The sequence below is a fragment of the Aptenodytes patagonicus genome, chromosome Z (genome assembly GCF_965638725.1).
Source record: "Aptenodytes patagonicus chromosome Z, bAptPat1.pri.cur, whole genome shotgun sequence".
Lineage (NCBI taxonomy): Eukaryota > Metazoa > Chordata > Aves > Sphenisciformes > Spheniscidae > Aptenodytes > Aptenodytes patagonicus.
In genome coordinates, this window is record NC_134982.1 from 42,274,336 (window position 1) to 42,394,118 (window position 119,783).

Genomic DNA, 119,783 nt, shown 5'->3' on the forward strand with positions numbered 1-119,783 from the left:
GTAGCTAGGATAGGCAGTTAAGATGTGAATTCCTTTTGGCTCTTCCTCAGTCTCTAGGAAATAATAAACTCTTCAATCTGTGTGGTCAAATAAACACATTCGTACTGAATGTATTTAATCATAGAATCATTGAGGTTGGAAAAGACCTCTAAGATCATCGAGTCCAACCGTCGACCCAACACCACCATGTCCACTAAACTAATTGAACAGTATATTTAATTGTTTGTGTCACCAAAATGAAAACTTACTAAAGACACAAGGGTCTAGATTGTCCCAGGTGCTGTTGATCTTTATAGGCTGTTAGGAAAATTGTATACTTTGTTCTGAAAGGCGGAAAGGCTATTCCCACTTTTCAGGGCTCACATCTTGCAGCAACAGCTTGAATGTGGTGGCTGTAAGAATAATTTCTATGGCTCAATACAGGAACTTCCTGCAGCAGATCAGATTGCTTTCTGTCAGCTGTCTTAGGTGATGTGACCCACACATTTCATTCTCTTTGTATTCAAAATACTGAATTCAGGCTACTATATTAGCTTCAGTTGTTTCTTGACACACTGATAACTATAAAGTCTAGAGCAGAGCAATAAGATGATTTTCAAAGTTACATTTTATTAGGAAGTTATAATAATTTGAAAACAAAACCTTACATACAAACACATAAAATTTTAAAAATCAACAAGTTGTGTGAATTCAGTTTCCTATTAATATAAATGCAAGGCGTCTGTGGTTGGGTAAAGTGTAAGTACATTCTCTGTGAGTCTACAAACTGATTTATTAAAAAAAAAAAAAACAAGACTTGTATGCCAGAAAACACAGGCTTCAAAGGGTTTCATTTCATATAGTTCAAAATGTCAGCAGCTTACACTGAATTATACTGGAACACTAAAAGTGAGTTTGTTATTGGCAAGGATGACAAATGTATTTGTTACAGAAAAAGAATACAAAGCAATAAAAAATTGCCAGCAGATTGTTAAAAGATTCCCAGAGAGATTTTTCATCATGAATAATTGCACTGAACCTGTAGGCTATTACTAGTAGCTAATACTATTTTCTTTATTATTTCGAAATACTTATAATTTCCTTAACAAAAAACCATTCTGTACCCAACACAAAACATTCACTGAATGCAGATTTAAGATAACACAATATTGGATTTTAATTGTGCACCTTTACTTTCCTCTTTTTACCTATATACCAGAAAGGTTAAAAAAAAAAAAAGGCATTAAAATGCATGATCTGTGCAAAATGGGAAGCCTTTATATAATAACTGATACCTCATGCAAAAGAGAAAAATACCCCCAAAAACATAAGAAGCCCTGAGTCAATAATTTCATTGCAAAGGCGAGGAACATGAGTGCTCTGAGTCCTTCCTATACAGCGGTGCATATTCAAACCAGTCCAGTATTTACTTAAAACATATTTTAAAATAGGCGGTTTGTGCAGTTTCTCACATACAAATCTTCTACGCATTTCATTCATTTCAGCAGACTGTATTTAATACTCAATTTCATTTAAGCTGTCAGGATAGCCAGATGAGAATTGAATTTCTTCCACTTCTAGAATACAAAGAAGGGGGAAATACTGTAATTATTTGTATTTTTATCATACATAAGAATGCATAAGACAGAATGTAATTACCATGCTGGATTTAAATGGGACTGCCATAAGGTTTTTAAAAAGTGTGGCAGCATCTTTACTAGTCCAGATTCTGAGGATGGTCTCGCATCTTACTAGAAAACAAAAATTCTGCACTAACCCCTAACCCTAACAAAAATGTCTGCACTGCATGATACTACATTCAGATCCATTCAGCGGGGATTTAAGGGAAGAAGTATCACCTGTCTAATTACAAAAAGTACTGTGAATTGCTAGGTGTCTCCTAAGAGAAACAAAGTACGGTTAAACTTACCTAAACAGGGTCCTGCCTGGAACAGAATATCATCAATAGCAGTGTCACTTCTCATTGACACACCGCGGATTGCCTCAAAAATAATCTGTAAAGGTAAGACACAGTTTTTCATGACTCTCACAGGAGGAAGGACTAAAAAAAATTATACCCACGCAGTCTATTCAAGGATCTAGTATGTCCTGAAAGCCTGCTTCTTGGAAAGAAATTTCTGTGCTCCATCAGTGGACTGATTGACCTGGTCACAGAATTTGGGTGTGTGCTATGCCAAAGGAAGCAAATTTGTTCTCACAACTTGTTAAGAAATTTGCTGTGTGTTACAGACAACTGATAAATTTTCTCTAGTGATGTGCTATGTCTGTCTTGATTTTCAGCCCTAATGTGTTGCTGTGTGTTGCCCATATACAAGCAAGACTTGAGGGGAAAAAAAAGCATTACAATATTATGTTGTGGTCTTACCGATGAAGCTAAATTTGCTTTTCATTAAAAGGTTTCTTTTTTTTTCCCCCCCTAATTAATTTCCAGGCTCTTAAGGCAAAGTGATTTAAAAAAAACACATATCATCTTTGGTTAGTGATCAGTGCAGTTTTGTGCCCAGTGCTGTTTCAGTCAATAGTGATTTCAGCTTCCTCTTTGACAGAGAAACTGAAGCAGGCTTTATCTCTGGCAGTACTGAATTGATGGCACTGTTCAAACCAAAGGCAGAGTGCTGGCTTTGCATCATCCCTTGCCTTTGGTGCCATCTCAGAAAGACCATCCTGCAAGAAGCAGCCTTTTTATCACAGCTTAGTAGTTATGTGAAATCTAGACAGAGCTTTAGACAGCTGTAGGAAAAGAAATTGCACAAGTGATCTAAATAAAAACTACCGCTACTTATAAGAAATGATGGGAAAACAGCATTTAAACACTTAAAAAAATTTTGAATTAATGAACTATTTTCATACTTGCAACCTATTAATGTCTGTAATAATTCCCTCCCTACCTACCTTCATTTGTAAGAAATTACATGTTACTTGAGCTTGTTCAGCTGTCCATTCAATGCTATCTACATTTTAACATTTTAATTTTTTTTTTATACAACCCAAAACTTGGATTCTAGCACATAGTTCAGTTCAGTATTCCATTCTGACTGCTTTTTGTTTGTTTCTTCTTACCTGGTAGTTTCTATCACTTTCATATTCTATCAGTCCCCTTAGCCATGAGATGCTTTGTTCCCCTGTCCTCCTCCACAAAGGAATCTCTTCATCATCACCTTCCTTTTTTAGATAAACACTTAATAATCCAGTCCCAGCTCCATACATGTGATAGAAAAATGTCAAGCACTGTTTTCCAGAGGTTCCTCTTAGTGATTTTGAAACTAGGTATGCTCTTTGTCCATAGACCATGTTGGATGCTTCTATGTACATGTAGTACCCTTAAAAAGATACACAAGCAAATATTAGCAAAGTAGAATACATTCTCTCAGCATGTTCATTACACTCAACATGCTCATTATATAAAAAACTATGATTGAAACTATTTTGATAGAGTTTTATGCCGTAGACTGTTATATTTGTGAACTGTAATATTTATGATATTGTAATAATTGTGTAGTGTAATAATGGTAATATTTGTGAATGCTAATGTAAGAACACTTAAAAACTTGTTTGTATCTGATGAAATACATAGCAACAGAAAGGAATACAAAGTAAGAAAAAATCATAGCTGTTCTTAAACCAGGAATGCACTCTGACAGTGGTCGATTAATTGGAATTCAAGACAGCTGCACGTACATCTGAGGGTACAGTTTAGGCAATGGTTGGAGCTGATGCTATTAACAAAGCATATGAATTGAAATACCTCTTTTAAATCACATATGACATCAATAATACTTTTCTTTCTGTGATCAAGATGTGAAGACACAAGTGAGGAAAACTAGACTCTCTAGAATCCATGAATGAATGAAAGATTGTCATGAACTCTGATCTGTGGAAAAATTAGTCATTAATTGGTGGCAGGCAAATTACACACACACACACACACCGCCCCCAATCCATCATTTGGTTATTTCCAACTGGAGCAAACCGAGGTGTGTCAGAAGACTGAGGAGCATCCCCACATCCCATCTGCTGCATACGGCAGCTGTTGTGTGTCTTGAGATGTACACTCTGCCAGCAGGCAGTGAACTCAAGATTTTGCAGCAGCTCTTCCTGCAGTCCCACTGCTCCCTTTTTGTGGCACCACAAAAATGATTTTTGTTGGAAAAAACAAGCTGCCCTTCTCCCACCACAAGTCCTGGCGGTGAGATCGCCCTCAGGGGGAGAAGGGATTCCTAAGGATCAGTGAGGCAGGAGAAAAGCTGAGAGCAGCAACAGCAGCTGGTGGATGCGCGGGGTGTCTCATGATACTCGGAGTCCTATTATCTCAGGGTCCTATTATCTACACAAACCCATGCTGAAGACATCCCTTCTAACCCGGGTTGTAGTTTGGTGGTGAGCAGCAGTAGAGAGGGTGAAAAGGAAGATTATCTACAGCTGTAGGTCTGTAAAGAAAAGATAATTTCGTACAGTGTGTTGGAGTATTCCCAAGGCGATTTATGCCAAACCTAGTGCAAGCCATTGTGAGGATTTTGATGTTCACTATGTTTAAAAATTTCTAGAGTTAAAAATCAAAACCTACAGCTCATACTTCAGTATAATAAAATAACTTGCCTTTAGTTCTAAGGCCTGAATCATATTATAAACTTGATGGAAAGAGTAGATCAACTCTTGGTTTTGTGAATTCAAATCCACGTATTTCTCAGCACATCTTGCTGCAAAGAGATGTGTGAAATAAGGAATAAACATTGTTGTCACGGGCCAGGCTTAAAAGACTCTCTTGCTTCACCAGTTCTAAAGTCGAGCCATCAGCCTCAGATCTCAGAATACTTGGTGATCTACATAAACTGAAAATAGGTCTAAAGTCAGTTTCTGCCTTAGAAATCAAGAAAATTGTGCTAACAGCCCATTCCTTTTCTTGAGCAAGAAACTCTTAAGTGTTGCTTCTACTATAAGGAGAGGGTTATTATCCTTGGAAACACAAGAGCTGGGATATAGAGTATTTGAAAGAGGAAGAATAAAATATATTATCTAGGGAATAACCAGGGGAAAAAAAAGCATCAAACAAGCTTGAATGGTGAATCCTTTTATGAAATTGAGTTTGGTTACCTGCCAAAACAACTAGCAACTTTAAGGTGATGTAGTCGTTTTGGATTATATTTTGCAGAAAAAGAAGGGTCTGCCAGACAATATAGAGATGGCCTACAGATGCCTCTCCAAGAGTCTCACCCACATTTCAAAATAAAAATTCTCAAATGACCTTAAAAACTGTTAGGAAAAATTCTCACTTATTTTAAAGCTGGTGATCACATGTCTAGTCGATGCAGAAGAACTGGACAGCACAGGTAACAAAGACTTACAGACAGTATGTCATCTAATTCATTCTAATGTCATCTAATTTTTAAATGGAAAAGGGACGAGAATTTCAATATTCCCTTTTGAAAGTCATTCCACGGTACAAAGGTATCATTATTGGGAAAATGTTCTTGATTTGTAGATAGCCTACATTGTCCACTCAGATAACTTAGCCAATAGATCTGGTCAGAATATGGTCAAATTTGTAAGTAATGTTTCTTGGTTTTATTTCATAACACGTAAGAGAAGTTTTAAGCTTTAAAACTTACTTATGTCTGAAGGCTATTCATATTTCTACCCAGAATCAGTACTGTTTAGAGTTAATAATGGAAGAACATAATTTCTTGGTGATCTGAAATTTCAAGCCAAAGAGAAACATTCCCATCTGCATTCTCAATTCCACATGTAGCATTTTGGCCATACAGTCCCCCACACCATGAATTTACATCTCTCTAGTCCATTTCCATACCTTGCTCAGGATGCAGCTATTACAGAAATTTTACCAGGAGATAGGAAAGGGAGATTTTGCTGAACGTGCACAAAGCCATCTTTTTAGATAAAGAGATCAGAAACAAGACAAAACATATTTTATTAACTAGAAGCATTTGTTATTTTGTTAACTAGAAACAAAACAGTTTTCCAGAGTAACTTGAATTAAGTTTGCATAGAGCGAGACTTCATATGCACAGCTGAAATAACTATGCTTGATGATGCTTAACGTGGTTTACACTCGATCACAGTTGACAGAATAATAATAGCTTTTGATGATCCTTTTGAGCAGGCCAACTGCTTTTGTAATCCAGCTAAAATTTTTAACAGACTGGATAGATGGCTACTGTGAATAAGCCAGCTTGTCTGCAGCTGACTTTATAACTTGTTGAATGAATGCTAACCGCTGGGAAGGAGGGCAAATCCAAAGGCACCAAAAACCTTTTTAAACCTATGTAAGCATTTAAAGTTCACAAGCCTTAGGGCAGTTTCATCCATTATACTGCAGTCAGTGGAGTTGTTACTGAGGTCCTCATCTGCAGGAACATGAGCACCCAACACAGTGATGCAGTTCATCATCTCCAAAAGTCACCAGGTACTGCCCGCGGTGTGGGGGCAATTCTGATGCAGTTTTCTGTGTGCTCACTCATGCTAATGGGGGCCCCACTTGCCTAAATACTTTAAATTACACAAGTGAGGTTATGGTGCGGATTTTCAAGACAAAGGGTCTGTGGGACCTCTTTTATTATCCATGTTTTCTTCTAAGTTTGAACAGGAAGGTGTTGATGCAGAAGAGCCCCCAACCACTTGTTTGCCTTTTAGTTTCAGGGAATATTCATGTAAGCTAGGGGTTTGGAAGAAGGCTTTTCTGCGGGGTCTGGAGAGTCATACTGTCCTTTTTTCTCCCAAAGGAAAGGGCTACTTTAGGACATGAAGACCGAATTACCCACTTGGTCTGCAGATAATTCAGATTAAACTTCACATTCTCAGAACCATCTGTGGGTCCCTAAGAAACATGTTTGCTTCATTTGATTAATAACTGTTCTGAACAGAACACTAAAAACTTTCTCTGTGTTCCAGGTTATCATTTCAAAGTATTTTTGATTAACTATCAATCTCTGTTCTGAAAGTTCAATGTGGAGCTTAACTCACCTACCCCAGTAGTGTGGTCTCCTTTCGGCCCCGTGTAAGAAGTGGGAGTTGGACCCCTCCTCCTGTGCCAAATCCCACGACCTCTCTTCTTCTGGGTAAACACACACTCATCTTTTTCAAAAGTACACTCTCCAGGATTGGGCAGCAATAGATCTATAAGGAGAAGACATTGGTTAAAACTGCAAATATATTAAACAGATATATGGAGAGATTACACAAGCAATGTATTGCATTCACTCACCTGCTGCAATCACTTATATCTACCTAGCAATACTTACTGTAGTCACAAGCTTATAAAAGCTAGCCTCAAACTGATGTACGAAATTAAATTTCATTTTCTTCACAGCTTTGGGGAAATCTGTGCCCTAGTCTGGCTCACTAACATGTACTAATATTCTTTAAAACATCTCGCACAGTTTATTATCTCATCGTAGCTCTTACTCCACAATGGGCTCTACCAGTGTAATTTTGCTCACTACTGTGGCACCCCAAGCAGCTTAATGAGCTCCAGCATGTATAACATGCATATTAAATTACTCTTGTCAAAGGTTGGAGTTTCTGTGATCTGAAATAAAATGCCACATTTAGCGCTCTCATGTTCCCTTGGCACCAGATTCTAATACCACATACAACAGACCACAGAGCTGCAATTACTAGAGTATTTTCATTATTTCAATTCTATTAGATGATGCAGAACAGAGAAAGTTGACAATTCAGGTGCTCGCCAGGAAGCTTCTGTCAGGTCTTCTGCTAGAATCTGAATTTGTAGTTCAAGAGTTGAGCTGCTTTCATCTTTTGGAAAGGAGGATGCCTTGATGCCTCACATACTCTGGGGCATTTTTCAGGCATTTTTTTTCTGCCATCAGTGACAAGTCCCCATATGACTATACACCCAAGTATCAGTTCTGCACCTTTGGTTCCTTTTCAAATTGCTTCGAAACTACAGAAAGGCAAAATAGACAGCTGTTGGAAATACTTTAGAAAAATGGCATCTTGTTTTATACATGTGACTTCTCTCTGTTCTGTAATGGTTAGCCACCTGAATGCGTGAAATCCAATCAAAAGAGGTCATTAAAAAGTTCTTATTACATGGGGATATAAATGGCGTGGTTGATCAGCCTCATCACCATTTCAAAGGCATGGCTTTATTCCGAAGAATAATGGGAGTATAGATTGTGCCTGCCTCATGAGAATGGTTTCCAAATTGGGATACAATCGTTTCATTGTCAAACCTCAAAAAGCCCCAGAAAAGAGAGTTTGGGTGAGTTCAGAGAGGTTAGCCTATGCATGTCAGAGGGTAAAGTCTCGCTCAAAAACATTCAGTTCCTCCCACTACAGGAGGGAGAGTTAGACTTGACTCATGTGTCTTCATTAGAGAACTGCAGCTCAGATAAGGGACTGTATCTTGGCCTTGCACAACTGTACTTCTGGACTGAAAAGGACAATGCTGTGTTTTAAAAATATTGCTTTTGGGTCCGTTCCTGGTTTCCTAAAAGCCATTTAAAAACTGCCTTCCCCTCAGTTGGACTGTTGGGTTTTTTTAAATTGTAATGCCCCAAAAGGAACGCTCACCTATGTAAAACTGCACTGGCATCAGTGAAGTTAATTAGGAGTTAGCGGGTACCCCTGTGAACAAAAACTGGTCCTTGTTGTATGTATGCTACTGCAAAAATAGGATTTATGCAATAGTTAGTGGAAAAAGAAAAGAAAAGAAACCACAGTGGGACAAAGGCAGCTGTAGGATAGGCTTGGAAAATGAAGGTATGCAATGAACTCTTACTAAAAAGGGTAGCAGCTGTTGGACGACAAATACATACGGTCTTACCAGCAGCCTGGCAGCTTCCCAGGCTCAATGATACATCATCCAGTGCCACAAGTCCACAGTCCCAGAAGCTTTTACACCAGCTGACAAAGACAACCTGCAATACATGAAGGAAGTTTCAGGTATCTAACAAAAGCTGGCACCATTAGGAGTCTGAAATTTTAAATTTTTCCAAATGCACTAATAATTTTGACATCTACAGAACACAAATAATGAATCCACTTTGTTTTGGCACATACTGATACTGCCAGTGACTGAAATTTCAAATCCAGTGGGGTTTAGATGTATGTTTTCATTCAATAGAAAGTGTTTTCTCACTTTCATAGGCAAATGATGTATCTCTGTATGTAGTTTCCATTTTATTAGGAGAGTGTGTATTTTTCAGTGTATGAGAAAACATGACTCACTGAGGCTGCTGCGGTTTTTCCCCCCAAAAAAACCAACATGAACAGCTCAAATGTCCTCAGCTATCTTACCCTTACAATCAGGAGGTTTTATCCATGGAAAAATAAATTTGAAAGAGTAATGCAGAGTGATGGCCAAGAGAAATGGCCGTGGCAAAAAACAAAGAACAACAGAGATGAGATGAAACTACTGCATACAATGGGATTATTCAGAAATGACACAAAGCCATGATATCGTAGAGCAGGAGCCTGGAAATGCTAAGCATCATTCATAGTGTTCATCTGGGTTTGTGAAAATTAAGAATAGTGTCCAAGATGTTTTATTTGACTACACATTAATTCTGCCATGGAAAATACAAGTCACTCATGAGATGACAAAATAAAATGTAAAGAAACTCTAAGATTCCCAGCTGCCCTTCTCCTAAGGCTGACACAGATCTGTTTAAATTACAGAAGACACAATAAGGTTTATTTTGTGAAAATACTGCTGGCAGTTTTCCTTGCCTAACTACTGCAAACCATCTGTCTGACCATTGGAGTTATGACCATAATTTGGGAAGAGCTTTTCAAAACAATTCCTTTGTGATGAGATCTGGGCTAGTGACTGGAGATGGATGAGTGTCACTTCTAACAGTTTAATATTCTGGAGCAACTGTAAACACCTCAGTTACATATTTGAGGTTAAATGCTGACTGAGTTTCATGCAGATACAAAAAGGTTGTTAGAAGTTGTTCATGCATTATTTAATATGTCCTCTTTTAACAGGCTCGGTAACACCTTCAATATGGTCATTACACCGGATTTTGCTAGATTGCTTTGCTATGTAGTATTTATTGACTCATTTGCTTATAAAACAGCCTGGGACGTAATTACACTTTAACCTTTGAAGCATGTATGGGTTATGCTGCCCAGAATGGAGCAATTTTCAAAACCATTTTCCTTTCAGTGCTACAAATTCTGGTAATAGTGATTATCTGTCTTGTAAACTGCTACAGGTGTGGACTTGACGAGTGCCCCTGCACAGCATGCACAACTGCTCAGTGCATAGTGGCCTAAAACTGGCCTTTCCCCGCCCGCCCCCCCCCCCCCCCGTAGAGCTGCTCTCTTAGCCTTAAGGTTTAACAGGACAAAAATTGTTTCCTACTTTGTAAGTTCATTCTCAATAAACAGGCACAATCTATTAAAAAATGGTAGCACCTCTTGGAATAAAGAATACAATAAATACTGACGTTGGGTGGACGTCATTCGCCAGACTTTTAATAAATGCATTCTGGTGAACATTTGTAATAAACTAAAGACATATTATAGTCCTAAACCCAAGAATCTTCAGAAAACCACACATGAAAGGGTGAGGTCAGTCCTCGTTTGTGAAACAACATTTCCACACTGTGGGATCATGTTGTAAGTGATGTTTTCCTATTGACATCATTGGGAGCAGGATCAAGTTCTTTATTCTTAAATTGCAATAATTTGTTCCATACAAGGTATGTAATTACCCATTGGATCCTGCAGAAAGCCCTCCATTTCAAAAGCATCGCAACAGTAACTGTTGGTCTCTCAAAGGCCATTGAACCAGTAGCCTTTGTACAGTCAAAGGATTGATCTGTTTCAGTGACGTTTGCAAACTTGTTCAGCTTTGTCATCTGTAGCTTTAGCGTTGCTAATTCTCCACTTGCTTTTTGTGGTGTTGAGTGACACGCTGCCATGAGCAGGCTTTGTAATTGCACAGGGGTGGGGTGGGGGAGCTTGTACTTGGAAATGCAGAGTTTCCAGTATTAGCTATAGCAAATGTACTGAAATTGTTCATTGTCTCCTTGGCTTATTTTGTTCTTATATTCTTGATTTAGTTTTAAGCAACAGGGTAGAACATATTTTTATTCACAGGTCAAATTTATTCACTCTTCTTTTGTCCTAAATGTCCTTTTTTGTCATAAAGGGACATCTTTGGCTGTTTGAACTTTACCTACCAAAATTGTATCAATTTGGATTTACTCAGCTACTCATTTTGACCCTACGTCAGATCTCTGAATCCTTTGTACAGTCTCGATAGGACTAACCTCATGATGCTTTACATTTGTTCTTGTTTTGAATGAAAATATTTCCTAGGTCAATTCTTCCAAAAGAAATTTTTATGAAGTTATCTCATGCCTTGGAGAAGAGAATATGGGGATCTTTGTGTTCAGCTCGCACTTTCTTCATAAAACATGACAGATGAACAACATACTAATTGTTTCAAACTAGGTAACAAATCTTCCTGGACTTGCATGCTATCTTGGAGGCTAAATTAAAAACATTATCAAATGTAGGCAGTTGTTGCCAGTGTTACTGAAAAATAAAACATATTTTTCTCTCATGTCTCTCTGTTCCAATAACAGGACACAGCCAGGACATTAGTTTCCTTCCAAATCACTGCCCCAGTTTCTGGAAGCTGGTTTGTCTATTTTCCAGTGCTTAATCAATGTTCCTGGCCTGCAGCTTCAACATATCAATAATGAGTTCTTAGCATTTAGCCTGGATTGTATCGGTAATGAGCAACGCCAGATGAGAACAGCTGGTAGAGCAAGCAGGGTTTCACTTCTCCCATGACATGTTGTTGGGTTGTACTGCAGACACTGAGTGAGGTAGAAGGGATTTCTCATCCTTAGCGCTCTGCATCTCTACAAGTAGATGTGAGTTAAAACGTATGCATATGAAGTTTACCTGCTTTTGGAGGAGAAGAAAGAGTAGGACATGCAGTAAGGTACCTCCATCAAGAAGTGTAAGGAAGAACTAATGGGGAAGCTTGTAAAAGGAGGTTTGGAGGGAGCTGGACTGAGAACAGGAGAAAGGGAGAGAAGATGCTCCCGGATCCCTGTGAGTTCTGTGTATTTTCTTTCCGACTTGTTTATCCCAGAAAATACAGCTCTTGCTCAATTAAAGAGCCAGACCAGCCAAACAAAAGAAAAACTGTGACAGCAGCCAAATCTGGTGACTTAAAAGCAAGCTATGCCTCTGCAGCAAATTAATTTACCTGATTCCATCCTAGTAAATATTCCTAGGTTTAAACTACATACTGTATATCAGTGTAGACATAAAACTCAGTCTGTCACTTAGACACATATTTAGGTTCAGTTTCTCAAAGGAGAAGGGCAGTTATAGTGGAGTCTGAGGTGGGTTTTTGTGAGAAGCAACTGTTGTAACTGCCATACAGTGACACAAAACTCGGTACTACAAAATCCAAAAATAGTTCCAGCACCAGAAATTAAAGTGTGACATGACACAAAGAAGTAGCCAATATGTTTCCACAAAACAGGGGAGCCTGACTTTTCAGTCAGTTATACTAGTACACAGCCATATAAGCGTGTAAGCCAGGGACCCATCACTGGCACAGGGAATGGGATTGTCCCAGGGTTGTTCAATACAAACGTTACCAAATTATTTTTAACTCGTTTAATTAAACTAGATTTTAAATGGCTTATTTTTCTTTGGCTTAAACAGTCAGAAACTCATTTATCAAGAACGCAAGTAAGCTATTAAGCCAAAATTAGAATGTCTGCAAGCTTCTGTCATTTAAAATAAATTGATTTAAAATGGCATTTGCCAGGTAAGTTCAATTTCTTGCCATGTAAATACAATGAGCTTCTGTGAGAAAAATAATTAATGGATTATGAAAGCTTCTGCATAAATAATTGGATAACATTGGTAATAAGCTTGTGACATTTGAACAAATATTTTTGAAAATCTTTCCTGTCCAAGGGCAAATGGGTTGCAGAAACAAACAATGAAAGAGAAACATAAAGCTAACAGAACAACCTAGGGCCACAGGCTGTTAATGCTACATCTATATTCACTGGATTGCACTGTCTAGCAGGGACTACTGACTGCACAGAAATGTATACAGGACACCGATATCCTCAGCTGTCCCCAGGGGCCCTCCTAGATTTCCAGAAGTCTGCTATTACGGTTCTATCCTCTCTTCAGTGAAACAGTTTCCTTGGCTCTTTTTATAAGAGGGAGAGGTTTTTGCCTTTAGACTGAGGAGTCTTGTCAGATGATGTGGCATCGTAATATCACAATATTAAGTACCCAGAACAAAAATTGAGCAAAAAAATGAAATGTCAGTTAAGTATCACAGATATCAAAAGGAGGTATGTAATATTTCATGCAACCTATCTCCTTGCTTAGCTACTGTGAAGATGCAGGCCACTTAGGTAACACTCTCTAACGTCAATAATTTTTACAGTTTCCAATATGTCATTTTCATAACTGTTACCAAACACCATAGTCAGTGGGGTACACATTTTGCAAGCACTAGTCCTACTATTTACAGACCCTAACGTTCTTATTTTAAATAGGCATTTCCAGTGACTGTTCTTTAAGAAATTTCTTGTCCTAGAGGTGAGAGAAGGAAGGACAGAGGACCATAGTATAAAACTGCAGCTCATTCCAACCTCTTTAGGTTGCATACCTTATTGTGGGAAGACTGATCAAGGGTTGTGTCAGAACAGTACCAAAAAGCTCCTTTATTTGTCACAAGTGAGGGTTTTTCAGAGGAGGAGGAGGAGATGAGGACTAGGATGTCTGCCCTCCTCCACTTGATACCTGACTGGAGAACTGTGTCCTTTATACTACTGACTCGCTCACAGGGATCTAGGACTTCATCATATATCCAAGATTGCTTTAGTCATTTACCCATGACTTCGATGGACAAATGGGAGACACAAATTTCTCAGAGAAATGCTAGAATAATTTAATGCTCAATTTAATACTGAGCATCATCACAGTGATGATGTGAGAACAAAGGTCCAAAGACGCTCATATCAAGCCCTAGGAAGGTGGAGGGGTGATAATGGATGTTTAGGGAAAACAGTACAAGAAACAAATCAACCATAAAGCTATTTGTGCTGTTATATTATGTTCAGACCCCAGAGAGTTGAAGAACTTGCTGAACTGGAGGTCATACCTGTACCACTGTGTTTACAGTCACTGTGAGGTCTATTTTCCATGAATTTGCCTAATCCCTTTTCAAATGCATGTATACTATTGGCCTCCACAACATCCTGCAGTGAGGGACTTCAGTGTTTAGTCATTCCCGAAAAAGTCCTCCCTTTTGTTTGTTTTAAAACATGTAAATATTGAAGTGCAACACGCAGTCACTTGATTTTGCTTTCTCACAACTGCAACTAAAATTAGTTATGGAGGACAGGTGAAAACAAACAGATCAACTCAAGGAAAGAGAGTGACAGAAAAAAAAAACATCAGCGAGGAAGAAAAGTAGACTGAAAGAATGAAAACCCAAGAAATGCTGCCACAACTATTCTGATGGAAGTAGGGTGGACTGTTATGATGCCAGCTACCTTTTCTGAGGATTTGTCTTTGAACTCTGTGGGAAGTATTCAAGCACTACAGCACTAAGTAACATTGCAAAAACTTGCATGAATGGATAAACAACATAAGATGTTTGCTTTTGAAAACCTGAGCTTCAGAATGGAGAACCACATCTAGCAGAAATAAACAGAATTGATGTAAGTACACCCAATTGCACTCAAACCTTCATTTTGGACTGTGTTGTGAAGTTACATAAAAGAAGTATCTTTCCATGGTGGTATCTTTCCATACACACCACAAACACACCATACAAACACACACACACAATATCAAAATGCAGATTCTTGCTCCATGGTGCATGTGAGGATCTCCAGGTTATATATGCCATATGTGAATTTTTCTTTCAGTTAGCTCTGACATTTTCCTGCCATGCATTGGCCTGGAAGATCAGTTTCCGTACATTCAATCTGATCAAAAGAATCTATATATTTCAAACTCAGATTTTTATGCTGCCCTTTAAGAGGCTTATACAACAAAGCATGAAGGGTTTAATTTATTTTAATAAATGTTAGGATTTTTTTTTTAATTTACTCCTTCTCTTATTTATTCCCTGGACATTACAGAGTACAAAACCAATACTGTATGTGTATAGGAACATAGGTACTTACACTAACTAAAAGAGAGAGTGCCTCCAGTACAAATTGAGAAATCAGGATTTTAAATTTCCTGCCTTTTCGCTAGCATTATATCGCATATGTATTTGCAGTACGTACACATATATACATATATATATATGCATTATATATGTGTTATATATATATGTGTATATATATGTATATATATGTGTGTGTGTATATATATTATATATATGCATTATATATGTGCATATATATATTTATGACTTGCTTAGCTGGATCATACCCACCTAACCTTTTCAACGTGGTAGTTTCAAAGTGTCATATTAAAGCCTGTTGGCCAGCTTCACATTTCCTGCTCACAGAACTCAAGCCAACAGTCTGTGCCAGACTGCAGTTAGCTAATTCAAAAAGAACTTGCAAAAACCATTACACAAACCAAGAGATGAAAATCTGAGCCTTTTTATTGTCCTGATGCAAACAAATACGTTATCAAAATTAAAATATATCAGACGGATTTTATATTGTTTTCAAAGCCTTGGGAGTAGTAGTCATAGAAGAAAGATGAAGGACATAGGTAATCAGGTATTTTAGAACAGTTGTTTTCTGGCTGCAAAATTGTTACGACCTTCAGGACTCCCTGGCCAAAGCAGCATAACAATTGCCTCGCTGACTTTACTGGCCATTAAGGAACTGGCAGGAGACTGTTTACTGTTTCCACAGGCACTGACCCAATCTACAAGTCACACCCAGTAACCAAGAATTTGATCAGCCAAACTACTGTGCATGCCTACAACTTCTTATCATCCAAGTCTAGACATGATGCATCTCAGAAAACAGTACCATAGGCACATCAGCCACCACATCTGTATTAGAGTAAAGGTGGTAGCCCTATCTGATTTTGAGACCACCTCACTCCATTAAACGACTGTTTTTCACTTGCTTATAACATTGCTAAGATGCAATGATTTCAGCTCAGACTTTCCATGCTGGGTCCTTGCTTCAGGCTTGTTTTGGAAGATTTAAGCCAAAACAGTTCCATCATTTCCAAGAACAAGGCTAGGAAAAAAGGTTTTATTTTGCCCCTATTTAAAAAATTCTTTGAAAAGCTTGAGCACTCCTAGGCTTCGGAGGAGGAGCATGAAATGTGTCAGGGTTTGGTTTTGTGCCAGAACTGTGCTTTCTGTCAAGTCATTAGTTTTTGAAAAACTAAAATTTCTAAGAACTGGGACAAGCAGGGCAAACAGACTGGGACATGGACAGGATTAGAGGGAAAAAAATTGGACTGTCCAGAGGTGAGGAGCCAGGAGTAAGATGGGGAATGGGGGGCGGTTGCTGCCTACAGGGCAGGATAGATAAGACAAAGATGCATCAGTGAGGAGGCAAGACTATTGTCTCTCCCTCCAGGGCCTGAAGTGTAATCCCTGATATGCTGGTTCCCACCACTCCTTGCTGTCAGGCAAAACGTGCTCTGATGCACCTCCACTGCTGGCCTACGTTGAAGACGGCCATTGAAATGAGTGTTCCTTGTCAGCTATTTCACTAAGTCCTAGGCAGGCACATCTTTACAGATAACTAACCTAAGTGTTTATACAATGCCACATGGTGCTCCTTCATTTCCTTCTGTTGGCTTGGAAAAGAAGAAACAAACAAAAGAAAGCATGAAAGGACTTTTGAAAGTATAAAGGCTGAAGAGTTGGGCATGAGATCGCAAGGAAAAGCCAGAATCGGGTTCACTGTGCAACTTCATTCAAGGCTGCTTGTGAATATTACAAGCAGACAACTTGTGACTACACCAGTTTTTCACCCTTGCCTTAGGGCAAGTAGACACACACTTAAACTTTGGTATCATTTGTCTTTTGTCTGCTACCTTCTCAGCTGTAAACATATCTTGATATACTTTTGCATACTGACATGCTTCAGAACTTCACCCACTGCCTTCCATGTACTATTTGTCTAAGGACAACTTTAGAAATTGATGGAGTATATGCATACACAGCCATCATGAAAACCATAAAACCGTTATATGAAGTTCAGCACATTACAGCTTGTGCATGACTTACGTAGCAATGGCATCTGCTACCTATGCAAAACCGCATAGGTGGTATAATCCCTACTCTAAACCTAATTTAATCTTCTAATCCAGGAAAAAAGACAGTGTGAGAGAATACGTTTAAACCAAGGCTAAGGTAGAACTTCACCACCCCACCCAAATACATAGTTGTTTGGCTAAGGGATGTCTGAATTATGATATGCTGAACACATCCTGAGTTCTCTAAAGCCCAATAAATCTCACTTTTTTAGATATTTGAGGAATGCCTCCTCAACAGAAACATTTTGCCACTTGTTTCCATGGGAAAGAAGGCTTTCCCATCACAAGACCTGAAGGACCCACTGAAGGATTTTGAGAATTGCCAGAGGCAAACAAACCCTCCTGCTGCAGAGCACGGGGTTTCTTCCCTCCTTCAGGCTCAGAAGCAGCGAGGATATTCCCTTGACTTCTTTATTCTCCTCTGTGCTGCTGTCCCCATCTGTTACTGCCTACAAACAGACTGGTAACTAAGACATGAAAGCTGCAATTCACGAAAAGCTTTCCATTCTAGGCAAGCTTTTTCACAAGTGTTTTAGATATACTAATTTCTAGGGAAACATAAAAATAGTTCTTCATAAATTCATATTGGAAAAGATTTTCCATGCAAATGTCAGATGCTTAAAAACCTGCCACCTCCAAGGCTATAAACCATTTTTAACAGTCATGCTCAGCTGTCATCACTACTAATACAGTGTATTACGCTACACAAGCTGCTGAACCTTTTTAGAAGTAATAAAGAAATAGTAAACAGAAGATGGCAAAAGTATGTTATAAGCTTGCCTTTTTAACCAATACCTTTTCATGATTTAAAAAAAAAAGAAAAACAATTTTCTGCAAATATTTTGGGATGATGCTATGAGAGACTTTTCTATCATGCACTTGCTGGGCAGTAATAAAATTCTTTTTTTTCTATATCAGTTGAAGGGGAATTAGAAAGTATTACATTTTATGCATAAAAAATATGTACATAAAAATCCCATAAATTTTTTAAGGTATCAGATATCTGAGAGAAAACACTAGCCAACAATTAGGACCAACATTTTCAGTGTCAATTTCCTTTTTAACACAGTTAAGCAACTTTTTTTTTGTGAACTTTTTCTTTTACAGTGTATTTACTTTGAAGAAAAACACTTTTTTTCAAGAAAAGTTAAACTCAATAACTACTGCAATTTCAAAAATTACTTTGTAGTGGGGAAAATGCTTAAGATGTTTGTCTATAATTTAGAAATACCTGAGTTACAAGACGAGCTTTCATTCATATGTTCATAGTACTATCACACTCTGAAAAAAAGCTGGATTTATCTCAGTGTCAGCAGGTAGTAATCCATCTGGTCCTCCTCAGATGACTCACAGATAGTGAAAACCCATTACAGAAATCAGGATAACCGCAGAAGTAGCGCCTACACAAATTTGTGTAAAAGTCAGTCTTTATAAAAAGAGTGGAGGTGAGGAGTAAAAGCAGCTTGCGGACTTACTCAGGAGGTGATGTGAAGTATTATGTTATTCTTATTAACTTGCTGAGATAACAAAGTGACCTCTCCATCCAGACATTGCAAATACTTCAAGTCCATTGCTCTAAATTACACTGACTTCTGGTTTCATATTTTAACCCAGTGGTTGAGTTTAGGAAAGTAGAATCAGCTCCCCGTTTTGACCAGAACCTACCAGTACTGACTTTTTAGATTAATTAATATCTGTAATTGAGTACAGTGTGCAAATCACATAGGAAACAAACAAACAACAATGAGTGAACGTGGAGCCTGCTGAGAAACCAAGACACAACTGGTTCTCGTTAGAGCTCCTCAAGTGAGATCTCCACAAATACTGTGACTACAGTTGAGGACACCAGGACAACAGTGCCCTGTTCCTGGTACGAAGCCCCTTTATTGGGGCTCCCATGGGAGCCAGGCTGCAAAAAAATACTCTACTCCCCACTGTACTGCCTGGGGAACTCTATTTCACTTTGCAGGTATAGCTCACTTAGGATTAATCCCTGGATAACAAAGAACCCTGGGAGGAGAAGGCAAGGAAAATCTCCATCCAGAATTCGGCAGATTTGAAGAGTTGGATCTTACCTTGCAAGGCATAGGCTTTTTGAAGGAGATTTCAGCTTGAGTCCAAACTCCCCTTGGAGATTCCAAGACGGACCAGATTTTCTCTTGAACGACATGATTCTCCTCAAAGATATAAACAGCAAGAGTACCACTCATTTTGAAAAACCCATATAAGGCATAATAAAAACGCAGACAAAACTGCAAGTTTCCTGGCAGGGTTGGGCCATACAGACGTCCAATGTACTCAGGCTGTGATGTAAACTTTGTGTTCGCCAACAAGTAATAACCTGCAAGACAGCGCAATTATTGAGTATTTCTAATACGCAATTAGCACAGCCGATTTGCTATTAAAGCAGCTTCTGTTATTGCATCAGACTTTGGTTATAAAAACAGTTTCTTCTGCAGGAAACAGATTATCACACTCTGTTTGAAAGGAAGTAAGAATTTTTCTAAAAGCATCCCGGCTACTTCAAGTTAAACTGGCACACGGCTAAGTTACCAGAAATAAGCACTTTTCAAATTTACACTGAAAAATTCTCTGGCCTGCTGGCCTCACTGGAAACCTGGCTGTTTCAAGGGTACTGCTCCAAGACCAAAGAATGACGGCTGGGGCACAAGGCCTATTATTCCCTGCGCCAAGTATAAAGAGGTGAGACTTTAGCACATATGATTAAGAACCACGAATACTCTACACAAAGAGATGTGTGAGTTTCAGAACTTATTAGCAGGCCTTTCACTACGTGGCTTCACTACACAACATTTCACAGTTTTCCCTTAAAAATGCCAACTACCCTAAGCCTGGAAGAGCTAAGAGCCCACCATTCCTCTATATTAAAAGCAATGCATTAAGCTACTATTATATTTGCTTGCATGTTTTTGTGGAATCATCCCTTCAGTGACTACAGATCAGTATAGTGAAGATACTCTGATTTACGGCCCTGCGTGACTATTCAATAGGTGACCTTCCCCCTTTACATGTGGGGAGGCACAGCCAGAGTCCCAGCTAGGACAGAGCAGTGTATGCTGATTTTTAATGGCAGGGAGTTGCAGTGGGGCAATCTAACCAGTGTGCCGATGACATTATTTAACAGAGCAAACAATGATACAACACATTAACCTTTATATCCCATTTGACTCTTCCAGTGAAAAGGAGTTTTGATTTACCAAACCCGGTAGTGTGATCTCCTGTTCTATACACATTACGCTTCACTTTCACTCTGCTCCATCCTGGGCCGTCTTTGTGATCCTGGTAAAAATTACACAGATCTTCCTCAAAATTGCAGCCTGCCACGGCAGGATTGAAAGGAGTTCCTAAAAGACAGATGTGTATGTTCTGTTAGGAAGACCACAGTATAATAAGCATAGGTATTTGAAGCACAAGGATGCTGAAGTATACTCTGTTTCATCTTTCTTTGCATTACAGAAGATCAGCATGTGCAAAGATGTTACACATACATAGTGCAAAGTCACCATGATATCAAACTATCAATTTTCTATTGCAAGTGGGTGTTACTTTCTTACATTTTTGCTGGAACTGGGAGGAAACCTCCTTCACAGCCTCTATAAAATATAAATAAGCTACAGATATTAAAAGAAGATTCCTCCTTTAGGACATAATGCACAAAGACATTCAGACCATGTGTCTTCATCCTCCTCCTTCATTCAAAAGAGATTTGAATAAAATGAGTGTGTGTGCACGTGTGTGTGCATGGGTGTCATATTTTCATTTCAGTTTCCAAGGCGATAACTTTCTAACATCAACATTTAATATTCTTTTAAAGAGAACTTTTTTAAAAACCCTTTTGTAGTCATGTATAATGTGTGTGCATATGCATGCTGTAAGTATGTAAGTCAAATAACTTTTGTTTCATATACCACCTCATGGCTACTGACCTCTGGAGCTATCCCTCACTCATTTTAGCACTGCAGCAAAGAAAGCTGCACCGTTTATAGTGAAGCTGATTAAAAGCTAAGCTAAGCTCCCCAGCCCTGCTGATGGCTCACTCTTGACCCGCGATGTGGAATTCATGGGTCAGGATTTGCTTTAGTCTGAAAAAATCCCCCTGGTGAATGGGTGCTTTTAAGTAAAACATTTCTACTTCTTTAAAAGCTTCTTTAAAAGCCTCATCAGTCACTTGTACCAGATGCTGGGGGAAGGAGGGGCACAACCCAAAGCCATCATGCAATTTTTGGCTATGTCAGGAGTCAGGACCCTGTAAGCATCACCCTATGGCAGCACACACAACCCTTCTGCATGGAGGCTGAGTGGCTTCCTGGCAAGGGCAGGGACAGAGGTGATCAGCTTCAGGAGAAGCAAGATTTTGGTGTTGGAGAGATGCCTGCGGTCTTTTCAGCCTCAAGTAAGCCAGATCTAAGCACTGCCCATGTGTCTTTCTCTGCCTACAGAGAAAAAGGAGGCAGCCCTGGCCTCCCCCCCCTGCTTTCCTAGCTAAAGAAAACGCAGTTGGAACGCTACCAGGTCCATGCAGCATTAAAGATTCATCCTTTGGTGAGCAAGTTTAATACTCTGGTACCTTTTCTCTCTGTTTGGCTAACATTGAGACCTTTGTTAACCAAAACTTCCAGAAAAATAAAGAAAAAACTTAATGCTGTTACATACATTGCTATGGCTGACTACAAGGAGAACGAACATCTCCTGCTTTTTAACATCTCTACTCAAAACAATTTAAGATGTTTTGGAACATATCCTGGAACATAACCTTATCTCCTGGAAATAGGAGATAAGTTTGTTGTAGTTTTGCAGCTTTGTTGTAGATCAACAAAATATAAAGCAAATGATTGGCATTCATTTCTCAACCAGAAAAAAACCCCAAAACTTCAAAATCAGAGTTAGTAGGCAAAGCTCTAGCTGAACCTATCAAATTTACTGGTCAGAGCAGATCTGAACTTAGGCTGTCATAGCGTGACTAAATCAGGGCTGGGGCAGAAAATACTATAAAATTTATCCCATACCTCAACACATATAAGCCATCTGAAAATTAAAATGGAAAACACAGATGAGCACACAGCTCCAATCCATGGCATATGCAAACATAACTCAGGATTTTTGTTGCAAAACAAAGCAAAAACAGAACAGGCATTGAGAAGTTAATGAAACAACTAGATTTACTCAGCCAAGAGTCATGGATTAATAACATATCTGGAATCTACCTCCTATTGATACTTGAGCAGTGCAGGTAAAGCTAGCAGAGACTCCAAGCAGATAAAAAAGGGCAAAAAATCTCTTTTTCCTTGATCACTTCAAAACATTAGCCAAAAATTCAAACTTGTGACCGAAAGAATGGATGGGCTCAGTGGGAAACCACTAATCTACTTTTGACGATTGCTTAGTGCTACAGTAAAACCCAAGCAACCAGTACACAGCTACTTAAGAGGCTGCATTCACAAATGCCAAAGTCCTTCATCCCAAGTGCCTCTACAGCAGAGGTCACGTGGATTCAGCTGACTTCTGCTGCTGCGAAAACCTAATAAAATCCTGACGGACACGCCACTGAGATAAATAATACCTCCCGGAAGAGTGAAGACAGGAATGCAAAGCTCCTGTTTTGGCTCTGAAGAACACCTCAAGGGCACGTGGCATGGAAGAAGATATTCACTACATCAGCAATAATGAAAAGCCCAGGACATTTTCTTCCTCATACCATCACACCTGGGGAAATCCCCCTCTTTTTCTGCAACAGGCCTGCAAATGGTAATTTCTTCAAAAGCTGGGGTGATGCAAATACAGCATGCAGTCCAGCGCTCCAGCTGCAGATCCCTGAGGCAAGGTCTTTGGAGAGGAAGCATTAAGGACTGGTTTCTGGATCAAATGAATGGCATTAGTGTTTATCTTCTGTTTTGTTGCCAGGAGGAACAGGAGCCCAATGGCGCCGGTCAGTTGAGAAGGTAGCACCTGCACATCACTACCAAATATTGCAAGTACTGACAGACGGTTCAGAGGGGCAAAGCAAAGGGGGAAAACAAGGAAGGTAAATAGCAATAAGAACTCATACCTGTCTGATTGCTGCAGTAAACTGGAGAGAAAGAAATATCGTCGAGGGCAACGTGACCTCCCTTGGGGCTATTGAAAGCAACTTCAAATATTACCTGGAAATGATAATTGTTTGTTATTCATCTACCATATACACAACAATAATTTTGGTACACATCTTCATATTATAGAATTCTGATAGGATGTCCCAACAGACTCCAGGGCATCTCAGACAGCACTGCAGGTGTTGGGACGAATTAAATTGTATCACTTACTAGGGATATTCCATTAATTTAATTAATGGAATTAATTTAATTAATTAATTAATTAATTTAATTAATTCCCATTAATTTGTCTAATCAGTTTTTGAACTGATCAGAATAATGGTATCCATAGTATGGTGTGGAAGTGAGTTCTACAGTTATGTGATGTAGGAAGAAATCCTCCCTTTGGTTTATTTTAAAACTGTTACCTGGTAATTAAGAATTTGGAACAGCAACATAAATTATGAGAAAAAGGGAACAATTAATCTTTTCTGTACCATTCATGATTTTTATGAACCTCTACCATACTCTACTTCAGTCATTTTTTTACAGGCTGAAAACTGTTATTTCATTAACATAACTTCTCCATACTTCTGATTATCCCCATCTCCCTCTTGTAGTTCTCGGATATTCTTTTTTAACTGAGAGGGTTGGAGTTGCACACTCTGCTGGGGTTTGACCACAGGGGTTTGACATCCTCTGTTTTGCTATTTATTCCGGTATAGCTAGTTTCCAACATTCCGGATGGTTTTATAAATGCCACTTAGAACTGAGAGGATATTTTCACAAAACTAACCACAGTAATGCCAAGCTCTAAGTGATCATTAATTAATTTCCATCTATAGCACTAGGACTGTTTTTCCCTTTGCACATTTTTATATTGAATAAGTAATTCACCTACCATTCAGTATTATGAGACCTTATCAGATCCAATCTCCTTTCCCATACCATTTCAAGTCTGACAATTCAAATGTGTGACTTGGTCACTGACTTTACAGAGTATAAAAGGACTATGTAACATCTGATGAAAATTAGCTTTACCCCTAATAATTTCTGAAAATCTGCAAGCTTACAGTGAATTAACAAGTAACTTATGTGGAGTTAAAGCAAGTAGAATGAAAGCTGATTTATTTGTAATCCTAGTATTAGAAGTATGATATAGGGAGAGAGTATTTATATAAATATATATAAAGATTACATATATATAAAAAATATATATATTTGTATACATGTAAGTATATATGTGTATATATAATACATATACACTGTTTATTCCAATCTTCTAAGATACTTATATATGTATTAGATATAAGAATATATATTTTACATACATATAAAGATATAATGTATATACCATAGATATATACATTCACACACATTTTTATACATGTGTGTGTATCCATATATTTTTTTATACATATACATATACATATACATATACATATACATATACATATACATATATAAAAAATGTTTATTCCAATCTTCTAAGGTTTGGGGTTTTTTTTCAGTAAACACTAGGCAATAAAAAATTCCATTTCTTTCTGATACTCTTGAAATTAATTATAGTAACCATAGAGAGCTGGCTTTCACATCTAAGGACTACTGTACCATTAGGACCCAAGTTTGGACTCTTATCTCGTGCAAGCACAGAAAGACTGAATTGCAGGATTGTATAAGGTAGACAATAGAGCTCAAATATTTTTTTAAATTTTCCTTCTGCAGTGGGAGGCATGCATTATTTTATGATACTCAGCATCCTCAAAAATGGATCATCGAGTCACAGAAATATGGGACTGAGAGAACATTGACATTATTTAGTAGGAACTGGAAGACCTCACATTAGCAGGAGTCTACAACCTCCCAAGGTATTCTGTTCAAGCACTTCACCACCTGCTTCATCTTTGCTGAAAATCAAGCACCACTATGGAAAGTGATTCCTCCTTGATCCTTATGCAGTGGACAAAGGAAACAACAGATTGCCAGCATCTTTATAACCATCTTTCAGATACTGTACGGCCACTGCCACGTTCCCAACTTGGCCTGAGTTGGTACTGATGTCTGATGCAACCTGGAAGTCGTAGCTGGACTGTACAGGAATGATTGCTTTACCTCCATGGGGTATGGCGCATTGAAGTCAACTTCTGCTAGCGCCCAGTCCGCACTCAGTGCACTGTCTGTTTTCCAGATCTCTTCATAAAAGCCACTCGTGTCTCTCAAGTAAACAGTAAAAACAATGCTACTCTCCTGCTTAAGTTGATAATAAAAAGATAAGCAGCCAGACATCGGGGCCGTGGTCTTTGGTGAGATTAGCTGGGCCACTTCCTGAAAATGTTTGACGTAAACAGAGTCCACATACATGTAGTGACCTAGAAGTATAAAAGAAACTTGGTATAAGGACACTCTTTAAAGGACATCACTTACAAGAAGTATCAGGAGATGGGCATGGACGAGACATGTATCTCTACGACAATGATGGTTGATTCCTAGGAAATTTTAGTAATTCTAAGAGATTTTTTTTCCCTCCTTTCCTCCTATGTACAACCCAAAGTTGTCTGGCTAAGATACCACTGGCAAAAGTCAGTCTCAGCTCTTTCTTAAGTCTTTATTCGAGACCTTTATATTAAAGAAAGTAATAAACTCTCTGAATTTTGGGAGCCATTCATAAATGGAAAAATGTGTTACAACTGAGTAAATTCCCTGCCTCTCAACAGCTCAGCATAGTATTTAGTCTTTTCCCAAGTGCAACTTTTACTGAGGCAACCCAAGTAAATGAACAAGACTATAAGCCATGTGTTTCTTCATGTTTTACTCAGCAGTTCATTTAATATATCAAATTGTACTGGTTTTGGCTGGGATAGAGTTAATTTTCTTCCTAGTAGCTGGTACAGTGCTGTGGTTTGGATTTAGGATGAGAATAATGTGGATAACACACCCATGTTTTAGTTGTTGCTAAGTCGTGCTTACACTAAGTCAAGGACTTTTCAGCTTCCCATGCTCTACCGACTGAGAAGGCTGGAGGTGCACCAGAAGCTGGGAGGGGGCACAGCCAGGACAGCTGACCCCAACTGGCCAAAGGGATATTCCATACCATGTGATGTCATGCTCAGTATATAAACCGGGGGAAAGCTGGCCAGGGGAGGGGTGACCGCTGCTCAGGGACTGGCTGGGCATCGGTCAGCGGGTGGTGAGCAATTGCACTGTGCATCACTTGTTTTGTATATTCTATTATTACTATTATTATTATTATTATTATTATTATTATTATCCTTTCCTTTTCTGTCCTATTAAACTGTCTTTATCTCAACCCACAAACTTTACTTTTTTTTTCTGATTCTCTCCCCCATCCCACTGGAGGGTGGGGGAGTGAGCGAATGGCTGTGTGGTGTTTAGCTGCCTGCTGGGTTAAACCGTAACACTAATGAATTGGCAAATAATCTTTATTCTGCACATTTCACTGCTTGTATAATTCTGCTCAGTCTATCTAGGATTTGGTTTCTAAATGTTTTATCTTCACTGAATAGACTGTTTTTTTCTAAAATCTTTAAAAAAGACTTTTGGGAGACGTTAATAAAGAGAAAAATGCATTACAGATGAGTAGACCCTCTCCCCCTCAACAGCCAGTATGACCTGCAGGATTTTCAAAGGGTACAGCTTCTCAAACTTTGATTTTGGGAGAGCTATCTCAATTTAAACAGGACACATCCATGTGCACGGATGTGCTGTGCATCTGTATTTTTTCCTCTACGCTCCCAGAAATACAGCATCAGACAGTATCAGCTGATGAACAGAAAAATGGTTCTTCACAAGTAGAAAACTTAGAGGAGAATGAAGTGTCAAACTGACAAGGTACTTCAGCATGGACACTGCAAACTGTGCCGTTAGGTTTGTATCTACACCACTACGTTAATTAGCTAATAGTGTTCTCAGACCTGGAGATGTCACTTCTCGCTTCATTCCAGTGGAAGGAGGGGAAAGAGCTTGCTTGGCTGTGGGTCTCTTCCAGCCTCCCCACTGCCAGGGGACTGGTGACACTTCAGCGGTACCTGCCTGAGGTTCTGAGCTTCATTTTTGCTCTGCATTTTTACCACATTTCATAGCTTAATTATGATCTCCCTGGCCGATGTACCTTCATGGCATAATTCTTGCAAAAAGAAGGCTCTTCTGTGACTTTTGGCTTCTTGGGGGACTTCTCAGTCGATGGTCAGCAGTGGGGGTTTGGTGTGAAAAAGCAACACTGTGGCTACAAAAAAACAGATTGCTCCCAGCTGGTGGTGTTTCCTATCACATACAGTACTTTATTTAATAGGTAGAGCCACTGTCTGCTGTTGAAGTTGTGGTGAGTTGAACTTCCATCAAAATTTTACCAGCATTTAGGTGCCGTGGGGTGATGCAGGGCTGGACTGACACTCTGTACTCAACTCACACAATTGTGAAATAAATAAAAAGGCACAGCGGCATGAGTTAAGGAAAGAGGATCAACCCTGCTTTTCATGATGCAATTCCCTGCACCAACACAAGCGTCACGTTGTCTGAGATGCACAGTGTGCTGCAGCAGCCAGATCTCCTGACCATCACTTGCTGCGGTACTTCATGCAACACTACATCAAAGGCTAAGATATCCCCCAACCCTTCTCTATCACTATGTAACACACTCTCCTCTCAACAAGGAGGCCGGGACAAGTATTTCATATAGGGCAAGTGCTGAAAATCCTTTAAGTCTTTACAGCATTCTGCCTCCGACAGACTACATTAACAGCACCACATTTGACTGAAAGAAACAAAACTCCTAAACTGTGCAATTTAACCCGAGATTCTCCAAACATGTTTCAATCCCTTAGCTTTCTTACACAACTTTCCCAATAGCCACTGGAAAGAAAACCCCTGCCAGATGTAGAGAGCAGCGGTACAAGATTTTAAAACTTACGGTGGCCCATACTTTTACAATCCACAGAAAGATGAATTTTCCCCCGCTTCGTCCAAAATTTTATCCTTCTTTTGAGTAATTTTGAAGCCTAGCAAAGGGCATAACAAGCTTATTATAAAGCTTACGGGAAACTTTGTGTGAACTTCTGCGAATTCCCCCCATTTTTTCCTAAACCCTTTTTTCACATAAGTCATTCTTACCCAATGCCAGGAGAAAAGAAAGAACTCCCATAATAATTTGCACTATAAGAGTCATACGTGGATCACAGACTCAAATTTTCCACTATATTTCTGTTTTACATTTGTTGCTTACCCAGTTCACTGTTAAGTGTGTGGTCTTTGGGCAGGATAGACTGAGAATTGCGAATGTTCCCTCCACCAACAAACCAGTTGACATTGGGGTTCCAGCGGTTCACGAAGCCACAAAGATGATTTTCTTCAAAGTCACATTCTGCAATTGCAGACATCGGCAGCTCAGTGCACACATTTTCATTACAGAAACTGGAAGAGAGGCTATTGCTGAGCACTGGCCTCGTTTTACACATGGCAGTGCATATAACACCTATATTTATAAAACTGGACACAGCATTTAACAGCTTGTAAAAAACGGAAGCAAGCTTAGCCACAATTTTTGATCAATTTTTGATAAAATTCTCATTTCCATCCTGTTCGGTCAGATCTATCTCTTCATTATTTGACAATATAGGAATGCTGTAATTTAGAACCAAATAAAATAGATTTAAAATATACCACTTCATAGTATTAAATAGTCAGAGCAGAACTTCCCCTTGTACGTCAGGGATGGCTAGAAGCAAAGCAGGACTAGTATTTCATAGCAGTAATGAGACTGCTTGCTTTCTTTCACAGAGCCAAAGAATTGTGACAGTTCGGTTGGACTCCACCAGAGCTCCCCAGAAATGCAAAGCTCTCCCACTCTCCTACCCCTGAAATTTTTGAACTTCATTAGCGGTTTTTGGCAAATGTCATGAGGAAATAGCAGCAAGTGTAAATATCAACAGAGTTTTGACTCTGCAGCCTGCGAGATGCCACTGTAAGGAAGCATGAGCAGGCAGAGAGCAGAAATAATGTTGCAGCTGTTATGTCTAATATTTGCAGCAGTCTAGTTTTGTGAAAATATAACACTTGTTCCTGCTTGAACAATACATAGCTTTAGAATGAATTGTTGTATGTGAAATGCCTATATATATCACAGAGATGGGTGAATAAAAACACATATTAGTGTGTGCAACCTTAGCTTAAAGAATAACTATATCAAATATGGCAGCCTACTTTTCGATAAGGAAAAAGCCATTGTCTTTTTTCTAAACCCAGACCTTTAATTCAGTTTTAAAACTGCCAACAAGGCATTTTTTTCTATGCAGAGAATACAGGAGCTTAGCAGACAGTACTTACCAATACAATATCCAGGAGTTATTTTAATTTCAAAAACTGCTATACTGGCGGATTTATCTTGTCGCATTTCACCTTCCAGTACAATCTACACAATATAAACCAAACTGTAAATTTTAGGGTTTCAGTATTTCCATTATCACCCTGGACATTTAAACAGGACAAACAGGAGAACAAACTAAATATATGTGGGGGGCTCATCATCCTTACAGTCAGGAGAGGTGCTTTGCTGGAAGAGCTTGGCAGAATGCACTAAGGACAGAGTCAGTGCCCTTCCTCGAGGACAGAAGGCACACTGAAAGACAATGAGACAAGGCCAAAAAATCCCACACTTCATATAAGAGTATGGGACTCCAGATTCCTCAGCTATACAGGACGTTATTGTGAGAGATGCAATGTGATGGGTTTTGGGTAGAAATACTCTCCTCTCGGCTTCTGACTCCGCCCAGAAGGGCACAGAGGACAGGAATGAGTGAGCACAGCTGCAGACCAAAGACCTGGGAGGTCCCGTATCTGCTACAGGACGCCAGCAGCTCTGCAGGGCTGCCACGAGGTGAGGCATCCTCACCGCACGGCTCAGCCGGCCGTGCCTTCCCGCGAGCCGCACCACGCGTTCGCTGGGAAGAGCACAACTGCCTGACTCGAGCCAGCTCTGCTCACTGCTTTTAGGGACAGAGGGGTCGACTGACTCACACGCTGCCAGCCCTAGAGGTGAAAGCCAAGAATAGGGCCCAGAGCAGAAATGTTTGAAAAGCAGTCCGTACACCCCAACACATGCACCAGAAAGCATGTGGCATCTTCTAAAATCAGGCTTACCTTGTACTTCTTTGTGCTGTTCATTAAATCTAAGCTAGCTATGAGCCAGCTATCTGAAGGCTCCTTGGCTGACCACAGCAAACGATCAAAGCTCTCTCCTTCCTGCCTCAGGTACAGGTTGAGCCTGGCGGGATCAGGTGAAGTCTCTGAAGTCGTTGCTATCTGATAAATCAGCCTGACACAGCTCCACTCCTCAGTGTACAGCTCAGGGCTGGACAGCACGGCTTTCTCACCCTCATAAGATGTATCCACAGAAATGTAATGTCCTGGGAACAGACACATATCAGAATAATACATGTCAGAGGCTTTGTTTTTGCATCCCTGGACAAAAGTACTGATTTATAAAGGAATGGTTGTTCTGGGGCTAGGTCAGGGGATTGAGACCGTCACTCATTCATTAAGCAAGTAATTTAACCTTTTGATACTGAAAGTCAGTATCTTTTGATCCCACTGTACCCACACAAACGTCACTTCATGTGTCTCACAGCATTTTTAATCACCATTTTAAAATTATTGGAAATCTTCAAAGAAAGATGTTATATCAGTGTAAAGCAGATTATTAAGTAAGTATTGCCCTGCAGAACTGACAGCTGTAGACAGACGGTTTGATTGACAAGATAATTTACACAGGCAGGAATACACTGCAGGAATATTTAGTTGTTTTACAGATCAAAACTTTTTAACTTCATTTTTATAATTCAGATTTTAAAACAATACATAAGAAACACATTGCAGCCAAAAACTTCTAAAGCATTTTTAGTTTCAAGGAAGAAAACTAGAAAGACACTCTTAAGTAGTAAAAATAACATGTACAAATCTGATGATTCAAAAGAGTGCTAAACATAAAGCTACATTTAAACGTATCAGCAGTCTCAATGGGACTATTTCAGAATTGCTCTCTGGATGGATATTTTAGGAGCAGAGCCTAAAACATAACCTTCTCTATAAAAACAAAAGAAAGGATGCGATGACAAGCTAAAAATGCATGAGGAGGCAAAAAAAGTGCCAAAGAAACAACATGCAGAAAAAGGAGGCAACAGTAAATAAATCACAATGAAACAGAAGCCTGGTCCTGGAGGCTTTACTAGCACATCAAAACCAACATCAGGAGAGTAAAACGGGATACAGGAGTCACAGAAACCTGGAATGCAATGCCAGAAACAAGTGAAACAGAGAGAAAGAAAATAAAAAAAAACCCCAACAAAACAACAAAACAAGCTAGGACATCCATGTCTGAAGCAATATCCCATAGATGATCTGGAAAATGATCCTCCTAACCTAGTGGCAATGTGTATCAGACAAATCCCATTCCTGATATTAATTCTCAGCAGCCAGGCTGCAAGCAAGAGTTGTAAGATCTGTCAGGGACTGTGTCGAATCAGTCCTTCACCCAGCAGCACATCACACCTATCCTCTTTAGACTCCCCAGAGCATATATTTTTTCTTCTTTAATCTCATTTCACTTGACCACAGAGCACGTCTCAGTTTCCACACATACGTAAGCACTTGCTTAACTTGGACACATCAGCAGTTGGACTTAGTTAAATATATTGCTTGCCTCTCAGGCACATCCTCCCCTCCCAAATCCTGCCTGAACCCTCCAATTCTACCAAGCCACCCTGGGGTTGCTTCCTAGGAGCTCCCTTATTGGCCTTTCAAAAGTATTCTTTCCGATGGGAAAAAATCATCCGCATGGACAGTCAACACCCCCCCCAAGGCAAACAGCAAGCACAGATCTGATCTACAACGTTCCCAAAGTCCTCTCTCATACACCCCTGGGGAAGATGCCAAGAGCAGGCAGCAGCTCTGACAACACCTGATTCCTTGGGCAGTGCATGTTACAGCATCCCCCTGCATCTGCTCCCTCTCTCACCTGCAGACACTGTGCACTGCAACCCATTTGTACTGTACATTTTTGTTTAACAGATGTAAGATAAATGATCGCTACTTACTTTGGGGGTAGATGCAGCCCTAAGCAGTATAAAGGGCTGTGTAAATACAGAAAAGCTGCATTTTCTTTCCCTTTTTAGGGAATGGAATTTCTTTTGCCTCTTAACCATAATTTCTCTTTATATCTATTGTGTCTGGTTTTAGTCTCTTGGAGGAATATACAAAATCACTGGTTAAGTACGAGTAACCTGTTACTGCAGCAGCATTTGAAAGACAAATAAACACGGGAATAAATATTTAAAAACAGGCACCTAACGTGCCTGCCAAATACTTAATCTGCCACTACGTAAAATGTGAGTGCATAAAACATCCACTTGCATACAGATAGCCAGTTAGTTCACAACAGTTAGCATGACAGCATTTATTTGCTGACATGTGCTCGTCCAAGGTATGCATGTTTTTTCACATGCGTGGAGGATAGAGGGAAGTCACCAAGGCTCTATGAGAAGTTGAATGCTTCTCACACATTTGTTTTTAATTTATATAAGTGGCAATATCCAGTTCAGATGAAGAATCTGTGTTTTTAGGCTAGTCTGAATTTGGATCATTTTGCTTACAAAGAAACCTACAATTCAGAACCCATGCCTGGCAATTTCAGTTTAGATTTCAGGGCTATTTTTTTCTGCACTTCATGAGAAACCCCATATGAAACAGAGCCTTCTTATAATATTCATCTTTCTTTTTTTCCAGAAATAAATTAGTGTCGACATAGGAAAAAACATTCACATCGAGACCTCAAATTACCAGCTATGAAACTTAAATGGCTGCCTGGCTTTAAGACTTAATTATAAGTAGACTAAGGTTCTTTTACAAAAATAGTGATTTAAAAGAGAAGGAAAACCTCTTAGAGTTTCCAGTCGGGATGATTATGTTACTATAAACTTGACTCTGCATCCTCTGTTTGCTGTACACTTGCTCTCACTTGGTCTGATTCCCCACTGATATGAGAGCAAAGATAATGAACTCTCTTTTTAATCAGGGGGGTTTTTTTGGTTGCTTTTCTTAAAAACATTAATTTGACCTATTCATTAAGTCTCCAGAAACGGAGTACTCTCACCCCCAACCTGCTAATCATTTTAGCATCTTCTGGAAGTTTAAATGAGTGATTGGCTCCACTGAAATCAATGGGAGCACTGATCGAGAGCTTTATGTGTAAGTTTAAATGCTTTGCTAATCAGGATCAGGGAGCCTGGCACTTTGCAGTATGAAGCAACAGAAAATGCTAATGTTAAACTTCTTCCACATGAATGCTGGCATTGACTAAATGGCCTTTATACTACACTGTATTTCAGTAATAGCAACGACATGTGCCATTGCTGCAGAAAGGAAGGTCTCACAATGCAGACCTCAAGGACTGACACAGAGCAATTGTGAGAGCAAATCAATGCGAAGAGAGGGTTCCTTGGAGTAAAGAAGCAGACAACTTTCCACACTTGTTTGTGGGAGTAACAGAAGGATATTTAGCAGTATATGGAGAATTTGATGAATGCACAGTGCTGTAGCCTGAAATCTCTCATTAAAAATGTAACATGCAACTTCATTTTGCAGCATGCCACACGATTTTTTTCCTCAAAATCCTCCTCCTCCAAATGCCCATAGCACTTAATTTATAGCAGTCATTCAGGAGTTATCAAGAGAGGGCTATTCTTCAAAATCATAGGAAAGCAAAAGAGAGGTAGTAACAAAATGCTAGGAAAAGCCTGATGACACAGAAACACAAGCATACAGTTTCTGGCAATTACTTGCTCAGGGGGTAGATGCAGCCCTAAGCAGTATAAGGGGCTGTGAAAATACAGGAAAGCTGCACTGTCTTTCCATTTTTAGGGAATAGCATGGGTTTTTGCCATTATGGTGAAGACACTGTACAAGCGTCTTCACAGGCGACAGAAGCCAGGGACCACGAACTACCTTTGATTGCTAACAGCTAGTAGTTCCCTGGTGAAGGCAAACCTCTACAGCCAGGAGAAGAGATGGGAGAAAGCGGACTCTCAGATGTATTTCCCTCACCACTCACTCACTACTCAGGCTGGCGAGCAACGCACTTTTTACCCACATTCCTATAATGACTTTTTACCTGCTGTGTAACTTCACTGTCTTCTCCTTGACAGTTGAATCAAACTGTACAGGACTAAGCATGTGTTCATTTTACATTCCTCTATGTTCAAGCAAAATATTGAGCCCAGGGGGGATTAGGAGCCAGTGTTTCAAACCCATCCCTCCTCAATGCAGCTATGCATTGCGGTGGTAAGACTCACATAACGAGACCTTTAAAATCCTTCTGTATGCATGTCTCTCATCTTGCTGCTCTAATAAGCAGTTCGTACAGAGTCTCTCTCAATTACAGTTGGTGATACATTAACTCTATGAGTCATTCACCCAAATTTTCCAAATCTATGTTTAATTTTATTTATTTATTTACTTACCAAATAGGCATCAATACATCAGTCAGCAATGATTATATCAATGGCTTAAGGGAAGGGCGATTGAGACCAGCAATACTACTTTTCCCCAAAAGCAGTGCAGAAACTACACTGATTGCTTTCTCTGTAAATATCACAAAGAAGACAAAATGCCAGACACTGGCTAATAAACTAACCCAAATTCCATTGACAAAATGAAAAAACCCAACTGGGATAACTAAAATTACCAGTCAGCTTTTCAATGATGTATTTCCTCTGTAAAAGTTTGGAAGGGTAACCACAGACATGTTAGACCCTTCATGGGGTTTATATCTGACACAGCTGTTCACTTAGTTCAGTAACAGTGCATCTTTACAAGAAAAACTGCATATAAGCAGTGAGCTCCAAGAGAAAGAGTATTAAGGAAATATGAAGCAGAAAAACTTTGGGAATTTACATTTGGTTAGGCACTCATTTATAGAGAAAATTTGCAAGAAATGTCTTAAAGTTGCCAGTCACGTTTGGGTTTTCTCTGTACTTCCCATACAGAAACAGGAAAGAATATTACCAGAGTTTTTTAGGACAAAAATTCATCTACTGATACCTTCTCTGGAATCTCAGCACCAGGATTTTGGGCCATGGCTCTAGGGGTTTTTTTTAAATATTCTACTGCCAAAAAAAAAAAAAGGCAGCAAAGCAGTTCATTTTTTAGGACCTATTAAGCCTTCTTACACCTCCAGGAAAAGTTAAGTTAAAAATATTAACGATACAGCCAGAGAGACATCATTTTGCCAATGAAGTTTGCACATGGAGGCTATCCCTGGGTACAGATGAGGTTTAGATGAAGGTTCAGAGTTTGAGTTAAGAACACAGAAATTCTACCAGCTACTTCATATGAGATTTTGGGTGAACCTAGGAGAACGCTTGTGGCACCGGACAGGAAAGCTTCAGACTCAACACTCTGTTTTTCATTCAATTTCATTTCAGTAGAAAGCAAACTTTTCAACCAAAGTGGACATTTTTTGTTGACAATTTGTCTTGAAAAGCAGAACTGTGTGGATCAATGTTAAATTTGACCTATGTATAAAAAGTTTAGGTTTTCTGAAGAAAATTCTTCCTCTAATTAGGAACAGTCACCATGCATTTTGGTAAGGCTTTTTGGAGGGAAGAGGAAGAGTTGGAGGGCAAGGTGAGGTTTTTTCAAATTTTTTTTGGCAGTGTCTTGGGAAAGAAAAAAAACTGCATGAGCAAGTGACTTTTCAGTTGGAGGGAAAGGTTTTACCGTACAATTCCATGAAGAAAGTAAAAGTAAAAAAAATCCTCAGACCAATCAAACACACAGAAGCCTGCATGTTTCAGCTGGGCCCACAATATTGTGCTGGGATTAGAGAATCAGCTTAAACTGCAACTATAGTAGCAATTTTTAATGAGAAGTCAAACGAATGCAGTTTGTAATACTTTAATAACTTTTGACCTACAAGCAGAGGGCTGTTATCGGAGCCGGAGGTCTTTGCAGCAAGTTTTAGTCCATGCAGCCTTAAAAGCTAGGCAGCATCAGGCTAGAGGGCACCGAGCCCTCACCCCAGGTCCCCGAGCTGGATGCCGTGGTGCAGCTCTGGCAGGGTGCTGGTGCCAGCTCCCAGCTGGCTGCAGGCTTCCCCTTGCTGCCCTTGCCCCTTGCTGCCCTTGCCTGCCTGCCACAGGGCAGGTCCCCTCTGGGTAGCCTGGGCCACAATGTCACCAAACCTGATGCGCATCAAGAGCCACCAAGACCTCTTGTGTGAGCAAGGTCTCTTGGTAGCAGCAGTGCATCCCAGGCAGCTGGGGAAAGCACCACCTCTCACCACCGCTGCTGGACCTGAGGAGGAGGTCTGTCCACCACCCAGGCCCCTCGGGTGTCTGCCCCGTGCCCCCCTCCCCAGCCTGATCTGGCAGACAGGGAAGTGCGGCAACAGCGGTCCACCCTTGCGAGAGTCAGTGTTTAACCACTTCCCCTGACGGACAGATACACGCATGACGCACACGGGGCTGAGCGGCTAAGCCTGGCCCACATTAATGAAGGTAGAGGCTCAGTCCCAAAACATCCAGGGTGGTGCCATGATTAAAGCTCCTTGACCCTGCAGGGCATAACTGGTATTTTCATACCCATCAAGCCGCAGATGACTTTATTTCTGGTAAGCCATTAGTTTCACACCAGAAGAACTGCATGGTACACGCTGGGACCAGTTAGTGTTGTCATCATAGGAAAAAACTTTTTGGTCTTCAAACTTCCTTATCTCCTCTGTGGTTTCTTAAAAGCAGCTCTGTGAAAATAGCTGAGGGATGGAGAAGCAGGAGGTGGTCTGTGTTTGTTGTCTGCAGTGACTGACATGCACTGGTACTGTCAAGGCTTTTCTTCCTCTTGTGTCTACAGGGGCACCTCCAGCCTAAAGCTGTCACCTTTCTGCAGCAAAAGCCCGTGGTCGCTGCCAGCTGCCCGACCCCCCCTCACTGCCCAGGCAGGGAGGGCACCTGAGGACGCCGCTAAATCTGCCCCTGTGCTACTGTGCTTCTCAGCTTCTTCAGGGGGAACAACGGGGTTTCCAGGCAACTTTCACAAAGCTGAGTAGTATTTACTGAAAACAAAAGCATTTTGTAGAAAAGCACAGCCTCGGGCGGTGAACGCGCAGGCAGTTCACCCTGGCAGTCACGCTCCTTCCTCCTGCGGGACGGACAGCCCTGGCAACAGGAGCGCCCCGGCAGCTCCCTCTCCAGCTCACCTTACTTTACAACCCGAGCCTCCCCCCGGGGACTGAGATTTGTCACTTGACCCTTTGTGTGCCGCGGCCACCAGCCCGGGCCAGAGAGCTCATGTTTCCCAACCCCGGGGGATGAATCTTCAAAGGCTCCTTTCCCAGCCGAGGGCTCCGATTAACTACCAGCCCCACCGCCTGCCCCGTCCTTTGCGCCCCCAGAAAGTTCAGAAGTACAGTTGTTAGCAAGCCTGTCAAAAACCATAAAAGTAATACAATTAGCCCTGAAACACTCTGTGACAGCGGCATCTGGTCGCAGCTACTACCACACTGGCAATGCCTTCCAGCCTCCATCCGTCGGCGTGCCTGTGAAAGTCTGGCAAAGGCCCAGCTTGCGCTGCAGTTTTCTGTTTCTGATTTAGAGGAGTTGCGCCACTGCACTGGGGACACTTAAACTTGTAAGAGCTTTTTGGCAACAGCCGGGTCCTCTCCTTGCTCTCCTTCTTGAAGTCCCAGGATCCTTACATCATGCACCAACTGCACCAGATCTCCTGTTTGTTCCAAACACAAGCATGTGGGTTTGTTTTCTTTCACAATGACCTCACAGATTTTTATACGCTTTTCAAGTTTTCTTTCTGCTTGTTCCAGCCAACCCACCAGTCTCAGTGAGCTGTTGTTCAGACCGCTTGTTTCTCCTTTTCACGCTGTTCATTACATAATTTTGACAACTTTTTATCTGCTGACACAAAGGCTGCCAGGTTCTTCTCCAGTATCCCTGGTTTTCCTTGCAACAGCTCTTTCAAAAAGCCATCTCTGATTTCTCTTAGCTGGTATACTTGAGCTGGACGCAGGTAGGGCTTGGAGACACAAGATTCTCTGCTGTGAATTTCTGAATCAGAAATAATTCAGAAAAGCCTCTTCTTTATTCTTTGGCATCCTGAATCAGTTTCCATTGTCTCCAGTGCACAGGGAATATTAAAGATAAAACCCAGACAAAGTAGAAATCATCAGGTATCTATTTGTTCACAGTGCTCATCTCTTTCATTACTAGCTCTATGCCTTTGCTAAATCATGTTTCCACCAGGATCAAGCATACAGGGGAAAGCAGTGTGATAGGTGTTCCAGCACAGCTGCTTGTCCTGGCAGAGTGCATCACAGGGCTGCCTTCCTTCAGCAAAAGAATATGAAATTTTCATTCCTATAGTATTCCCTTGCATTACGTTGTCTATTTACTTTGTTCATTGCTCCTTTCATTTATTTATGCAGATGCATATGGTGTGATGTGGTGGAGTATGCCTGTAACGTATTACGAGCTTCTGCTTTGTATTACGTGCTGAGCATGTCTCAGCCTGCCCAAGGCAAACCTACCCATCTGCAGTCCACACAGCTTTGGCACTTTTTTGAAGAAAAATCCGTCAGATTTGCAACCCAGACCAAACTGTTGGCCTGCAGCCCACAGGGAAACCAACACGAGGAAGTTGGTGAGCCAGACCATGAGACAGGGGACTTCTCATTGTGTTTTAAGACAGGGGGTTTCTGGGGCCACGCCTCTCCTCAGATCAGAGTGACAAGCACAGCCATAGGGAGTAAGAGTTTGAGAGAGAGAAGAAAGAGATACTCCAACCCAACCAACGCTGATTTGGTTGCCGCATGTCAGGATTTCCATTAATCTGGAAGATCATGCTTTTGTGCTTCAAAAGCAAAGACTTCTTGGTTGAGAAACTTCCTTGGTATGCTCCAAAGGGGTTACACTAAAAGCCCGCGGTGCTCACCGCCTAAGCAAAACTCTGAAGCAAACCTGCACTCAGCCAGGGAAGCAGGAAGACTCTGGTCACAGCAAGCAGTGGCCCCGGGAGGGAGAGGAGAAGCGAGCCTTGGAGCCGGGGCGAGCAGGAACAAAAGTCTGCCCAGCATGACTTGGCTTAGGTGCACGAGGGAGCGGGGTCACAGCGTGCAGGAGGGTCCTGGGCCAAGCTGCAACACTGCCCTTGGGGAAAGACAAAACCCTCAACCAGTAGCTTTCTGGACTGCATCTGCAAACCACAGGGCACACTCAGTGAAAGATTATAAAAGCAAAATTTTTCTCCTGCATGGATCTGCTCTTTCTGCGTCTGCCAAATCACTTGGCCTACTGCATTACCCCGAAAACCAGCTCATCTGCCTAAACGCTTGTCTGTCTTTCCCAGCTACATCAGATCAACTAATAAAATGTAACTTTTGCCCACAAGCCTTGTCCCTCCAAGGAAAGTTATAAATGTGCTTGGCCCACATAAATTACATTTACTCTAATACTCACCTGGGCCCTAGGTCCTACATAGACTGAAATATTATTTGGTTTCAAAGTATTTGAAATATTTATTTGGTTTCACTGGCTTCAGAAGTTCAACTCTGTGAGTTCAGTTTCCTGCTTTCTGTAAGCTTGGTGGTTTTATACTCTTTTTTTATACCAGGATCGTTAGGATGACTGGCAGGATCATGGTGGACCAATCAGTGATCTCACATCACAAAATACAAACAGAACTGCTAACAGATGAGGTACATATTTATATCCATGTCCCAAAATAGCTGGCTACAGAAAGTGCTTACAGGTGAGCTAATCAGATCCTGATGGGTGCTAGCAGTAACCTGGTAGAAGGTCACGTGAGCCTAGCCACGCCATCAGTTTCCAAAAGCTGTTGGAGGTTGCTGTCTCATAACTTGTTTATCACCGGCTGCTGCTGTGGCAGCTCCTTAGCTCCTGCTGTGTTTATGCAACTGCTACTCTCAAGTAATCCACTCTAAGCGAGAAAGCAGCCACAGTGACTCATCTTCTGCACCAGCAAGCTTCATCCTGGACCAGGAAGATGCAATGGTGAAGATTCAGCATCTGTGACCACAAAATCTGCAGCCAAGGAACACATCTATTGCCATTCAACATCACAACCACCAGGACCATGGCTCCGCAAAATTGCATCCGGCCGTTAGCCACTTCAAAGATCAACGCTGGTGGCTTCAATTTACCAGGGATGCTTGTAGGCTTGCAGTCCTGTACATCATTCCTGCCTGGCAGGCGGCTGGTAGCAACTGAGGATGTGTGTGAGTGTGTACAGACAGACTGAGCCAAAATCCACAAACTTGGAGAATGTGGTTTTCAGGGGTTTATCAAAATAGCCCCAGGTTAGATAACTGTAATCTCTAAAACATCTCACGCACATTTTAGGGGAATGGAAAGTAGCTGTACATTTAATCCTGAAAGCTACATTTGCCATTTGAGCTTTAAGTATAACCTGTTGTGCTGTCACATTCATTAGGTATCGAATCCCCTATGTCCAGAGATGTTTGCCAAAGGATTTTTCATTCAAGTATAATGCATCCAGCTTCCTGCCTCTTCCTTTCAAGCAGAAAGTACACTTCAAATTATACATATCCATGCTTCATGGTAGAGTACATGCATCGGAAGCTGAGCATAGGGGCTCTGGTCATAACCCTACTCCTGCAGGGTAGCTCCTTTCAACAAACATGAATGATGACTTCTGGCTGAGCACCCTTAAACAGCAACTGTTAAAACTGGCAAAATTAAACAAGAGGTTAATTTCACAGCCCAGGAAGCCTGGAATTCAACCTATCAAGGCTACTCTGATAGGTTGAACCTAACAAGGCTACTTGTTTTTTCTTCTTCAATTATTATTCTCTATCCCTTTTTGTTGAGTGGATATTTTTAAAAATATGAAATGCTACAAATCAAAAGGCAGGAATGAAAGCTTGCTCTGTTTTTTTTCCAGAAACCTGCGTGTACTTATTAACCGCAGAATGACTTTCCCATTTTTACAGGGATTATAGAAAATTGCACATTGATAAATTTACTGCTGGTCTCAAAATTCAGAAGATCCCAAAGTATTTTACAGGATGCTGTGGGCCTCTGTGGGGAGGGGCTGATGCCCTATGGGTCCCTCCCCTCTGCCTCAGTAGTTGCAGTCTCTAGTAGTACCACTGGAAGGAGATTCCATTGTGGAGCTTTGGCTCTGAGCAAGACATTTGGACTACCCAGAATTACGTTTGTAGGTATCACTTGGTATCAAAAGCAAAAGACACCTCCTTGTGCAAACTCCAGTCTAAGGGACCAGGAAGAAATAGATGCCAATGAATGTTACAAATGTTTAGGCATTTAGGAGATGTAGGAACCAGTATTTTGATTTCCACAAGGTATCTAACTGCTGACCGTAATCAACAAGAGTTTTGATACATTTTGGCTTCCCTGGGCTTTGTGTTTTAATAAAAACAGCCAGTCAAATTCTTCTTCGGGACTGAGTCCAAGTCAGTGAACCACCTTATACACCTGAATGCATCTCAGGCCATCGGATGTCACCCAGAATATGCACAGGGCTCTGCCATCTGTCTGGCCCCATCCACTCTTTACATGTCTGTCACGTCGAGGTGGCCTCTCTGCTTCCCCTCGCTAGGCAATGGTCAACAAACGAATTCCTTCAGGCAGCCCCTTCACACGCTCCCCAGCTGCCCAGGGACACTTGTCATCGCAGATGCTCAGACTTTATTCTTAACACAGGCCTCAAATATTTCCATTTTTTTTTTAGATAACTTTGGCAGTGAAAAGCTACTGAAACTTTTGGCAAATTTTAGCACTTACTGCAATGTCATTCCAGTGAATATCCAGTATTATACTCACGCTTTTGCTTGCAAGGGCATTTAGCATACCCCAGCTGAGCTATAAGACATATTTATCAAGACAGAAATAGCACTTGAGATATAAACTGGTCATTGGAAAAAATCTATCAATCTGACCCTGCCAGTTCATGACACTCTTTCCTTCAGGATATCCTCACTGACTCCCATTTCACTGCCAAAGTAAGTAAAAGCTTGTCAAAACTTTCCAAAGTATTAGAGTTTATAGGCCCTCATTACATTTTTTTATTATTATTCTTTTTTTCCCGTAATGGATTATTAAGGCTATTAGGCCTCATTCTACTTACTTTACATCCTAAATATCCTAGGGTGATCACACAGAGTTTAATGAAGTTTAGGTAAATCCACAAAACACCATTTAGATTATCTTACCTTAGTGCACTTGGGCTGCCAAATCTCACTGGGCACCTAACACGACCCACGGGGAGTGGTTCCCTTGCAAATGCACGCCCCCATCTATTGCTCAGAATGTAGTTAAAGGACCCCAAAAGGCCCCAGCAGATCCGACCCCGCATCCTCCCAGCTGGCTTTTAGTACCCAACAGTGGTCACAGATGGACGCTCAGGGAAGAATGATGTGTAAAACAAGCACACTGAGATACTCCCCCCCGTGCCCTCTCAGTCCCTGCTGCCATTTTTCAGCGTGGCGGACTGCCTGAGCTGGTTGTAGCATCGACTGTATCAACAGATAAGCCCAACTGAGCAGCATGTGCCTCATACTTATCCTAAATAAAAACAAACTACGCAGAAAATAAACCCTGCAGAAATAACTTTGCTCTGTCTGCCAAGCTTTGTGTGGTCTTTCTAAAAACAGTCCTTAGTCCAGTTTTTCTGAGAAAGCCTTTTAGTGTCATATTTGCCAGAAAGTATAGTTCAGAAGTTATCTGAGACAACGCAAATGCTGGAATGCTTGAAGGTGTTACCGAAGTTCATACAGTGTCAGTGAACATGTTCAGCACTGGTCCCAACACATTTTCTGTGTGTTTACAGCTTCCCCAGGAACAGTGAATTCTCTTCTGGAAAAGTATTTTCTGCAAACACACAGCCTTTGGGGGGAAATCGGAGCCAGGAGCCTGCGCCGGGCGCATGCGAGCGCTCCCATACGCTGCTCTCCGCACTTGACAGCACCGGCTGGAGTCCTGGTGTGCCTGGCTGGTCACTGGCAATGACTCACCGCTTTGTTTCCGGTGTCAAGAAACAGATTTTCAAGTCTCAAATTGTCCCGGCAGCTGATCCCACCAGTTTTGCCTGTTACCCTGCAGAGTCAGAAACTTGTGCTGCGTGCAGAGAAAGCTCGTTGTTTACTGAAGAAATTTGTACTTGTACTCGCCCAAGAAGTATCAATGGACATCTTTGGGATTACAAAGGCAGTTAACTCCTTAATAAATGTTAACAAGTGATTAGACTAGCTCAAATCAGGTTCAAATTTCACAGATATGCTGCCCGTCTCTTAAAAGTGAAGGTGTAGGATTGTTTTTTCCAACCTCTGCTCCAAGCTATAAACTCAAATAGCATTGATAGCTGCTCCGCAACTCACGCACAAGAGACATTTGCCATGAAACGTGTTATCAGTGCAACCTTCTGACGTGGTCCCCAGCCTCTCACTTTACTGTGGAGCAGGAGAAAGACCCGTTCCCACAGCACAGAGAGGGTGAAACTCCCAGAGCTGCTGCTCCTCCTCCACACCTCAAAAGCTGAGAGTAAACTAGGCCACAAGAGTAGCTGCTTGCCAAGTTTTATCTTGGAAAACAAGGGAAATATTTATGACCGTTGGGAACTTGGAAAAAAAAAAGACAACTTTTCAATGTGTGATACTGAAATAACATGAAGTACTGAGCCAGTATTCCTGTAACTGCGGTTCTCTGAGGGAGGAAAACACAAGGTGTCAGGCACCAGCCTTCAAAAGTCTGGTCTCTAACACTACCAAGAAGCTGATCCAAGCCGACCTAGTATACGACAACCATCTAAGGCCAAAAATCTTCACATTCAGAATTTAGGAAAATGTAATTTCACAAGATCACTGCAAACAAGAACTATGCTATATAGATTTTTTCATTTAAAAAAGAAAAATGCTAATGAAGGGGGGATCAATAAAATACATCATGCAAATAGGAAACTAAATTTTCTGTTAATATTTAAGAAGCAAAAAAGCACACAGTGCTTTAGAGAGCAAGGGATACAGCATGCAACACAAAGAAAGCAACCAAGCAGGGATATTCAAATACATGGTTATTTCCTTGCTTTTAAAAGTGCTCTATTTCATTTTCTTTTCCACAGGATTTTTTTTTTTCCATGCTGGCTTTTTAAAAATCTGCTTTAAAAAAGAAATTAAAGTCTGCAATATCTTTTACATTTTGCAAATAAAGGAATTGTTTCTTTGTTATGCTTCTGACTCCTGAGGCAAAGTACAGGAGTATTAATGGTCAGGAAACTGGTCTCAAGAAATGCCCGTGGTTGTCCTTGCAACCCTCTGGGGAGGAAAATGGCTCTGCTTCCCAGCTGTTCTCAGACCCGTGAACCAAGCTGTTTCAGGAGAATATAGACTGACTCCAGCAGGTGAAGCATACAACGAATTTTAAACCTGCTTTCCTCCTCTACATCTCCATGCCACGTGAAGCCCAGTCAGGACAAAATTAAACCCACAGAGCCTTACTGAAAACAGGTCTAACTGGGTACCTCAACCTCTGCTTAGCTATTTCATGAGAGAATAAACCTGTAGTTACTTCTTTGTATCTCCCTCCTTAAGTAATTCAGTAGTATATGAGGGCTTAAATTCTGCATCAGATATAAAAGTGAAAAGAAAACGATACCAACTGAAAAGTTTGTTTAATCATGACCTGAGGGATGGCCAATGGACCACTGGATAGAAACCACAAGCACAAGCTAAATCATCTCTTACATTAAGCAAAAGCTGTGGCTGCCTGCCAGACAATGAGACATAACTATATGGCAAAGAGGCCTGCAGATAGTCAGGTCAGTGACAGGCAGAAGGCTGGCAGCTACCGAAACCCGCTGCACCTTTGTGTAGATCTCTTGGCATTTAACATTTGTTCTCTGGCATGGAGGAAATGTGTCACAAGAAGCAGCTGGCAACCTCATTTGGACAGGAAAGAAGTCCTCCAGTGTAGGCATCTGAGGCAGACATGCACATTCCCTACTGACTGATTTTCGTGGTTAAAACTGATGAAGACACTCCCCATCAGGCACTCACCTACAGAACACAGTGCACAGGCTTGCGATCGCTGGTGTGACCTGCACACTGCATAAATGCAGTGTCTCCTGTCAGGCACATTACCTTCTTTACTCATTTGCTGTATCTCCAGGACACGCAAAATCCCTAACATCAAAATTTCCTTCTGGGCACATTTTCCCTCTGAAATTTATATCCTTTCTTTCCAGGGAAAAGAGGTATATAGATGTTTGATGGGACAATAAAATAGTTTAGTAAGTATTTCTTATTGAAAAGCAACTGTGGGCCACTTTTTAAAGATGCTTACCCTTCTTGATGGAGTTCCTGGTTATATCAAAACAAATGTGAGATAAACCAAACTGGGCACACTTTGACAGTGTCTGGTTAACATTATCATTTATTTCTTCTGCAGAAGCAATGATGAAGGAGACTCCCATTGTAGCACTGTGGCTTGAATTTTCAAATAACATTACACCTCACCTTTTTGAATGCCCTTCCACAATAGCTCAGTTAGGTGCTAGAATTCAGCCGCAGGGTGGCCTTTTAATAAACATTAATTGAAAAGGAGAAGTATACTTTCTACTCCAGGAGAGCTGAAACTTTGCCGTTAGTTTGTATATCGTCATATTGTGTATTAGTACAAGTGTTGCCATAGAATTAAAACATATGGAAACCTGGGCAACAGATCATACAAACAGACATAATCCTAATAATGAAGTATGTAAACAAACGAAAGCAAATTCCACTGCAACCAAACTGTACTCATCAGACAGACCTGTTGTAGTGTATTTCTGTGCCAGCTATGAAAGAAACATGGTAGCATAGCTGAATATAAAAACGAGGTTCAATAAAATTCAGAGCCTGGTCAAGATGAGTCATTATGATATTCAAAACTAGCAGCCATTTGTTAACATCGAAAATTCTCAGATATTGAGAACAATCTTTGATACAGAGAGATATGGATTTGATGGATGGACTACTCAATGTATAAGGAATTGGCTGGATGGCCACATCTAAAGAGTTACAGTCAATGGCTCAATGTCCAAATCGAAACCAGTAACGAGTGGTGTCCCTCAAGGGTCCATATTGGGACCGGTACTGTTTAATATCTTCATCAATGACACAGACAGTGGGATTGAGTGCACCCTCAGCAACCCTGCAGATGACACCAAGCCGAGTGGTGCCGTTGATTCACTTGAGGGACAAGATGCCATCCAGAGGGACCTTGACAGGCTTGAGGAGTGGGCCTGCGAGAACCTCATGAAGTTCAACAAGGCCAAGTGCAAGGTCCTGCACCTGGGTCTGGGCAATCCCCAATATCAGTACAGACTGGGGAATGAATGGATTGAGAGAAGCCCTGTGGAGAAGGACTTGGGGATATTCATGGATGAAAAATTGGACATGGGCCCATAATGTGTGCTTGCAGCCCAGAAAGCCAGTTGTATCCTGGGCTGCATCAAAAGAAGCGTGGCCAGGAGGTCAAGGGAGGTGATTCTGCCCCTCTACTCCGCTCTCATCAAGACCCCACCTGGAGTACTGCGTCCAGCTTTGGGGTCCCCACCACAAGAAAGACATGGACCTGTTGGAGTGGGTCCAGAGGAGGGCCACGAAAATGATCGGAGAGGGCTGGAGCACCTCTCCTATGAGGACAGACTGAGAGAGTTGGGGCTGTTCAGCCTGGAGAAGAGAAGGCCCCGGGGAGACCTTATTGCAGCCTTCCAATATATAAAGGGGGCTTATAAGAAAGATGGAGAGAGACTTTTTAGCAGGGCCTCCAGTGACAGGACAAGGGGCAACGGTTTTAAACTGAAAGAGGGTAGATTTAGATTGGACATAAGGAAGAAACTTTTTATGATGAGGGTGGTGAGACACTGGAACAGGCTGCCCAGAGAAGTTGTGGATGCCCCATCCTTGGAAGTGTTCAAGGTCAGATTGGATGGGGCTTTGAGCAACCTGATCTAGTGAAAGATGTCCCTGCACATGGCAGGGGGGTTGGACTAGATCATCTTTGGAAGTGCTTTCCAACCCAAACCATTCTATGATATTAAATATGAATGCAATTGTGGAATAAGTTGGTGGGATAGAAGAATAAAGCAATTAGTATATAGTACCTCATTACAGCTGGTATTTCAAAATCAATTAATTCAATTAATGTTAGTTGAAAACTAAAAATATGTTATCACTGAAGATAACAGGAAAGTCAATTATTTGGAGTAATACCTATGTAATCAGCTTGATTTGAATATGACCAGGGAATAAGTTATGTACTCACCTCCAGAATAACAGTCTGGAGCTGAACAACCCATCTCATGCTCGTTTCTGATGCTTACTGAAGTTGTCACAGACCAGGTCCATCCTCCCTCACAGCTTGTTGCTCTTTGGTTATGGGTGCTTGCAGACACGTTGCTAACACGAGGCTGTTATTATCAGCTACAGAGGATGGGCAGCAGAAACGGGATAGAGGGCTCAGTATTTCATAATTTTTATAATTCTCTCAGCTTTCTGGGAAAATTTTAAGGTTTGTTGTTTGGCAATTCACCTCCATAAAATGTTGGAAGAGCTAAAGAGGTTGAAAAGCAGAGCCATGCCTCCAGGTTAAGTATAAAAATTCCATGGTGCATATCAATTCCTATTTGACCTGGACTCCTTTAGCATCCCTCTCTCAACAGATCTACTGTGGTCTAACTATCTATTGCCTTCATGACTTGAGACAATCTCTATCGCTCTAGACTCTCATCCATGCCCTTGCAGGGCTGTATTTCTTGTAGCCTTCAGGTAGCTCAGTGGATAACAGTGACCATAGGAGCACTAATGGAAACCCTGCAGCAGATTTCCCGTGCACATCATGCAACCTCCTCAGCAACATGTCAGTAGAGTCACCAGTAAAATGTACAGACCCACTGTGCAGACACAGCCTGCAAACACCTCTCTCCAAAAGATCTTACAGGGTGCCTTCTTCCATCAGGCTAGAGCCATGCAGTATTATGAGGACCCTTCAGACTGCCACCCTTCCCTCTCAGGGAGTTTCCTGCAGTACAATACAGGTCATACACATGCTATACAAACTAGGATGGTACGATCACCAAGTTAGAAAAGGCCTCAAGAGGGAGGTTCAGCTAGTGCAGATGGCCAGCAGGCAACAATTCCATTTTCCAGCAAGTTTCAAAGATTAAGGTTTTTTTTCTCTTTTCAGAGAATCATTTGAATACTTTCAATCTGTGGACTTATATTGAAACTTCTACTGCTCTGGGCTTCAGCTGGAGCTCTTCCTTTCTCTCTCATTTTCTCCCTCTCTCTCAAGTAGCAAACAGAGATACCTAAGCTGACAAGTGGGTGCCACGTGTGATCTTGCAGTAAGCGGCTAGGTTATTTCTCTTGGGAATAGTGGACTAACTTGCAGCTGTTCAGCTATGCCTGTAAAGGCATGGCAGTGAAATTCCCTTCTAGATGCATAACTAACAGAAAACACAAAATGGTCTGTCAAAAAGAAACAGCACAAAAGCTAAGCGACTCTGGAAAGGCTAACTAACAGAAAAAGATCTAGCTGACCCAGCAAAGGAAAAGATTATTGGACTCCTCTGCTAGTAAGGGGTTGATTGATCATGTAACTATTTTTGGCTTCAACACCCACCAGCTGTGAAGTCTACTCCAAATTCATGAGTGCTTTTTCATATAAAAACAAACATTGATTACAGCTCTTTGCTTTTTACCTACATGTGGTCGTCCAAACTACACATACCACTCATCTTATTTCCATATATGACAACTTCACTGTGCAAAGTTCTCTCTTCTTTTTCAAACAAACCACAGTTACTGCCCTAATAAGTCTCCAGTTTGACACTTAGTTTAAAATAAGCACTGGAAGTGGCTATATTTAGAGAACAATCTGGTATTGGTATAAATCCTTTCATGTTTCCACTTAACCACACAAGAATATTCTTGGCCAGGAAAGAAATTCCTCTGCAAAAGGCCTTGTAAGAATTAAAATGCAAAGCAATGACTATATAGGAACTAGTAAAGATTCATGTGTTTGAACTCCTCCTGCTCATTACTAAACTTCAGCTAAACTTACACAAAGCAACAGCCTAGATTAGCATTGCCTAGCTATATGTATGCATATTTAAAATGTTACAAGTCACCCTACTTGAAATGCTATAAGCAACAGCTTAAAATGATGCATTCCTATAGCTACATGTAAGTTTTCAAGGATATATATGAAGATGTTAATAACTGGTTTGCTGACAGTAAGTACTTTGAAGCTGAATATGCAACTGCAGATGCAGATGCTAAGCAAACCAGTATACTGACACAGACTTGTAAATGGACTTTATTCTGCATACTGACAGACTTTATCATTGTTTGTGCCCTGGAGGTTATCGTGTCTCCATGGCATAGCTCTAGGAGAAAAAAAATCAAGTAAATCCTTTCTTTTTAAACGTATTTATTGTTGCTATATTGGGTACACTTTAAAAATCCAGGTACCAGGATGCTTGTATTTGCAGTTTTCATTCGTGTATGCAGAGGTACTCTAGCACTCAAGGCAGCCTTTACTTTCCTTTATGAGAACTTAGGAATTTAGACAGTCACAAATTAGTTTACACTTAGGAAAACCATAACCATTGAACTTCTGATTACTGGCTCCAAATTTGTTCACAGCTATGGGAGTATACTGCTGCTTAAGCTATGGCTCAAAGCCTGAGCAGTACTAAAAGCTCCTCATTTTCTTGTTGCCTGTATGGAGTAAATTTTCTACAGGATTCTTAAGGATGGCACCAAACTGTAGGGCTCTATAATGGAAAATTACTCACTGTAGAGTAGACGCAAGATATAAAAACAATGGCATTATCCTAGCTCTGCTGCAGATTCTCACTGTTGTTCTGCCATAGTCATGCAGGACAAAATTGGCTGTCGCCTGACACTTGGGTACTCAGATATGATTTTCCAGGGTTGAAGAAGGTCTCAGTAAGATTGTGAAGCATGGCGTGACACATTGAAATGTGTCTCCAAGTCTCTGGTCTTCTGGTTCCAGCCCCTACTTAGACCTTGTAAATTTTTGTGACTGCTTGCCACAAGTGTGTACATGTTTAAGGCAGGGAATACACTTCTCTGTACACTAGGCACCTGGCACATGGGGGAAGGAGAGAAGAAGGGATTTGCTAAGAGCACACAACAGTAATAAATACTGATAATGAACTGCAGGTCAGCTTGGGGATACATGGCTTGGTAGAATTAAGGCCTCTATTTCCCAAACAGATGCAAGGCAAACAGCGCAGACATTTACGTCTGTTTCATCGCTGCCTGAACCTATTCTGATGAGCTGAGAGCAACTCAAAGCCCATATCCATTCATTCGTCTGCCTCCCTGCTGACTCCACTAAACAATGATGCCAATTATGTCAACTCTGTTGTATGGCCTTAAATGAACTCAACCCACTTTGGCTAAACAGCTGCGAGACAGTACTGTCAGTCAAGGAGGTTCATCTGCAGAATAATCTGCTAGGAGTGATTAGATGGAGCAGAACTATTTTGCTAAAGCTTTCTCAGGATAACAACCATGTGTAAAACAGCACACAGCAAAGACAAGAAATCTTCAAATGGGAATTACTAAAAAAGTAGGAAATTATGAAGAACAGACCCTTTTGCAAAATGCATAAGAGTGCGCTACACCTTAGCTTATCTGTTTCCCATGAAATCTTGCAGCCAGGAGCATTAGGAAACCTTAGCTACATGATAATCAAGCCCCAAAAATATCAGTAAGGAACAAGTTCTCCATGTCCTGTTAACAATTAAGAGAGCCTTCATCTAACAGGGGACCTACAACAAACTCTCATTTCTTCTCTTGAATGAGGGTGCAGAGATTTTATATATACATAAATGGACTCAGACATGTACACATACATGTGACTATTCTGTTTAATTCTTACCTTAAAAAGTACCAGAAATTCTCATGTTCTTCACTGGGGGTGGAGATCTCTCTGAAAGACCACTGCAGTAGGGCTTTTCTTAGCTTTCAGTCAAAAACGTTAAGATACCACGGAATCACAGAATGGTTGAGGCTGGAAGGGACCTCTGGAGGTCATCTGGTCCAACCCCCTGCTCAACCAGGGACACCTACAGCCAGTTACCCAGGACCATGTCCAGATGGCTTTTGAGTGTCTCCAAGGAGGGAGACTCCACATCCTCCCTGGGCAACCTGTGCCAGTGCTCAGTCATCCTCACAGTGAAAAAGTGTTTCCTGATGTTCAGAGGGAACCTCCTGTGTTTCACCTTGTGCCCATTGCCTTTTGTCCTGTCACTGGGCACCACTGAAAAGAGCCTGGCTCCGTCCTCTTTGCACCCTCCCTTCAGGTATTTATATTTATTTATATAAGATCCCCCTCGAGCTTTCTTTTCTCCAGGCTGAACAGTCCCAGCTCTTGCAGCCTTTCCTCACAGGAGAGATACTCCAGTCCCTTCATCATCTTCATGACCCTTCACTGGGGTCTCTCCAGTATGTCCATACCTCTCTAGTACTGGGGAAGCCAGAACTGGACACAGAACTCCAGATAGGGTTTCACCAGTGCTGAACAGAGGGGAAGGATCACTTCTCTTGACCTGCTGGCAACACTCCTCCTAATGCAGCCCAGGACACCATTAACCGCCTTTGCCGCAAGGGCACATTGCTGGCTCATGTTCAAAGGACCTCTGGGTCCTTTTCTTCCAAGCTTCTTTCTAACTAGGCAGCCCCTAGGATACATTCTGGCACAGGATTGTTCCTCCCCAGGTGCAGCACTTTGCACTTCTCCTTGCCGAACCTCATGAGGTTCCTGTCAGCCCATTTCTCCAGCCTGTTGAGGTACCTCTGGAAGCCAGCATGACCCTCCCATGCATCAGTCACTCCTCTCAGTTTTGTATCATCATCAAACGTGCTGAGGGCATACTGTACCCCATCATCCAGATCATTAATGAGGATGTTGAACAGGATCGGACCCACTATTGACCCCTGGGGTACACCACTAGTGACTGGCCTCCAACTAGACTTTGCTCCAGTGATCACCACCCTCTAGGCTGGGCCCAACCATTCAGCCAGTTTTCAATCCTCACCTTACCTCTGCTCATCCAGCCCATATTTCATCAGCTTCTCTATGAGGATTTTACAGGTATAGAAAGTCAAATAAACAAAAAAAAACCAAACAGAACTTCCAGGTATGTGAAATGTAAATAGGTGCTAAAAGTATTTTAAAAGTTTCAAATTAAGACTGGAAGCCCTCTTTCCTTGTTCTTCAGCTTCTCATTGCTCATAATGCTACAGCCTCAGCAGCTAAGTTTCCAGTTAGTTCTCCAGCAAGAGAAGCCTAGACTTCATATTTCTAAACTGATCTCAGCTAAGGTGCCTTTATACACCAAAGAGGCAAAAGAGACAAATTAATTTTTTCGCCTTTGAAAACAATTTTTAAGTATGCCTTTGGGCATTTCTACTGTCCACCTGCAGCACACAAGCAGTGAGAGAGCAGCCATGCCACAGGACAGCTCTATTTCTGTATCGCCCACAACTTGGCTGCAACTCATGTTGCCTTCCCCATCAGCAACATGAGTTGCCTTGCCTTCCCAGAGCAACTGCACCTCAAAGAATATAGTCTTGCAAATACCAAAAGTAATAAAACCAATCATCATCATCATCATCATCATCATCATCGTTGCCTCAGAAAGATTTTTAAATACAGAACACATTGGTTAAGCTCACTACTTCCAACCTTTATGAGAGGGGACTTGCCCCTTTCTTTAAAGGAAAATAAAACAGATTTTCCTATTGTAATTTCCTCCATTAAGATTTTCTAGATTAAGTCCTTAACACCCAACCCTGTATTTATGTATTTGCTTCCCAGTATGTATATGAACTTAAGCAAATCAAGAGATTTCTGAACACAGAAAGCATATCAGAGGCAACTCAAAAAATCGAGATGCTATCCAAAATTTTCTGGCTGAGATGTTATTATACCCAGTCATTGCAATAAAGTTGTGCCATCCAAGACCTGCCAACATCCACAACAGGAAATAAAGACTCAGGGAAAAGTCAGTGTCACCTATAACTCCCCAAGAAAGTCAGCATTATTGATTTCCAAAGAAAATACCCCACGAACCAAATTATCGTCACTCTGCAAAAAATATAAGGAGAAAAATTAAGGCAGAACTCATGAGCTTTAACTCTGAAAGGCTCAGGCGCGTTCTCCTGAGGGCAGGACTACTGACTCCTGAGGGATTTAGTGGTACGGCCCAATAGCCACGTGGACATAGAAAATTGCCCACTCATCCTTTCCACACTATTTCTCAGACATATGTTCTCCCTACCCCATGCAATGAAGAATCTGTGTTCCCGTTATAGCCCCTGGACTTATGGCTGCCTTCTACCCTGCTATTCTCAACCTATGCCCAGAAGAACTGATGACTGTTCTGCAACTTAATGGAAAATAATTGGAGCACTTCAGTTTGCCACAGCATAAGAAATGTGGAATGTGCTCCCAAAGGACTCCCCAGTGCTCACAAGTCTTGCAGTACCCATGAAGACTTTAACTCAGAAGTGACTTTGCCTTACAGCTACCTATATGTATATGAGGCTAGCCTAGATTCTCACAGCCAGGCACCAACCTCATCATCTAACCTTGGAGTCAAGAGGCAGCCATTAAAATGATGTTTGCATCCTTCCTGTATTTCACACTTCCCTATTCCAGACAAAGTACTCATCCTACCTGCTGACACCAGCCTTCTTCAAGGGGCTTCTCAAGTCATGTTCATGATAGTTACTGAAAAGCAAACAACTATGTTCCAGGCTGGAAGAAACATGGTTCAGCAAATGTAAAACAGGCCTATGAAAGGAAACACATTTTCATTGCAAGGTCTACAAATGAATCAGGGGGTGACATCGGACAATTTAGTTTACCCATCTATACATCAGCTGAGGATTTCTACTGCAAGTAGAAAGTGCTTTGTGAAGCACTTAGAGCTTTACTGAAGAAAAGTGTTTACACAGTTAATCTAAACTTTGTTCTTAGATACAGTGCATTAAAACATGATCTTTAACGTTACTATCAGAAAACAGGGAAATCTTCTGCTTATCCACAGAGCAGGTAGAATTGTCTGGCTTCCTAACCCTCCAGGCATGACTTTTTGCCACAAATGGATCTGCTCCAAAGCTGAATGCAGTAGCATTTCCCTAGACACCACTGTCACACAGAAGCCTGCTTCGACCTTTGTTCAACCATGAGTGCTAGACAAGGCAACAGTCTTACAGTGTTCGCCGATTGTTATGATGTAACACCAAAAAAAAAAAGAGAATCTGAAAGATGGAGAATGACTTCCTTTGATAACTTTGCATCTCTCTGTGGTTTTGTATACAACAGCTGTAACCTGCCCTTCCATTTCTGTAGCTCTTCCCACCTTTTTAATATGAAATACAGTTTGTGGCCCAGCAAATTTGAAGAAACTCATCAAGTCACAACAGAGCCTCTTTAAGTATTTCAATGGTTCGCTAATTGAAAACTGTGAATACTCTGTTTCCTAAAAGACTTTGGCTGGTATTTCAAATGGAAATCTAATTACCGTGATTCATGGATATTTTCATACTAGGATTTGAAAGGTTTTCAGAACAGAGCAAAGTGTTAGTGACATGTAGCTCATACTTTATCAGAGAATACATCTATTTAAAACAACGTTCAAAGTACACCAACACAATTACTCAGACTACTAGAGTTGTCTAATATACTGATCTTCAGCCATGTTTGCCAAAAGAAAATGTGTTGGAGGAACAGCCATATCGTGTAGAAGAAACACTCTGTTAATCAAAGAGCATTTTTAAAGTGGCGGGCACTATATTGTTATGTAAAATTGTAGGAACCTTTGGCTTGATTATCGTATGAAGAAGGACTATAATAATCAGACTTGATTCTTTGGCTGCCTAGAACCATAGGAAGGACGGGGCAAAAGATGCTTACTCTTTTAAATGGGAGTAATAAAATATGATCAAATGATATAAAGGCTTCTAAGCAATCAAAGCATTGTGTGAAGTTACATGGATGACTACGCCGGCCTTTTATCTGGCCTTCTGTAGCATTACTGCTACCAAGTAATATTAAGACAGTAAAAACGGAAAGATTAAAGGAAAATTTTTTTTAAAGCATATTTTCTTCAGATGTAACAGTAGAAGGTTTAACGCTGTTTGATACATTTAATCAGTCAACTCATTATAGCGTTGCCTGTACTGCTCTTGTACATGGTGGCTGTGGATGAACAATCTCAGAAGGTAATATAACGGGAGAACTACAAAAAAAAGGAAACACAAGTCAACTAGTTGTAACTGGTTTTGGCTTATTTTTTCAATAAGCTTTCAAAGATTTCCACTTGATAGCATCCTATATAATAAAATTATTACGGCATTTTCAGGCTAATTCTATTACACCTCTGAACAGTCTGTACCATATGCAAGGTGAACAAGTCTTTTTTACTAGTAGAAAGGCTTCTGAAGTGTCTGTGGTCACCCTTCAGCGCAAGTGCAAGCTTATTTTTCCTCACTGCAGATCTTGACCCGCATTAGATCTTGACCAAAATTTATACTGAAAATAGACAGTGCTGAAAATACCTTTCCTTCCCTCCAAAAAAATGAACTTGCAAATGATTGGCTCTCCTCTTCATTTCCAAGATGATTACATATATAGTGTAATGAGCGCACAAAGTACTGCCTGTCAGCAGTTTTACTGATACAAAAACTCACGCCATGCATGCACCCTGAAATTCCTAAAAAGAAACTTTAGTTCAATTCATTTAAGTCTTTCATTTTTTTCAGAAAACTGAAAATATTTCTAGCTGTTTTCAGCAAGTGATTTTGCATGTTCATACTCGTATTTTAGCAAACTTCAACAATATTTGCAAGGTCAGTATCCATCCTGTTTATAACAGAAGCTGAAAACATATTATTTGACTTCCTATTAATGGAGAAGATAACACTACAAAGCTAGACTGACTTCCTAATCCTGGGCCCCATCCATCTCCATCAGAGCCAGCCAGAGCAGCAGTGATTTCAGATGGGAAGCTGTACCTCACCCTCCAGCGTTCAACTAAGACATGCCCAGATCCCTGCAGCCTTTCAAGCAGACTCTGGGTATAGTCACCTTGCATACGTGTGCAAGCTGCAGTGGTGTGACCATAGTCTCTCTGGGAAGGCTGTGCAACCAACAGGCGCAGTTGCATTATAAATTAAAGCTAGCCCAGGTTATGTCCAAATGAGCTGAAGGCTCATATTGAGTTGCTGCTACACAGATGCACAGCTAGTTTTTCATGTAAACATGCAGCATTTTGAAACGTGAAGCTGCAATGTAATTTTTCTAAGTGTGGTTTACAGTGCTCTCTCAGTGGTAGAGAATCATACCAGCTGCTCCACTCTACTAATAAGTAACAAACCTTGTTATCTGGAGGGAATCAGTTTTTCTCTGGGGCTACATGCAAGTTATTTGTTTGACTGAGGTGATTTGGCCTCCATCACCACTCCCAAATGTTTTTTTTCCCCTCCTACAGTTTTTTAATTTTTTTTCAAATTCTAGTGGTAAATTATCTATTTTCAGTTGTTTTCATGCAAAACAAAGTCCAGCCTATTGTCGGGAGTTGCAGGTATATTCAGTAAACACAAATTTTATAACAACCGTCCTCCCTCTTTTGTGGCCAGCCTCCACGGCTCAGTGTAAAATGCACTAAAATAGCTTGTTGACTCTCTAAGCCCTGAATCACTAGCAGCTGTATGTGAAAATACACTTCTGAGAACGTTACTATCCTGTGGAGGAGAGGAATGCTTTGAAACTCATCTCTCACACAGTGACTCACCGATAACAATTTAGGATTCGTTTGTTCTGCTGCAAATGGAAAGCCAAGACTTATCAAAAGTGTCACGCACAGGCAGCTGCTGGTGAGGCCCTCCATGAACATAAAGTGCTCTTGGCCATCTTTTTTTGCACAAAACCTGCCCCTGAAGATGAACAAGAAGTATGCTAATAACTGTAATTTGGGCATAGTTCAATAAAAATGCTATTGCCCAGAAGCCTAGGACAGAAGTTATACTTGGGCAAGCAAAATGTCAGATTTCCTACCGGTATCAGCAAGACAAAGGAGAGGCTGGAGTAGTACCATGCTACTCACACATGGTACTATTAAGCAGCTGGTGACAGACTGAACAAGAAAATGGCAAGAAGAAATGCGTTGCTGACACAAGAGTAGTGGCTGAGTAGTCAAAGTGGAGTGTACAGAAGAAATGGTACCAGAGGTGAAGGAGAAATAAGAACACGAGAGTCTAAGTGTACCAGAAGTATGTGAAAGTCAGGCTTTTTTTTTTTTTTACCTCCTTGGGAGTGACTAGGAAGGACAGTTTTCACTCCAAATGCAATTATTTTGGTCAGGAAGACAAACATTTTAATTATCAGGTCAAGGCAAAACAGACCATGTGCCAGTTCTAATGGCTTCTCCACTCCATCAAATGGCATTCGGTGCAGAGATGCCCAGGCTACAGGTTTGGAAGACCCAAACCAATAAGCTCCCATGGTAGGATGGATTTATCAGCTGAAAACCTTGCCAGCAAGCGAGCATTGTGGTATGCCAGGCTGGTTCTGCTGCAGCTAGGTACAAGCTGGTGCAAGTCTCCCTGAATTGCCCTCTACTTTGCTCCCAGTTACACAGTTATCACGAACATGTGAGGCCACTTGTCTCATCTTAGGGTTGTACAAAGCCAGCAATGTTACACTGTTCACATTTTCAAATTGCTTACGTTCCTATGTACAGGAAAGTACTGCAGATAGATGGAAAGAAAACTGAGACTACAGACATGCCAATCTATTTGCCAGTAGGTTTGTAACTGAGCATGACACAGCACAAGTCAGACGCGAACTGTGTTTGCTGTGCAACAAAATCTAGGAATCCAGTGATTACCTGTTTCAGTACTCTGCATATTACAACCAAATGATGTGGCATTCACGATGCGAGAGCTTAGGTCAGAAGAGGTCAGTTTTAAGTCATATGGCACAGCTGTAAATACTAGCTATTTAAATGGTATGCAGGCCATGTTTAGATTTGAGATTCCTTATGCTGCTGCTCTCATGCCTGACTTATCTGATGGCCTGGGATGGCTGTCCTGTCTCTTGAAATTATTTTCCATCTTAAAACCATTTTAAAGTGTAGCTATATGATAAGTATGTCCGAAAAGACAAACGTCAGTTTCCTGACACCGTTCTTAGTAATGTCGCTTGCTTGCTTACCTGCTTACCATAAACTGATGGATCCATCCATACCTGATGGATGCCCATTTTGAGTGTATCACAGAAACAGTCTTGGACTAATGCAGCAAAATGTAGGCATGTTTTAAGGAGCAGAAAATCAGGCTATTTTTATATATATCGTAATTTATTACATCACTCTTCTGAATGAAATCTATTTCTTTTTAAGGATGAGTCTCCTTTGGAGTACTGCAGAAAGAGAAAACTCTATTAAAAACCCCTGAAATGCATGCTATTAAAATATATCCTTGGAGACATGAGATTTGAAGTAATACACACTTGCAGAATTTTAGAAGGAGAGCAACACACACAAAAATATGCACTTAAAGCTGCCAATGATCATACGAGAGCCAGATCCATACGGCTGTATCAACTACCAGTTATAGCTTCAGCAGTTCAGTGCCATGTAGCTCATTATAGAAGATCGACATGGAAAGTTGCTTGACAACACTCCAGAGAAGAGCAAAGGTGATAAGGAGACAACTGTACAAAACCCGTTGCCACTAGTACTAAAATAGCTCCAAGTCCAATGCAATTGGCAGTGCATGGGCACATTTAACAATGATCACTTGCTTTTTGGAGTACATTGTTAATATAAACAACCTCTCTTCCCTATAGCTTGCAGTGGTAATAAACAAATTTCTTATCTAATGCTTAAATCCAGGCAAGCAGATGCAGCACAGCAAACTCCGTTAGTGCAAATTTGAGCTGACAGCCCAAACGCACATTATTTGTAGCTCTATTAAACCAGTCTCTGTTAAAATGGAGATTGAGAGCAAAACATACCCATAGACACAGGCACACAAAAGGCTGTACAGATATTCTTGGCAAAAATGTAAACATTGTCCAGAGTCACAGAAAAGATGTGCCATAGTTATTGTGTCTAATGAAACACCTATAATAATGCTATGAGCAGGATGGTCTTACAGTCAGGTTATGGCTGGCTCTATGCTGGACAGGGCTGGGAGGAAAGCAAAAAAATGCCAAAATCCAACCCTGCAGAATGGCTGCAACTGACGTAAGGCTGTGTTTCCTACTGCCATTTCAGGTGGGTCTACATAGCTTTATTTATTACTCTACTCAGGATTACTGCCTATTACATACAGCATCTTCCTTTGTTTTAAAGTTTGTTTTACACTTACAAAGCACGTGTGTCCTCTGAAATAAATGCACAATTTCGTTAAACAAAATCTCAAAATTATTTTATGAAATCCTATCACACAAAGTTTGACAGTATGTATTAGAATTAACGAGTCTCCCTCGCAACACATATACTGCTGACACAGAAGTAAATTCCTGTGGAAACAGGCCACTATGCACCTGCAAAACTTTATGCCCCAACACAACTGGACGTGAACTCATGCTAAATATACCTGGGGGTGTTAGTGGTAAGCAACATGGTATTCGAGCTCCTCAACTATCTCTAAATACCATAGCAGAGATTAATATAGATCTGCTTTCTAAATTTCTCACCCATTAGTTGGGTCAGAGGAGTTTGATCTTTGTCTTACATTCTGTACCTAGATTTTTTAAAATAAATTATCTGTTCAGAGGCATCATGAATGCAAGAATATTTATGGGAGCATACCTACACCTCTGACATCAAAATGGGCCATTGACACCTTGGTTTACGTGTACTAGCAAATCACTTAAAGCTTGCAGATCTTACCACTGGTCCATTAATCACACACAAATTCATCTGCGGCTCAGCAGATTTCAGAACTAGGATTACATGATGATGCCCTTTTCCTGAGCAACAACATTACTGTGTTTCTTGTGTAGCTGGTATCCTACAAACACCCACTTCATGAAGCACATCACGTTTGCATGGGATTACACTGAAAACAGAACAGGCACATTAGGAAGCATGCTGCCTCAAGCATGATGCTATATTTACCCAGCCTGGGTCATGAACTCAGCTGGGTGTGCTTCTCAGCCATAGGTGGGCTTGCAAGAAATTTATATCCTCAGCTGTTTCTATATTTTACATTTTTCTTTGCACGGTGATTGCTAAAAATCATTATAATTCTAAAATGCAAACACAGAGTTAACAGATGACTGACTCAAAAAGCTGACAGTTAAAAAGAGCACCTTGATGTTTATACTTACAGGTCCTATTCCTGAATTCAGAGCCATGTGAGAGAGCTTGAGGCTTACAGAAGGTTTCAGTGAAGCAGAAGTTTATGGGAGCACAGGTCCACTGGACAGATATTATGGTAAAATGCCTGATTTGTTTCTTGCATAGCTGGTATCCTACAAACACCCACTTCGTTAGGGCCTGATTTGCCAGTCTTGAGTTAAAGCAGTAAAGAGTGAAACAGCTATCCGTTTTACCATTGACTATTTTGTTTTGATTTTCCTTTTGCACTTGACTAAAATGGGCCCTAAAATGCCAGTCAGTTACAGGTATCAAAACTTTAGGTAAAAAAAATCAAAATCTTTTCAATTATAAAAATTCTAAAATTAAACACAAAACCCAAATCTCTTATCCCAGAACTACCAGCATACTCAAGAGAAACCAGAGACATTTAAAAAAGCAGTTGAACCTTAGAAACGTACTGGTTTAAGTGGGAATGCATATCTGTAAACAAAAGCAAAATTCAGCCTCACACTTCCTTTCTGTGCCTGGCCCTTCAGAAGATACTGGCTTCCCTGGCAACCGGGCAAAAAACTTTCAAGTATGGAGTGGAAACTTCTGGGCAGGATTTTAGTTATATTTACATCATCTTGACAGTTTGGCACAAGACCCCACTATTGAGAGATTTATAAGATGAAAGAACTCGCACTGCAAGTCAGACAATCCCTGTAAGAGATTTGCTGTATGTAACTCCGTATTACAAATAATATTTTAAAATATTAAAACAATTTTAAAGCAATGCAAGGAGAAGTGGAACAATTCAAAGCTAAGCTGCCACTCCCATCCACTTCCTCTGTTGTCCCAGTAAATTACCACATGTACAGACGCTGACCTGCAAATACCAGGGCCCGGTGCTGCCAAAAAGAACATGACTTTACTAGATAAAAAAGAGCTTCTAAGGAAGACTGGTTTTGCACACCTGCTACATAGATTTAGATGAACTATTTTCAACTAGATTTAGTTACAATTCTATGAATGTATTTCTGAAGAGGCTAATTTGTGTGCCAAATGTTTGCACCAAACGACTTACTATGATTAAGTTACAGACTGCAGAAAAAAAGTTTATAATGGAAATGCTGACAGAACTATGCCTATTAAGAGAGCTGGTATACCACGCATCCTCCCAGAGTATAACAGTTCAGTTATGTATCTCTGAAAAACAAGATCTACAATGACAGGAGTTGTGTAGCCACCGGTATGCTTATGGTCACATGGAAAAATCAAACTACAACAACCAAAACAGTCTTCTGTGGGCCAAAAAAATAGGCTGCTGCTGATCCAGATCTCTGATCAAATTTCCCTGTTTCTTGAAGCACCATAGCATAGATGTGCACAACATGATGTACATCCGTTTCTGTATGTATTACTCCCAGCATCTCACAGTCCCTTGGAACTGAATCAATACCACTACCATGTGGCTGCCCGTTAATCACAAGGAGGAAGTGCTGCTTCCAAGAGGGCATGATGTTAAGAGGCATAGCTGGGAAAGCAGGGATGGTTACTAAATTTCCACTAGTATCTTCAAAAATACAGGAAAATCTATGTATATTTAAATAAAAAAAGAAGAAGAGAAAAAGCAATTATTTTAATCATGACATCCTCACAGTCTTTTCTAAGTTAGCACTCTTCGTACATTCTCAAACTCTTATGATTAATCTAAAAATTAACAATTAAAGTGACTTACTTTCCAAACGTGACAACTGGGTGCAAATCAGGGGGGAAAAAAAAAAAATCTTCATTATCAACTGAGTAACAAGTGGAATGACAAAACTGGACCAGCCAGTTTTGAATGGAGCACTGATGAGGGGTACTGAGGGGTGTCTATCTCTTTTCATCTGTACTCGCCTTGTCATTACTCCTGGCACCTGTTTCAGAGCTGAAAAACTTTGAAAGCATAGTCCCTTTTACTGTGTGAGCACAACTTTCACTTTATGAATGACATTGTGGCCAAAGCATAACCAAAACTAAATTATTTTATTACCCAGTTACAACTACGTTGTATTTATTTTTGTTTAGTCTTTGGTTTGTTCTTATTGATTCTGTCAAAAATGGGAGCCTACACCAAAAACTTATCAAGTAAGAGTTACAGTTGCATGGAAACTCTGTACAGTGACTGGATTTTGTTCTCTCTTTCAATGGCAGTCAGTCTTAGTGAAGTCTAATACCACTTACCGAAAGACTAATGCTTATCTTTTCCCTATTTAACTGTAGGTACCATAAAATGGAGAAAAGTCTTAATTGAACATGTTGTAAAGGTACTCTTCACAAAGACTGTCCCCTGCCCTGAAAATGCTTCCACTTCTAGAGTAGAACCCAAAATATATTCAGAAAAAGCAACAATGCAGCATAGTAGGAATTTGACAGATGTGATTTTTTCTAGGAAGAGGATGAGTTACCCACAGCAGATTTGATAAAAGGCACCTTTTCCCAACAGAAAGTGAAAGAAATCGGAAGGAGGCTTCTGAGCCGTCCTGCAGGAACCTGCGGAGAGACCTGTCCCTGGGGGGGAACGGCCGCCCCGCTGCAGCGCCTGCAGACCAGTTGTCAGGGGGCTGACACCCAGAGACCGAAACTGCACACGGGAGGGATCCGACGGAGGCTGTTTCCCCGGGAAAGCCGAGCAGCGCGGCACCGGCGGGCGGCAGCGGCCCCCCGGGATGCCGCCCCGCGGAGCGCTGCGCGCCGCCACCGCGGCCGCGGGCTGCAGCTGCGCCCGGCGGGGCGGGACGGCAGCGCCCGGGGGGCCGCAGCAGCGCCCGGGGGTGGGGGGCTGTACGCCCGGGGGGCAGCAGCGCTCTTACCTTCCCCGTGCAGTGCCCAGGGCAGATGCGCGTAGTCCCAGTCGTAGCCGCAGGCGCTGTCCTCAAAGGCGCACGACCCGGGGGAGAGCAAGGCGGCCCCGGCGAGCCGCAGAGCTGCAAGGACAAAGCGAGCCCCGGTCACGGCCCGGCCGGCCCGGAGGCCGCGGGCTGGGGCCCGCCGCCGACCCCGGAGCAGCGCCCACCCCGCGCCCCGGGCGGGCGGGGGTCGTCGCGGCGCGTCCCCCGCCGCCGCTTACCGTGCGCGGCGAGGAGGCAGAGCCGCAGCATCTTCCGCGCCGGGGGAGCCGGGGCTGGCGGCGGCGGGGCGGGCGGGCGCGGCGGCCGGGAGCGCGGGGGCGCGGCCGCGCCGATCCCCGGGGCTGCTGCGGCGGCGGGGCTGAGCGCGGCCCCTCGGCACCCCGGCGGGGCGCAGGGAGGCGAGCCGCGGCCGCAGGAGGGCAGGGGAGTGGCGGGGAGGGCCCGGGGGCACCCCGGGTGGGCGGCCCGTCCCACTCCCGACTCGGAGCGGGGTCGGCCCCGGCCGGTCGCCCAAAGCCGGGGCGGCTGGGGCTGGAGTGTCCTCGAAGATAGGAGTGCCGCCGCCTCTCCGGTCAACCTGCCGAAGTGCATCACCCCCTCACAGTAAAAATGGGCTCTCATGCTTAAGTGGAATTTCCCGTGTTTCAACTTGTGCCCACTGCCTTGCTCCTGCCACTGGGTACCACTAGAAGAGCCTGGCTCCATCTGATGTGCTCCCCGTCAGGTATTTGTACACATTAGTAAGATGCCCACTCACACCCATCTGCAGAGGACAAAGCGGCTCCCACCCCGCAAGGGCTCCTGTGCCACTGCAGCCTGACCTGCTGTCCTGCTGCGCCACAAAACCTGCCATACTGGGGACAAAGGCAGGGTACCCTCACTCTTTTAGGTAAGAAAGGTGCAGGAGCTGCTGGGGTAGTAGACCTGTAGTTCCAAGGATTACAGGATAACTCAGGAGGGGACCGCAGGAGGTCTCCACTCCAAGCCCTACCCAAAGCACAACCAGCTCTGAGCTCAGACCAGGCTGCTCAGGGCCTTATCCAGGTGAAGCTTGATAACCTCCAAGGCTGGAGACAGCACAACCTGCCTGGACCCTGGCTCCACTGCTGGGCTGTCCTTGTGGGTAAAAAGTTTCTTCCTTATGAATGGTTTGAATTTCCCCTGTTTCAGCTTGTGTTGCTGCCTTTTGCCCTCCCACCATGCACCGCTGTGAAGAGCCCAATTGCATCTTCTCCGTGCCCCCGTCGGTGCCAGGGATGCTGCTGGGTACGCCCAAAGCCGTCCCTCCACCTGGCTGAATCAGCTCTGGTCCTGCATGCAGCCTCTCCTCACAGGGCAAGGTCTCCAGCCCCATCATCTCAGTGGCCTCCCCTCACCTCAGTGTTGTCCCTGTACTGGACCCAAACTGGAAGCAGTACCCAGATGGGGTCTGATGGGCACCAAGCAGAGGGGATAGTCCTTGCCCTCCCCTGGCTCTCACGGTCATGTCCTGCTCACACCGCCCCAGGCACTGCTGGCCCTTGTTGCTGCCCAGGCACACGGGTGGCCCCAGCTCAGCTCACTGCCCACCAGAGCCCAGGGCCGTCCCCCAGAGCTGCTCCCCAGCGCCGCCAGCCCCAGTCTGCATCTCTGCAGGGCTCTGTCTTCCAACTGCTGGGCTCAACATTTGCCCTTGTTGAATTTCCTGGGTTCCTTGTCAGCCCCTTTTCAGGTCCACTTCAATGGCAGTCCTGCCTACAGCATATCCACTGGGTCGCCCTGTCTGGTGTCATCTGAAAACTTGACATGCTTGCCCTCCGTTCCCTCCTCTGGGTCAGATCTGGCAGCTGAGCCCATGTAACACAGACTAAAGCCCCTATCCTCCCTGTTCAATGGTTTTGCACTCATCTTGCTTGCTTCAGCAGTTGTTGTGCAACACAGTTCCCCATCTGAAACGTCTGGGAAAACTTAGCTGACCAGAGGATTCCTCTGTCTATCCCAAGGCAAATTCACTTCAGCCATGCTTTCGGGTCATCACCTAAACTAATCAGGTACTGTGAGAAAGTTGAACAATTGACTTCCTGAAAACATCCTTCAAAATTACAAAAGTCACCAAGAGGATGTAGGATGTCAGAACCTTTTTTCTGGATTACTCTGATACCAGTTTCTACCAATTCATGGGCTCCAGGGAAACAGGAATGAGCATCAATCCACAGAGACTTACATTTCAACAAAAACTGCTTTAACTCATGCCAACTACTCTTCTTAGTTATAACATGTAGTCATATTTCTTCATTTTCTCACAGTCTGTATTAAAATTTGCTACTCATGGAAATTGGTTTTCTAAGTACAATCACTGGCTTCGATATTAGGTCATTTGGTAAGGCTGTCAGGGAAGTACTAGGAATAGTGCAGAACAGCTACATAAGGTTTTTCTTCAGCCATTGTGAACAAATGTGTGGTTTGCATGACAGCCTACACAGGCTGTTTCAGTTATTTGGCCTTTATTTTTCATAATGTTGGCAAATTTTGGCATGCATCAAAAGTCTCAACAGGTTTCTAACAAAGTCACTCGAAGCCAGTAAAAGATTTCTTATGCTCACTGAGTTTTTATATTTCTAAGTAACTGTCATGTAACTTCATAATATACTTAACGTATTACCATTCCTGAATCCCATGTAGCATCTAGAACTTTTCCCCTTAAATTGACATAGGCACTGCATCTAGTCAACTGTGCTAAGAGCCCTGGTGATATCTTGGATAATTGCTCCAGCCCTCACCCAGTTCACGTTTTGTCCATGAAGATTTTTGGCTGACAGACTTTATTGTGTTTTGGTGGGGGGGAGGTTATAATATCTGATTAGTCATATACATAATCTACCTCTTTAATAACCACTCCAAAATGTGTTCGATTTGAAAGGCATTAGTTCTGTACCTAGAAGAACAGACTCTGTATTCTCATGGGGAGGACATGCTTGCTAGCTTTGGGGAACAACGGTGAATGGTTTATGAAAAGTCTTGTAACTGGCGTAAAGTTATTCAATATTTTTTTTGTGTTCTTTGTGCATAAACAACAGGTCCTTAATTTCAGCCACTCCATTGTAGGAGGATTAGAGAAGCACCTACTTTGGAGATACCCACTGACAATTTAATTTTGAATTTGCTGGGTATTAGTGCAATTCCTTCAGTTTCCCCAAAAACATAATAATATTTGCATCCCTCGTTCATGAGTTTGCACAGTGACATTCTCAGGTTTCTTGCTCGGATAGCTAGCTCACACAAAATTTGCTGCATAGTTCACCTTCCAAAAATTCCTTGCCCCCTTTCCTTTCCCAGAGGGGCTAGTACACTGGCAGTGCCCTGAACTCTGCTCTGTCATTCACCTGTACTCTTTGCTATATTCACAATACTCCTGTAATAAAGAATTTACAGCTGTTTGTTTAGCTTTTGCCTCAGAGCCAAAAATCCATCTAAACTTTCTAAACCTTTGATCATACTCCTCTACCAGCATCCCAGATCAAAACAGCATGTACGCAGACCTTAGCACCCACAATAAAATCAGGAAGTTATTATATTTTCCAGTGAACCATTTCCCACATGCAGCCTGTGGAACTGGTGTGTCCAGAAACAGTTTCTGAATGTCCACAAACATATCCTCTGCTTTTCCTAAGGACACCTGCCAGGCCTCTCTGGATACATCAGGCAAAGAAAATAGGTGGCAAAAATATCTGGCACAGGCTCCTTCCAGAATGTTTCTTCCTGGGTAGTGGAAAAACTTCCCCCTTTTAGAAATTTGCTCAATTCATCTGGGTTTTTAGTAAAACTAGTGGTCTTGTCCAGCACAGGTAACCTCATTTTTGCTTTTTTTTTCAGCTTGACCTGTGATTTCCAGAACAGGGAGCCTGCCAGCCCTTCTTCCAGTCTCTGCTCCAGGGAAAGTGGAAGAGTATAAGCACCCCAGAAGAAAGGGCATCCCTGTACAAGAGCATAAGCATCCCAGAAGAGAGGGCTCCCTCACCTCTGCTCTGAACTCTGTCAAAAGCTGCATTATCCCCTTGAAAAAGTTCTCAAAATCTTACTCTACTACCAGGGTGCCCTATTCCATCTCCTCCTTCAAGGAATGTGCTGTCCTGATGAGATCCAGAACTTGGCTTATTTTTAGCTCAATTTATGCCATGCTTTTACTACAAGTTTTATATTTTCAGCTTTGTTTTTATGCATCACAGACTCCTTGGATAGTTTCTTGCAGAGTGGTCTGCATCAGACTCCAGTCATGAGTTGGTCTCTTCTCAGGTATTTGACTAATCACAAAATGCAAAATTGGCTCTTCATCCACAAGCTGGTCATAAACTCTGTGAGTCTTTTATCTTCTTTTGCATCCTCTGTTTAAAAACACAACATTCCCTTAATCCATTTTTTATGGTGTGCAGAATATCACAACTTGTTAGAGACATTGTTTCAGAACCACTTCTTCAGAAATAAGGTCAGCTTTCCTTTTTTTGCAGGGGTCTGTTTCTCATGCACGTACAGTTAAGCACACTTGTCTGTGTTTTCAGGGAGTACCCTCTTTCCTGTAGCTTTTACCTGGTCCCATCTCTACTCCTTAGTTTAATTTACTCCTGAAATTATAGACAAAAGATCCTGGTAGGATGCAAAAACTCCTTATGGTCCTGTCATGGTTTAACCCCAGCCGGCAACCGAGCACCACACAGCCGCTTGCTCGCTCCCCCCGCGGTGGGATGGGGGAGAGAATTGGAAGAGTAAAAGTGAGAAAACTCGTGGGTTGAGAAAAAAACAGTTTAATAGGTGAAGCAAAAGCCACGCATGCAAGCAAAGCAAAACAAGGAATTCATTAACTACTTCCCATCGGCAGGCAGGTGTTCAGCCATCTCCAGGAAAGCAGGGCTCCATCACGCGTAACGGTTACTTGGGAAGACAAACGCCATCACTCCAAACATCCCCCCTTCCTCCTTCTTCCCCAGCTTTATATACTGAGCATGACGTCATATGGTGTGGAATATCCCTGTGGTCAGTTGGGGTCAGCTGTCCCAGCTGTGCCCCCTCCCAGCTTCTTGTGCACCCCCAGCCTACTTGCTGGTGGGGTGGGGTGGGAAGCAGAAAAGGCCTTGACGCTGTGTCAGCACTGCTCAGCAGTAATGAAAACATCCCTGTGTTATCAACGCTGTTTTCAGCACAAATCCAAAACATAGCCCCATACTAGCTACTATGAAGAAAATTAACTCTACCCCAGCCAAAACCAGCACAGGTCCTATGCATTCAGCCTTCTGTAAATTAGAATGTTTGTCTGCAAAAGGAGTCCAGATAGAGATAGGCCTGAAGCTGCCGGCTTTTTCAGTAAGTTACCTTCTAAAAAGTTGAAATGGTGTTTGTGTAGCATCTTCACTGAACTTTTGCAGCTGTCCCTTTGTCTGCCCTGCCTTCCCATCTCTGTTGCAGTGTGAGCAAATCCCACACAAATACAAAAACTTACAGTCAACAAGGTGATAGATTTAAAAAAAAAAAAGAAATTAAATAAAGCACATTACAATTTTTTCCAGATGGCTAGCAAAACTAGATGGGTTCTCATCAGAATCTTCTTCAGAATCAAGTTGATTGGACTACAGTAAAATGGTTGCTTGCTCAGACATATGGCAAATCCAAACATCAAGCTAAAGACTTTTTCTCTTTTTGACAGGACCACCATGTTGCTTCAGTCTTTCTAGATTTTTGCTCTCTGGCATGGCTGCCAGTTGCATAATGATCGTGTTTCACCTGAGATGACCACAGCAGACTCCTATTGCTGAAGAAGAAACAAAGAAAACCTGACACACTGCATGCCGGTATGTTTCGTTACAACGCAGTGACAGATTCAGAATAACTCTTTGGGTAATGTGCACAGAAACTTCAGATCTGAAGTAAAAGAATCAAAAGGAAATACTTCGCTTTCTCCTAAAACTATTTTCATTACTTTATTCTTCCTTTGTGCCAGTACTCCTGCTGCAAGTTTCCTTTAATACTAATTGGTCAGTTAAGACTAAGTGTATCTTCTTCTCCCAGTCACACCCACTCCGAGTGCTATGGAGAAGATCAGTTACCTAGCTTTGACCATCACACACCTCTCTTCCCATCCCTCTGTTTGCTCTCCTCTCCCATCCCGTTAAACATAAGCTGCTTGCTTTCACTTTCAAAGACTTTCACGACCTCCAACTCCCTGACTGGCTTTTCCTCAGCGTTGACATCAGCTTCTACCCGCTTTGATCCTCTCACATATAAGCAGCTCTCCCTAATCATCCACAGTGTTTCTTCCTTGTTCTTCTTCAGGTTCCTCCTTAAAAGGTGGTTTCTTTGTGCTTTTTTTTTCCTGTGAGACCTGTAAAAGATTGACAACAACATGGAAACCGGTGTGCTGTGTCCAACATAAGTCATGCAGGATTGTTTCATTATATTTACTGTCTGGCTGTCTCTTTTTATCCACTGTCCTTTTTCTTAGGCAGAAAACTTTTGGGAGAGGCAAGGATTACTTTTATTTCTGTTTTTGTACAGGGCCCAGTTTAATAGAGGTACTTTGGTTCCTAATTGCTATGGTAACACAAACAATAAGAAATAACAAAGAAATCAGGATCACTTCATCTGTTACATTGCAAATACTGAAATTCTGTACTATTTGTCTATCCAGGCTGTAGACACAGCATACTTGCCAGATCTGACTTGTGGCACAAAATAACCTTTAAAATACAGACTTTCATTTTAATAGCATTCCGTTGCCTCCTCAGTAAGAAGACTTTACCTGGGATTTATCTAGTCAAAGCCATACACACATATGATTTAGGTTTCTCTCCCACTCCAAACTCTCATAGCTAAAATCCTCAGAGACTTGAATGATGTCATTTCAGGACATGTCTGCTGTGAAGCATTTTTGACACCTGTCTGACCAATATCTCTACTTAACCTTTTAGAATAAATGGATTTATTCCTGTTTCAAAGAGTGACAAACTCTTGGCAGATCTTTTACCCAAACTTTCTGAAGCCAGATATGTGCACCTGACAGGAATTAATTTCAATACCAAGGCAGCTGATTAGCTAAATGTCTCCGGCAGCTTTGAAAAATGCCCATTTTTGCATAATATATACACACAGAATCGAGTACAGTGCATTATACAGTATACACCACTTTTGAAGAGCTGATGGCCCAAGCGGCCAGCTGACACTGGTGACTCACCAATATAAGCACTCGCTAAGAACAGCTGAAGTGGCTACTGCCCTCGGTTGTTTTCCTTAGTGGTCTTCAACACGTTGCAGCTCTTAGCAGGGATGGCTGAGCTGCACGTGCAGCAGCTCCTCAGCCACCAAAGTTTACAGCTCTGTGTGTTAAACTGGCTATAAAACCGGCAGCTCCATGTTGCTGTCACCTCTCAGGAGCCAGGGAAGTAACAGGAGACATGTGTAATGGCAGAGATGTGTGTGAATGGGATGTTCTAAAGGGAAAAGGTGAGCAGAAATGTAAATAGGGGTTAATATTTGGAAGGTAAAGGGAAATGCAATAGATGCAGAGCTTGTGGAAAGATTTGAGAAAATATTTAAAACAATGAGACCAATGGTTAGGGCAGATGCTTTTTGAATTGTAATTTAGATTTACAGATTAACTTAGAGGAATTGGAGGAGGATTTCTGAAAGCCTAGGTGAGCCAAATTGTGACAGGCAAAACAAAATGAGTCAAAATCCAGGCAAGGGTCTTGAGACAGTAAATAGTAAAATGACATAAAAATTCCTGAAACTGATGTAAAACCTCAAAGTGGCCCACTAGACTGTCTTCCAAGAAATGTGTAGATGAGGACAGAACATTTTCCTTAATAATGAACTTGTAAAAGCAGTTTGCACCTTATTAACTCACATTTCCCGAAATCCCACCCTGTCCTTTCTTGCTGCTAAATTAATTAGGTTGTCCTCTTCACGTCAGGGAGTAACATAATCACGCATATGTTATCCAGGCTACCTCACAAGTGAAAACAAATGTCAGAAGTGTTATTAATCATTATATATGAGTTTCTGAGGAATAAAAAAGCCTTCTACAAACGGCAGAGTTTAGTTCCATAGGCACTTCCCCAGTTTGTTCCTAACCAGCCAGGAAATGGGTAAGCCACATTTGTGCTTGTTGCCTTTTAAGACAGGGAATGCAGAGATCCAGGATAAGGCAGAAGGCCAATTACATCTCATGTTAAATCCTATTATTAAGTGAGCTTGCTTTAAGGACAAAGTTGACCTACAGGCCGCAATTTGCCTTATGTTAATTTGACTCCTTTCATATTTCCAGATTAACTGCAACACCAGAGAAACATAAGAGCGATGATTAAAGTCTGAGCTTTTCCAAATTCTCTGCAGTCCTAGCTACAGATACTCTCCTCTCCAGTGTTTGTTTTGAAATCCTGGAAAATACACTTTGTAAAAAGATCTCATTGCAGGCCCAGGCACATCCAAACTTTCCGCTTGTTCTCAGACATTGGACACCGGTACTGTTCTGAGTTGGAAAAGGACATCAGGGCTGGACAAGGAAATAAGGTCTTGTAGCACAGTTCAGTGTTTGTATTTCAAGTCTCCTCATATACATGTGTTAATGTTATTATTTTATGCCCTATATGCTTTAATGGTACTATAATCGTGTGTGGCACTTTACAAGTCTAATTAGGCAGAAAACCTAGCATCTGTTTTATTTTATATTTATCTTCAATATGAAAAATACCAATAATTTGAGCTGAGGTCATCCCATCGGATTAACTTTGTGTTGGTGTATCCATAGTTCTTATGCCTTTTTCCCATTGTCTCCAGTCTTCACAATACCAACACATTCTGATCTTGCTTATGAGCCAGTTTCTGCAGCTGCTGTCTTCTCCGTTCTCTGGAAGTATGTCATGCTGTAGGAATACTTCCATTGGCTTTCACTGGGCTTCTCACAGAGTAAGGTACAAGTCCACATAAGAGTCTAGATCTGTCTTTCTGAGGACATGACTACATTACATCACAGAGTGCCATTAACTACATTATTAATGTAGTCATATTCGGTTCAGTTTTGATATCTGGCTTTATTGCAGCCCTTGCATACAATGCATTTGTTGTTCCCAGGGACTTAGTCCTGGTTAGACCCTATGGGCTGAACTCTGTTATAAATCAAGCAGAAAATGCTTAAAGTTTTGCTTCTCTATGAAGGTACTACACTACAAAATGCAGTAAAGTGAATGAGGACTCCCCTTTTGTGTTGCTAACCAAGAGGTGACAGGTAATGGTGGGAGCGAGTAAAAGGAGTATACATACTCATTTCTTTTTTTTTAAATTTTCTGAGGGATTTGATTCCTAAGAGAAAACCAAGGAGAGGATGGGTAGGAGGTACTAGCAGCCAGTGACTGTGCTGGCCATTTCTGCTCCCATAAGTGTTGCATGCCATTTTGGGGGGCCAAGAGAAGAAATGCACCCGTGGGATGAGCAGGAGAAGGTCCTGGCAGTTTTATTTGATTTTTCTGATTGCTATCACATTGCATTGTTAGCAGCAAACTACAACTGCCATCTGAAGCAGTGAGGAAAGGTCCTACCACTGCCATCTATGGCATGAGCCACACCTGCGTATCAGCATAGCAGGTACCCCAGTGTGCTTTTTAGGATGGCTCAGAGAGGAAATTTTTTCCCATTCTGTTGAACTGGTTCTTTATAACGTTTTGGAAGACTCTGCTCTGAACAGCCTGGTATGGTTTAGTACTAACAAAGTACATGTGTTTGGCACGTTGTCCCCAGATATTCTGTCTTGATTCAGTATATTTACTCTTCCGTGCGCTGAAGTTGCTTCTGGTGATTGATACCCCAAAAACCTCATATGGAGTCCATGGAGCTCTCCAGTACTTCTGGTTTGCTGAGGGTTGGTGACAGATCTTAAGAGGCACCTGAGTTTATTAATGGAAATTGCAGTCAGTCTGGTGCTAATTCATCTGCTGGGACTCAGAGAAGGGAACCGTGCTATGGCTGAGCTTGGCGAGATTGGCTGGTACTGAGGGTGGTCATACAGAGCCACAACAACAGACAGGAGGGGGTTAATCTGTTTTATATGTGCAGTCAGCATCTGCTGTATATATGTAAAGTCAGTACTACTGTACTTCCAGACAAAAATTTAGTTAGTGGCTGAACTGAGCAATCTTTAAAAATTTTTTTTAACAATTCTGCGACGTGCAGACTGCTAATAGTAGGGAAAAGACCAGGAGGCCAATCTCAGAAAAGGTAAAGCTGGGCATGAAGTCACAGTTCAGTAAAGCTGACTCTTTCTTTGTGAGTGACAACAAAAAGACTCCAGGATCCCTCTCTTACATTAGAAGTATCGGCCTACTTTTTTTTTATTATATAGTAAATTTTTCAGACTTTATTTAATTCCCTGTAAAGGAAAGCCAACTGCTTGAAAGAAGTGGGCTCTTGCTGCATATCACCATGATTTCATGAAGAGGTGTAAAAGAAACACTCAAGAATGACACCTGCATGTGACGTTACTAAACAAATTAAATCCCAGTGATCTGTTTCTTTCTTTGCAAAAACCCTGCTGGCACCAGCAAACCGCAACTTCCTCTTTGGAAAAAAGCACTCAAGTGCCAGGGAAATAGCTAGCATAAAAAGCTCAGTTTTACAGCTAATTTATGTTTTATAACAGCTGTCAGGTCTGACTTCCATTTTTTTTTTTTAAACCAGGCAGTTAGCCGATGATTGGTCTGCAAGGTATCTAAACATCGGCTACAAGCCTGGTTAATGGCCTGCTAGCCAGGTGGTGGCCTCTGAAGGCCATTGGATATTGCTTTCAGCTGCCGATTCTGGCCTTTTCAGTCAACAGAGAGAGTGCCAGCCACTGTGATTTCACAGTTGGTATAAATGATCAGGTGGAGGGGTCTGAAGAAGACACCCATGTTTGATCCATGCCAGAGAACGCAGCTCTGCAAGAGTCCCTTCTCTGCCCTCACGCCATGGGCTGCTCACCCACTTGTGGAAAAAAGGAAGCCAGTAGGTGGCTGCCACAGCAGCACCATTCCTTGCAGAGCCAAAGAGCCGGAGCCCAAGGTGAGACCAGCAACCTTGCGGTCAGGGTGACTGCAGATAATCCTGCTGAAAAGTAGCCTTTCCACATGCATGCATGTAAAGGAGTTTCCTCCTTTAAATCCAAGCTACCTCCTGTGCTTCACCAGCAAGAGACAGAAGCCACCACAAGAGAAGACCTGGCTTTACAAGGCAAAGCGGAGGCCTTCCATGGTGGAACTCCCCAGATGCTCTGCTAAAGATGAGTAGTTATGAAATGAACTTGGAGAGAAGAAGAAGGAATTATTAATGTTCCATATTTTGGTGTTTTGGGCTCAATATTCAAAGAGGTTTTGGTTCCTGGACAAAACCACAGAATTACTTTGAGGTTCAGATATTTTACTGAGTATTTCAGCTACTCAGGTGAGAACAATAATAAATGCTTCAATTAAAGCTGTACTGTAAGTGTCCAGTTACTGAAGGTTAGTTATATATAGATTAAATAAACAAGCCTTGCTGTTGTACATAAAGATATGAGTTTAAATATATACAAATTTAGAATAGGGGCTACTTGCAAAAATATAGTCTGAATTTCAACACAAGTACCTTTTTCATTTAAAGTGAGATTTAAAGTACACTGAAACCAGATGTGCTGGAGCAGACATTTATATAATGATTGACAGTGTAACTAGTAAATGGCAAATTTTTCCCATGAAGACAATATTTCAGCCAAGTCCTACTCAGCCCAAAGCTAGGATGAGGATTTGGCTTAGGATTGGGGATTGGGATAATGATGGTTTCATCACCCACGTCTAACTAGGTAGGGTTGATATCCACAATAGTGAAACAGAGCATTAGGGTTAGAGTTTGGGAAGCAAGGATCCTCAGGGTTGGAGTAACATTGAAATTCTGCTCTACCCAGAGAGCTAGATGAAGGTGGGCTCAGGATGGAGTGGTAGGTCATCATACGTTTTGAACTGGGGAGGTTTATCATCTACTCTGCAGATGGGTAAGGTTAGGGTTGGGTTTAGGGCTAAGGAAATCAAAGACCTTGGAGCTGAAATGCCAGCAACATCCTGCTCAGCCCAGAGATCTGGGATGGCAGCTGGGCTCAGGACAGGGCCGTAGCTCAGTGCACATCTGGAATCAGGGACTGGTCTTATCTCCTGCAAGGAACGCTGACTTGTAAAGGTAGGGACTAGGTTAGTCAGCTGAGTGCCACCATATGATCCTTGGAGCAATGTGTAATTTACAGAAGTAAACTGTTCTTTCTAATATAGGCTACCTGTATTCTGCTACACATTTTAGCTCTGAAAATAGAAAAGTATTCTTTTGTTTAAACAATATTAAAATGCCAATATTGTCTTTGGACATTACAGAATGAATCAGGTAAGAAAAAATTTTGTAAAAAACTTTGTAACAATCCAGAAAGAACAAAACACCATGGACATTATTCTCTGCTAATTTGTACCAGATGCTACACTATAGGTGTAAAAGTAAACATAATTAGGCCTATTAACAACAAAATAACATAATTGATCATTTATAAATAACTAACTCTTACTTGTAAGCATGAACAAACCAAAAAGCCATTGATATTGCAGAAAACCTTTTCTATGGATGATGTCCCTTTTCCTTATTGGTTCTGTGCCTATAACAATCTATTTCTAAGATTTCTTTGAGATACCACCTGCAGAAGAAGCAGGGGAATGCCCAGCTGTTCAAAAGCAACTTCATCGTCCAGAGGACTGCATAATGAAAAAAAAAAATAGGGTTGCCATGGTAAAATATTATCTGTGTACAAATAAATGCCCTGTGGTCAGTTTCTCCCTCAGATGACAGTACTTTTGCAGAACTCGGAAGAAAACAGAGGAGAAAGCCAAATATGAGATGTGCAGAGATAGAAAATGGAAAAAAAAGGAAGTGAGACAGAAGAAAAGGAAGATTTGTTCAGTTCTGTTTAAAACCATTAGCCTCTAATTTTTAGGACTGCGTGAAGTGGATCTGCATGTTCCATATCTTGCTGTAAAGTAGTTTTCCAGGGACTGCTTCAGAAGACTGGCACTAGGGTAATGAATCTCCCTGGCAGGGGCAAAACAACTGCCCAAAACAGTGCAGAAGTTCTGCAGAGGAGGGTTGCCCCGTTTAAGAGAGGCCTCCAGGACTAGTTCAGCTGTGTCAGGAGCTTTTCTGTCTGAGTCAACAAAAAAATGGCAGATCCCATGTCAGTATCGTATCCTTGGGCTTTGGAGTCCTACAGCTGGAAGTTACTGCACTCACCTGGCTGCTGGGCTAGGATTTTGTGTGGCTTGAAGTCATGTAGTAATCCATCTCTTCTCTGTGTATCTCTTCCTGCCTTTGTCAGAGCTTTCTCTTTGCCAGCATTGGCACCATCTCTTCATTTGAAACATGCTGAATAGAGCAAGGGTATATATATAAAAAGGAAAGGCATGTTCATAGCAATAGCAGTTTCAGTTGCAACATCAAAGAGTAAGTGTATGAGATAAACAAACAAACAAACAAACAAAAACAAAACACCACAAAAACAAGAAAGCTGACAGACATATGGCACTTTTGCCCAAAGGGGCTATGGCTGAAGTCTTACAAATTCATATCAAAGTGAAGAATACTCTGTCTGACTGCAGCTGCAAAGGAAATCAGGATACTCGCTCACGCTGGAGATTGCCGATTACCACAAAAAGTACATCTTCACTTTTACAACCCTCCAAATGAGGCAACTCCAGCTGCTCCTCATTTTTCAGTTTGACACATACCATAAATGTACAGACCACAAGATAAATATATATGTAAAGCTGTACAGGCAGGTATTGCCACAGGGTTCCCCCCCAGCCTGTTCATGTTAAATGCCAGCATTTCAACAGATTGCATACAACAATACAAGATCTCTGTAATATATCGCTTTGATTACAGGTCATAACTTGTTACTTACCTGATGAAAAACCTGAATGGCAGCTCCACAGTGTTTCTGCATATCCGATTGATCCTGATATTCACCTTGTTTCACAGGGATAACTGGCCTTTTGTTTTCCTGTTACACCGATTTGTTTTGATCTGTGAATTTTGCGGCACTCAAGCAGTGTTGAAAATCTTTAAAGCGACAGTTATTGCAATGGTATGAGGAAGGAAATTGTTGGAAGAAGAAAGGAGAGGGATGAAAGAGGTGGTTGTTTATTGTTTGGAATCATCCATTTCATTCCTCAGCAAGAAGAAAGCATGCTAATGAACACAGATGTTTATGTTTTCAATGTTGTTTAAACATTTAAGGCCCAACTGGGGTTTCATATCCCAATTTTATACTGCAGTCTAGTTTTTCCTGATTTACCCTGCGGTTGGTGTGAGGAGAGCGAGGCTTCCCAACCTGACATGTTATATAGCCCTAGTTAAGGGAGTATACAATCCAAATAATGGACATAAATATCTTAAACCTCGAAGGTACAGAAAAAGCCCTGTATGTTCTGGTCTTTAAAAGCCAAGTTCCATGAAAGAGATAGCAACACTTTGTCATTCCAATTCGCTTTCCAACCAAAAAGCCTTGCCAATTTGAAAATCTGCAAGGACAAAAAATGTATTCCTCAGGTTAAAATATTTGTTCCCCAGGAATTATTAGGGGCAACTGTCAGACATCATGATTCTCCCTGCTTGGCAGAAGGAATGACTGAGTCACACCGATCATCTCTAAACAAAAAAGACAGCCAAAAAGAAGTAAATCTAGAAACTTTAGAGGCTCTTCTTCCTGTTTTTAAAGCTAGCAAACAGATGAGGCTATTTCTTTTAAAGTTTTTCACTTCAACAAAAAAAGAAAAGCCAAAATTACATCCCTTCTTGTGGCTGTGGTTTGCACTGTCAGCTGGTTTGATCAATGTCTGCAAACAATCTGTGTATGCACACTGGGCATCTCACACCAGGCCAAAATGATCAGATGTGCAAGTAGTGGTCTTTTCACCAAGCGTTGCACTTTGTGGTAAACAAACAAGTTTCGGTTGCCAACAAAATGACAGATCTGTGGCTTCCTTGCAACCATGTAGAGACAAAAGCAGTGAGTGAGGATTACAGTAGATGGCAAGATCCAGGGGGGAAAATGACTAATAATTAATGACACTGGGTATGAGGTTGCCACAACAATGTGCTGTCATGGACTGAGTCCTATGACTGGCTTACAAAATATGGGTATTTCTCTTTGAGTTGTGTTCCCATCTGGTTAGGCGTATTCCATTTTTAGTTCTGGCATCATGACAAGATGGGTTCAATAACTGCCAGATCCCCTGTTTCCATCAGTTTCTAGACATCGATTGTTACTTGATCTTCTTCTGGGACCTGCTGTGAGTCTCACTGGACTTTGTGCCTCATCTGGCAGGCACAGTAGTACCTTAACAGCCTCTTTCTGTTGTTTGCCCAGTATTACCCCCAAGGCCAAAGCTCACAGACAGATTTATGGTAATGATGTCCCAATTTCTGTAGCCAGCTAGGGAACAAACCAGAGTAAATGATGAGGTACTCAGTTACGGGTGAGTCAACAAGAGTTGGTCTTCTGCAGAGCTCCAGAGCAAGGTTCCCACCCGGATTTGACAGCTGTCACCACAACATAGCAACAATTTCATCGGCTTCTCCAGACTGACTCTGAGCCATCTACTGCTCATCAGTGCTCCATCTTTTCCAAGCACTGGGGCACGTACTTCTTTGTCCAGACCTAGTGGTATGAAAAAGGAGAGCTGGGCTCTGTCAGCACAGCAACCTTCATCTCCTAATTAACTTTCTATTGATCTCCTTTATACTGATGTGAACTTGGCTGAGGGTCTGGAAATCATCACTCCAACTGACAAATAACTGGTTGTTAATAATAATATGAATTGATGGTGCCCATCAGTCCAAGTTATATGACTGCTTACTGTGTCACTCAAATGACTCTCTACAGAGCAGTGAAGCCATGGGCTGAAAGGGCCATAGAAGTGCTCCCCACAGGTTAGATTTGACACACTGAATGGGAGAGTACATAGGAGCATGGGCTATTTGTATTGCACTGTGCATAACAGACAAAAGAAAGGAAAGCCACCTTGTTGATCATCAGCATTACATTTACCCCTCACAGACGGGACCTTCTCTCACTCCATAAAATCCTTTCTCTTTTCTTCTTCATGTCTTCTCTCTGTCTTTTGTTCCTATAGCTGATCAGCCACAGGCAGAAGTGGTGCATCCTGCAGCACCTCAGATCAGGCTTCTCGGACTGTCCCAGGAGAGATTAAGAAGCTTTACCAAGAAGAATGGGAGGAGCACATGCTGGGAAAGCTCACCGGAGGAAATCAACATAGCCCAGCATGTTAGTCATTAAACAGAAAATAGTTGTTATGAGGACAAGGTGAATCTTTTTTTGGCAAAATCATTCTTTCCGTACATATGAATTTGCAGGCTAAGCACTTGGTGCCATTGCAAAACCAACTAGGCAGTGTGGACACCACTAATCTTCCTAGTCAGGTAACTGTCAAACTTGGTTTACAGTGTTGTCCTGGGAAATGCAGTATCTCGGTTCAGCACTCTTTCTGTCTGATTTGAACTGGGATCTTCCACCTCCTGGAAGAGCACCTTTGCCCTTTGGGACGTAGGGTATTTTGGGTCTGAGCATCTCAGTCTGTCCTGGAGGGTTTTCACTTTATGTAGAGAAAACATGACGTTTTGAATGGAGGAGATAAATGCAAATCGTGGGATCACAGAATCACTCAGGCTGGTAGGGACCACAGGAGATCTCTGGTCCAAACCCCTGACAGAGCAAGGACAGCTCTGAGCTAAGACTGGGTTGCTCAGAGCTTCATATAGTCAGGGCATAAAAACCTCCAAGGATGGAGATGATGTAACCTCTCTGCATGCCAGCTGCATTGCTTGGCTGTCCTCTTGGATGATTTTTTTTTTTGTTATGTCCAGTTGAATATTACCTGTTTCAATTTATGATCATTTTCTCCTACTTGGTAACCTCCTTGTGGGTGCAGGGGCTGCTGTTGGGTGCCCTCAAAGCCATCCCTTGTCCTGGCTAAACCAGCTCCAGTCCCATAGTTTCTCCTCACAGGTCAAAAGCTCCAGCCCCTAGCTATCTTTGTCCACCTCTGCTGAAGTCACTCTAGTTTATTGATGTCTGTCCTGTACTGGGGGGACCACAACTAGACACAGTGCTCTGTTGGACATGGTTGAACAAGCGCTGAGTAAAGGGACACTATAACCTGGGAGGTGCGGTCTCTCCTCACTTTCAGTGACCAGTAAGAGTGATCTGAGGGAAGGTCTCTGTTCAAGACTGTGGGTTGGGTTCAAAAAGCGAGGATCTGAACTTCAGCCTGTCACCACTGGGTTACTGCACACAGAAAGGGTGTGGACACTTCCTCCTCCTCTGTCCTCCTAATCCAGCCTTCTGCTTTTCCTGTGCTTGTATAAAAACACCCCAAAACAAACATATAAAATTTTCCTAAAAAAAGTAATTTCATTCAATTTTCTTAAAAAAAGGTTCTATATCAAACAGCAAACAAGTTTTCCTGTGATTTTTTGGGGGATGGAATCATTAAAAAAATCATCCCATGGGAATCTGTTTTGCCAGGTCTGTGGAAAAGGGTTTGGTGACTGGAGACCTTGCTAAGTAGCAGCCAGCAACTGTGAGACTCCACAAGACACCTCAAAATTCATTCCTGATTCCCAGGAAACAGTAATGGAACTAAATGCCATCACCCTTCAAGCTCCGTTCCGCCTCCCATCCTCTCCATCTTTGGCAGCAATCTGTGAGAGAGCCTGGACTACACCTAGCTGTATGCTTGGAAAGCAGCTTCCACTCTTGTCCCATACCCTGCTGTGCACCTGCTGAATCCTCGAAATGAATACTTACACTGTATAACTTAGTGCCTTTCATTAAACAGTGGACTAATTGGATCATGCTGTGCTAAAGTTCCTGCCAAATTAGTCAGGAAGTATCATGTAGTAACACATTAATTTCCTGGAATTTCTTTTAATCAAATTATTACAAAGAACCATTCTTCAAACAACTGTGTTAAACAAGGGTGTCTTGCGGCTGATGCTGCTATAATCTTAAATAAATTAACCTTCAGAATTGGCTTGTCAGCTGGATTCCTCCTACTAATTTCTCTGTGAGTAAGCTTTTCTAAAGCTTACTGTGAAGTCTGTTTTGGAATATATTTTGATCACAGAATCACATCACAGAATTGCAGAGGTTGGTAGGCACCTCTGGAGATCATCTAGTCCAAACTCCTACTCAAGAAGGGTCAGCTACAAGAAGTTTACCAGGACTGTTGTCCAGTTGTATTTTTAATATCACCTGCCTAAGAAACTTGCTCCAGTGTTTACTCGTCCAAACAATAAAATTATTTTTTCTTCTGCTTAAGTGGAATTTCCTGCATTTCAGTTTGTGCCTGCTGCCTCTTCTCCTGTCATTGGGCACCACTAGAAGGGTCTGGCTCCATCTTCTTTATCCCCCCCATCAGGTATTTGTATACATGGAGCTCCACCATCTCATGGTCCCTGCAGCCGTGGCTGCTCCCAGCATTCACATGCGCTCCTGCTGTTCTCTCATACAAAGGGCAACTCCATCTCCTCACTTTCCCAACCTGTCCTTCCTAATGAGCCTGTATCCATCCATTGCAGCACTCCAGTCATGTGAGCTATCCCAATACGTTATGGTGATTGCAGTGAGACCATAGCCCTGCAACTGCACACAGACTTCTAATTCCTCCTGTTTGCTCCCCATGCTGCAACTGATAATTAAATGGTAAAGGGTGCTTGCAGCTTAAATTATGAATTCCAAAAGAGAGGGTGGAAAAAAAAAAATCTAATTTTAACCTCTATTTCATCCTTCTTATTTACAGTCCTTTAGGAATAAAAATACCATAACCATTTGTCGTGGTTTAACCTCAGCTGGCAACTGAGCACCACACAGCCACTCGCTGACTCCCCCCTGCCCTCGTGGGATGGGGGAGAGAATCCGAAGAGTAAAAGTGAGAAAACTCGTGGGCTGAGATAAAGGCAGTTTAATAATTGAAATAAAATACAATAAAATAATAATAATAATAATAATAATTAATAATAATAATAATAATAATATACAAAGCAAGTGATGCACAATGCAATTGCTCACCACCCACTGACCGATGCCCAGCCAGTCCCCGAGCAGCAGCCCCCCGAGCAGCGGCCCCCCCAGCCAGCTTCCCCCCAGCTTTATATGCTGAGCATGACGTCACATGGTATGGAATATCCCTGTGGCCAGTTGGGGTCAGCTGTCCTGGCTGTGCCCCCTCCCAGCTTCTGGTGCACCTCCAGCCTTCTCAGTCAGTAGAGCATGGGAAGCTGGAAAGTCCTTGACTAGTGTAAGCATTACCTAGCAACAACTAAAACATGGGTGTGTTATCAACATTATTCTCATCCTAAATCCAAAACACAGCACTGTACCAGCTACTAGGAAGGGAATTAACTCTATCCCAGACGAAACCAGGACACCAATAAACAAAGAGCCTCCAGCTTAATCCAAAGACCTGTGGAAGCGCTAGGCATTAGATAGAAACAGCAAAGAATGCCAGGGAATAATTAGGCACTACAGCCAACTATTTGCTTAATTTTGTCTAATAACCCCTTTTGGGGAAATCACTGCATTTCAGCTTTAAGTTACCTTAAAAGAATACATCATGCCTGACTTTTGTTTTGATGACAGTTGGAAAAAGGTAGGGAGAAAGGAAATTCCATCCTTGCTCGCGAGACAGCTGTAAGTCCAGGCAGAATTGCAGCGCCTCGAGAACCTATCCCAATACTGTGAGCTGAGGTGCCCCAAAGGGATGGTGACATAGAGACATGACACAGGATCATGACACAGAGAGTGAGAGCAGGCAGGGGTCTTCCCAGACCCTTTCCTATGCAGAGCAAAGAGCTAGTCACTTTGGGTAAAGGAATACGCTGCGTTTCTCTTGGGAGGTGGAGGAAACAGCACACATCTGTGTTCACCAGGCACATTTATGAGGTATTTTGAACACCTGTGTGGTTTTACCATATATGGGTCAGTGATGTCATAAGATTGCAAGGAACAGCCAGACTGAAGGAAAACTGTTAGAAAAAAGGAGGAATATGAAGTAGTAGGATGGGCAGGGAGGTCTAACCTGTACAGGACAGCATGGGGGACAGAAAAGGAAGATGAAACTGGCTGCAGGAGCAAAGAAATCCAAGCATGTACTGCAACTATTTTTCATGAAGTAGAATCACATGTAGCAGCCTCATTTTCCCTTGTTATATTGATTGGCACATTGTGATGTTTGCAAAGAAACAGACTGGCTTTTGAACAAATATGAAAATTAAGATATTTCTGCCCTGATGGAAAAGATGCAGCTTGCAAGAGAAACTTGCGCCACAACAGTAGCAACTGTGAATGAAAGCAGATGGAGAATAATCCTGATTGGCATGTTTCCTACATACAACCAACAGAAGTTAAACTATCTTAGACAACCACAGGGGCCATTTAACAATGCCAAGTTTTAAAAATCAACAGACCTTGGTTATTTCTGTAATTCCATAACTTCATGTTTACAGCCACTTAACGCATGCAAGATTTTGCAATCAACCTCACCTGCCAATTCAGCATATTTACTATTGTGCTGCATTGTTCCCTTTTCTGCTACTCTGCTAATTTTAGATTTTGTATGTCTATGCTTTTCACTTGAAAACTTGTCTTATGTATTTCATGATATATTATGATACCACGTCAAATTTCTAACTGGCAGTTACAGACATCTCTATAATGTAAAGATCAGTCTATAAAACAAAATGTGAGTGATGTGAGCTCAGTTTCATTGAAGACCCTAGGAAGGAGGTATACACAGAATCACAGAGTCACAGCCTGGTTGCGGTTGGAAGGGACCTCTGGAGGTCATCTGGTCCAAACCCCTGCTCAACCAGGGACACCTACAGCCAGTTGCCCAGGACCATGTCCAGATGGCTTTTGAGTGTCTCCAAGGAGGGAGACTCCACATCCTCCCTGGGCAACCTGTGCCAGTGCTCAGTCATCCTCACAGTGAAAAAGTGTTTCCTGATGTTCAGAGGGAACCTCCTGTGTTTCACCTTGTGCCCATTGCCTTTTGTCCTGTCACTGGGCACCACTGAAAAGAGCCTGGCTCCGTCCTCTTTGCACCCTCCCCTCAGGTATTTATATACATTAATAAGATCCCCCCGAGCTTTCTTTTCTCCAGGCTGAACAGTCCCAGCTCTCTCGGCCTTTCCTCACAGGAGAGATGCTCCAGTCCCTTCATCATCTCTGTGGCCCATTGCTGGACTTTCTCTAGTGTGTCCATGTTTTGCAACAAGCACACATTGCTGGCTCATGCTCGACGCGGTATCCACCAGGACCCCCAGTTCCTTTTCTGTGAAGCTGCTTTCCAGGTGGGCAGCCCCCAGTGTGTGCTGGTGCATGGGGTTGTGCCTTCCCCAGTGCAGGACTTTGTACTTCTCCTTGTTGAACTTCATGAGGTTAAACACCAAAAAATACACCATGAAACAAAATATATTTTGTTAATTCCTGTTCAGTAAAGCTCCCTGTAGTGGATATACATACATACATATATATATGTATATATAAAAAAAAGCTAGGAAGGAAACTAGCTTCTAAAGAATTAATTTGTCTGCTTTATTTTTTACATGTACAGCTGAGGGCAAATCCCATGGTTAGATAGGCATGTTTATCATTTGCAACAAGTGTATTTTAAGTTGCAGTTTTCCATATATTTAATAATGACAATAACTAGCAGACTCTAAGCTAAAGCTGTATATTTTTAAGTGCAGCTAATGTTTCTGTGACTGAAGTTAAAACCAGAAGAATCACCAGGTATATACATCTCATACATTTTTAAGACTATATAGCATGCAGTTCTATGGGTACAAGATGTGCAAGTAGAGATTTTTCCCTCTTACTAAGCCAACTGGTACAATTGAAAAAATTAAATTTTACTTGTCCTGCCTGTGTCCATAGACCACCACAGCTACAGCACCATTTCCTTTTCTCTAGATCATCTTTTGGCTACAGCATTAGAATGGCCATTAGTGCAAGGACTAAACTTGGCTTTCACATTTCAGGGATTCCTACTGATATTGTCATTGGCTTTGATTATCATGGATTGACAAGTTTCATCTGGGATTTAAGATTTGAACAGCCTCCAGGTCACAAATGTGATGGTTAAAAAAGAAAATCCCTTGAACCTTATTAACACCACAAAGTTTTAATAAAAACTCACACAGCAAACGATATTTTCATCTGTTCAGTACTGAACTGAACTCACTATCAGAGGAGCAGACTGTGGCTATTTTTTATATGAGGTTCCTTACACATAAAGGACCTTTAATATAGTTACTAAATTCTTGTGATCTGGAAAAGATATCACTTATCTCAAAGTAGTTTCAGAGGCAGGCATAGCATTCTTATTATTATTGCAGGTATATCTGTGAAACTGAAAACACTTAACACTCTGTTACTCTGGTATGCAACTAAATGCAGTTTATTTTCAAACTGTTTAGGGTGTTTGGCACCTCTGTATCCAGTTATCTCTGCATTATCATCTCTAGGACAGTAAAGTTACCCATTGCTAGAGAAAGTGATGTAACACTTGTAATATTCTTATTTCTTCTTTATATGTTAGGTGTTTCCATTTAATATCCATTATATCCATTAATATTCCATTATATCAATAACCTCTTTGTATTTCACAGTTACTTTTCCAAAAATGAAATTAATCTTTACTAGGTTCAAATAAATACTTTTTTAATTGAGTTTATCTTTATGGGCAACTATTTTCATTCACAGTGATGAAAACAAAGATCATTACAAATTTAGGAGGGCCTAATTCTTCATGGATACTAACTTAGAAGCAAACAATACTATGGATTTGGGGCAAACCACCGGCCATTTTGCTTTAATAAACACACCAGGACTTCATTTATTCTTGCTTACACCAGCTAGCCAAACAGCCACCCAAATGAAATAGAAAGATGAGAATCAGGACCTGAGCAAAGACTGCAGAAGCTGACTTACAAGAAATTAGCAATCACCGTATTTTCTTGCACCAGCTGAGGGGCCCTGGTGGCACAGGGTGGCAGGGGGCTCAAAGGCATAAGGTGCTGGCATTGCAGAGCAGTCCTCACAGGTTCCTGTTCAATACGAAGTCTCCAGGAAGCACAGGGCAGAAGTACAAGTGAGAACACAAAAAACCCCAAAAGAATGGTAACCCAAAACCCAAAGGAACAAATTTCCTTTAAAAATAAAAGGCTTAGATTAACTCCTTATGCTCCTATATGTCAGAGTACTTCCATGTACCGTTATCTCCCTGCTAAAGGTTATCTATCTGCTCAACCTGACAGGAATCATATAGTGTATTCCTGCTGTGAATACAGGGATAGAAAATGTGACACAGGGCCTGGGTTTGTATCAAGCTCTGAAGACACTGCATTTTCCTTCCCTAAAATTTTCTAGTCATGGACTGACTATGCATTGTGATTTCCTATTAGGTTATGTGTAAGTATATTAAAGGAGACACTGTGGTGGTTATTCACCATAGTAGTAGGCACTGTAAACACTTTCAGGCTTTGGTCATAATAAGTGTAGAATCTGTAGAATCAGAGATAAAATGTCCAGTACTCCAAAGTAAGGAGTGAGTTAAAATAAAAGTGAACCATGTTTAAAGGTATAATACCATGCAAAGATGCTGACAAGTCTGAGCTGCGCTGAAAAGATCATGGCCAGTTCAGTACTTGGCATGGATGTGGCAGCAATAAGGTAAAATGGTTATTAAAAGCTACAGTGCATATACAAAGTGAGTGTATTTCTACTGAGACAAGCTGTCTCATTTTGAAGAAGCCAGAAATTCAATGGAAAAGACGTGCAAATCTGTGCCAAAAAGGTATGCCACAATCAACAAGGTCTTCCTGCTTGGAGCCCTCAGATTCAGACCTGCCAGGAGCTTTTCATTATTGCTGCAGACAGCTTCACACAAAACATGAGTGTGAAAGCAGCAGCTGTTCCTTTCTGCAGACATGTGGGGAAACATGGTACCCATCAGCCAATAATATCATTTTTGTATGAAAGACATTATGTAGAAAACATAACAAAATTCTTCATTGAAATCATTTGTGCTCAAGAACTACCTGCGCTAGTTTTCTTCAAATAGAGGAATTCCCAAACAACCACCAGAAACTGAGACTTCTGTGGGCAGAAGAAGTGAAAGCATCTGATGTTAAAGACAGCCATATAGTAAGTGATTCTTCACAAATTTGAATAAATATAAATCACATATAGATCCTAATTCTGATCTCCAGTATACTTACGAAAACTAGGAGAAGGCCTCCCCAAGCCAGAGGAACTATATTTCATGAGGAAGTTCAATTTAAGAAGACGACACAAGTACAATGCTGTAAAACAGCTGGTGACCATCAGGCCTGTTGAATTCAGACCACAAACTCATTAAGGCAGGAACTGCTTCTTTGTTTGTGGCCGGTGTCTTATTCCTTAATTGCCAGTGTTATTACCAAACGAGAGTAGAATGGAAAGCTCTGATTTTTGCTAATTCGAAGCAGAGCTAGAACCGCATGAGTTTGTTAGAATTGGAAACTGAAGTTTGACATGCATAAATAACAGAAACCCTATTACATCATGTCAAGCACTAGAGAGTCAGTCACGTTTGACTTTGCTATGGTTACACACTGTGTCCAATATCAACATTTTACACTATCTCCTGCTTTTAAAAAAAGAATTAGCCATTCATGTTTCTCAATGTACAGTTCAATGAAGATTCAAAACCTCTTGATGAAAATAGATGAGAAAAACACCAGTGTTGCAATAAACATACTTCTGAAATTGCTGGCACAGGCAGAATTAAGTAGTCAGCCTACTTCAGTCTGTCTCATAGTGATATATTTCCCTGGTTTTGTTTGGAATATCCTCCGAATATTATTAACTAAATCTTTCCACTGAGGGTTTCAGTGTGCCAAAACAACACATTGAATCTTGTAAATAGAAGATTAATGTAGTGAAAGGCCAGAGAATAATACAATATTAATACCTAGTTAATTTCTATTATAGACATAAGCAGGGAAAAGTAAAAAGACAAAATAAAACAGGATCAGACCTTGGTTTCAAAAAACTGCACTTAATGATTCAGCTATGCTCCCACTGAAGGAAGAAACAGGCTTTCTCTTGATATTAATGGAAACAGGCAAAGGACTTCAGTCACCTAGAGATGCTGCAAATTGAAAAGATGTGTATCCTTGAAGACTACATGGGAAACAGAGAGAATGTTACATTTTATTCTACTTTGTTCACTGCTATTTGACTCTAGAAATAGAAAGGTAGTCTCAATAGCACCAAAAAGCTTCAGTCAGCCACTAGAAAATCATGCTCTGAGCAGCATGGTTGGCAATTGTCTCCAAGAAAGATCCAAAGGAGAGATAGGGAATAAATCCATAACGGTTATGCAAGGCATCTTACCTCAGCTCATCCTCAACATCACAGCAGAGGATAAAGATTTCTAGTTTCAGAACAGAAAAAAATCAGTATTTTTTAAATTAATTATTGTGTGACTAAGTTATTTTCTTTACCTCAGTGTGCATTTTTTCCTAAATAGGTTTGAGATTCAAATTTTCTAATATACCTTAAAAAAACCCATAGCACTAGATTAAAAATTCTCCTCCTTTCTCTTTCAACAGTATATAGATTCACATTCAGAGTATCACTTCAGTTGCAGGCAAAACAGCTGCTAGTTCACCCGGATGCAAACTTAAACCCAATTCTCTTTCCTATACACACTGTTTAAGTTTTCTTTGTGAGTGAAAGGTGCACACAAGAGGCAATGGGTCAAATTCTAGTCTCATCCAACCAGACATAAAAGACAGCAAACACCCATGAAATCAAGGCAGGCAGCATAACATGCAAAAGAAGCCAGGTCTTTTAGGCAGGAGCACTAACCCATCCGCAAAACAGCCTTGCACATTTTTGCCTTTGCCTTCCAATCAGTTTGTGTACAGCTGTGACAACCATTTATCATTTCTGCCACTGCTTATCTTCAGGGCAACCGTTTATTGGTACAAAGAACCTCTGCCCTCCTCCACCTCCACCACTTGCCATTGTGGACCTCCAGCCACCCCACTGTATTCAACTGGGTCCTTGGCAAACTCCCCTCCCCCTTAGGAGTGGTGTCCCAAAGACTGAGTTTTGATTTGCATTTGACAAGCATTCCTGTGTTAAAAGAATTTACAGGGTGTTCACAACTGAGGGCAACTTGCACACAAACTAGTCATTTGGAGCCAGTGACTACGCCAGCTTCAGACATAGATTTAACGTTGTGGGTTTTACAAGCCTTTGAAGCTAACCCCAGAACAACTGTCAGCATTTATGGTGGTGATTTCTAACATGCCACTGGGGATTGCTTCATAATCAGAGAGAAAAGAAAAAGAACCACAGAAGTAAAAGTCCTGCCAGAAAAGAAGTAGACCAAATCAGACAGATGGTTAATATTAACTGAAAGGGCATCCAGATTTGTGATTTTCTTTTTCCTTAACAGTGATATCAACAAAGAAGTTAAGACTCATAATATTTCTTTAATTAACTATTCAAACACTTAGTCTCCTTGTATTCCATAGGTGACCTGTCAGCACCATCAGCTTTGTCTCCCGTACCAACAAGGCAAGTGGGGATAGGTGGAGACCTCACACTGTTCCAGAGACTTCTCCTTTTTAACTAAGTAACCTTTTTTTGTCCACTAAGAACACAGGTAACCCATGTTCTCTGTCTTTGATAATTTTTCAGATGTGGAGTATTTTTAGGCATTTACCTTCTCTCAGAGGGTATGGATTATCTGTTCCTCTGTAATTTAAATACAGCTGCACAAGAAAAGGAGCAAAGGGATCCAGGCAGTAACTAGAACATCTGTTGCAGTATTAAGAGAAACTGGTGAACTCTTTTGTCACAGAGTATATCTTGGGAGATAATAGCAAAAGGCCTATTTTTCTACTTCAGCTAAAAAGTGAAGAGACAAAGAGAAGGAGGATTCAGCTACGGACCTGACTGTCTCCTATAATTATGGTATAAAAATAGGAATGTTGTTCTCTCTGGCAGGCTGGAGACTGATCAAGGATGTTACCCCATCCACCTACTCAGGGTCAGACCAAGGCAGAGCTACGAGACCTACGTCTAAACTTAGCAAGACCTCTGCCACAGCAGTGATTGCGTCTGCAGTCCCTGGCACCTGCTTCAGGGAGAGAACCACAGCCTGGAGGTCAGCCTGGCAAGGCTTTCATCCAGCCTGCGTGGGGCCAGCAGCCTACGGAACAGCACGGCTGTGCCCACATTCCGTGGCCATTGGCCTGAGCCTGCTCCACGCTGTCCTTGTGGTCCTGATCATTATTGCTACTTTTTGGTGGCAAATCATACACAAAACTAAAAGGCATAGTGCACACCCTGCCACTGCAGTGTTACTGAAACATCACACTAAGGATGTGTTTTTCCTGTCCTAGTGCAGGGTATAAAGGCATGCACTGACTTCCTGGGATTGCACGTGGTAAGAGAAGCTACATGTGGTGCAACGCGTATTTGTGCTGTCTGTTTGTAAAGATCTTGGGATTGAAATACCCTGCCTGCTCTGCCCAAGTTTCCCTTGACCCATCTCAGAGCAAACTAGCACATGTACATCCTGAATGATGAACCATAGGATAAGGTCCTTGCAGCAAAGCAGGCATTACAATAAACTGTCAGAATATTTGCTCCCATAACACTCTCCAATGGTAGAGGAAATGATGTCAAAGAAGTTCATCTATGTGCTTTTGGTTCTCCCATACTAGTCCACTCTGTAACTACATGCCCAAGAGTTTTTTTTCTTCTTGATGCTCAAGTCTCCACTCAAAACCTAGAATTCGTGGCCATGAGGCTGTTATCTCCAGGGCTGGGAGCCAGTGTCTTTCTTCTTGGGTGGCTTCCACAGTTGGATACTATAATCAGGATCAATTATGGATTTATTTCCTACAAAGAACAGCCACTTCTCACGGTTTACTTGGTCTCTTGGGTCGGTGCATAGGACAATTCAGATTCCTGTGTCCCAGACAGAAAATAAATTCTTGCAAAAGAAATAGGAGAAGGTTTAGCAGACAGGATTTCTTGGAAATAATTCTTCCTACATATAGTAGGCCACCATGTGGGCAAAATGTGTCATTGGGAAGTTATTACTAGGTCATGAGAAACCCTCTGAAAATCTTAGAGCAATCTATGTGAAAATCTTTTGAAACATCTGAAGATAACATTTAAACATCAGACAAAAGAAGTACATAGATGAACCAAAGAAGAAAGAGAGAGCAAACCCTAGCTTTTTCACACATGAAGCTTCGTCTGTGCAGCAAATGGAGATTCAGGCTCCTACCATCCAAACCAGTGGAGCATCCCAGAAGATGCAGCTTCATAAAATACCACTTTGCTAGAGTCACACAGTCTTCTCTATGGAACAGCCCCATGTGACCATCAAGTGCCTGGGAGTATAGAGCTGCCAGTGCTCCAGCCTCAGCTGGGCAGGGGGATGTGCTGCAGGCCCATGGCCCACCAGATGGAGGAGTTCCTCCTGCTGAGTTTCCTCAACAAAACCTGAATTATCAACGTGCACCAAAAGAACAGGTCCATGCTGAACGGTCCTTGGCTGTAAGCACACCTCACCCACACAAACAATTGCTCCAGCAAAACAAAGGTAGCCAGGCTACAACACTTCTTTTTTCCTACTCAGATGCACATGTCAATAGTTCTACTCTATTTTATGTGCCATGAAGGGTACAATCCCAGTATAATCGCAGTATGCCTGCCTGCTGCTTATGCTGTAGTGAAGCCTGCTCCCATGCAAGAGCCCATGGCTTTAAACTAAAGAGGGGTAGATTTAGACTAGATATAAGGAAGAAATTTTTTATGCTGAGGGTGGTGAAGCACTGGAACAGGTTGCCCAGGGAGGTGGTGGATGCCCCATCCCTGGAAACATTCCAGGTCAGGTTGGACGGGGCTCTGAGCAACCTGATCTAGTTGAAGATGTCCCTGCCCAGGGCAGGGGGGTTGGACTAGATGACCTTTAGAGGTCCCTTCCAACCCAAACTATTCTATGATTCTATGATTCTATAAACTTTGTGTGCATAGAGCAGCAGGAAAAGGTGTGTCTCCTCAGCTAGCCCCTCAAGAGAAACATCAGGGCCCTGCTGAGTCAGCAGTCAGGATAATCACCAGGAGAGATATTCCAGCCTTATCATACTAATTGATGCAGCTGTTAAGAATATCAGATATCAGTATTTTGAAAGTTTTATTTGTCCCTATTGCCAGATGTCAAAGTAATTATTAACATAGATGCTAGTGGTATTGGAGATGCCTGCAGTGAGGTTATGGTGACCCATAATAAAAGTTTCGGTTCACATTCATGTGATCTGGGACTTCAGATAAGTCCTATGAGCAGATAATTCATACATTTAGTAAGTGTTTATTTGTTTCTAATTGTGCTTGAAGCGCCAGCTAACATATCTGCAAGACTTGAAAAGGTCAGACATGACCCAGTAAACCATCAGAACAATGAAGAGACCTTTACAGACATACCACACTTCAAGCTGAAGAAACATTTTTAAGGCTTGCTCCTTTGTTATAGTTTTCCCAGCAAATTAAAAATTATTCTTCAGTTGTTCTAAAAATAGTTTACTGAAGTAACAACCACTTTCCTTCAACTCCTCTTGAATTAGGGGGAAAAGCAATGGGGAAACACAAAGAAGGGGGTAAATCTTTCACTATTGATATGTTTTGGTCTGCACCTTTTGCACTGTATAACACAAATGTGGCTTAATAACTCTAGCATATCCCTTTGAGAGAAAAGCTTTCATTTTTAAAGCACAATTCTTTCTAGAGTAAAAAGTAACTGATAGTAGGATTGGGATTTGCTATCCCCAAGATGCCCAGAATGAACAAACTCAGTTTACAAAGAAAAAACGTGTTTTGCTACCTACCCACCTCATACACCTGTGTGGGTTCTCTGTTTTGTGTGCCGTTGCCACAGATATTTTAATTTCAATTGTTGGTGAAATGTGAAACATGAAACAGGAAGAGTCCAGTAGAACAGAACAGAGTGAGGAGAATGGACACAGAGGTGGCTTTGAGACCTTCTCTCTGGCTACACCTCTTCCGGAAGAGCTGTTCCTGCATGGGCTGTCAGCGTAACCAGGACTCAGGGATGTCCAGGGATAAAAGTCCTTCTCTGTTAGCTGCGAAGAATAAGGAACAGAGTAGGAGACACAATAACAGTTCTAGTTTGAAACATGTTTTGTGTCTTCTTAGCTATTTCCCAGTTTAACAGAGATTGTTCCAACTGCTCATGTTCATTAGCATGAGAGAGCAAAATAAATGTTAAACCAGATTATGAGTACTTGTTTCTACAGTTTAAATAAATAACCTGTCTTATTTTCAGTGTTTATTTTTAGTGAAAACTACAGCTAGGATGAGTATTTATTTGTAACATTTTTTCCAGTCTTCTAACTTTAAAAAAAGTCATAGAAAAATACGTAACATGTAGGCCTAAAATGAGAATTTGGCCCTGCTTCTTTATCCAAATGTAGAACTTGTCCTCCATATGAGAACAGCTTGGATAAAACAGTAATTTCTTAAAAGTGTTGTCATCACTTGTGTATAGGAAGAGACAGAGCTAAATTTGAGTTAAAGAAAGCTTATAATTTTAGCAATACAATTCCTTTTTGCACTTTGTTGGTCCCATTTAAAAATTCTCCTTTCAAACTCCTCCAGTTTGAATAACTATGTTCTTTGGACTTTTTTGGAGCTGAAACAAAGATTGTTTGATTTTATTCTGAAGCCACTGAAAACTTACAGACAACTGTAAGCTTTCTCCCATGTTTTTCCTTTTAAACCTCTGCAAGTTTTTTCTGGTGGGGAAAAAGGAGAAAAGTAAAAAGAGTTAGTGGGATCAGCAGACATGCTGAAAATTTAAAATAGTGACAATGGTAAACTGAAATTTTAAATGGAAAAAAAAAGAGAGATTAAGTGTCCAAATGATAGTTGAAATTAATTTTACTTTTGAAATTTCCCCATCACCAAAATGAAAAATCAAGTCACAATCATTATTTTCTCATGGAAAAAACCGAAGTCAACAACACCATACTTTTCTGAGGTGTACTGGAGAAAGAAGCAAGCATAGTTAGAGCGTTGTGTACCTATTATGAAATGCCTCAAGGTCTGTGAGGACCACACCAGAGCCAATGCATATAAGAGACAACGCCTACAAACACTGATTTTGTTAGTACAGCAAACCACTTGGATACATATCACAATCTGAGAGGTAGCTTCTTCTTTTTTAGGCTGTGTGAGGCTTAACATGGCTATCATCAGATGCTTGGGCTTGTACATGCCCAAGGTAGCCCAGAACAGGATGTACCACAACAAACTAAAGAAACCCTAACTTTGAATTGTGCTGCTATGAACAACTGCAAAAAATTGTACTGTCTCTTTCTTAAGAATATATATACCTTTCAGCAGGTCATGTTCTTATGCTGCTCCAGTGAAGCAAGAGGCATAATCTAAGAACAGCCTGCTGTGCCCCTGGTTTTATCCATCAAATTCATATGGCATCTGCTGGCTGACACAGAATTCTACTAATTCTACTTCTAATTCTACTAATTTTGCACAGATTTTCAATTCCGGTGGCAGACCTTGACTTCTGGACAGGTAGAGTAGAGTAGAAGACATGGATCTGAACAATCCATACGTGGGTCTCTCTCACATTCATAAGTATCTTGTTACTGGCTTCGCATTCTCTATTCATCACCACTATGTTGCTAAGCATAAGCATACCGCAAAAGGTATGATTCCAGGACGCGACTTCAGCTGTCAGTTGCCTTTCCAGTTTAGTACCATAGAATCATAGAATCATTTAGGTTGGAAAAGACCTTTAAGATCAACAAGTCATCATTATCATTTTGTGCCTTGTTAGTCAAACTACAGAGGACAGGACTAGCCAGTACATGACTAAACCCTAGAAAAATGTGCTCTTTGAGAACTGAAATAATTTATAAAAACATCAGATCCCAAGGGATATAGAGCTAAGAATATGTGGCTACCTTCTAATGCCCTTGGATGAGGCTTTGAGAAATGAATTGCTACTACAGCAAAAAAATAATCTTTGCCCTGACACAAAAACACTCTAAAATCTGCTGGATAAAAAAAGTTTACATAAAGGTGTTTCTATAACAGTAAATGTACACAAGCAAAATGTGTAAGTGTGATTTCTCCTTTTTAGGAGACAATTCCTCAAAGAAAGAAGACCTGGCAATTTTCTTGCAGATGAGAATACCCATCAGGACTTCTCTTCAAGTAACCATGATGCAGGAGTTGGGTGTCACTGCCACAGGTTATCCTGTGTTCCTCCCTCTCATTTCACTCCTAAATGGATTTCAGGTGCAGCATTATGTTTCAGATATGATTACATGATTGTAATACTCCAGTTCGGACAAAAGAGTCAAGCTACTTGTGCTTTTTCAGCATTTCACTTAGCATTCTCCTAGCTTTAATATAAATTTTAATGCCACATGTTGCTCTCTGGGACTGGAACTGCAGCAAAGCATTAACTGTAAAACTTAGTGGATATTGCAAATAACATCAGACTTGGTAATGCTCAGAGAGCAAGAGCCAAAGACCACAAATTTTCCTAGGAAAATAGGAAAGGACAAAAAGGTCTTTGATTCTATATTCCCCAGCACCACTCCACATTTACTTCATTTCCTTCTACCCAATTAGTGGGGGAACAGCTCATAGAAATCCTCAAACCCCCATTCTGGCTTCAGAAAAGTTAAAAGATCAAGCTGGGCCTTCATCCCCATTCCAGAACAGGGAAAAAAAGACAAGAAGCCCCGAGACAAACTGCTGGAGACCAGAGGATTCCTCTTCAGCCAGCCCTGAATTCACAGGAGTAAACCAATTTGCCAGCTCTTTGTCTGTAGGAAAGAAGGAGGAGAAAGACTGGCTTAAGGCTTCCTGGCAATGTAGCCACAAGTGAATCAACAACCCCAAAGTTTTAAGAGAAAGTGTTGCAGCTAAAATTCCCCTAATCGCAACGAAATGGAAGAGAAGTGATGGGAACCCTAGCAAATCTTCAGTCCTCTTTGCCACCCTATTCTGTCCCTTTTCTCAGCTAAAAAGTAAGATTTTCTCACCTAGGAGTAGGGACAAAGGTAGCTACAGGTTCAGATAGGGCCTGATGCAGACATTCCAAGATTTTGCTACTGAATGAAGCCTAAGGCACGTCAGGAAAGATGCTTTGTTACCACAGGGATTTCACAGCGGTCACAAGCTCATAGGAAATTCAGTTCGGAAGGAGCCACAGGAGGTCTCTAGTCCAACCTCCTGCCCAGAGCAAGGCCACTTCATAGCTCAGATCAGGTTGCTCGGGGCTTTATCCAGTTGGGGCTTGAGAGCCTTCGATGATGGAGATGGCACAGCCTCTCTGTGTCCCGGCTCCACTGCTGCACTGTCCTCACAGGGAAAAAGTTTCTCCTTGTGACCAGCCTGAGCCTTTTTTGTTTCAGCTTGTGCCCACTGCCTCTCATCCTCCCACCATGCAGAGCTGTGAAGAGCCTGGCTCCATCTCTTTAATCACCTTCCTGTAGGTGCAGGTGGATGCTCTTGTTAGGTCACTCACAAAAGGAAAAGTTGCAAAACCTAACTAACAGAAGGCTGGATTACTGCTTTAATGTGGTTGTCAAGTAGCAATGGGATTAAGTTCAATTTAAATCTAAAGTTGGGGAAATTCATGTTCTCCCAAGGCTGTTTATTGGAAAAAAGATATACCAAGATGTAGTTTTAGAGGCAGGTGGACTGAGAGTTACATACTCCTCTTAAAACTGTGTTAGTATTTGTTGTGGAGAGTTGGTATACTACCATTATGGGCTAACTCTATTCCACCAGTCAGCCAATGAATACAGCCAAAGCACTGAAACTGCAATGAGAATAGGAGCCTTTCTCCAGCAAATACAAGATCAATGTAACTTGAATGCTGATTAGAACAGACAGTTTAAATTATTCTGATACTATTTTCCTGCAGTCCTGGCAAAGGTCTATTCCCTGGAATTTACCAGTGCATTTTTTTTTTTTTTTCCAGCTTGGGATTGTCTTTAATTGCTGTGAGCTTAAGCACAGCAGTTTCAAACATTTGTTGAAGTGACAGAAGTGACTGTCTCCATGAAAAATATCACACTTCAGTCCTCAAATGTCAGATCTGAAACCGAGACACAGAGAATCGGAGCTCCTTGTGTTCAGAGGCAAGCAAGGACAATGACAAAAGCCTGACATCACAGGTGCATTGAGGAAGGAAATGCAACATCTAAAGGGTGAAGTGGGAGATCCCAGGTTACAAGCTAGGATGTACAATGTCCTGAGTAGGTGAGAGAGGAGCACCTCTCCTGGACAGTAGGAACCCAAACCACGACATAGCCTGGCGGCTGAGTTTTGCACTAACCAGCAAAAAAAACTTTTCAAGACTACCCCATGTGGGCAGGGTAACATTTTCCATTTGTCTGCTTAAGTTCATTAGACCCTTAGGTACTGTAAGCCTTATTTCAGGTAGCTGCAGGGCTAAAGACACTCTCACAGATTTCCTGGACAGATCACAAGGTCCTGAAGTGCACCATGAAATACAATGCGTTCACTAAATTACTTGCTTTGATTGCCTTAAGAATGTTTATAATTTTGTGACTATTAAACTGAGTGACAGCTGAATGGTCTTTAGAATAGAATAGAATAGAATAGAATAGAATAGAATAGAATAGAATAGAATAGAATAGAATAGAATAGAATAGAATAGAATAGAATATTTCAGTTGGAAGGGACCTACAATGATCATCTAGTCCAACTGCCTGACCAATTCAGAGCTGATCAAAAGTTAAAGCATGTTATTAAGGGCATTGTCCAAATACCTCTTAAACACTGACAGTCATGAGGCATTGACCACCTCTCTAGGAAACCTGTTCCAGTGTTTGACCACCCTCTTGGTAAAGAAATGCTTCCTAATGTCCAGTCTAAACCTCCCCTAATGCAGATTTGAGCCATTCCCATGCATCCTATCACTGGATCCCAGGGAGAAGAGCTCAGCACCTCCTTCTCCGCTTCCCCTCCTCAGGAAGCTGTAGAGAGCAGTGAGGTTGCCCCTCAGCCTCCTTTTCCCCAAACTAGACAAACCCAGAGTCCTCAGCCACTCCTAATAGGGAATTCCTTCCAGCCCTTTCACCAGCTTTGTTGCCCTCCTGTGGACACATTCAAGGACCTTCACATCCTTCTTAAATTGTGGGGCCCAGAACTGCACACAGTACTCAAGGTGAGGCTGCACCAACGCTGAATACAGCGGGATAATCACCCCTTTTGACCGGCTGGTTATACTGTGTTTGATGCACCCCAGGGTGTGGTTTGCCCCGCTTGGCTGCCAGGGCACACTGCTGGCTCATACTGAGCCTGCTGCCAACCGGCACCCTGAGATCCCTTTCTGCAGGGCTGCTCTCCAGCCACTCCTCTCCCAATTTATACTTGTGCCCGCTGTTACTCCATACTAGGTGCAGAATCTGGCATTTGGACTTGTTAAATTTCACTAATCATTGTCTAATGCTCCAATCTATCTAGATCCCTCTGCAAGGCCTCTTGTCCCTCAAGCGAGTCAACAGCACCTCCCAGTTTGGTATCATCAGCAAACTTGCTAATGGTGCATTCAACTCCTCTATCCAGATCATTGATAAATATATTGAACAGGACCGGCCCTAGAATTGAACCCTGAGGAACACCGCTGGTGACTGGTCACCAGCCAGATGTAGCCCCATTCACTACAACCCCTTGAGCTCTGCTCTTCAGCCCCCCTTCAGTTCTGCCCCTTTTAGGCTAGGCTGCTGCAGGTAGTCATCAAACACTAAAGACACTGTGAAATGTGGGTTATCTAGCTTCTTTGGTATCATGAAAACACATGATTCACTGAATCAAGTGTGATCATAAGTAGCACATAATGTTTGTGACTACAATCAATAAATTTATTCTCATGACAATAGTAAATGACCCTTATAGCAGCATAGTTGACCAGAACAGAATTAAGAAACTAAATAACTTACCGTTTGCACCAGATTAAAATACAAAATATTTCAGGAAATTCAATTATGATGAATCTCTTTAAATAATAGTTACTATAACTCATCAGCCTTAACATTGCTTGATTTTTATACCTATTACATGCTCATTTATCATACCAGCTTGTACCATCAATGATTTCATTGTCTGTCATTAATAAAACAGTAACTGAAAGATCAATAAATTGATATTCTGGCAAGAATATTCTGATGTGATTAAGCTCTAAATACATGAAAGAGAAATTAAACCTATGAAGTAACAATGGTAGGAAATCTGCAACTACAGTACCTTTAGCAACTGACTCTCCTCTGGCAATCTAGAGGAAGGCTTAGATAATTATATCCTAATCCTATGCAATATTCTCTCAAAAGTAGCACTCTATTTTTACCTCTCAACCTGATTTTCAAGGAAGACATACAAAAAAGGTGAGCCTTTTAAACAAAATTCACCTTCTTGTTGACAATTCAGTCAAGACACGTTTATTTTATGATCTTTTACAGTCTTTCCCAAACCTCTGCTGACTTCCCTGTTTCACAGATGCTAATTATAAATTTCTTTTGCTCCAAGAGGGATAACTCTCTCTCAAGAGAGAGCCTTCAGTTCTTTCCCTCATGGCACCCCATGTTCCAGAAATTTTCTTCATTTAACCTTTTTCACTGAAATCTGTCTAGTTGATTAATGCAATTAGTAACTTAATTTCACCATCCTCATGACAAAACAAAGACTATCTAAACCCACAGTCACATAAACAAGGAATACCTGCCCCAGAAGTAGCACAATCATCAATAGGCTTAAACAGATGATGAAAATACATCCCAAGTGCTGTTCTAAATTATTTCAGTCAGGAATTTGCTACTTCTTTGTTAGACTTCATGTGTCTGAAAACTTTCTTTTGCCCCCTAAATACATTATGTAATCCTCTAACTGTTAACATCTACTCTTCTATATATTCTATTATTAAAATTATCTCAAGAAAGTGCTGACATGCTTAAAAGTTTGTGTATTTTTTCTGCTAAATTACCTGATCTAATTAGAGACGTGATTTCTTATATATACTTTGTCTCCTGTCTGTCCTTAGATCACCACAGCTAAACCAACATTATCATTAAAAGGGCAATCATTCTTTTAAATATACTATTTTCTGCAGCTATAACACTCTTCAGCTATGAATTGCTGAAATTAACATTTAAGTTAAGATTTTCAAAAGCACTTGTCATGACCCACAACTGATGCTGTTGAAGCCTTTCTTGGAGATCCATTGATTTTAAAGGAAGAAAAATAAGGCCAGTACTAAAAACCTTCACATACCTTGGCCTTTTGTACCTAACTCCCATTGAAATCAAATGCCTAGGTAAGTTAGGTAGGTAGTAACTTTCAGGTGTACCTGATTAGGTATGATCTTTCTTCCTGCTGCTGTATGTCACTGCTGAGCAAAGAGTATGTAACATCTGGCTCTCAAGTGGGCATTCATCTTTTTGTGAGAGAATATTTCACAAGAACAGAAACATCAGCTGTCTCTCTTGGTGTGTTTGATTTGTCACTATGAATTACGAATGGTAGTTCTGTTATTAGGATCCTCCAACAGGATTAGGACATCACATCTGTGTTTGTGAAAGAAGAAAAGGAGGCGTAGGAAAATAAGAAATGCACATGATTTTCCCCCTCCTTGTACTTGACATACACGGTAGGCACTATGCAAACTCACCTTTACACACTTTCTCTTCTTCTATACTGTTTGCAAAACAGACTTTAACCAGCTTAAAATCTAACAAAATGATCTGAAAACCAGGATAAAGCCCTGAAAATACAGTGTTTGCTACGACATGAGTCTAATGCAAAGGTAACCCAACAAAAGCCATCTATGAAAATAAGGAAGGCTTATTACATAAGGCCCCAAAACAGCCTCTGAGAAACCTAAAATCTGAGTCCAGATGTAGCTTTGCTTCCAAGCCCCACAGAATTTTTGTTTTCTCCTATTTTCTCCCCTTTCTGGATCCATCTCCAAATAAAAAGAAAAAAGGAACATATAAGAGTATGCTCTAGGTAAGAGTTTATTTTCCAGGTGTGCCCATATCAAATGCATGACAGTTAACATTCATTGGTTTCCTGAGATAGTAATTTCTTCTTGAGAAGCACCCGGAGGTATACAACAGTTCAGTATCTCTCCATGCTAACTTACCAAGACTTGTTTTCTTCTACATCTAGCTATTGTAGAGCAATAGTTGCAAGCTTTTTGTAAATGCTTTGTTTAGTCTCCAAGAAGTTGTCAACAGAAGCTGTTTACACATCTTATCATGACCTCTCCTCGATCTATGAAAAACAATGGCTAGTTCAAGCACTACCCGTTTTGCTCATTCACAGAAACTGCAAAAGAAGTATGAAAATAAGTAAGGATGAAGCAAGAAGTGTTCCATCTATTATTGTTTTATTTTTTCTTCCAGTAACAAATTGTTTTAATAACTGGGCTAGTTCTAAAACACAGTAAATACCACGTGAAGGACATATGCCATGCACATATTTGCCAAATATGACTACCACTGTGATTAATTTAACTATAAGAAATCTCAAACAAATTAATATTGATAAGATGTTTAAAATGAAATGTTACTCTGGGTTTTGCTAGGTTCATAAGCAATGGAAGAAAATATTTCATACATGGGGTATTTTTGATAGTAACTGGACAGACAATATGCAGCAGCAGGAATGATTAAAAATCTTCCACTTAAAATGTTATGCTGTTTTTGTGGAAACTTAAGCCAATGAAGTTTCCATGTTTGGAAGAGCGCCAGTAACTCGACACAATCACACTTAGAGCTCTCTAGGTTTCACATGAGTCCGTTGCTGCATGGTGGCTTCATACACAAAATACTGCAATGAAAAAAGAACAAGACAACATTCAAACTGCTTTTACATCTCCAGATATATAAAAAATACAGGTTCTACCTTATTCCAGTTATTTATGGCAGAATCACTTCTCTTGTTTCAGGTTTCAGTTGCAGGGAAAGAAACCAACTAAGGAACAGCACAATAAAAGGTTTGTATGAAAATCCCCAAATAAAACCTACAATTTGTAACTCAGAGTGGCCAGTGTTTGGGATGGGGGCTATAGTTATTTTAATTCTATAGAATTGAGCTTAAGCCATCTGCATATTAAAAACACTAAAACCACTGAGAAAATATCTTCTTAAAAAGTCCTGAAAAGATTCCACATGCTGGATGCAAGATGAGAAAGATCTTACTGTTTATCACCTTGACTCAAGACTTAGGTATCTCCATTTGGTTCTGAGATGAGACAGTGGAGACAAAAAAAAAGCAAGCTTATCTGGCTTTGGTTACGAGTCTGGTTCGATGATGTTACAGTGATTACAGCATTTAAAAAAAAAGCCAAAAAACCAAACCAAACCAAAAAAACCCAAACCCTGAGAGATTAAAAGAAGCAAAAGCAAGAAGACTACATAGTTTCCAAAAAATGCATTTTGAAAATTCTTTCCTAATAAGCCAAGATTTGTGGCTGCCTGCAGCTGGAGAAACCTAACAAGACATGTTCTTGCTGGCTTTTACAGATGGATGGGGCCATGCATAGTCCAGACTCAAGGGTATCCATTTAGGTAAACACAGCAATCATTCATGGGTTTTGTTACATTTTCTACAGTTTTCTGAAGTTTTCTAATGATCGGGACATTCAAGATTGACTACCTTCTAATTAACAAGAACATGAAATTTTGACAGTGGTCAAATGAGAACAAATTTTATTTATGTCTGGAGATCCTCAGCTAAGATAAATCTTCATATCTCTGTTGACTTCAGTGAAATTACTTGTATGGCATTTGAAAACACTCTATCAATATGTCATAATAGTTTTAAGACATAGCTGTCGATACTCTCATCAGATATACATCCCTCAAATTCAACTTGGTGGTCTAAATATAATTGTCAAAGGAATGTTAAACTGATTTGGTGTTTAACTGTGATATGAACTGATTCAAGCCCTCAGTTCAGCTCCTACCCTCGAAATTCTGAAAGGAGATTCACAAGAGAGGCTGAAAATTCAATTCTACTCAATTGTAGTGGAAGCAAACAGAGTACTAACAAAAGTAAAAAAGTAAGACTATGCCAGTTACAGCAGGCATCCAAGAAAATTTCTGACAAACCTTCTGACAGATCCTTTATAAATCACATACAGCTTTAATGTCAAACTTAAAGTTTATTAGAGGCAGAGGAATCTCGTGCACAGACATACACATCAAACCTTTAAAGCCTTTTAAAACTTTCATAACAACTTCTTTGACCACTCCAATTTTTGCCCACAGGGAGAAGAGTATGAGAAGGGGAAATATTTCTTTCTGTATAAATCTTTCTTCTCTCATCACAGAGAACATACAATCACTGAGTTTGGAAGGGATGTCAGAAGTCCAGCCTCTGCTCAAAGCAGGGTCAATACTGAATTCAGAACAGAATGCTCCGGGCTTTGTTTAGTTAGGTGTTTAAAACCTCCTGAGATAGAGATACCACAACCTCTCTGGGAAACCTGTTCTACTACTTCAGTATCCCCCATAGTGGCTTTTTTCCCTTATATCCAGTTAGAACCTTCCCTGTTTTAGCTTACAGTCACTATCTCCTGCTCCTGTGCATCTCAGCAAAGTGTGGCTCTGTCATCTCAGTAACCACCTCCTCAGCACTGGAAGGCTGCCATTTGGTCCCCAAAATCCATCTCTTCTCCAAGCTGAACAAACCCATCTCCCTCTTCCCTTCCTCCCAGAGCCTGTGCTCCAGCCCCTGACCATCCTGGTGGCCCTTGCTGTATTCAGGTTCATTAACACCTTTGTTAGCTGGTGGCTCAAAACCGAATGCAGTTGTCTCACAGACTCTAGATGAGACATCATATAATAGACAATATACCTTAAGTTCAGTTGATCAAATGCCCCTCAGGAATCATGGGACTCTCCATTTCTGCCATTTTAACAGTCATTGACAATCAAGACAGAAAGCTGCAGAATTATCTAAAGCTGTCGAAGTTAGTAATTCATACTCTTCAGTAGGCCAATACGGGTACTATGGCTCATTGTAATCTGTGACTAAGCTTTATTTCGCATCTATGAATACCCAAAAGGCCACCTGTACCAATTAAATCAGAAAAAGTCCTGTTTTCTGTTACTGCTTTCTGAAAATATGTATACATAATTTTCTTAATAAGGCAGTGCACTGAGATAAAATACAGCTTTTACTTGTTCTTTGACACCTAAAGTAATGATTAATATGCTTGAACAGCTAGGCCAAGATAGTAAAAAATGTCTGCTGCTTAGACTTTCAAATGGATACCAAAAAGCTATTTAGTAGCCTCAGGTCAGTACCTGGACTACAGTAATTTGGACATAAAACGTATGGTATGGGTAGTAGATGTTTGTACTAAATAAGAATGCAGTGCAGGGGAAACCTTCCTCCCTCCCCTCACAAAAATCAGACAAAGCTCTTGAAGTAGTTTGTTGGATTCATTTTCCCCTTGCACATTCTCTCATGAGTTGTAGAAACCTTGATTTTGTCCCAGCTTAACTGCACATAGATTTAGTCTTGCTTTTCCATTTTTAGTTTGACAGGTAGCTTACCACAAGATGAGGAAATCTGAACAACTATAATGCTCATATGGGTCAGAGAAAAAAGTGTAGTTAGATGGAAAGTTCGTCTGGGATATTGCTGAGGAGAAGGTCAATATCTGACCTTCTTAATTAGTGTCAAACTCTTTGCTTCTGGTGGCACTAGCACATATTTACCACCGTCTGTTTTATCAGAGGCAACTGCTTTATTCAAGAGTATGCAACAGCCTGTTTTCAATCCTATCAGCCCTTTCTTAAGTCCTGTATTTTAAGTGTATTTCCAGAGATGCCTGAAAACTGTCCTCCAACATTTGTCAACTGAAAAACCACAAAAAAGGACAAGTGGGACACAGTTCTTATTTCATTCAAGGTTTCAATTGCATAGGGAACCACTGGTCACTCATGTCTTTATGCACACAGGAAACAATGTAATCACACTCATTATAGCATCTGTTTCATTATTTAAAAAATCTCTGAACAATAATTGTATTTACTAATGCTGATTTAATTTCTATTTCCCAGCCAGAGAGATGATGTAGTTGATGAACTGTGTGGAAACAGGTTGCCCATGCAAGATTTACCACAAATACCCAGTTAAAGTCCTAAGGGACTGCAGGTCCCACACTGCTCCATTTCTACAGCTGAGCGTTAGATGATTTATCCACTGCTACTTAGCTGGAAATCAATCAGTACACAAAATTGATTCAATAAAATTAAGCTGACTAAGCTTTCTATGCTTGTGGAAAAGCAGATGGTGATGAGTCTGTTTCATTAACTAGACTTTTGGGACATATACTCATTTGTTACTACAAAATACCATAAGAAAGTGGCTTTTGCCAAAATCTCCCCTCTTTCTAACTCACTGAATCACTATTTATATCAGGGTGATGATAAACTATGAATTTCTTTTTGAGAGAGTTGTCTGTACATCCTCATTTATCAGAGGCAAATTAGCAGGACAATCTCTCAGAAGGCAGTGTGCATTTTTATAAACCAACTGTAGTGTTCTTTGGAAAAGAAATCATATTCAGATGCAATGTCAAAATGACTTTAAGCAATGCTACTAACTAGGTTTTGTTTGTCTGGATTTCTGTATTATTTGGAGGTGACATAGAGGTGGGAAAGAAAAGAAAAAGAAGTAAGTAAAGTGCTGGAGGTAAGTCACCAATACGGCATTAGCCGCAGTAGAGAGGGAGATTAATAATTTTTCAGAGTAGGCACCTGATCTATGCAAAAAGGCCGTTCAACACAAAATCCTTTCAAAATTGAGTAAGTTGACCTATGTGTTTTAGATTGATAACCCCCTAAATGATTCATTTTGGTGAAATATGTATATATTTTAAATAACACATCAGTAGTACCTTAAAGAGGCTTTAAGGTACATTACCTACATCAGTGATACCACAAAGCTACAGCCCTGCATACAAATGGTCTCATGTGGGTAAATAGCAATAAGCAGTGCCTCTGCTCTCCAGAGTAGGCTATACCTCATCATGGTAAAATGTTTAGAATGACATTTCTGAATTTGGGGAATAGAACAAAATGTTAAAAAATAATCCTAAAGTATAACTAATTACTTGTCAGGAGTTTAGATGCATGTATATCTTCCATCAAAAGTTTAAAAGATCCAGCATGTAAAATGCCCCAAAATAAGGTAGAAATGCCAGATTTCCTAACAAGAGCCAAACAGTCATCACCATTAGTGTTCTTTATTTCAAAGTCATTGCAGTGCTTTCAGACTTACAGAGAGTAACATTTATTTTTATTATGGCTATATTTTATTTTTATTATAGCTATATTTTGATACTGTTACAGTAGTATATAGTAGTAGGTCTTTTACATTTAGACTAGCAGAAGTTTTTACCAGTATGGATATATAGTCATACTTAAGTATTATATTGTGCAACCAATAGATTTGCAAATAGCACACTGATAGCTCTTTGCCTAAATGACAATGGTTTCAAGGCAAAGAAGAAAAATAAACCCCACCTTTATCTGTAAAATGCAATATAAAGTACTAAGTCATCTCTGGCAAGAGTTGCACCAGAACATCTGATTGCTGACACCCATTTATGAAGTTTGGATATCCTCAAACTACATCTGCACCAAAAGATCAAAGGAGGACAAAAGAAAGGAGTAAAATACATATACAGGCCCTCTCTCTGCAAGCTACATCTTGCGCTCTAGAATCTAAGTTTTCATTTAAACTGCCTTTCTGTATTTTGCCTATGCTTTTCTAGCCTATGCATCAGAGGGAATCAGTTTGGAAGTCAGCATCCTTTTACTGCTTTTTTCCAGTCTTGGAAGGGAAACTTACGCATACTGACAACGAAGAGCAGATTAAAAAGCAGTTCTGAACTACACTGTGTTGAACTTTGTTATAATCTTTCCAAACTTTTTCTTCTGTGCTGGATATCTTCCACCATACAGATCTGTAATGTTCTTCACCTGAAAGAAAAAAAATGAAAATCATGAGTATTTTAAAGTGATCTGAATGACATCCTGAGAAAACAGGTCCAGAGCCTGAAAGACATTCTGTCAGTTTCCTGAAAATCAATCACTATTAGTTTGAGTTTCCAGACTTACTGCATTCCATCTGGTATGAAGAAATGTTTAAATAGTAAACAATTAATGATAGAAAACTGATCTGAATCAAACAGACTTACAGGAATTTGTTAGAGGTGCACATTAATTCCTGCATTCAGGGAAGGTCGTTGCTGAAGACTTAATAATATGTGTCTGTCACAAAATATTGTTCCTTCTGCCATAGCTAAAAATCAGCAAAACAAATTAATAAGTACCATCTTCAGCATGCATTATTTTGCTTATTATTTCAATATTTCTTTGGTTTTCAACAACACCTCTTTCCAATTGATATATATAGAAAACTTTTACCTTAAAACACACAGATTAAATCTTAACCATATTTGTATCATATAATGCTATGCGTATTGTCAGGCCATACACCATTCTCATCCACATCAGACACCCTCCATCAGCATGGCTTTAGCTCAGGGGTTAAAGGTCTGGATTGATCAGGGGAAAATTCTAAACATGAAGTCCTTCAGACATGGGATTGAAGCAGCTGTTTCAGTTCATCATGCTACAAATTATAATTTCAGAGGTCCAGTTCAGAGTTCTCTAACACACAAGTCATTTAGCATGGACTTCTGGAACTCCTCAACATAACTTCCTTATATTCCATGATGATAAAGGGCTGAGAAAGATAAGCTTGATATGTAATGATTCAAGTCTGCAAGAAAGCAGAAGAAAACTCACACACTTATCTTCTGGTGAAGTAATCCAAAATCTGATGGAGTTTTTATGGAAAATGATGTATTATTTACCTCTAGAACTATCTTTGTAATTTTATCACCTTTCCTGAAGAAGAGGATCTATACTTCTTTACAAAGAATGATGGAGAAATGGGCTGACAGGAACCTCATGAAGTTCAACAAGAAGTGCACAGACCTGCACCTGGGGAGGCACAACCCCATGCACCAGCACACACTGGGGGCTGCCCACCTGGAAAGCAGCTTCACAGAAAAGGAACTGGGGGTCCTGGTGGATACCGCATTGACCATGAGCCAGCAATGTGTGCTTGTGGCAAAAAAAACCCCAACAGCATCCTGGGCTGCCTTAGGAGGAGTGTTGCCAGCAGGTGGAGGGAGGTGATCCTTCCCCTCTGTTCAGCACTGGTGAGGCCACACCTAGAGTACCGTCTCCAGTTCTGGGCTCCCCAGTACAAGAGAGACATGGACATACTCGAGAGAGTCCAGCAATGGGCCACAGAGATGATGAAGGGACTGGAGCATCTCTCCTGTGAGGAAAGGCCGAGAGAGCTGGGACTGTTCAGCCTGGAGAAAAGAAGGCTCGGGGGGATCTTATTAATGTATATAAATACCTGAGGGGAGGGTGCAAAGAGGACGGAGCCAGGCTCTTTTCGGTGGTGCCCAGTGACAGGACAAAAGGCAATGGGCACAAGGTGAAACACAGGAGGTTCCCTCTGAACATCAGGAAACACTTTTTCACTGTGAGGATGACTGAGCACTGGCACAGGTTGCCCAGGGAGGATGTGGAGTCTCCCTCCTTGGAGACACTCAAAAGCCATCTGGACATGGTCCTGGGCAACTGGCTGTAGGTGTCCCTGGTTGAGCAGGGGGTTGGACCAGATGACCTCCAGAGGTCCCTTCCAACCGCAACCAGGCTGTGATTCTGTGAATACCAGCGAGCAGCTAACTGTCAGGCCATGGGTTCAAAAATACAAGTTTCTGTACTCAAGAAAGCATGGGGAGTTTATTTTAGCCATAGTGCGATGGTGACTACGCTACTTTCTGCAACGGTGTAAACTAAATTTTCCAGTGGAAGGTTCTAGAACGTGCAGCGGTACCACAACAGGCCCTGAAAAGCATGCTGAAGCCCACTCCTTTGTCATTCATTGCACCCTTCTCACCTTCTCACACTAGTGTGGCTGCTGTGAGCTCACTGTCTCTGGGCCACCCCTCCACAACTATGCGTGGCTTTTTACCCACAGTGCTTCTCCTTCCTGAAGACCCAGCTCAATATTATGCGCCAAATTCAGTTGTTATTTCAAGTGAAGATCACCAGGGAACAGTGGCAGACTCAGGCCTACTCACTATGGCGTTCATCACTGTTAACTGAAAACTCACCTGTGTTTCAGACACAGGTGAGTATTCCCTAACAAACACACAGTTCTTAAACACATGAGGAAAGCAGTATTTCAAATACCATCTTCATCACTGCCTCATCCATTAGTAAATAAGTCTACAGTCAAAGCTATTTGGTGAGAAAAATATGCAATAAATTATTTCAATACAGGAGAGGCCCTGGGCAATATGTAAAATATTGCATATTTTTCTGTCTCTTTGTTTTTGTTTTAAGACTAGCATTCAAACATCATCTCATATCGTAAATCAACGGGTAGTATTCTACAGAACATTCTCATTAAGAGGAGTGTATTTCAGCCACGGCATTTTCTTAGCACAGCCACATAGAGGAAATCCATCTATCTACAACCAGAGCTTCAAGCCAAGGTAGGTCAACTCTCTACAGGCATCAGCAATAACGTTTTATTGCACCCCCTAGTGTCTGAGGACAGGCTTCTGTATGTTTAAAAGTGATTATCTTCTAATCGGTCTTGTCTTTACATCAAATCATTTTCCAGCAGCCACAGCCAAACTCAGGACATTATAACAAAATACGTGAAGTGCAAGTGCTTTTTACTATAAAAGCCTTTTCATTTTTCACTTTTTTCTTCAGACCGTATTAAAAGAGCATTTAGTACTTTCACTGCAAGTTCGAAGCCTTGAGTGACTGCTTCTGAAAATAAGCATTGAGGAGTTACTCCAAAAACCACAACCTCATAAGACTGTTAAGCCCAAGTCCAAAAAGGTTTGAAAAATGAGGCTAGGGTCTAATATAAATCAGTTTTCTACAATTCCAGTAAGAACTGCTGTTCCAGTGGAACATAGCCACGTGGTTTCTTCTTTGTCACATTTAGAAATGGCAACATATTACTGGGATTTAACAAAGAAGGAATGCAAAAAATGCTACACATCAGAAATTTATGTGCTATCTCTGTTTGCCCTGGACTTGAGAAACTTTTAATCTCTCCCTTCTGCAATGAGTATTAAATGGTCTTTCTACGAGTCAGATGATTCAATATGAAATGGGGCTTTGTCAGCCCTACCTAAGAAGTGAAGTAAAAACAACTGTGCCACCATCTCAGTTAATGATGAAATAAAACAAAAGAGCTCCTCCATTACATTTTACCACCACTCACATATTCAAGCATGTTTCCCTAGCACTCAGGAGCAGTAACGTGTTTGATAAGAGGTTTTGCCATGAAGAACACCACTATATTAATTTAATCAAATGATAGTAAATATTTCAGATTAATAAGCTTAAATAAGAATATCATAATTCCATAATCTTGTCGTTTAAACACTCGTCTTCAGTAAAGAATGATAGTGCTGCTAGATCAGTAGAGAGTGGTCCTAACCTTATATTGTCCAGTATTTTAAGCAGTCATTTACAGCATTTTTTTGAAGTGTGAAACCTTTTCACATCATGCAGCAGTGTCTGTGTTTTATGTTCATGTTACACAGGTTCAGTGCAACATGGAATCTGACACTTTGGAAAGCTCTCACACGTATGGCAGATTTACCAATATTCTTCATATTTACTACATTACTATTCTGTGTGACAGCTATAACATTTAGATAAACATAAGCAAACCCAAACACTTTAAGTGTTTTTTCCCCCGAAGCCTGAGGTGCCCTTGCAGAACCACTCCACCGCTCTGCAGGCCGAAGAGGAAAGTCCTGTCACACCAGGAGAAGCGCTGGAGCTGAGTAATGCAGCCCGACCTGCCCCCCCATATAACAACCAGCGCAACTAAGAAAAGGCGACGGGTGATAGTAGTAGGCGACTCTCTTCTGAGGGGTACAGAGGCACCCATTTGCCGACTGGACGCACTCTCTAGAGAGGTGTGCTGCTTACCGGGGGCTCGCATCAGGAATGTCACCGAGAGGCTACCAAGCCTCGTACAGTCCACTGACTATTATCCACTGCTGCTGTGTCACGTGGGCACCAGTGACACAGCCAGGAGCAGTCTGAGGACTATCAAGAAGGACTACAGAGCCCTGGGAGCAGCGGTAAGGGACTTGGGAGCGCAGGTAGTTTTTTCGACAATCCTGCCGGTCAAAGGGAAGGGGTTTGAAAGGGCCAGTCAAATCTGGCAAATCAACAAATGCTTACGGGACTGGTGCCACAGCCAGGGATTCGGCTACTTAGACCATGGGACTCGCTTTGAGAAACCTGGTCTACTGGGGGCTGACAGGGTCCATCTGTCAGAGAAGGGGAAGAGCATCTTCGGTCATAGGCTTGCCAAGCTGGTGAAGAGGGCTTTAAACTGATGCCGGGGGAGGGGAACCTCAATCCATCCGACTCCTACCAGTTTGATGCCAGGGCCAGCAAGAGATGCCCAGAGCCTGGAGAAGGAACACAGGCCAGCAGGAGAGCGCCTGAAGAGCAGCACAAAGGAACTCCAGCTGTTAAGACAGCTTCATCAGGGACCCAACTTAAATGCCTCTATGCAAATGCACGTAGCATGGGGAATAAACAAGAGACGTGCACACGCCTGCAGGGCTACGACCTTCTTGATATCACGGAGATGTGGTGGGATGGCTCCTATGACTGGAGCGTTGGGATGGAGGGATACAGGCCCTTTAGGAAGGACAGGCAGGGGAGACGAAGAGAGGGTGTGGCCCTCTATATCAAGGACCAGCTGGAGTGCATGGAGCTCTGCCTGGGGATGGATGAGGAGCTGACCGAGAGCTTCTGGGTCAGGATAAAAGGGAAGGCAGGGACAGGTGACATTATGGTGGGGGTCTGCTGCAGGCCACCTGACCAGGAAGACCGAGTGGATGAGGCCCTCTATAGACAGGTAGGAGCAGCCTCATGCTCACAAGCCCTGGTCCTCATGGGGGACTTCAACCACCCCGACATCTGTTGGAGGGACAACACGGCAGGGCATAAGCAATCCGGGAGGTTCCTGGAATGCGTCGATGATAACTTCCTTCTCCAAGTGGTAGAGGAGCCGACGAGAAGAGGTGCTATGCTGGACCTTGTTCTCACCAACAAGGAGGGGCTGGTGGGGAATGTGAAGCTCAAGGGCAGCCTGGGCTGCAGCAACCACGAAATGGTGGAGTTCAAGATCCTTAGGGCAACCGAGGAGGGTGCACAGCAAGCTCCCTACCCTGGACTTCAGGAGAGCAGACTTTGGCCTCTTCAGGGATCTGCTTGGTAGAGTGCCATGGGACAAAGCCCTGGAGGGAAGAGGGGCCCGAGAAAGCTGGTTAAGATTCAAGGATCACCTCCTTCAAGCTCAGGAGCGATGCATCCCAATGAAGAGGAAGTCAGGCAAAAACGCCAGGAGGCCTGCGTGGATGAACAAGGAGCTCCTGGACAAACTCAAACACAAAAAGGAAGCCTACAGAGGGTGGAAGCAAGGACAGGTAGCCTGGGAGGAATACACAGAAATTGCTCGAGCAGCCAGGGATCAGGTTAGGAAAGCTAAAGCCCTGATAGAATTAAGTCTGGCCAGGGACATCAAGGGCAACAAGAAAAGATTCTTGAGGTACGTCGGGGATAAAGGGAAGACTAGGGAAAATGTAGGCCCTCTCTGGAACGAAACGGGAGACCTGGTTACCTGGGACATGGAGAAGGTGGAGGTACTCAATGACTTTTTTGCCTCAGTCTTCACTGGCCAGTGCTCGAGCCTCTGCCCAAGCCGCAGAAGGCAAAGGTAGGGACTGGGAGAATGAAGAGCTGCCCACTGTGGGAGAAAACCAGGTTCAAGACCATCTAAGGCACCTGAAGGTGAACAGGTCCATGGGACCTGATGAGATCCATCCATGGGTCCTGAGGGAACTGGCAGATGAAGTTGCTAAGCCACTATACATCATATCTGAGAAGTTGTGGCAGTCTGGTGAAGTTCCCACTGACTGGAAAAAGGGAAAAATAACCTCCATTTTTAAAAAGGGAAAAAAGGAAGACCCGGGGAACTACAGGCCAGTCAGTCTCACCTCTGTGCCTGGGAAGATCATGGAACAGATCCTCCTGGAAGCTATGCTAGGGCACATGGAGGACAGGGAGGCGATTTGAGACAGCCAGCATGGCTTCACCAAGGGCAAGTCCTGCCTGACCAACCTAGTGGCCTTCTATGATGGAGTGACTGCATCAGTGGTCGTGGGAAGGGCTACAGATGTCGTCTATCTGGACCTCTGTCAGGCCTTTAACACGGTCCCCCGCAACATCCTTCCCTCTAAACTGGAGAGGTATGGATTTGATGGGTGGACTGTCCGGTGGGTGAGGAATTGGTTAGATGGTCACATCCAGAGGGTAGTGGTCAATGGCTCAATGTCCAGATGGAGACTGGTGACGAGTGGCGTCCCGCAGGGGTCCGTACTGGGACCAGTACTGTTTAATATCTTCATCAATGCCATAGACAGTGGGGTCGAGTGCACCCTCAGCAAGTTTGTAGATGACACCAAGCTGAGTGGTGCGGTCAACATGCCATAGGGACGGGATGCCATCCAGAGGGACCTGGACAAGCTGGAGAAGTGGGCCCGTGTGAACCTCGTGAGGTTCAACAAGGCCAAGTGCAAGGTCCTGCACCTGGGTGGGGGCAACCCCCGGTATCAATACTGGCTGGGCGGAGAATGGATTGAGAGCAGCCCTGCCGAGAAGGACTTGCGAGTACTGGCGGATGAAAAGCTGGACATGAGCCAGCAATGTGCACTCACAGCCCAGAAGGCCAGTCGTATCCTGGGCTGCATCCAAAGAAGCGTGGCCAGCAGGTCGAGGGAGGTGATTCTGCCCCTCTACTCTGCTCTGGTGAGACCCCACCTGGAGTACTGTGTCCAGCTCTGGGGACCTCAGCATAAGAAAGACACGGACCTGTTGGACCAGGTCCAGAAGAGGGCCACGAAAATGATCAGGGGGATGGAACACCTCTCCTATGAGGAAAGGCTGAGCGAGTTGGGGTTGTTCAGCCTGGAGAAGAGAAGGCTTCAGGGAGACCTTATTGCAGCCTATCAGTACTTAAAGGGGGCTTATAAAAAAGATGGTGGCAAACTTTTTAGCAGGGCCTGTTGCGCCAGGACAAGGGGGAATGGCTTTAAAGTAAAGGGGGGGTAGATCTAGACTAGATATAAGGAAGAAATTTTTTAAGATGGGGGTGGTGAAGCACTGGAACAGGTTGCCCAGAGAGGTGGTGGATGCCCCATCCCAGGAAATGTTCAATGTCAGGTTGGACGGGGCTCTGAGCAACCTGGTGTAGTTGAAGATGTCCCTGCCCAGGGCAGGGGGGTTGGACTAGATGACCTTTAGAGGTCCCTTCCAACCCAAACTATTCTATGATTCTAAGTCATACTACTACAAAATAAGAGACAGGTCAAGCCTTATTCTCACATGAATTTAAGTTTGTATCCATGTGAGTGTAAATGGAATTGGGTTTCTGAAGACAAGTTGGAGGAAGGGTTATAAAATCCCATACACAGCTGATGTAAAACTGTAATCTGTTCTCCTTGATTCTATTCTAAAGAGTGCTTTTCAGTTTTGTTTTTTTGTAGAAAACTCTTCAGAAATTTTCCAAGCCTGACACTTCTTGTGTTAACATATTTCAGATATAAGAAAGTTTCTAAAAATAAAAACTTCATCACATAATGTACCTTTGTAGGCAACTGAATAAAAATGATAGCTAGTTTATTTAAAGATGCCTAGCAAGAAATGTAAAATGCATAGTTGATATAGAATCAAAACATGTTTTACTTTAGACTTAGCCTACTGAAGTAGTTTGGTTTCATTATTAAAAAGGTGTCTAATAGAACTGTACCAGCTTTTGACCCTTAATTCACTCAGCTTAGGACATCCACAGAGTAACTCAGAACAAAAACCCAAGAGATACTCTCAGGGGGTTGTTGTCTTGGAAACTGCAGCATGGCCAACTACAGTTTCCTGGAGAAAGATTCCTGTACAAATACCTTTGTTCAATTAATTGTTTAGCATAATTGCATTTTCTTTCTCTCCATACTATATCCTATGAGCATAGAGGTCTGCTTAGCCAGCATACAGCGATGTAGACCTATTCCTCATTTTGCCTTAATGGCATTCCTGTGTGCCAGCAGATCTGACCCAGAAAATGTACAGCTGTGTCTGCTATGTTTGAAAAACCTTATTTGTTTTCTGTACACATCACGTGATTATTCACAGAGTGGATATAACTTCAGTCTTTTATACAAAGAGGAAAAGCTACTTAGTTTAATGGAAGTGAATTTGCATTTAACCTTCTCAATGGAAAGTGCACATTTAAATGTTATGTTTGCTGAATAAACCAAACCTAAAGGCCATGAAGATGCATGTTTCATTAATCAAAGTTAAAAGCAGGCCTCACAGATGTGTGCACTTAAATTTCTGAGCTATAACAAAGGAGAAGGCACAATTACTTACCCCCTCTGTATTTCCTTGTATCGACTAAGACCAGCATAAATTCCTTGAATCCAAAGGAATCTCATTTCTATCCTAGTCTTTAGGATCAGCCTCTTGGTGCCAAGGCAAGGTAAGGCAAGGAGAAAGGAAAAAAAAAGTACAACTCACATTTTTGGAAAGCCAGAATGCGCCATTCTCCAGTTTCAGGACCAACGTTAAAAACTAATTTTATTTTTAATACTATTGTCCTACTCTCTCTCTGCTACCATCTTTAGTTCAGATGATGTTTGCAGTTGCAAATCATCGCACTTGAGAGATGACAAATAAGATTTATACCTCCCCTTCAGAGTAAACAAAACATCTACTGACAAACAGAATTTCGTGCATTAAAGGATAAAAAAGGTCAAATCTGTTTCCTGTTCATTAAACTAACACTAAACAGCAAGAAAACTAGCTGAGATGTATGCAGCTATAGCATATTGCCAGAACTATCATAACTCCTCTTTACCTACATTAATGTGCACCTAGCAGAGTTCCTCCCTAGCAATATCCTTTAAACATTCTCCAGATTAACAACTACCCTCTCCTATTCACCACCTCAAAACTACTTTATTTTAATAAGAGGTATTCAGAATGTGAGTTGTCAACAGCACTACAAAAGCATAACTGAAAAAGACACAAACTGAAACAGCAGCTGCAGATACCAAAAACACAGACATATTCCAAGAATCCCTCTGTTTGCCTCCCAGCCTTTAAAAGAAAGGCGAGACTTCATCCATTCATCATACTATGGGTCCACATGTATTTTGCCATCAACTTAATTAAAAATGTAATTTCACCACTTACAGTACAAAGGAACGAACGAGTCCCCGATTCAAAGTAAGCTTCAATCTTGATATCATCTCCCTGTTTCCAGCAATCCGTGTTAATATCTGCATAATGCGATACAGCATTTTAAGTTGCAAGTAACGAGGACTGAGTATCGCAGGATCTGAAGGCTTCAGAGGTGACAGCTGTTATTCTCAGTAGCCCTCTGCTTATAGGTGTTTTTACATTATCTGGCTTGATTGAACTAATTGACACTTGCATGCATCACCCTTAAACAAAATTGTTCATTTCTACCAAGTCAATATATTTTTAAAAGCTTAGAGGGATAACCTTAGCCCAGGAGGGGGGAGTGAGGGAGGACTTAAAAAAAATCCTGGAATAAGCCTTATCTGTAGTCACTGAAAAGCAAGTTCCTGAACCACAAGTATTTAGTTTATATATAACATAGTTTTCTTCCACTTTTGAGCTTTTAATCTGAACAGCATTATCTGACTTCTGAGAGCTGTGGATTCACAAGTTGAAGCCTCGATATTAAAAAAAAGATCTTTTACTCAAGACAGGACAGATGGTACACACGTACCTCTCAATCTGTTTGGTAACTGCAGTGGAGGTCAAATTCCATTTAAAAATGGGAATTATTTGGGACCTTTTATTAAAACAGTTCAAGAAACCAAATCAAATGACATATTCTGCACTTAAAAGACCACATTTGGAGTACGGTGTCCAGTTTTGCACTCCCCAGAACAAGAAAGACACTGACATACCAGGGAGTCCAGGGGAGGTCACCAAGGTGGTCAAGGCCTGGAACACAAGATGTGTGAGCAGAGGCTGTACGTACCACTGTCATCTGAATATATGCCCAAACCTACAAACAGAATGCAAAAAGCAGAGGGCTGAGTACCAAGTTTATTATTCTGAGTAAGAAGTGTTAACAAAGTGCCAGAAAAAGAAGTCTTGTGTCAACTCTCCCAAATAACAGCAGATAAAAATCACTTTTTTCATTGAGTCACCTGATTTCTATCTGTTAAGAGCAGAGCTCTTCTTTTGAAACCAGAGCAGTAGCCCAGATCATCTGAGATGCTTAACCTTGAGCAGTCACATCAGACACTTGTATTAAAAATATGCATGCCCTAAAATATTAATCTTAAATGCTGTCTTCTCTGAACTTACATAACTTTACTGCTGACAGATATGTCACAATGAATCAGTTACTTTTAGTGTAATGACATTCGTAATTCAGAAACTCCTGAATACTAGCTTCAAAAATCACAGTGAGAGTAAACAACTTATTCTTCACATTGTATCTAATTCACATATCTCTTCTGTATACAAGAGAACCTGAACTTCTCTTATACAACATTCTTATGGAAATAAGAGCACAGCTATCTGTATTTTCAAAAAGTGTATTCAACAGAGGTAGGAGTGAGGAACTCAGCTGCATGATGAGCCTCATTTTTAATTCCGTGCATTTTATGATGTTGCAACTGGTCTAGCAAATGTCAATAATGTTAATTAGATTTCACCCCTTCCTCCCCTCGACAGGTAAACAGGTAAAACTATCAAACTGCTAATTAATGATCCATTCCTAGTTATGCTTTCACTTTTTTTTCTTTTTAAACAGCTTTGACAGAAAAAAACAAAACACTGCAAGAGCTTTTCACAGTGGGAAGGATGTGAGACACCTTTCCTAATCCCTTGGGCAAGGAAGGACTGTTTTTTTGCCCATCAAAATTTGTACACATAGGTACACACACCAATTTAGCAAAAGGGGAGAAAAAGCCAGGAATGGAGGATGATGCAAATTGCACATTTCAGAAAACCTGTGCAGCTGAAGACTGTCAGAATCCAGTAGCCAACAAAATGTAAGCTCAATGGTATAGCCTTATTTGTTCCTCCCATCCAGTACTGAACTACTAAACTTCCTGGAAAAGAGAAATGAGAGACTACACCTCATCCAGGTAGAGATGTCAAAGAAACATAGAATCATAGAATCATTAAGGTTGGAAGAGACCTGTAAGATCATTGAGTCCAACCATCAACCCAACACCACCATGCCCACTAAACCATGTCCCTAAGTGCCTCATCTACTCGTCTTTTAAATACCTCCAGGGATGGGGACTCAACCACCTCCCTGGGCAGCCTGTGCCAATGTTTCACCACTCTTTCAGTAAAGAAATTTTTCCTCATGTCCAATCTAAACCTCCCCTGGTGCAACTTGAGGCCATTTCCTCTCATCCTATCGCTTGTTACTTGGGAGAAGAGACCGACACCCACCTCGCTACAACCTCCTTTCAGGTAGTTGTAGAGCGCAATAAGGTCTCCCCTCAGCCTCCTTTTCTCCAGGCTAAACAGCCCCAGTTCCCTCAGCTGCTCCTCATAAGACTTGTTCTCCAGACCCTTCACCAGCTTTGTTGCCCTTCTCTAGACACGCTCCAGCACCTCAATGTCCTTCTTGTAG

General features: G+C 41.5%; 1 protein-coding gene across 2 annotated transcripts; it reads right to left on the reverse strand.

The window, feature by feature from the left end:
- Nucleotides 1-589: 589 nt before the first annotated feature.
- On the reverse strand, nucleotides 590-63,945 carry MAMDC2 (MAM domain containing 2). Of its 2 annotated transcripts, XM_076362971.1 has the most exons (14): nucleotides 63,910-63,945; nucleotides 63,653-63,766; nucleotides 30,480-30,745; nucleotides 29,667-29,751; nucleotides 28,567-28,704; nucleotides 25,440-25,696; nucleotides 23,306-23,399; nucleotides 20,457-20,603; nucleotides 19,314-19,579; nucleotides 8,804-8,897; nucleotides 6,979-7,131; nucleotides 3,061-3,320; nucleotides 1,910-1,994; nucleotides 590-1,556 (listed from the first exon to the last, which is right to left on the reverse strand). In XM_076362971.1, the coding sequence occupies exons 1-14, from the start codon at nucleotides 63,938-63,940 to the stop codon at nucleotides 1,495-1,497; spliced, it is 2,052 nt and encodes a 683-aa protein (XP_076219086.1). In that variant the 5' UTR covers nucleotides 63,941-63,945; the 3' UTR covers nucleotides 590-1,494. The 2 variants fall into 2 exon arrangements, with proteins under 2 accessions (XP_076219086.1, XP_076219087.1); XM_076362972.1 differs by lacking the exons at nucleotides 590-1,556; nucleotides 1,910-1,994 and having other exon boundaries at nucleotides 3,247-3,320; nucleotides 6,983-7,131.
- Nucleotides 63,946-119,783: the final 55,838 nt, after the last annotated feature.

What these genes read in the sequence shown, in the direction of transcription:
- MAMDC2 (XM_076362971.1), bottom strand. Translation starts at nt 63,940, where the DNA reads ATGCTGCGGCTCTGCCTCCTCGCCGCGCACG. An exon ending in CTGCCTCCTCGCCGCGCACG is followed by an intron (nt 63,767 to 63,909) that starts GTAAGCGGCGGC and finishes TTGTCCTTGCAG; the next exon opens with CTCTGCGGCTCGCCGGGGCC. An exon ending in TTACTGCAGCAATCAGACAG is followed by an intron (nt 20,604 to 23,305) that starts GTATGAGTTCTT and finishes TCTGTCTTTTAG; the next exon opens with GAACTCCTTTCAATCCTGCC.